At 43.8% G+C, this 144,179-nt stretch overlaps 3 protein-coding genes across 8 annotated transcripts in view; 1 reads left to right on the top strand and 2 right to left on the bottom strand.

The window, feature by feature from the left end:
- Window positions 1-6,534: 6,534 nt before the first annotated feature.
- On the top strand, window positions 6,535-34,089 carry LOC116984249 (solute carrier family 23 member 1-like). The gene is made up of 11 exons (XM_033038366.1): window positions 6,535-6,661; window positions 7,029-7,186; window positions 11,375-11,534; window positions 20,062-20,243; window positions 20,699-20,819; window positions 23,245-23,401; window positions 25,546-25,799; window positions 29,017-29,181; window positions 32,075-32,183; window positions 33,086-33,181; window positions 33,842-34,089. Exons 1-11 carry the CDS (start codon window positions 6,602-6,604, stop codon window positions 34,087-34,089), a joined length of 1,710 nt encoding a protein of 569 aa, XP_032894257.1. The 5' UTR covers window positions 6,535-6,601.
- Window positions 34,090-42,543: 8,454 nt separating this feature from the next.
- Window positions 42,544-83,793, bottom strand: arfgap3 (ADP ribosylation factor GTPase activating protein 3). 5 transcript variants are annotated; one of them, XM_033037488.1, is made up of 17 exons: window positions 83,656-83,793; window positions 73,294-73,412; window positions 71,886-71,958; window positions 70,075-70,206; window positions 69,734-69,811; window positions 68,589-68,679; window positions 66,468-66,527; window positions 64,823-64,867; window positions 63,636-63,688; window positions 58,408-58,553; window positions 57,107-57,238; window positions 56,136-56,261; window positions 55,026-55,157; window positions 54,318-54,438; window positions 51,371-51,461; window positions 46,006-46,094; window positions 42,544-43,999 (listed from the first exon to the last, which is right to left on the bottom strand). In XM_033037488.1, the coding sequence occupies exons 1-17, from the start codon at window positions 83,722-83,724 to the stop codon at window positions 43,982-43,984; spliced, it is 1,575 nt and encodes a 524-aa protein (XP_032893379.1). In that variant the 5' UTR covers window positions 83,725-83,793; the 3' UTR covers window positions 42,544-43,981. The 5 variants fall into 5 exon arrangements, with proteins under 5 accessions (XP_032893379.1, XP_032893378.1, XP_032893381.1 ...); XM_033037487.1 differs by having other exon boundaries at window positions 46,006-46,127; XM_033037490.1 differs by lacking the exon at window positions 64,823-64,867.
- Window positions 83,794-101,179: 17,386 nt separating this feature from the next.
- Window positions 101,180-144,179, bottom strand: part of pacsin2 (protein kinase C and casein kinase substrate in neurons 2) — a 60,428-nt gene continuing 17,428 nt past the window's right edge. Inside the window, exons 2-12 of one of the 2 annotated variants that reach the window (XM_033037492.1) lie at window positions 142,643-142,703; window positions 120,682-120,803; window positions 118,138-118,294; window positions 116,085-116,320; window positions 114,575-114,730; window positions 112,915-113,087; window positions 111,895-112,015; window positions 109,660-109,787; window positions 108,205-108,312; window positions 105,068-105,252; window positions 101,304-103,665 (exon numbers count right to left, since the gene is read on the bottom strand). In XM_033037492.1, the coding sequence (XP_032893383.1) occupies window positions 103,553-103,665; window positions 105,068-105,252; window positions 108,205-108,312; window positions 109,660-109,787; window positions 111,895-112,015; window positions 112,915-113,087; window positions 114,575-114,730; window positions 116,085-116,320; window positions 118,138-118,294; window positions 120,682-120,735 (1,431 nt within the window). In that variant the 5' untranslated portion in view covers window positions 120,736-120,803; window positions 142,643-142,703 and the 3' untranslated portion in view covers window positions 101,304-103,552. Of the gene's footprint in view, window positions 103,666-105,067; window positions 105,253-108,204; window positions 108,313-109,659; window positions 109,788-111,894; window positions 112,016-112,914; window positions 113,088-114,574; window positions 114,731-116,084; window positions 116,321-118,137; window positions 118,295-120,681; window positions 120,804-142,642; window positions 142,704-144,179 lie in introns of both variants that reach the window. The other variant, XM_033037493.1, reaches the window with a different exon arrangement.

The following is a 144,179-nucleotide window of genomic DNA, read 5'->3' on the forward strand; positions in this document are numbered from 1 at the left end:
TGCAGGAAGATTGTTCCCGATGTTGGGGAAGTCCAGAACAAGGTCACAGTTTTAGGATAAGAGGGAAGTCTTTTAGGACCGAGATGAGAATTTTACTTTTCACACAGAGAGTGGTGAATCTATGGAATTCTCTGCCACAAAAAGTAGTTGAGGCCAGTTCATTGGCTATATTTAAGAGGGAGTTGGATGTGGCCCTTGTGGCTAAAGGGATCAGGGGGTATGGAGAGAAGGCAGGTACGGGATACTGAGTTGGATGATCAGCCATGATCATATTGAATGGCGGTGCAGGCTCGAAGGGCCGAATGGCCTACTCCTGCACCTATTTTCTATGTTTCCATGAAACCCTGAAGGAAATCGGCAAAGTTTCGGGACGAAACCCGGAAGGGTTTCGGCCCGAAATGATGCCTATTTCCTTTGCTCCATAGATGCTGCTGCTCCCGCTGAGTTTCTCCAGCATTTTTGTCTAACGTCCGATGCTATGAGTTGTTTGTGGGCACTAGAGGGCACAGCTTTCAGGAGAGAAGGGTAAAGTTTAAAGGAGAGATGTTCGGGGCAGAGAAGAGAAAAACATTTTTAGCCAATGAAGGCCAGTTCATTGGCTATATTTAAGAGGGAGTTAGATGTGGCACTTGTGGCTAAAGGGATCAGGGGGTATGGAGAGAAGACAGGATACTGAGTTGGATGATCAGCCATGATCATATTGAATGGCGGTGCAGGCTCGAAGGGCCGAATGGCCTACTCCTGCACCTGTTTTCTATGTTTCTATGTTAATTGCTTCTTTAAATGGTGTCTCCCAGACATTGCCATTCATCGTCGGGTATCACTACATTGTTCCCGATGTTGGGGGAAGTCCAGAACAAGGGGTCACAGTTTAAGGATAAGGGGGAAGTCTTTTAGGACCGAGATGAGAATTTATTTGAGCAATCCCGGACACGTCATTCTCGTTTCAATGACATTGAACACTACAGCACAATAACAGGCTCCCAATTCCATGCTGGCTCCATGCCCACCCAAACGCCTCTATCATATCTGCCTCCACCACCACAACCCCCTGGCAGCGCGTTCCAGGCACCCACCGCCACCCTCTGCCCCGAACATCTCTCCTTTAAACTTTACCCTTCTCTCCTGAAAGCTGTGCCCTCTAGTGCCCACAAACATCGGACGTTAGACAAAAATGCTGGAGAAACTCAGCGGGTGCAGCAGCATCTATGGAGCGAAGGAAATAGGCAACATTTCGGGCCGAAACCCTTCCGGGTTTCGTCCCGAAACGTTGCCGATTTCCTTCAGGGTTTCATAGAAACGTAGAAAATAGGTGCAGGAGTAGGCCATTCGGCCCTTCGAGCCTGCACCGCCATTCAATATGATCATGGCTGATCATCCAACTCAGTATCCCGTACCTGGCTTCTCTCCATACCCCCTGATCCCTTTAGCCACAAGGGCCACATCCAACTCCCTCTTAAATATAGCCAATGAACTGGCCTCAACTACATTCTGTGGCAGAGAATTCCACAGATTCACCACTCTCTGTGTGAAAAATGTTTTTCTCTTCTTGGTCCTAAAAGATTTCCCCCTTATCCTTAAACTATGACCCCTTGTTCTGGACTTCCCCAACATCGGGAACAATCTTCCTGCATCTAGCCAGTCCAACCCCTTAAGAATTTTGTAAGTTTCTATAAGATCCCCCCTCAATCTTCTAAATTCCAGCGAGTACAAGCCGAGTCTATCCAGTCTTTCTTCATATGAAAGTCCTGACATCCCAGTAATCAGTCTGGTGAACCTTCTCTGTACTCCCTCTATGGCAAGAATGTCTTTCCTCAGATTAGGAGACCAAAACTGTACGCAATGTCAACATTCACCCACCAATGAAAGGCACAAAATGTGCTGGAGTAACTCAGCGGGTCAGGCAGCATCTCTGCACAAACATGGGGGGATGACATCGCCTATCCATATGGATACAGGGAACTGCAGATGCTGGCTTACAAAACAAGATAAAGGGTAGTCTTTGTTCAGTCCGCCTGGCCCTGAGTGATAGCAGCAGAATTAGGCCATTCGGCCCATCAAGTCTACTCCGACATTCAATCATCTCTCTCGATCTCTATCTCGATCTATCTCTCCGCTCCTAATCCCACTCTCCTGACTTCTCCCCATTACCCCTGACACCCGCACTAATCAAGCGTCTTTCTCTCTCTGCCTTAATAATACCCACTGACTTGGCCTCCAATGAATTCCACAGATTCACCACCCACCAACTAAAGATGTTCCTCCTCATCTCCTTCCTAAAGGAACGTCCTTTAATTCTGTGGCCTCTAGTCCTAGACTCTCCCACTAATGGAAACATCTTCTCCACATCCACTCTATCCAGGCCTTTCACTATTCACTTATAGTGACCTCCCTGCAGAGGAGGCCGTCAAAAAAGGTAAATTCCCGTTTTCCTCTAGTTGCCTTCCTGGGACTGAGATGGAATGTTGATATTCAACATTCATTGCCCTCGAGGGCTGTGGAGGCAAAGTCAGTGGATATTTTTAAGGCAGAGATAGACGAATTCTTGATTAGAACGGTTGTCAAGGGTTAGAAACATAGAAACATAGAAAATAGGTGCAGGAGTAGGCCATTCGGCGCTTCGAGCCTGCACCGCCATTCAATATGATCATGGCTGATCATCCAACTCCCTCTTAAATATAGCCAATGAACTGGCCTCAACTACCTTCGATGGCAGAGAATTCCAGAGATTCACCACTCTCTGTGTGAAAAATGTTTTTCTCATCTCCCCAACATTGGGAACAATCTTTCTGCATCTAGCCTGTCCAACCCCTTAAGAATTTTGTAAGTTTCTATAAGATCCCTCTCAATCGTCTAAATTCTAGCGAGTACAAGCCGAGTCTATCCAGTCTTTCTTCATATGAAAGTCCTGACATCCCAGGAATCAGTCTGGTGAACCTTCTCTGTACTCCCTCTATGGCAAGAATGTCTTTCTTCAGATTTGGAGACCAAAACTGTACGCAATACTCCAGGTGTGGTCTCACCAAGACCCTGTACAACTGCAGTAGAACCTCCCTGCTCCTATACTCAAATCCTTTTATGGGGAGGTTGTGAGGACACGGCAGGAGAATGGGATTTTGGAGGCAAAGATCAGCCACGATTGAATGGCGGACTGGACGCAATGGGCCGAATGGCCTCTAATTCTACTCCTGTACCTTGTGAAGTTGTGAAACACGTGAGGCTCACTCTGACAGATCTTCTCGGCCTCATCTAGTGGGAGGTTGCTGCTGGTTTTTAGATCAAGGTGTGGAGGAGATACATGGACCTTGCCCATCTCAGGCTGAGCACCATGTAGGCAGTGCCACCAGGGCACAGCTGCCAACAGGCGATGAGTGCAGCGTAAACCTTCAATATCAACGGGGATGAGGAGGAATTCTCTCAGCCAGAGGGTGGTGGTGAATCTGTGGAATTCATTGCCATGGACAGCCAAGTGAATGGTTATTTTTAAAGCAGAGGTGGACAGGTTCTTGATTAGTACGTGTGTCGGGGGTCATGGGGAGATGGCAGGGGAATGGGGTTGAGAGGGAGAGATAGATCAGCCATGATTGAATGGTGGGGTGGACGCGATGAGGCCTAATTCTGCTCCTATGACTGATGACTTTATGAAAGATTTATTTCTATTCCAATAAAATTAATGCAAATATAACGTTATTTCTGGTTCAATAAAAGCGCTAGAATTTGCACCTCATTTAATTCATCAGATTTGTAAAACACTAGATAGACACAAAGTGCAGGAGTAAATCTGCAGGTCAGGCAGCATCTCTACAACATCAGCTCCTTTGAAGAAGGGTTTCGGCCCGAAACGTCGCCTATTTCCTTCGCTCCATAGATGCTGCCGCACCCGCTGAGTTTCCCCAGCAATTTTGTGTACCTTCGATATTCCAGCATCTGCAGTTCCCTTTTGAACACAGCATCTCTACAATACTGCCTTCTGTTGCACACTCACTCACATCACTTGGTCAACACCTTCCTTATCTCCATTCCAAACTGGCGACTGGATGGAAGGTGGAGCAGAATTTTTTACACATGAATCAGAAGACTCTGGGCAGGAGGTAAGGAGCATAGTTCTGTTGATCATGGGAACATGAGATTATCTGTCGACTTACAAAGCTCCGTCTGTATCCGATTGCCTATTTCCTTCAGGGTTTCAGCCCAAAATGTTGCCTATTTCCTTCCGGGTTTCGGCCCCGAAACGTTGCCTATTTCCTTCAGGGTTTCAGCCCAAAACGTTGCCTATTTCCTTCCGGTTTTCGGCCCCGAAACGTTGCCCATTTCCTTCGCTCCATAGATGCTGCCGCACCCGCTGAGTTTCTCCAGCACCTTTGTCTACCTTTGAATGAATAAGTTTATTGGCCAAGTATTCACATACAAGGAATATGCCCTGGTGCTCCGCATTTGGAGCCTTGTGTGCAGAACTGTCCGAACCATTACAGGAAGCTCTGGAGAGAGAGTGCCAACGTGCTTCGTCGGGATGCTGCCCGGATTAGAGGCTAGACACAAAAGGCTGGAGTAACTCAGCGGGACAGGCAGCATCTCTGGAGAGACGGAATGGGTGACGTTTCGGGTCGAGTCCCTTCTTCGGACTGAGAGTCAGGCAAAAGGGAATCGAGAGGTGTAGGTAGACCTTTGATTTTATGGGTTTTTTTTGTCTGCTTTTGTTCTGAACGTGTGGAATTGTTGGTTGTTGGCTTTTGGACATCTGAATTTCCCTGAGGGGATCAATAAAGTATTTATTATTTATTATTTATTAATGTTAGCATTCATTAGCATAGTCTTTTCTTTGACTGGGCAGCACACGGCTATTCACTGTATCTCAGTACATGAAATAAACAAAATTAATTCAGTTACAATTTTACTCATTCAGTTTTACAACCCAGGGCTATGAATATTGATTTCTCCAAACTGCAAGTAACCCCTGCATTCCCTCTCTCTCCGTCCCCCCTCCACCCAAGTCGCACCAGCGTCTTGTTCCCACCTAGCACACAGCAAACAATGACCTGTTCCCTTTATCACCGCTACTTTTTGACGTGCCTATCATTCACTAGTTCTATATCTCTCGACCTCCCGATTCCCTTTCCCCTGACTCTGAGTCCGAAGAAGGTTCTCGACCCGAAACGTCACCCATTCCTTCTCTCCAGAGTTGCCCGCTGAGTTACTCCGACGTTTTGTGTCTATCTTTGGTTTTGAAACCAGCATCTGCAGTTCCTTCTTAAACAAAGTCAGTTAAGTCAAAGTCAAAGCCAAAGATCATAGAGGATCTTTGGTCAAAGCATCCTTTATTGTCATTCAGACCGGATGGATTGGTGGACGGCGCGATTCTCGTCAGCAGTGGCCTCTGCAGTCCGTCTACGGTTTTTATTATTTTATGTCTATGTTTTTATGTAGTTTTTGTTAGGGTATGTATGTGGGGGGGGGGTGTGTGGTGGTGTGGGGGTAACTTTTAAATCTCTCCCTGCACGGGAGACCCGACCTTTTCTTTGTCGGGTCTCCGTTGTCGTTGGGCCTGCAACGAGGAGCGGCCTCCAACAGGCAGGAAGACCGGGGGCTCTGGTACCGACTACTCACCTCACCGTCGCGGGGCTGGGCCGAGTCCAGAGCGGGTGGAGCTGTGGTGGACGCTGCTGCTGCGGCCCGACCCCCCGGAGATCCGGTGGCTGCAACTGCGGGTTTGGCGGGCGGCGACACCGGGAGCCCGCGGGTCCCTGGAGGGAGGCCGCTTTTCAGGGCTTCCCGCAACGGCGACTTCTCCCGCCCGAGTTGCGGGGTTGAAGAGCTCCTGGAGCGGGGCCTACATCACCGCCCCGCGCGGCTTGTAATGGCGGCGGGGCCTACATCACCGCCCCGCGCGGCTTGTAATGGCGGCGGGTCTCTGCGAGCGCGCGCTGGGGGCTCTAACACCAAGACCCGGTGTGCGGCCTTGCATCACCCGGCGTGGCTTTAATGGCTTTAATGAGAGAGTTAGATAGAGCTCTGGGGGGGCTAGTGGAGTCAAGGGATATGGGGAGAAGGCAGGCACGGGTTATTGATAGGGGGACGATCAGCCACGATCACAATGAATGGCGGTGCTGGCTCGAAGGGCCGAATGGCCTCCTCCTGCACCTATTCTCTATGTTTCAGACCTTTCAGTCTGAACGAAATTCTGAACCTTGCAGTCATAACATAGAACAAAACAACAAAACACACGATGAACACAGTTTAACATCCACCACAGTGAGTTCACCAGGCACCTCCCTCCTCACTGTGGTGGAAGGCAAAAGTCTTAAAGTGCTTGTCTCTTCCTTCCTTGTTCTCCCTCTGTGTTGAGGCGATCCAGGCCCTCGATGATGCCTCTTTGGTGATACAGGGGAGAGTTTGGGGGTGGGGGGGGAGAGGGGGGTGGGGAAAGGGAGGTTGCCACCTAGAATTGGAAAATTCATTGTTCATACCATTTTAACGTCGAGTTCTCATGCAGAGATATTCTTTCTTGTCCACTTAGGATGACGATGAAAGCACACATCACGCCCGCACCCTCGGGAAAGGTGGGAAAAGCAACCATCCTTCAGCTGTGGGTGAAGCAAACAAGATGCTCTATCTTATCACCGACAACCCACCCTGGTACTTGTGTATACTCTTTGGCACGCAGGTAAGAGATGCAGAGAGAATGAGGGGCGAGGCTTATTCCTCACCTGCAGTGGGCATTGCCATGTTTTGGAGACACTTCCATTAGTTCATAAAGGATAGGAGAAGAATTAGGCCATTCGGCCCATCAAGTCTACTCCGCCATTCAGCCTGGCTGCCTAATTCTGCTCCTATAAGTTATGAATTTATGAATGGGTATGGAAAGGGGGAGTTCCCAGAGTGATCATGGCCGATCATCCAAAAGTCAGTACCCCGTTCCTGCTTTCTCCCCGTATCCCTTGATTCCGTTTGCCTGCGTATTTAGGCAAATGTGATGGTGAACCGCCATTGAACGGAGACTAAACTTCTGTGTGTAACGACATTTTCCGTAGCATTTCCTGACGGCTTTGGGCAGTACTGTGGCCGTTCCTCGCATACTAACCCGAGTGATCTGCTTACAACATGATTACTTCACCCAGAGTCGACTCATGAGCACCATGTTCTTTGTGTCAGGATTCTGCACGCTGCTTCAAGTTCTGTTTGGTATCAGGTGAGTTAGCAAACTACATCGTAATATTTGACCTTTATCTTTTGTTTAGTTACATAGAAACATAGAAAATAGACGCAGGAGGAGTCCATTCAGCCCTCCAAGCCAGCACCGCCATTCATTGTGATCATGGCTGATCGTCCCCTATCAATAACGCGTGCCTGCCTTCTCCCCATATCCCTTGACTCCACTAGCCCTGAGAGCTCTATCTAACTCTCTCTTAAATCCATCCAGTTACTTGGCCTCCACTGCCCTCTGTGGCAGGGAATTCCATAAATTCACAACTCTCTGGGTGAAAAAGTTTTTCCTCACCTCAGTCTTAACTGACCTCCCCTTTATTCTAAGACTGTGGCCCCTGGTTCTGGACTCGCCCAACATTGGGAACATTTTTCCTGCATCTAGCTTGTCCAGTCCTTTTATAATTTTATATGTTTCTATAAGATTTCCCTCATCCTTCTAAACTCCAGTGAATACAAGCCTAGTCTTTTCAATCTTTCCTCATATGACAGTCCCGCCATCCCAGGGATCAAACTCGTGAACCTACGCTGCACTGCCTCAATCACAAGGATGTCCTTCCTCAAATTAGGAGACCAAAACTGTACACAATACTCCAGATGTGGTCTCACCAGAGCCCTATACAACTGCAGAAGAACCTCTTTACTCCTATACTGAAATCCTCTTTCAGATCCTGGTTCAGAGATTCAGCACGGAAACAGGCCCTTCGGCCCATTGATTCCTCACCCACCAGCGATCCCCGCACACTCGTTCTATCCTACACAATCGGGGACAATTTAACCTCCAAACCTGCACGTCTGGAGTGCGGGAGGAAACCCACGCGGTCACGGGGAGAGCGTGCAATCTCTGTACGGGCAGCAGCCGCGGTCAGGAAGAACCCGGGTCTCTGGAGCAGCTCCAGATGCGCCACCGTGCCTTATCACAAAGAAACATAGAAACATAGAAAATAGGTGCAGGAGTAGGCCATTCGGCCCTTCGAGCCTGCACCACCATTCAATATGATCATGGCTGATCATCCAACTCAGTATCCTGTACCTGCCTTCTCTCCATACCCCCTGATCCCTTTAGCCACAAGGGCCACATCTAACTCCCTCTTAAATATAGCCAATGAACTGGCCTCAACTACCTTCTGTGGCAGTGAATTCCACAGATTCACCACTGTGTGAAAAATGTTTTTCTCAAAGTCATAAAATCCCTGGAGATCGACAATAAAAAGCAGATCGTGCCACAAACACTCATCAGGTCAAGTAGCACGGATAGAAAGATAAATAGCTAAATAGCCAGCGTTTCAGGTCAAAGGCATTTCACCAGAGAGGGTGCGGTCAAAGAACGTGTCAAACAGCTGCTGATCTCACCTGCGTGAAAGGTTAACGAGAGCAAGGTTCAATGGGGCACTCGGACCTTCTGTAAATGCTGTGTCACGGGGGCACCAAGTGTCAGGACATAATCACAGAAGATTTAACCTCCAAACCTGCACGTCACCAAGGCCCTGTCTACTGCAGTTGTACAGGGTCTTGGTGAGACCACACCTGGAGTATTGCGTACAGTTTTGGTCTCCTAATCTGAGGAAAGACATTCTTGTGAGAGTACAGAGAAGGTTCACCAGACTGATTCCTGGGATGGCAGGACTTTCATATGAAGAAAGACTGGATAGACTCGGCTTGTACTCGCTAGAATTTAGAAGACTGAGGGGGGATCTTATAAAAACTTACAAAATTCTTAAGGGGTTGGACAGGCTAGATGCAGGAAGATTGTTCCCAATGTTGGGGAAGTCCAGAACAAGGGGTCACAGTTTGAGGATGGAGTTTCTCCAGCACTTTTGTCTACCTTCGATTTTCCAGCATCTGCAGTTCCTTCTTAAACAATCTGCTGGAGGCGCTGTCTGTATGGAGTTTGCACGTTCTCCCCGTGACCTGCGTGGGTTTTCTCCGAGATCTTCGCTTTCCTCCCACACTCCAAAGACGTGCAGGTTTGTGGTCTAATTGGCTTGGAAAAATGTAAAAAAAATTGTCCAGTACATAAAAAAACTTGTCCAACTTCCAGTATAGTTCCTGGTGGAGTCTTCAGTAGGTACGGGATACAAGATGGATACGCAGGAATGGAGGGATATGGATCACGTGCGGGCAGAGGAGATTAGTTTAACCTGGCATCATGTTGGCATGGACATTGTGGGCCAAAGGGCCTGTTCCTGTGCTGTGTTCTATCTAAGCCAACCTAGATCACGGGACAGCAATATATGTAGAAAGTTAATTCTGAAATGAATTGCATTTTGTTGAATTTCTCAAAGAGGTGAATGGCCATCACCTGTGAACTGTGGCTCAGGCTAAAACATCTATCAATTCCCATCACATGCCCTGATAAGTGTTTAAAGACTTCAGTGACAAACAATACATCATTTTTTTCCATCAGTAGTGACTTATTCATAAGGTCTTACGTTCCAGGAGCAGTATTAGGCCATTCGGCCCATCAAGTCTATTCCGCCATTCAGTCATGGCTGATCTATCTCTCCCTCTCAACCCCATTCTCCTGCCTTCTCCCCATAACCCCCGACACCCGTACTAATTAGGAATCTGTCAATTTCTGCCTTAAAACAAAAACCCATTGACTTGGCCTCCACAGCCGTCTGTGGCAATGAATCCCACAGATTCACCACCCTCTCTGACTGGAGAAATTCCTCCTCATCTCCTTTCTAAAGGTGCGCCCTTTAATTCTGAATCTTTTCTTCGTTGCGTCTTTTCTCTCCAGGTACGCAGCATCCGTTAGAGATATTTCCTGTCAGATGTCATGTACCAGTGAGAGACAGAGGGAGCTTTATTTTAAACCAAAGTGACCCCTGGCAGATGTGGGCATGGCTAATCTCTCTTGCAACTACTGTAAGAATGTCTTTTCGGCATTTAAGAAAAAATGTTTGCCAAGTTCTTTGTGCAAATCTAAGAACACGGTGTCAAATTACAAAACAGACGGTACAATACCAAACAAAATGCCCCAGGCTGAGAGGGGTGTATAAAACCACAAGGGGAACAGATAGGGTGGATTGTTTTTCCCCAAAGTAGGGGAATCACGAACCAGCAGACCTGCGTTTAAGATGAGAGGGGAGAAATTTAGTAGGAACCTGAGGGGCAGCTTTTTCACACAGAGGGTGAAGGATGTATGGAACAAACTGCCAGAGGAGTATGGAACAAGTTGCGACAGGTACTATAATAGCATTTAAAAAGCATTTGGACAGGCGGGTCAAAAATTCAAGTAATTGGAGCAGATGTAGGCTATCGAGTCCACTCCGCCATTCAATCATGATTTTCCTCCCGCTCTCCAAAGACGTGCAGGTTTGCAGGTTAATTGACTTTGGTAAAATTATAAATTGTCCCAAATGTGTGTAGGATAGAGTTAGTGCATCGGGATCGTTGGCCAGCACAAACTCGGTGGGCCGAAGGGCCTGTTTCCGCGCTGTATCTCTAAACTAAATTAAAGGTAAGAAAGACTGGTATCCTCTATATGAGAATTAAATGAGAAAGGTGTCTGTGAAAGTAGATAAGTAACAAGTGTTATCAATCACAAGCAATTAAATCATGACTCATAATTAGAAGAGTAAACATTGATAGAGGAATCTATTTGCTTTATTACTGACCACCAATAAATCAACTGATTTGTGAACCTTAACGGTAAAAGCAATGTATTGTGTCAGGATTGGGGAGCCCGATGTTTTAGTGTGTTATGTAGCCTCCCTTTTTATCATTAATGTTTTATTATTATCAATGTTTAGTGTTTTCTGAGTCATTCGTAACTGTCACTGTATGTCATGTTGTTACTTGTGGGCGGAGCACCAAGGCAAATTCCTTGTATGTGAATACTTGGCTAATAAACTTACTTACTTACTTACTTACTTACTTGACTTGAAAGTTGAGGTCAGTGTTCAAGAGACTGACAGGTTGTTGGGGAGAAGCTGATACTGAACCTGGTGGTCGCGGTTTTCAGGCTCCTGTACCTTCTTCCCGATGGCAGGAGTGAAACGAGAGCGTGGCCAGGGGTGGTGCGGGTCCTTGATGATGCCGGCTGCCTTTCGAGGCAGAGCCTCCTCCTGTCGATCCCTTCGATGTTGTGTGGGTGAGGTGAATAACTGGAGCAAATGTGATCTTTGCGCGGAGAGGAACGTTGACCGGAATGCCGTCTTTGTTACAGGTTGCCCATCGTTCAAGGAGGGACCTTTGCTTTCCTGGCTCCCACTTTTGCCATGATGTCCTTGCCCGATTATAAATGCCCAGCCTGGACCTCCAACAAGACCCTGGTCAATGTCAGCGATCCTGTCTTCATTGAAATCTGGCAGATACGCCTGCGAGAGGTACGAGAGGCCACCCTTGGACTATCCCCCTTCTCCTTCTTGAGTATGGCATGCACAGCCTAAAGTTGTAAGACGACCTGTTCTCTTTGATGGTAGACAAAAATGCTGGAGAAACTCAGCGGGTGCAGCAGCATCTATGGAGCGAAGGAAATAGGCAACGTTTCGGGCCGAAACGTTGCCTATTTCCTTCAGGGTTTCGGCCCGAAGCTTTGCCTATTTCCATCCAGGTTTTGACCTGAAACTTTGCCTATTTCCTTCAGAGTTTCGGGCCTGAAACGTCGCCTATTTCCTTTGCTCCATAGATGCTGCCGCACCCGCTGAGTTTCTCCAGCATTTTTGTCTACCTTCGATTTCTCCAGCATCTGCAGTTCCTTCTTAACCACATTGTTCCGTTTGATCTTCTGTTTGTGCACGCCAGGTCGATTGCGTTCGTCGAAACAGGGTGGAAAAGGTTGCAATCTCCCACCCCTATCCTTGATCTGTCCTTACTGGCTTTACCTTGCACTAAACGTTATTCCCTTATCATGTATAAGGGTAGAGCTGCGAAACACTAAGGGGCAGAAAACGCTGGTGGGTGTTGTGTACAGGCCACCTAACAGTAGTAGTGAAGTTGGAGATGGTATCAAACAGGAAATTAGAAATGCATGCGACAAAGGCAAAACCGTTATAATGGGTGACTTCAATCTACATATAGATTGGGTGAATCAAATTGGCAGGGGTGCTGAGGAAGAGGATTTTTTGGAATGTATGCGGGATAGTTATCTAAATCAACATGTAGAGGAACCAACGAGAGAGCAGGCTATTTTAGACTGGGTATTGAGTAATGAGGAAGGGTTAGTTAGCAGTCTTGTTGTACGTGCCCCCTTGGGCAAGAGTGACCATAATATGGTTGAGTTCATCATTAGGATGGAGAGTGACATTGTTAATTCAGAAACAATGGTTCTGAACTTAAAGAAAGGTAACTTTGAGGGTATGAGACGTGAATTGGCCAAGATTGACTGGCAATTAATTCTAAAAGGGTTGACGGTGGATATGCAATGGAAGACATTTAAAGACTGCATGGATGAACTACAAAAATTGTTCATCCCAGTTTGGCAAAAGAATAAATCAGGGAAGGTAGTGCATCCGTGGATAACAAGGGAAATCAGGGATAGTATCAAAGCGAAGGATGATGCGTACAAATTAGCCAGAAAAAGCAGCATACCGGAGGACTGGGAGAAATTCAGAGACCAGCAGAGGAGGACAAAGGGCTTAATTAGGAAAGGAAAAATAGATTATGAAAGAAAACTGGCAGGGAACATAAAAACTGACTGCAAAAGTTTTTATAGATATGTGAAAAGAAAGAGATTAGTTAAAACAAATGTAGGTCCCTTGCAGTCAGAAACGGGTGAGTTGATCGTGGGGAACAAGGATATGGCGGACCAATTGAATAACTACTTTGGTTCCGTCTTCACTAAGGAAGACATAAATAATCTGCCGGAAATAGCAGGGGACCGCCGGTCAAAGGAGTTGGAGGAATTGAGTGAAATCCAGGTTAGCCGGGAAGTGGTGTTGGGTAAATTAAATGGATTAAAGGCCGATAAATCCCCAGGGCCAGATAGGCTGCATCCCAGAGTACTTAAGGAAGTAGCTCCAGAAATAGTGGATGCATTAGTAATAATCTTTCAAAACTCTTTAGATTCTGGAGTAGTTCCTGAGGATTGGCGGGTAGCAAACGTAACCCCACTTTTTAAGAAGGGAGGGAGAGAGAAAACGGGGAATTACAGACCAGTTAGTCTAACATCGGTAGTGGGGAAACTGCTAGAGTCAGTTATTAAAGATGGGATAGCAGCACATTTGGAAAGTGGTGAAATCATTGGACAAAGTCAGCATGGATTTACAAAAGGTAAATCATGTCTGACGAATCTTATAGAATTTTTCGAGGATGTAACTAGTAGCGTGGATAGGGGAGAACCAGTGGATGTGGTGTATCTGGACTTCCAGAAGGCTTTCGACAAGGTCCCACATAAGAGATTAGTTTACAAACTTAAAACACACGGCATTGGGGGTTCAGTATTGATGTGGATAGAGAACTGGCTGGCAAACAGGAAGCAAAGAGTAGGAGTAAACGGGTCCTTTTCACAATGGCAGGCAGTGACTAGTGGGGTACCGCAAGGCTCAGTGCTGGGACCCCAGCTATTTACAATATATATTAATGATCTGGATGAGGGAATTGAAGGCAATATCTCCAAGTTTGCGGATGACACTAAGCTGGGGGGCAGTGTTAGCTGTGAGGAGGATGCTAGGAGACTGCAAGGTGACTTGGATAGGCTGGGTGAGTGGGCAAATGTTTGGCAGATGCAGTATAATGTGGATAAATGTGAGGTTATCCATTTTGGTGGCAAAAACAGGAAAGCAGACTATTATCTAAATGGTGGCCGACTAGGAAAAGGGGAGATGCAGCGAGACCTGGGTGTCATGGTACACCAGTCATTGAAAGTGGGCATGCAGGTGCAGCAGGCAGTGAAGAAAGCGAATGGTATGTTAGCTTTCATAGCAAAAGGATTTGAGTATAGGAGCAGGGAGATTCTACTGCAGTTGTACAGGGTCTTGGTGAGACCACACCTGGAGTATTGCGTACAGTTTTGGTCTCCAAATCTGAGGAAGGACATTATTGCCATAGAGGGAGTGCAGAGAAGGTTCACCAGACTGATTCCTGGGATGTCAGGACTGTCTTATGAAGAAAGACTGGATAGACTTGGTTTATACTCTCTAGAATTTAGGAGATTGAGAGGGGATCTTATAGAAACTTACAAAATTCTTAAGGGGTTGGACAGGCTAGATGCAGGAAGATTGCTCCCGATGTTGGGGAAGTCCAGGACAAGGGGTCACAGCTTAAGGATAAGGGGGAAATCCTTTAAAACCGAGATGAGAAGAACTTTTTTCACACAGAGAGTGGTGAATCTCTGGAACTCCCTGCCACAGGGTAGTCGAGGCCAGTTCATTGGCTATATTTAAGAGGGAGTTAGATGTGGCCCTTGTGGCTAAGGGGATCAGAGGGTATGGAGAGAAGGCAGGTACGGGATACTGAGTTGGATGATCAGCCATGATCATATTGAATGGTGGTGCAGGCTCGAAGGGCCGAATGGCCTACTCCTGCACCTAATTTCTATGTTTCTATGTATCTATAGGCTGTAAATGCCTCCATTGCAATCATGTATAGTCTTTCCGCTGACTGGATAGCATGCAACAAAAAAGCTTTTCACTGTACCTCGGTACACGTGACAATCAAATAAGTTAAACAAAACTATTTCTTTGGAAAGTACCTGATGCAACGAGCTTGTGTTAGTCCAGACCAGTAAAACTAAAATAAACTAAAAGGGTCTTGGTGAGACCACACCTGGAGTATTGCGTACAGTTTTGGTCTCCTAATCTGAGGAAAGACATTCTTGCCATAGAGGGAGTACAGAGAAGGTTCACCAGACTGATTCCTGGGATGGCAGGACTTTCATATGAAGAAAGACTGGATAGACTCGGCTTGTACTCGCTAGAATTTAGAAGACTGAGGGGGGATCTTATAGAAACTTACAAAATTCTTAAGGGGTTGGACAGGCTAGATGCAGGAAGATTGTTGGGGAAGTCCAGAACAAGGGGTCACAGTTTAAGGATAAGGGGGAAATCTTTTAGGACCGAGATGAGGAAAACATTTTTCACACAGAGAGTGGTGAATCTGTGGAATTATCTGCCACAGAAGGTAGTTGAGGCCAGTTCATTGGCTATATTTAAGAGGGAGTTAGATGTGGCCCTTGTGGCTAAAGGGATCAGAGGGTATGGAGAGAAGGCAGGTACAGGATACTGAGTTGGATGATCAGCCATGATCATATTGAATGGCGGTGCAGGCTCGAAGGGCCGAATGGCCTACTCCTGCACCTATTTTCTATGTTTCTATAGGGTGATTTCACGAAAGGTCGCTGGAGCGTAAATCCCCACTCACGTGACCGAAAATTTTAACTGGGGGACAAGCGTCACTTCCGGTACATGTTAGTGAATGGGAAAACACGCACTTTCACACCCGTTAAAAATATCGAAAACGGCCCGTTTTTGAGCTGCAATTAACGGAGCCAGTCGGGGTGACCGTGAGGAACAGCTACCTACATTTACAGTCCAAAAAAAAGATAGAAACTAAGGTAAATACAAGAGCGAGCTGAAGGTGTAAAAAAGGCGGAAGTGCTAGCAGACTTTTTTCTTGGAGATTTAAAGATCCAAAATATCGGGAATTATCGCGTTTGCTCGCTGCATTTCATCAAAAGTGGCATTATTGACTTTGTTATCTTTATTCATTTGTTATATGAAAAGTATTAAAAGTTAGAAACCCGTCAGTAAAAATTGCAAAATTGCCCATGGTTCTCGGGTGGGTTTTAACATGCAAAATGAAAACGCTTCTGAAGCTCCATTTACCATTTAAATAATCGTAAACTCTCAATGCGTTTGGAAATCAATTTTACTGAGATGCAAGCTTACGATTATTTAAATGGTAAATGGAGCTTCAGAAGCGTTTTCATTTTGCATGTTAAAACTCACCCGAAAACCATGGGCGATTTTGCAATTTTACTGACGGGTTTCTAACTTTTAATACTTTTCATATAACAAATGAATAAAGATAAAAAGTCAATAATGCCACTTTTGATGAAATGCAGCGAGCAAACGCGATAATTCCCGATATTTTGGATCTTTTATGGGGCTTTTTCACGGGGCGAGTTGACGCAAGATGTCACCAGAGTGAAGAGGTCGTGGTCCAGCACGAGTCTCGCACGATATAACGGGGGGAGATAAAGAGTTCCCACGGTACTCGGCATTTCTGTTATTTGTGCGAGTGACTTGTCCGTTTCCCGAGCTTCCGCGTTAAATCTTGAATGAACATCGTGAACTACACGTGACACAAATGATGTAACTTTTTTTTTCACACACTATATATGTCCTCCCTTGGTTGAATTGGCTCATTTGGAGACATATTTTACTGTGTATGTGGGAGACACAGATGGACTGAGCACAGTACCTCGGTCTTTCTGTGTGTGGGAGAGGGGGAGAAAGAGACGTACACTCACAGAGGCAGAGTCTCTCAGCCTGTGTAAGAGGGAGGGAGAGAGAGAGAGAGGCACACACAAGGTGGATGTGAAATCTCACCTGCCTGTTTCAGTGACAGACACCCGCCGCCAGTAAATGAAGACACCCCCATCTGTCTCCCCCTCCTCTCCCTCGACTCCCCCACCTTTCTCTCCCAACTCCAGTCCCGTCCCGACCCCCTGTGAAACTGAATAGAGCAACAATATAGATATAGAAACTGAAACAATATAGAAACTGAATAGCGCAACATGGCAAAAACATCTCTGACACGCTTTACCCCCTTTCTTTGAGATTTTCTGGGAGCCATCTCTGCAAGTGTTCCTGTTAAAAAGATTATCCAACAATGACAATTAGGTGGGACGTCCTCGAAGGACACATGTTCCCTTGTCGATATTGAGACCACCTTCTGTCCCCTCTGTCCAGCTTCCGGGTTTACCGTTCGCAGGAGTTCCCACGCGCTATATCTCTAAAATCTGAAGTTAGGTAATGTCTAAAGGAACTGCAGATGCTGGTTAATACGCACAGAAGTACACAAAATGTTGGTGTAACTCGGCAGGTAAGTCAGATCTGGGAAGAAAAACATAAAAAGCTGGAGTAAGTCAGCGGGTCAGGCAGCATCTCTGGAGAAAAAGAATAGGTGACGATTCGAATCGGAGCCCTTCTTCAGACAGCCTAATCGGAATTGAGTCTGAAGATGTGTCTCGTCCCGAAACATCAGCTTTTTTTCTCCAGAGATGCTGCTTGACTCGCTGAGTTACTCCAGCTTTTTGTGTCTGTCTTCGGTTTAAACCAGTATGTGCAGTTCATTCCTTACACGGGTCTCTGTACAACATTGATTGGTAGCGTTCCGGACCCCTGGACCCGAGGACTCCGACCTGTATCTCTCAAAGAAGTACATGTGAAAAATTTCTCACGGACCATAAAAATGCGTAACCTTTCAGTAAAGTCCCTTTTAAAGTCCCTTTTAAAGATTATAGTTATTTTCTTGAATCTCATTAACATAACTCATGAATAAGTTGATGTCCATATGCGGATGCAAATCTTTATTTTTATTTATTTTTAAAATTCAATCCCACAGAAGATAATTTTTACTCACCTTCTGTCCCCTCTGTCCAGCTTCCGGGTTCACCGTTCGCAGGAGTTCCCACCGTACCCGCAAGAGTTATTACGGATATCGCACTGGCCACTACGTTCATATAATGTTGCAATACTCAACCACAAGTGTACAAGTCAATCTTGGAGAAATTCAAACTTTCTTGAATTTTCTCCCGAGTGACCAAGTTACACGATGACCTGCCGTTAGCGCTACGGTGGTCCACGGTGGTCCACGAATGCCGTACTGTTATCGCACGAGGTTCCCACGATGTTAAACTCCGGTTAACTCTTGCGTCAAGTCGCCCCGTGAAAAGGCCGCTTAAATCTCCAAGAAAAAAGTCCGCTAGCACTTCCACCTTTTTTACACCTTCAGCTCGCTCTTGTATTTACCTTAGTTTCTATCTTTTTTTTGGACTGTAAATGTAGGTAGCTGTTCCTCACGGTCACCCCGACTGGCTCCGTTAATTGCAGCTCAAAAACTGGCGGTTTTCGATGTTTTTAACGGGTGTGAAAGTGCGTGTTTTCCCATCCACTAACATGTACCGGAAGTGACGCTTGTCCCCCAGTTAAAATTTTCGGTCACGTGAGTGGGGATTTACGATCCAGTGACCTTTCGTGAAATCACCCTATTCTTTCGCATGCTTCCTGGATTGTATTGTATTGTATTCAATTCATTGTCATTATCTTATAAGAGACAACAAAATGGATTTTCCTTACAGTCAAGTAACATAAAAATAAATAATAAATAAATAATAAATATTTAAAAAAAGCACAAACACAGAAGTCCACGACACAACATGACCCCACAGCGGCACCAAAGTTGAGGAAGGTGCCATAGTCCAGCCAGCCTCCCCGCCGATCTTCCCAGATGTTCACCCGTGGTCGGGGGCCTCCCGAGCACCCGCAGTCGCCGCTCAGGCCCTCACGCCGGGAACGATGGAACTCCGACGCCGATCCCCGACGGAGAACATCCTCCTCAGCGGCCCGGACCTTCAGATCAGCCGCCTCCCACCGGAGTCCCCGGCTCCCGAAGTCCAAAGTCCCACAATGTTGGTCAGCGCCGCCCGTGTTGGGAGCTCCGTGAACCACAGCTCCGCCATGTCGGTGCAGCAGGCCCAGCGCTCCAGAGCTCCAAACGGCGATCCCCGGTAAGGCATCGCCCGCCCCGCGATGTATCCAGCGCTGCCCCCACCGCTGCTGCTGCTGCTGCTGGAGCTCTGGTCGATCCCGGCAGGAAAGGCCAAACCAATCCAGTAGGTAGGCGGGGGAGGGGGGGCGAGGGGATGCGAGGATGCGACTCGAATAATAGTCGCATCCTCTCCAGGAAGCGACTGAAGGACGGAATCCCCCTTACCGTACCCTCTTCCCCCCACGTAAAGACATAAAAATCCCCACAAAAAAACGCACTTCAAACATAATAAAAAAAAACTAAAAGATAGCGGACTGAAGGCGGAGGCAGCTAGCACCAGCGCCACCGGGTGGGTTCTCCACAGAAGGAAATAGACAGATATAATCTATTTATCTAATGGACAGTTTCAAATATGAATTTTACATTGTCATTTCAGTAAATAGTTGATGTGAGGACAGCGGTGCAGTGGGTGGAGCCGCTGCCTCACAGACCCGGGTTCGATCCTGACCGTGGGTGCTGTCTGTGCGGAGTTTGCACGTTCTCCCCGTGACACTGTGGGTTTCCTCCGGGTGCTCCGGTTTCCTCCCACATCACCAAAGACGTGCGGGTTTGTAGGTTAATCGGCCCCTCTGTAAATTGCCCCCTAGTGTGTAGGGAGCGGATGAGAAAGTGGGATAGCATGGAACTAGTGTGAACGGGCGATCGATGGTCGGCACGGACTCGGAGGTTTTTTGAATGTCAGAGTGACTGTTTTGCTTGGTTTCATCTGGCCTTGGGTACGGGACAATAGACAATAGGTGCAGGAGTAGGCCATTCGGCCCTTCGAGCCAGCACCGCCATTCAATGTGATCGTGGCTGATCATCCCCAATCAGTACCCCGTTCCTGCCTTCTCCCCATATCCCCTGACTCCGCTATCTTTAAGAGCCCTATCTAGCTCTCTCTTGAAAGCATCCAGAGAACCGGCCTCCACCGCCCTCTGAGGCAGAGAATTCCACAGACTCACCACTCTCTGTGAGAAAAAGTGTTTCCTCATCTCCGTTCTAAATGGCTTACTCCTTATTCTTAAACTATGTGTGGCCCCTGGTTCTGGACTATCCCAACATCGGGAACATGTTTCCTGCCTCTAGTGTGTCCAAACCCTTAACAATCTTATATGTTTCAAAGCAGCGTTCTAACCAGATCATCTCATTTGTTTGTAGATTCAGGGAGCCATCATGGTGGCAGCTGTCTTCCAAATCTTTGTGGGATTTTCTGGATTGATTGGATATTTAATGCGATACACGGGCCCTTTAACCATAGCTCCGACCATCTCCCTCATTGGGCTGTCGTTGTTCGAAGCGGCAGGCAAAGATGCAGGTGCCCACTGGGGCATCTCAGGCATGTAAGTACGCAACGGTCCCAATACTTCAAAACTTTGCAAGCTCTTCAATAAAACTGTTTCGGAAGTCGGCGGCACTGTGGTGGCGCAGCGGTAGAGTCGCTGCCTCACAGCGCCAGAGGCCCCGGTTCGATCCCGACCACGGGCGCTGTCTGTACGGAGTTTGTACCTTCACCCCGTGACCTGCGAGGGTTTTCTCCGAGATCTTCGGTTTCCTCCCACACTCCAAGGACGTACAGGTTTGTAGGTTAATTGGCTTGGTGTAAATGTACAAATTGTCCCTAGTGTGTGTGTGTTTGTGTGTGTTGGATAGTGTTAGTGTGCGGGGATCGCTGGTCGGCACAGACTCGGTGACAACAGAGTTCCAATTAACCAGTTATGGATTTTTACAACTATAATAAGAATTGTTCAGGATGCATTTGAACATTAACTTTCATGTGGATAAAATTGTATTTCAGGACGACCGGCTTCATTGTCCTATTCTCCCAATATTTGCGGAAAGTGTCTGTACCACTTCCTGCTTTCAGCAGGAGTAAAAAGTGTCACATTAATTGGATGAACATTTTCCAAATGTTCCCGGTATGTATCAGTAATATTTACGTACAAATATAGACTCAGTAAACAGTTAACATGAAAGAATGCATTTATCGTGAAATGTGTGGTCATTGTCTCGAGGCTTTTTGTGTTCGTACCCGAGGCATGTTGGAATGGGAAGAACAATTATTTATTTCCTCAGGCAGCAGAGGACGCACACAAATAAGATCGCTGGGTCTTTGTTAGAAACATAGAAAATAGGTGCAGGAGGAGGCCATTTGGCCCTTCGAGCCAGCACCACCATTCATTGTGATCACGGCTGATCGTCCCCTATCAATAACCCGTGCCTGCCTTCTCCCCATATCCCTTGACTCCACTAGCCCCTAGAGCTCTATCTAACTCTCTCTTAAATCCATCCAGTGACTTGGCCTCCACTGCCCTCTGTGGCAGGAAATTCCATAAATTCACAACTCTGGGTGGAAAAGTTTTTTCTCACCTCAGTCTTAAATGACCTCCCCTTTATTCTAAGACTGGCCCCTGGTTCTGGACTCGCCCAACATTGGGAATATTTTTCCTGCATCTAGCTTGTCCAGTCCTTTTATAATTTTATATGTTTCTATAAGAACCCCCTCATCCTTCTAAACTCCAGTGAATACAAGCCTAGTCTTTTCAATCTGTCCTCATCTGACAGTCCCACCATCCCAGGGATCAATCTTGTGAAGCTACGCTGCACTGCCTCAATCACAGTTAGATGTTAGACAAGGCGATTATTTCTCTCGGTGCCACCATGGAGAAACACCACCAGTCTTGGAGTCACAACGCCTCCGATTCCCTCCCCAATCATTCTGCGGACTCGCTCAGTATTACACCGCAACAGTGGATCCAAGCCCAGTTAGAATTAGAACCAAGCAACTGCAGAGGCTGGTTTACAAACAAAAAAAGAAACAAAGTGCTGGAGGAACTCAGAACGTTAGGCAGCATTGCTGGAGAACGTGGATAGGCAAGGCTTTGGGTCGGAGTGTGAAGAAGGGTCCCGACCCAAAATGTCACCTTTTTCAGTTATAGAAACAGCGCGTTTAGAGAAACTGTCCTCCAGTTCCTGCGGACTCCGCCCCTGGAAGTCTAGGATGTTGGTGTGAGTGTGCTTTATCATCATTCCTTACAATGCTATCTACGACAGTGATCGCAACTTCTACTGAAGTGTGGATGGCCGTTGGCTCGCTAGAAGCTCATCCGCCCTTTAGCAGGTCTTGTTTTTGGTCCTGCTGGGGGTCCACAGCCCCCTCCTCGCCTGGCAAACCAGGTGGGGGAGACGGTTTAGTCGCCGACTATCCGACCATGGAGCAGGTAGCACGGGATTACATGGTACCCGTGGCGGGGGGTGGAATACGGAGCAGCCGGAGGAAACCCGCGCGGCCACACGGAGAACGTACAAATCCGCGCAGGATTCTTAACGTTTAGTTTATTCACAATTGCAACGATTCCTGTTTCCAGCATCGTTCAGAAACCCACATTATCATGAACTACCAACAAAATATGCCTTGTGTTAGATTAGTTATTTTAAAAATGGTGCCTCTTTGCAAAATCAGAGAAAATCCTTTTATTGGGTAGCACGGTGGCGCAGCGGGTAGAGTTGCTGCCTCACAGCGCCAGAGACCCGGGTTACATCCCGACTACGGGTGCTGTCTGTACGGAGTTTGTACGCTCTCCCCGTGATTGCGTGGGTTTTCTCCGGGTGCTCCGGTTCCCTCCCACACACCAAAGACGTGCGGGTTTGATGGATAATTGGTTTTGATAAAACTATGAACGATCCCTCGTGCTAGTGTACGGGGGGGATCGCTGGCCTGCACGGGCTCGGTGGGCCGAAGGGCCTGTTTCCACGCTGTATCTCTAAACTAAAGTAACAAAAAATTAACAAATGGGATAAATACAGAAGCACAAAGATCCTATAGTGGAGCAAGATAGACCCCTCCTTCTAAATGCAATGGGCTGACGTGTAGTACGCAACGGAGCGGAACGTGGGCCTTTTTTTCATCCATTTCAGTAACCGGACCCGACCCGACTCGCAGAGGGAGAAAGCAAGGACTACCTGAAATTGGAGAAGTCAATGTTCGTACCGCTGGGGTGTAAACTGCCCAAGCAAAATATGAGGTGCTGCTCCTCCAGTTTGCGGTGGGACTCACTCTGGCCATGGAGGAGGCCCAGGACAGAAAGGTCAGATTGGGAATGGGAGGGGGAGTTGAAGTGCTGAGCCACCGGGAGATCAGGTTGGTTATTGCGAACCGAGCGGAGGTGTTGGGCGAAGCGATCGCCAAGCCTGCGATTGGTCTCACCGATGTAGAGCAGCTGACACCTCGAGCATCGTATCCGCGGTGCTCTCGACCAACGCGGCATAATCTAACGAGTTGTGATTATTCTGACGCAGTGCGATTACGTTAAAGAAGATTTTCATTATTTGATGTGTGTGCAGGTGCTTTTTGGGATTGTGGTCTCATGGGTCATTAGTATTATCCTGACTTCTTTTAACGTATTTCCTGATGATCCCAACGCCTACGGATATTACGCAAGAACCGATTTAAAGAGCGATGTTATCAGTCGAGTTGAATGGTTTCGAATTCCATACCCTGGTAGGCAAAACATATTCAGTTGCTGTTGTACACTTGATCGGAATTCCTCCTTGTTTAACGTACACATTCAAGGCCCCAAGTGCTATCAGGAGACCGGACATTTATTAACCATATAACAATTACAGCACGGAACTTCTAGTCCGTGCCAAACACTTATGCCCCTGTCCCACTTAGGAAACCTGAACGGAAACCTCTGGAGACTTTGCGCCCCACCCAAGGTTTCCGTGCATTTCCCGGAGGTTTTTGTCAGTCTCCCTACCTGCTTCCACTACCTGCAACCTCCGGGAACCGCACGGAAACCTTGGATGGGGCGCAAAGTCTCCAGAGGTTTCCGTTCAGGTTTCCTAAGTGGGACAGGGGCTTTACTCTCACCTAGTCCCATCTACCTGCACTCAGACCATAACCCTCCATTCCTTTCATATAATATAACCATATAACAATTACAGCACGGAAACAGGCCAAACCCCGTCCCATTGGTGTCTGCAAGCTGTTGATAGCCTACCTTCATCAGCAGGTCCCTCCAATACATGGTTGCGCCCCAAAGCATTAAACTGGAGCGTTAACAAACAACACTTTACTACATCTAACATGCAGTGGAGACACAAGGAAATGCAGATGCTGGCTTGCAAAAGAAGACAAAAAAGTGCTGGAGGAACTCAGCGGGTCAGGCGGCATCGATGGAGAACATGGATAGGTGATGTTTCGCATCCCAAAATGTCTCCCACCCATGTCCTCCAGAGATCCCGCCTGACCCGCTGTGGAACAGTACAGCACAGGAAGGAACAGGCCCTTCGGCCCACAATGTCTGTGCTGAACGTGATGTCATGACAAACTAATCTCCGGAGTCCACACATGGTCTATATCCATCCATCCCCTGCCTTGACATCAAATAGCCACATAAATGCCACTATTGTATCTGCCACCAGCATGTGCCAAGACCCCACATAAAAAATACTTGCCCCGAACATCTCCTTTAAATTTCCTCTTCTCACCCCAAAGCCACGTGGCAAAAGCCTCCTCTTAGACAAGTGACATTTCGGGTCGGGGTCCTTCCTCAGACTGTTTGAAGCTTTGGTCTGCCCCCACCCCTCTTCCAGTTTTCTCCCCCCATCCGCGATCAGTCTGAAGAAGGGTCCCGACCCCGAAACATCCACTCTCTGCATTCTCCACAGATGCTGCCTGACCCACTGAGTGCCTCCAGCACTTTGTGTCTTTTTGTTATAAAGCAGCATCTGCAGTTCCTTGTGTATCCAAATACCTAAAACTACCTTGTGATTCTCTCATTCGAGATGTTTTAAGAGTTGCGATCAAAATGTATTTCCTCAAATTGTAAAAACATACACAGTTCCCATCAACGCATTGACTAATGTATCTCTACTGTGTTGTTGCATCTAATATTGCTGGCTTAAGTGGCGGTAAGCTGATTGCTGAATTAAAACTGCATGCCTGATATACCCAGCAGTATTGCTCACTCCACTTTCAAGATGCCCAATCTAGGATGCAGATAGGACGCTACTGAAAACTAACAAGCACCTTCGCTAAGTACAGAGCCTGGTTCCCCCTGGTGTTACTAGTCTTAACTGTGTCTTAACCAGACCCTGGAGAGGGAAGATGGCCAGCCGTTGCCTCCACGCTGACTTCAATAGCAACAAGGGTAGTGAAGAGCCTTAAGGGCGGCACGGTGGCGCAGCGGGTAGAGCCGCTGCCTCACAGCGCCAGAGACAGGGGTTCGATCCTGACCCCCGGTGCCGTCTGTGTGGAGTTTGCACGTTCTCCCTGTGACCGTGTGGGTTTCCTCCGTGTGCTCCGGTTTCCTCCCACATCCCAAAGGCGAGCGGGTAGTCAGCCCGTGTAAATCACCCCGAGTGTGCGGGGAATGGGAGCGACAGTGAGATTACATGGAGCCAGTGTGAATGAGCGATCAATGGGCAGCATGGACTCGGTGGGCCGAAGGGCCTGTTTCCACACTGAATCGAACAATCAATCGATCAATCAATTATTTCATCAATGAATCAGTCAGTTGATCGATCAATCACATCAGGCTGTTGTGAGGCTTGGGGGGAAGAGGCTGGTGATGATGGTTCCCATGTATTTGCAGTTTCCATGGTGTATCTATGAACCTCATGCTGTGTCTCTGTGTTCAGGGCAGTGGGGCTTGCCGACAGTCAGCCTGGCTGGCACCTTTGGCATTATGGCCGGCGTGGTGTCGTCGATGATCGAGTCTGTGGGAGACTACCACGCCTGCGCCCGGCTCTGCGGCGCTCCTCTCCCCACCAGAGAAGCCATCAATCGCGGGATCGGCATCGAAGGGATCGGCTGCCTGCTGGCGGGGGCGTGGGGGACAGGCAACGGAACCACCTCGTACAGCGAGAACGTGGGCGCTATGGGCATCACCAAGGTAGGCACTGTAGCGGGGGGCAGCACATTGTTCCAGCATTCTCGCCTCCACTACAAGCAGTCTGAAGAAGGGTCCCGACCTGAAGCATCGCCGGTCTATTCCCTCCACAGATGCTGCCTGACACGTCGAGTTTGCAGAAGGTCCCAGTGTCTGGAGTTCCTTGTGTCGCCACAAATCCAATCCAACTTTATACTCTCCATCTTGTCATCTATTACATAGATACATAGATACATAGAAAATAGGTGCAGGAGTAGGCCATTCGGATGATCATGGCTGATCATCCAACTCAGTATCCCGTACCTGCCTTCTCTCCATACCCCCTGATCCCTTTAGCCACAAGGGCCACATCTAACTCCCTCTTAAATATAGCCAATGAACTGGCCTCAACTACCCTCTGTGGCAGAGAGTTCCTGAGATTCACCACTCTCTGTGTGAAAAGGTTTCTTCTCATCTCGGTCCTAAAGGATTTCCCCCTTATCCTTAAGCTGTGACCCCTTGTCCTGGACTTCCCCAACATCGGGAACAATCTTCCTGCATCTAGCCTGTCCAACCCCATAAGAATTGTGTACGTTTCTATAAGATCCCCTCTCAATCTCCTAAATTCTAGCGAGTATAAGCCAAGTCTATCCAGTCTTTCTTCATATGAAAGTCCTGACATCCCAGGAATCAGTCTAGTGAACCTTCTCTGCACTCCCTCAATGGCTATAATGTCCTTCCTCAGATTTGGAGACCAAAACTGTACGCAATACTCCAGGTGTGGTCTCACCAAGACCCTGTACAACTGCAGTAGAATCTCCCTGCTCCTATACTCAAATCCTTTTGCTATGAAAGCTAACATACCATTCGCTTTCTTCACTGCCTGCTGCACCTGCATGCCTACTTTCAATGACTGGTGTACCATGACACCCAGGTCTCGCTGCATCTCCCCTTTTCCTAATCGGCCACCATTTAGATAATAGTCTGCTTTCCTGTTTTTCCCACCAAAGTGGATAACCTCACATTTATCCACATTATACTGCATCTGCCAAACATTTGCCCACTCACCCAGCCTATCCAAGTCACCTTGCAGTCTCCTAGCATCCTCCTCACAGCTAACACTGCCCCCCAGCTTAGTGTCATCCGCAAACTTGGAGATGTTGCCTTCAATTCCCTCATCCAGATCATTAATATAAATTGTAAATAGCTGTGGTCCCAGCACTGAGCCTTGCGGTATCCCACTAGTCACTGCCTGCCATTGTGAAAAGGACCCGTTTACTCCTACTCTTTGCTTCCTGTTTGCCAGCCAGTTCTCTATCCACATCAATACTGAACCCCCAATACCGTGTGCTTTAAGTTTGTATACTAATCTCTTATGTGGGACCTTGTCGAAAGCCTTCTGAAAGTCCAGATACAACACATCCACTGGTTCTCCCCTATCCACTCTACTAGTTACATCCTCGAAAAATTCTATAAGATTCGTCAGACATGATTTACCTTTCGTAAATCCATGCTGACTTTGTCCAATGATTTCACCACTTTCCAAATGTGCTGCTATCCCATCTTTAATAACTGACTCTAGCAGTTTCCCCACTACCGATGTTAGACTAACTGGTCTGTAATTCCCCGTTTTCTCTCTCCCTCCCTTCTTAAAAAGTGGGGTTACGTTTGCTACCCGCCAATCCTCAGGAACTACTCCAGAACCTAAAGAGTTTTGAAAAATTATCTCTAATGCATCCACTATTTCTGGAGCTACTTCCTTAAGTACTCTGGGATGCAGCCTATCTGGCCCTGGTGATTTATCGGCCTTTAATCCATTCAATTTACCCAACACCACTTCCCGACTAACCTGGATTTCACTCAGTTCCTCTATCTCCTTTGACCCGCGGTCCCCTGCTATTTCCGGCAGATTATTTATGTCTTCCTTAGTGAAGACGGAACCAAAGTAGTTATTCAATTGGTCCGCCATATCCTTGTTCCCCATGATCAATTCACTCCTTCTACACCTGAAACATCCCAATCTGAAACATTGTGTGTCCATTCCATTTCCACAGATGCTGCCTGACCTGCTGAGTTTCTCTAGCACGCAGTTAGAGTCATAGACATAGAGTGATACAGTGTGGAAACAGGCCCTTCGGCCCAACTTGCCCACACCAGCCAACATGTCCCAGCTACACTAGTCCCACCAGCCTGTGTTTTGTCCACATCCCTCCAAACCTGTCCTATGGACATTTCCACTGGTGGGAGAGTCTAGGACCAGAGGTCATAGCCCCAGAATTAAAGGGCGCTCTTTTAGAAAAGAGGTGAGGAGGAACTTCTTTAGTCAGAGGGGAGTTAATCTGTGGAACTCATTGCCACTGAGGGCTGTAGAGGCCAAGTCAGTGGATATTTTTAAGGCAGAAGTAACATAGAAACATAGAAAATAGGTGCAGGAGTAGGCCATTCGGCCCTTCGAGCCTGCACCTCCATTCGATATGATCATGGCTGATCATCCAACTCGGTATCCTGTACCTGCCATCTCTCCATACCCCCTGATCCCTTTAGCCACAAGGGCCACATCTAACTCCTTCTTAAATATAGCCAATGAACTGGCCTCAACTACCTTCTGTGGCAGAGAATGCCACAGATTCACCACTCTCTGTGTAAAAAATGATTTTCTCATCTCGGTCCTAAAAGACTTCCCTCTTATCCTTAAACTGTGACCCCTTGTTCTGGACATATTCTTGATTAGAACGGGTGTCAAGGGTTATGGGAAGAAGGCGGGAAAATTGAATCAGGAGGCAGAGATCAGCCATGATTGAATGGCGGAGTAGACTCGATGGGCCGAATGGCCTAATTCTACTCCTCTCACTTATGACCAATCCACGTCTCTGTGTGTAGCTCATTGCCGTAAATTGATAATGTTGTTTAGAGAAGAATTACAATAGCCACTAGATGCAGGAGTAGGCCATTCAGCCCTTCGAGTCAGCACCGCCATTCAATGTGATCATGGCTGATCATCCCCAATCAGTACCCCGTTCCTGCCTTCTCCCCATATCCCCTGACTCCGCTATCTATAAGAGCCCTATCTAGCTCTCTCTTGAAAGCATCCAGAGAACCTGCCTCCACCGCCCTCTGAGGCAGAGAATTCCACAGACTCACAACTCTGTGTGAGAAAAAATGTTTCCTCGTCTCCGTTCTAACGTCTGAGTGTGGAGCTGGGATCTCCGGGTGCAATGCCTCTCGTTCTCTTTGCTTTCAGGTGGGCAGTCGCGTGGTTATTGTAACGTGCGGATTGTTAATGCTTTGCATGGGACTGCTTGTTAAAATCGGAGCCATTTTAAGCACCATCCCAGACCCGGTGATTGGCGGGATGTTTATGGTGATGTTCGGAATTATCACAGCCGTCGGAATTTCAAGTCTGCAGGTACAATACCTAAAGCACATTCGATAGAAACATAGACAATAGGTGCAGGAGTAGGCCATTCGGCCCTTCGAGCCTGCACCGCCATTCGATATGATCATGGCTGATCATCCAACTCAGTATCCTGTACCTGCCTTCTCTCCATACCCCCTGATCCCTTTAGCCACAAGGGCCACATCTAACTCCCTCTTAAATATAGCCAATGAACTGGCCTCAACTACCTTCTGTGGCAGAGAATTCCAGAGATTCACCACTCTCTGTGTGAAAAATGTTTTTCTCATCTCGGTCCTAAAAGATTTCCCCCTTATCCTTAAACTGTGACCCCTTGTTCTGGACTTCCCCAACATCAGGAACAATCTTCCTGCATCTAGCCTGTCCAACCCCTTAAGAATTTTGTAAGTTTCTATAAGATCCCCCCTCAGTCTTCTAAATTCTAGCGAGTACAAGCCGAACATTCCCACTTTAGCAAACACTGCCAACACTTCAGCCTCCCGAATAGTGAAAGGCCTGGATGGAGTGGATGTGGAGAGGATGTTTCCACTAGTGGGAGAGTCTAGGACCAGTGGTCACAGCCTCAGAATTAAAGGACGTTCCTTTAGGAAGATGTCCTTAAGGGCTGGTGGAGTCAAGGGAGAAGGCAGGCACGGGTTATTGATAGGGGACGATCAGCCATGATCACATTGATTGGCGGTGCTGGCTCGAAGGGCCGAATGGCCTCCTCCTGCACCTGTTTTCTATGAGGAGGAACATCTTTAGTCGGAGGGTGGTGAATCTGTGGAATTCTTCACCACGGAAGGCTGTGGAGGCCAAGTCAGTGGATATTTTTAAGGCAGAGATGGATAGATTCTTGATTAGTGCGGGTGTCAGAGGTTTATGGGGAGACGGCAGGAGAATGGGGTTAGGAGGGAGAGATAGATCAGCCGTGATTGAATGGGCGGAGTAGACTTGATAATTCTGCTCCTATCACTGATCAACTTATGACCCATTGAATGCATGGATGACAATATGCTCCTTACCTCCTGCCCAGAGTCTTCTTCTGATTCATGTGTAAAGAATTCTGCTCCACCTTCCATCCAGTCGCCAGTTTGGAATGGAGATAAGGAAGGTGTTGACCAAGTGATGTGAGTGAGTGTGCAACAGAAGGCAGTATTGTAGAGATGCTGCCTGACCTGCAGAGTTACTCCTGCACTTTGTGTCTATCTAGTGTTTTACAAATCTGATTAATTAAATGAGGTGCAAATTCTAGTGCTTTTATTGGACCAGAAATAATGTTATATTTACTTTAATTTTATTGTAATAGAAATGAATCTTTCATAAAGTCATCAGTCATAGGAACAGAATTAGGCCTCATCGCGTCCACCCCACCATTCAATCATGGCTGATCTATCTCTCCCTCTCAACCCCTTCTCCCCATAACCCCCGACACACATACTAGTCAAGAACCTGTCCACCTCTGCTTTAAAAATAACCATTCACTTGGCTGTTCGTGGCAATGAATTCCACAGATTCACCACCACCCTCTGGCTGAGAGAATTTCTCCTCATCCCCGTTGATATTGAAGGTTTACGCTGCACTCATCGCCTGTTGGCAGCTGTGCCCTGGTAGCACTGCCTACATGGTGCTGAGCCTGAGATGGGCAAGCTCCATGTATCTCCTCCACACCTTGATCTAAACCAGCAGCAACTTCCCACTAGATGAGGCGGAGAAGATCTGTCAGAGTGAGCCTCATGTGTTTCACAACTTCACAAGGTACAGGAGTAGAATTAGAGGCCATTCGGCCCATTGCGTCCAGTCTGCCATTCAATCGTGGCTGATCTTTGCCTCCAAAATCCCATTCCACTGCCGTGTCCCCACAACAATAAACAATGGACAATAGGTGCAGGAGTAGAGGCCATTCTGCCCCTCAAGCCAGCACCGCCATTCAATGTGATCATGGCTGATCATCCACAATCAGTACCCCGTTCCTGCCTTCTCCCCATACCCCCTGACTCCGCTATCTTTAAGAGCCCTATCTAGCTCTCTCTTGAAAGCATCCAGAGAACCCGCCTCCACCGCCCTCTGAGGCAGAGAATTCCACAGACTCACCACTCTCTGTGAGAAAAAGTGTTTCTTCATCTCCGTTCTAAATGGCTTACTCCTTATTCTTAAACTGTGGCCCCTGGTTCTGGACTCCCCCATCATCGGGAACATTTCCTGCCTCTAGCGTGTCCAAGCCCTTAATAATCTTGTATGTTTCAATAAGATACCCTCTCATCCTTCAACTCATCATTGCAATTCCTGCTCGTTACATCGGATGGTGGGGCGGCCACTCGACTCCTGAAAAATAGCCTTTTAGTTGATACAGTACAGAAACAGGCCCTTCGGCCCACCGAGCCCACACTAGTTCCATGTTATCCCACTTTCCCATCTGTTCCCTCCACACTGAGGAAGCAATTTACAGAGGGGCCATTTAACCTACCAACCGGCACGTCTTTGGGATGTGGGAGGTAACCGGAGCACCCGGAGGAAACCCATGCAGTCACAGGGAGAGCGTGCAAACTCCACACAGACAGCACCCGAGGTCAGGATGGAACCCGGGTCTCTAGCGCTGTGAGGCAGCAGCTCTACCCGCTGCGCCACCGTGTCGCCCTGTCACAAGGAAAGTAAAATATAAATCTTGTGTGTTGAGGGCTTAATTCCAAGCCTTTACATTGCAGACAGTGCACTTCAGAATGTCCTGTGATGTTGAGAGTTTATATTGTGTAGAATTTCAAGAGTTTTCTCCTCGTTTAAATGTTTATTAATAATTGTTTGGCATTTATATATCGTGTATATTCATACCATTGGACTGTGGATATCCATTTATCTGAATGATAAAATCCAAGCTCTGATTGCTGTTCCTTTTATTACCCTTTAGTTTGTGGATATGAATAGTTCAAGGAATATTTTTATTTTTGGATTCTCCATGTTTTCCGGCCTGGTCATACCTAACTGGATGAACAAGCACCCCGAGTCCATACAGACAGGTAGGGATGTATCATTGTGCTAGTCCGTGCCCAGATCTGTCAACGATTACCCAAGTCAATAGACTATAGGTGCAGGAGTAGACCATTCGGCCCTTCGAGCCAGCACCGCCATTCACTGTGATCATCATGGCTGATCATCCACAATCACTACCCCGTTCCTGCCTTCTCCCCACATCCCCTGACTCAGCTATCTTTAAGAGCTCTATCTAGCTCTCTCTTGAAAGTATCCAGAGGATTGGCCCCACTGCCTTCTGAGGCAGAGAATTCCACAGATTTCTGGGTGAAAAAGTTTTAAATGGCCTACCCCTTATAGTTAAAGTCGGGTGGTGGGTGTATGGAACTAGTTGCCAGAGGAGATAGTTGAGGCTGGGACAATAGCAGCATTTAAACAACACTAGGGCAGGTACATGGATTGGAAAGGTTTTAGAGGGATATGGGCCAAACCTGGGCAAATGGGACTAGCATAGATGCTGGCATCTTGGTCAGCATGGACGGGTTGGGCCGAAGGGCCTGTTTCTGTTGTGTGTGACTCTAAAGGCCCACCTGTCCCTGCACAAACACACTGTCTGGCCCCAACACCTGCCATGGTGGCTCAAACCTACTGAAACGTGGCCAAATGCAAGTCTGAAGAAGGGTCTCGACCCGAAACATCACCCTTTCCTTCTCTCCGGAGATGCGGACTGTCCCGCTGAGTTATTCCAGCATCTTCTGTCTATCTTCTGTGTAAACCAGCATCTGCTGTTCCTTCCTGCACACCCCAATCTCCATCTCCCTTTGCCTTTCTCAACCCCCTCAATGCTAGAGCATCTCCTTATTGTACAACAGCGAGATCCTATTTAGTTCAGCCAGGATTCTATGTAGACTGTACACAAAACATTAAAACAAACCATTCTGCTTCTTAGGAGTACTTCCGCTGGATCAAGTCTTCGGTGTACTTTTAAACACCAGTATGTTTGTGGGAGGATTTTGGGGCTTTTTTCTAGATAACACCATCCCAGGTAAGCTGCTGTCTCGGCCCAATGCTCTGTTTTGAATGAATGAATGAATGAATAAGTTTATTGGCCAAGTATTCACATACAAGGAAAGTGCAGGAGGAGGCCATTCGGCCCTTCGAGCCAGCACCACCATTCAATGCGATCATGGCTGATCATCCACAATCAGTACCCCGTTCCTGCCTTCTCCCCATATCCCCAGACTACGCTATCTTTAAGACCCCTATCTAGCTCTCTCTTGAAAGCATCCAGAGAACCTGCCTCCACCGCCCTCTGAGGCAGAGAATTCCACAGACTCACCACTCTCTGTGAGAAAATGTGTTTTCTCGTCTCCGTTCTAATTGGCTTACTCCTTATTCTTAAACTGTGGCCCCCGGTTCTGGACTCCCCCAACATCGGGAACATATTTCCTGCCTCTAGCATGTCCAAGCCCTTAACAATCTTCTATGTTTCAATGAGATATCCTCTCATCCTTCTAAACTCCAGAGTGTACAAGCCCAGCCGCTCCATTCTCTCAGCGTATGACAGTCCCGCTATCCCGGAAATTAACCTTGTAAACCTACGCTGGGAGCCCTCAATGTGGAGTTTGCATGTGGCCCTTGTGGCTAAAGGACAGGCACACACACGCCGGGACGTTGGGCAGGGATATGACCTTCTGTTCCCCAGGTACAGAGAAAGAACGGGGCATCATCGCCTGGAAGCAATCGGTCATGGACGAGGGGGACAAGGACAAGATCGAGAGCGACTGTTACGAACTACCGTTCGGCATCGGCACCAGGTGTTGCACAGGTTCCTGGAGGCGGTACATCCCCTTCTGCCCAAAGCCGGCAGCTCCCGACAAGGAGGAGCTGGAAATCCATCAGGAAACTCCCGACAAGGAGGAGCTGGAAATCCATCAGGAAACTCTGTTCTAACAACCTGCGTCGTTCCATTCGATCAAACATCATCACATGGCGCAAGAAATTGTTGTATATTTCATTCATATTTAATTGGGAGTTCACTTGAAACTCTTCTGTATCATTAAAGGAAAAAAAAGAAAGAAAAACTATCCGAGGATTTGAATGGATGTGGGGATTTTCCAGGTGGCAAGGTCATGAGTACAGAGGTTTACCAGACTGATGCCTGGGATGTCAGGACTTTCATATGAAGAAAGACTGGATAGACTCGGCTTGTACTCGCTAGAATTTACAAGATTGAGAGGGGATCTTATAGAAACTTACAAAATTCTTAAGGGGTTGGACAGGCTAGATGCAGGAAGATTGTTCCCGATGTTGGGGAAGTCCAGAACAAGGGGTCACAGTTTAAGGATAAGGGGGAAATCTTTTAGGACCGAGATGAGAAAAACATTTTTCACACAGAGAGTGGTGAATCTATGGAATTCTCTGCCACAGAAAGTAGTTGAGGCCAGTTCATTGGCTATATTTAAGAGGGAGTTGGATGTGGCCCTTGTGGCTAAAGGGATCAGGGGGTATGGAGAGAAGACAGGATACTGAGTTGGATGATCAGCCATGATCATATTGAATGGCGGTGCAGGCTCGAAGGGCCGAATGGCCTACTCCTGCACCTCTTTTCTATGTTAATTGCTTCTTTAAATGGTGTCTCCCAGACATTGCCATTCATCGTCGGGTATCACTACATTGTTCCCGATGTTGGGGGAAGTCCAGAACAAGGGGTCACAGTTTAAGGATAAGGGGGAAGTCTTTTAGGACCGAGATGAGAATTTATTTGAGCAATCCCGGACACGTCATTCTCGTTTCAATGACATTGAACACTACAGCACAATAACAGGCTCCCAATTCCATGCTGGCTCCATGCCCACCCAAACGCCTCTATCATATCTGCCTCCACCACCACAACCCCCTGGCAACGCGTTCCAGGCACCCACCGCCACCCTCTGCCCCGAACATCTCTCCTTTAAACTTTACCCTTCTCTCCTGAAAGCTGTGCCCTCTAGTGCCCACAAACAACTCATAGCATCGGACGTTAGACAAAAATGCTGGAGAAACTCAGTGGGTGCAGCAGCATCTATGGAGCAAAGGAAATAGGCAACATTTCGGGTTTCGTCCCGAAACGTTGCCGATTTCCTTCAGGGTTTCATAGAAACATAGAAAATAGGTGCAGGAGTAGGCCATTCGGCCCTTCGAGCCTGCACCGCCATTCAATATGATCATGGCTGATCATCGAACTCAGTATCCCGTACCTGGCTTCTCTTCATACCCCCTGATCCCTTTAGCCACAAGGGCCACATCCAACTCCCTCTTAAATATAGCCAATGAACTGGCCTCAACTACCTTCTGTGGCAGAGAATTCCATAGATTCACCACTCTCTGTGTGAAAAGTAAAATTCTCATCTCGGTCCTAAAAGACTTCCCTCTTATCCTAAAACTGTGACCCCTAGTTCTGGACTTCCCCAACATCGGGAACAATCTTCCTGCATCTAGCCTGTCCAACCCCTTAAGAATTTTGTACGTTTCTATAAGATGCCCCCTCAATCTTCTAAATTCTAGCGAGTACAAACCGAGTCTATCCAGTCTTTCTTCATATGAAAGTCCTGCCATCACAGGAATCAGTCTGGTGAACCTTCTCTGTACTCCCTCTATGGCAAGAATGTCTTTCCTCAGATTAGGAGACCAAAACTGTACGCAGTTTTGCCCTTTTCTCCTTAAAGCTGTGCCCATAAACAACTCATAGCATCGGACATTAGACCCCCTGACACCTTCTACATCGGTGACCAGCCGTGGCCCCGGGCTGTCCTGGATTCCAGCATTGCTCTCTTCATTTTTTTAGTTTAGAGACACAACGTGGAAGCAGGCCCTTCGGCCCATCAAGTCCACGCCGACCACTGATCACCCATTTATTCACGCAAGTTTCAAGTCAGCCCATTTTCTCATCCACTCCCTACACGCTAGGGGCAATTTGCAGAGGGCCAATTAATTAACCTACAAACACACACGTTTTTGGGGATGTGGGAGGAACCCAGAGGAAACCCACGCGGTTACAGGGAGAACATGCAAACTCCACACAGACAGCATCCGAGGTCAGGATCGAACCCAGACCTCAGGTGCTGTGAGGCAGTGGATCTGTCAGCTGGGACACTCTGGCTCCCCAGGCACTAATGCCTCTTACAATAGACAATAGGTGCAGGAGTAGGTCATCGGCCCTTCGAGCCAGCACCGCCATTCAATGTGATCATAGCTGATCATCCCCAATCAGTACCCCGTTCCTGCCTTCTCCCCATATCCCCTGACTCCGCTACCTTTAAGAGCCCTATCTAGCTGTCTCTTGAAAGTATCCAGAGAACCCGCCTCCACCGCCTTCTGAGGCAGAGAATTCCACAGACTCACCACTCTCTGCGGAGGGCGGATGGCGCGGGGCTGAGACACTCCTGTGTGAGCAGCCTGGGTCCCGGCTGGAAGGTGCTCCCGTGGGGGAAGCCCGGTGCGGGGCTGAGACGCTGCCGTGTGGACGGCCCGATGCGGGGCGGAGACGGTGATCCGGCGGCGTTCTGGCGGCAGCGACCTGGATCCGGGGCTCGGCCGCGGGCCAGTGGATGACAATGTCGGGAGCTCGCAGGTCACAGGTTGATGCCTGTTTTCCGGAGCTCCCGTTGCAACAGCTGCGTCCGCTGGACTGGAGGGCGGCAGCTTCGACCACCCCCGGGCCGCGGAGCTTGAACCGCGGGACTGATACCATCGCCCGGTGGGGTATCGCCTCGGCGCAGAGGGAGAAGAGGAGGGAAGAGACAGTAACTCTAAGACTTTTGGCTCCATCACAGTGAGGAGGTGTTTGGTGAACTCACTGTGGTGGATGTTAATTTGTGTTTATTGTGTGTTGTTATTATTACATGTATGTATGGCTGCAGGCAACAGCATTTCGTTCAGACCGAAAGGTCTGAATGACAATAAAGGAAATCTAATCTAATCTAATCTAATCTCTGTGAGTAAAAGTGTTTCCTCATCTCCGTTCTAAATGGCTTATCCCTTATTCTTAAACTGTGTCCCCTGGTTCTTGACTCCCCCAACATCGGGAACATGTTTCCTGCCTCTAGCGTGTCCAAGCCCTTAACAATCTTATATGTTTCAATGAGATACCCTCTCATCCTTCTAAACTCCAGAGTGTACAAGCCCAGCCGCTCCATTCTCTCAGCATATGACAGTCCCGCCATCCCGGGAATTAACCTTGTATAGATCAAGCCTGATCTATCTCTCCCTCTCAACCACATTCCCCTGCCTGGCCCCCATAGCCCTTGACACCCATACTAATCAAGATAACCAGAAATTTGACTGAACACATAACTGGAACAGTCAGGCAGACATGGCCCTAGGTGTTCCCTGCATCACAGCTCATATCACCTCAGCCACAAAGCAATTCAAAACGACAGGATGTGGAAGTGATACAAGGAGTCAGTGTAAGGTGGAGAGTCTCACTCACAGAGACACAGCTGCTGGAAACAGCACTCTCATTGTGTCTCTCTGCTCAGAAGGTATCATCCTGCCCCTCTCCAATGGCAGCTTTTGTGACTCTTGGTCGCACCCAGATCTCAGGTTAACGGACAATGAAACTATTCACCCCACCACATATAAACAACACGCTGATATTACAGATCAACAAGCCAGTCTCATAGAAACATAGAAAATAGGTGCAGGAGACCATTCGGCCCTTCGAGCCAGCACCGCCATTCATTGTGATCATGGCTGATCGTCCCCTATCAATAACCAGTGCCTGCCTTCTCCTCATATCCCTTGACCCCACTAGCCCCTAGAGCTCTATCTAACTCTCTCTTAAATCCATCCAGTGACTTGGCCTCCACTGCCCTCTGTGGCAGGGAATTCCATAAATTCACAACTCTGGGTGAAAAAGTTTTTTCTCACTTCAGTCTTAAATGACCTCCCCTTTATTCTAAGACTGTGTGGCCCCTGGTTCTGGACTCGCCCAACAATGGGAACATTTTTCCTTCATCTAGCTTGTCCAGTCCTATTATAATTTTATATGTTTCTATAAGATATCCCCGCATCCTTCTAAACTCCAGTGAATACAAGTCTAGTCTTTTCAATCTTTCCTCATATGACAGTCCCGTTATCCCAGGGATCAATCTCGTGACCATGGGTGAAAGACGATTTGCAAACATGGTATTGTGATCAACTACCCAGCACTGCTGAATGAAGACTTCTTGCGTATGGCAAGTGAGTGCAAAGAGCAAAGTCTACGTGATCAAGCTTCCTTCAGCGAGGTTTGCACTCACCTGCCATGCCGCACAATGACTCAGATTTCTGAATCTCCACTTCGCGGGATAGTCACCACCAATACTTTTATCGGGATGCATCCCAGCACGGTTTGGGAACAGCTCCATCCAAGACCGCGAGAAATTGCAGAGAATTGTGGACGCAGCCCAGACCGTCACACACAAACCAACCTCCCTTCCATTGCATCCATCTACACCTCACGCAGCCTCGGCAAGGCCAGCAGCATCATCAAGGACCAGTCGCGCCCCGGCCACTCCCTCTTCTCCCCTCTCCCATCGAGCAAAGGTACAGAAGTGTGAAAACGCACACCTCCAGATTCAGGGACAGTTTCTTCCCAGCTCTTATCAGGCAACTGAACCATCCTACCACAACCAGAGAGCATTGCTGAACTACTATCTACCTCATTGGTGACCCTTGGAGTAGCTTTGATCAGACTTTACTGGCTTTATCTTGCACTAAACACTATTCACGTTATTCCCTTTATCATGTATATAGACACAAATGGCTGGAGTAACTCAACGGGACAGGTAGCATCTCTGGAGAGATGGTAGAGTCTTTTTCAGATTGATGTCAGGGGAGTGGGAGGTACATAAGGAAGTGTATAGAAACATAGAAAAACATGTGCAGGAGTAGGCCATTCGGTTCTTCGATCCAGCACCACCATTCAATACGATCATGGTTGACATCAAAAATCAATACCTCGTTCCTGCTTTTACCCCAAATCCCATCATTCCTTTATCCCCAAGAGCTAAATCTATTTCTCTCTTGAAAACATCCAGTGAATTGGCCTCTACTGCCTTCTGTGGCAGGGAATTCCACAGATTCACAACTCTCTGGGTGAAGAAGTTTTTCCCCATCTCAGTCCTAAATGGCCTACCCCTAATTTTAAAAGCCCCGTCCCACTGTACGACTTCATTCAAGAGCTCTCCCGATTTAAAAAAAAATCAAACTCGTGGAAGCACGTAGAATGAACGTAGCGGGTACGTCAGAGCTCGGGACGACTCTTAGCGGCTCGTAACGCTAACGGCAGGTACTCAGGAAACGCGGTAAGCTCAGGAAGACTCATGAAGATTTTTCAACATGTTGAAAAATGTCCACGAGAGCCCCGAGTACCTACGAGCGGCCATTACCGTAAATCATCAAATTTGAATCAGCGCAAACTCGGGAGAACTCTTGAATGAACTCGTACAGTGGGACAGGACTATTAGACTGCGACCCCTGGTTCTCGACTCCCCCAACATCGGTAACATTTTTCCAGCATCTAGCCTGTTTAATCCTTTAAGAATTATATGTTTCTATAAGATACCCTCTCATCCTTCTAAATTCCAGTGAATACAAGCCCAGTTGACCCATTCTTTCATCATATGCCAGCCCCGCCATCCCGGAAATTAACCTGGTGAACCTACGCTGCTCTCCCTCAATAGCAATAATGTCCTTCCTCAAATTAGGAGACCAAAATTGCACACAATACTACAGGTGTGGTCTCACCAGTGTCTGTGCAACTACAGTAGGACCTCCTTGCTCCTAAACTCATATCCTCTCGCAATGAAGGCCAACTTGCCATTACCTTTCTTCACTGCCTGCTGTATCTGCATGTTTACTTTCAGTGACTGATGTACAAGCACACCCAGGTCTCATTGCACCTCCCCTTTTCCTAATCGGACACCATTCAGATAATAATCTGCCTTCCTATTCTTGCCACCAAAGTGGATAACCTCACATTTATCCACAAACCGAAGATCTCGGATAAAACCCACGCAGGTCACAGGGAGAACGTACAAACTCCGCACAGACAGCACCCGTAGTCAGGATCGAACCGGGGTCTCCGGCGCTGCGAGGCAGCAACTCTACCGCTGCGCCACCGTGCCGCCCTTTTACAAATCACTGTTGGTTTTGGGTGGGTCACAGGAAATATTCAGCTGTAGATTTCCTTGCCTGTTGGATCCAATCCTTCATGGGATCCAGAATTAAGCTCCCAGTCAGCCTTCCTGGTTGCAATCCAGTTGTGCATTTGCCTTGGGAAAGTACCAACATTCTCCTAATGTGGCATCAGATGAACCTCTAAAAAAGATCTCTGCTTTCTCTTGTTCATTTTCAGGGTGGGGGCTTAGCTGGCAAAGCCAGCGTATACTGCCCCTCCTAAACCCCCACTCATTGCTCATTCCCAATCAAGATGAGAATGAGCTGTCCCGAGTGGCCTCTGCTCACCTGGTCAAAGAACTTCCACATTGCTGTTGGGGCAAGAGTGCCAGGATTTAGACCCAAACCTTGGCAAAGAACAGGTGACCTATTTCCGAGTCAGTTGTTGCTTCTACCTGATTGCTGCCCTTGGTGGTAAAGATCATAGGCTCAGGAGGTGCTGCCCCACCTAGCCTTAAGGTGGTAAATCTTAGGTACCCAATCCTTGAACTGCTGCAGTCCCAATGACGGTAGATCATTTTCCTGTTGGGTAATGAGAAGGAAGAATTCAACCAGCTCCAATGATGGACTTTGGCTGTGTCACACAACCAATCCAAATATCCATGGCTCCAGAAGTCTATGGAGGCCGGGTCAATGGATATTTTTACGGCAGATTGATAGATTCTTGATGAGTACAGGTGTCAGGGGTTATGTGGAGAAGGTAGAATGGAGTTGAGAGGGCAAGATAGATCAGCCATGATTGAATGGCAGAGTAGACTTAGTCATAGAGTGATAGTGAGGAAACAGGCCCTTTGGCCCTACTTGCCCACACCGGCTAACATGTCCCAGATACACCATCCCACCTACCTGCACTTGGTCCATATCCCTCCAAACCTGCCCTATCCATGTACCTGTCTAACCGTTTCTTAAATGGTGGGATAGTCCCAGCCTCAACTGACTCATCTGGCAGCTTGTTCCATACACCCACCACCCTTTGTTTGAAAAAGTTACCTCTTCACCTTGTACCTTTGGTCCTCGAGTCTCCTACTCTGGGCACGAGACTCTGTGCATCTACCCTATCTATTCGATCTATTCCTCTCATGGTTTAATACACCTCTATAAGATCATCCCTCATCCTCCTGCGATACAAGGAATAGAGACTCAGCCTCACATCCTTTTAGTCCTGGCAACATCCTCGTAAATCTTCTCTGAACCCTTTCAAGCTTGTCAATATCCTTCCTATAACATGGTGCCCAGAACAGTCTCACCAACGTCTTATACAACTGCAACATGACCTCGCATTTTCTATACTTGATGGGTCAAATAGCCTAATTCTACTCCCAGAACTTATGAAGTTTCTCCCAGAAATGAAAGATCTAATGAACGGTGGAAAAAAACGTTGATGAGGGCACTGGATTCCCTGAGCGTTTTGTTAAAATGCGTCATCATATGTAAACAACAATTCTTCCTGTTCTCATCTCTTCACTTTTGATAAAACTGAATTACAAATAAATTGTGTACCAGTTCTGCCCACTTGAGGGCGATGGCGAGCACAGTTGCTGCCAAGAGCAAGACTACTTTAGATACCTCTGCACTGAATTGAGAATCAGGTCTAACTCTGTAGGAATCAGTTGTTAGGTAATTGAATTCACGACACATCTGCAATTTGTTTCCATTCTCATCAAACTTCTTTTCTGCAATCATGTTATTTGTAGCGTCTCACCCATTATCCTGTGTCATATCTGAACTGAGCAAGGTTATGTGTAGGAAGGAACTGCAGATGTTGTTTTAAACCGAAGAGAGGCACAGAATGCTGGAGTAATTCAGCGGGACAGCCAGCATCGCTGGAGAGAAGGAATGGGTGACGTTTCGGGTCGAAACCCTTCTTCAGACTGATGGTTGTGTGTGGTCATTCCCCTTTCTACAGTGTTAATGCAGTGATTACCATGCACAAAGTATAACATTAGTGTTAAGATGCAGGCTTCACTAGTTGTGGCCATAAAGAGATACTCCTACAAGACCGGATGGATTCCCAGTACTAACTCTCATCATCACTTTCAATGTCAAATATTCCCATTGGACTCTAGCACCCCCCCCCCCCCCCACACACCCTCCTTATACCCACCCTCCTGTGTTTAAAACCCTGCAGCATCACCTGGATCCATCAGAAGTTGCTGCCTGTTTATCTCCAGAAACGTGTGAAAGAAGCAGATCTAGACGAGAGAGGAAGGACAGAGAGAATTCTTTATTCTTCAGCTGCTAGTTTGGACTCAGCATGCTTTCCAGCTTAACGCTACGATGCGACTGTTAATCTTCACACGCACACACACACACACAAAAAACAAGTTTATTGGCAACAATATCACTCTTGAAACTTTTCCGCACCTGCTCGCCGCATCACAAGTTCCAAACTAGAGCTAATATTTAGTTACCCCAGACGAGAAATGTACTTGCACACGGGGAAACGTTTTTCTCCCCTTCTTTGCACAAGATATGCGGAGTTTTGCTGGATTAGCGCATCTAGCCTGCCGTTCCGCTGAACAAATGCCAAGCATTTAAACACACATCCCCATCTGATGAACTTTGGTATTTTAGTCCAAATGTGCAACACACTTACATCACTCACTTGTTGAAATCTTATTCTAATCATCCAGTTATTGCTTGGGGGTTGTCTCCCGCATTCAGTTTCAATACTGAATCATTTCAATGAAGCAAATGCATCTGTTTTTTTATTATTAGAAATACATGTTGTTACAAATCTCAGTCCAGCTTTTTGCCACCGGAAAAGTGTGCAATTTAAACATAATGATCCAAAATTAAAGATTCACTACAATATACAATGACCGTATATTACCATTTACATTTATTTAATTGGTCCCGTGAGTAGAAATAATTGGTTTCCAAAAAGCAAACCCCACAGGCTGTGAACTGAGTCACGTCCCAACTGCCTGTCATTCTCAATATGGTGCATGGCCATCTTTGTCTAGTTTAAATTGTCATCTTTTTCAATTTCCTACAGGTTACATGTTTCTAATGTCTAACAAGGGGGTGTTTGGCATGTCGTCTGGTCCGTGTACCCACAGACAATTCTACCTTGGAACCGTCTAACCCAATCAAAAGGTGACCAGTTCCAATCCACTTTAGAAAGGGTACACTCGTTTCTGAGTTCAGTATAGTGTTTTAATTATGCAAACACTGTTTCTTGCAAGAAGCAAATCCCAATTTATAAGAGCACTTTCTTAGTTGTGCATTGACCCATATTTTAATATATATCTGTATAGCATTTTTTTTTTTTTTTTTTTTAAATTGAATATTGCACCCTTTTCCCAAACTAACTAAAGCTCTACATACTTAATACCTTCCTGCCTGGTTTAAACAAGAAAAGGAAAACACATTCTAATGACTTGAAAGTAATTTCCCCAGCCTAGCCGTGAGTTTTTCCCCACTCCCTCTCTTTCCAAAGCAGAGTTTTACCTGAGACAGTGCGACTGGGAGAACTCGAAGAGGACTGATGCCAAACCAGCATCGACTGTGACAACATATTTCCATGTTAAATGAAAAAATCCTTCAAAATATTTTGATAATCAAAAGGTGTATCAGGCACCCAAATGTAAATCACTTCTGAAAGGTTTCATATTCACTTCTTTATATTTTTATCGTCCAGTTAGGAGCCATACCGATCCTGCAAAAGACAAGTACATGGTCTGTTGAAGGGAAAGGTCTTTGGGACTACTACAAACTTATTAGTACCAAATATAAGTAGCACAATAGGAACTGGTTGTAGCAAATTCAAGCAAAAATTGTTGAGAGGTCTGTAATGCAAGTTATGTCATGTATATTTTGTTACAGGGTCTTAAAGCCATCTAGGTTTGCTGCGGTTCCCAACTCCTGAGTAAATAGCCATGATAAACAAAGTTCATATTCAGCATATACGATGTTAGAATCTCCGCACATTTACTTAACTAACACCTCAACAAAGCAATGTGAATTAATGAAATTATTTTTCCTTTGAAGAGTACATTTGGAACCATTATTCACACGGTTTTCAGTGCACGTCTACCCACCACAAAGGAATACCGAGCATCTCTAAAGCCAACTTTTATAACAAGTCAACTGTGTACCACCTGAGGCTTAGCATACGGTACGCTGAATCTAAATCTCACTTGACCTGCTGCCGATTACAACCTTACAAGAAAGATCTCTAAGATGCAAAAGCCCATCAATGTATTCAATTGATGTTTTCAAGAGAGAGTTAGATAGAGCTCTTAGGGCTAACGGAATCAAGGGATATGGGGAGGAAGCAGGAACGGGGTACTGATTTTGGATGCTGGCTCGAAGGGCCGAATGGCCTACTTCCTGCACCTGTTTTCTATGTTTCTAATGTCTAACTGAACAACAGTGAATTGGGCATAACAGGTGAATTTAACAATTATTTTTAAATATTTTACTGAATATGATAAAAATCCACTAAATATGAGAATAATAATTTTACAGATCCCAGTGAGATTTAAGTTAACCGTACATTCCTGTCACACACACACACACACACACACACACACACACACACACACACACACACACACACCGCAAATGCGGGGGCCAGGGCAAGTGGGGGGAGCGCTGTCTGAAATTCACACGGCGCAAAGCCAAGGTGATACAGACACACACCGCGATGAACAGGAAGGTTAAGACGGCTAGCACAGTGTACTGTAAGTCCTTTAAAGGAGGGGTGGGGGGGGAGGGAGGGGAGAAGGAATGGAGAAGGAGTGGAGACACATTTAAGAAGCCAGACAAAGCCAGTGATACACAGCTGTGAAGTTCGGCGGGCATTTAACATTACCGGTCGTATATCCTTGGTTCTGAAAACTCGTGCTTACGTTTTTTCTCCCCAATGAGCCAATGAAAATGACCGGTCAGCAAAGGGGATTGACTAAAACTGCCTACGACTACCTCAACTTCCCATAATTACATGGCGACCCAACTACAACTGCACCTACCACGACAGGATTATCGATTTGCTCCATGGCGACCAATTTTTGGTCGCAGAAATATTTTCAACATGTTGAAAAATTTGCGGCAACCATACCGAGGCCGCGACTAGTTCCCAGATGCGGGAACTCCTCGCGAACATGAAGGAGGCTCACCAGAGACCACCAGCGAACATGTGGCGAGCGCAGAGTCTCCTGCACTCGCCTAAAAAGTCGCCTAAGTGGGACAGGCCCTTAAATATTAATATTCAATATCCAATACAATTCCTAAGCAATATTGGTTCCCACTTTAGATTCTTGACGTAACTGAATGCATTTGCAAAATTCAGAAATTATAAATATATAGTTAATTTCATTGATAGAAGATAAAATTCCAATTTAAAAAAAGGTTAAGAGTATTCTAGTGGATCTTTCAATAGATTGGATCTGCAATTTAGTTTCAGCTGCTTAACATGACCCCTCAAGGCTGAAGTGCTGAGCAATGTAATGTGTGTAATAATAGCTACTTCTACTTGTTAATCAGGACTCTGGCTTTCTGCTTCATTCCCCATGGTTAACAATGCCTGCTGCTCCACAGTATAAAGGATGCAGGTTTAATGCACAGTTTTGCATACAAGTAAAAAGCAAATACAGGTCGGTCGTGGTAACTTTCCTGTAGGGGACACCGAAAGGTTATTTGTTATATATACGTTATACCAACCTGAATGGAAGTCATCACTCCATTAGCCAGCACAGAAAGCTTCCCCGCCACGGACCTGACACCTTGCTTAAACTGTGCCATATCAGGAGCTGAAGGTAGGACGTTGGTCAGAGACACGTTAGCTTAAGAGAATGACAAACCAAACCAAATAATAAAGAAAGAGTCTTCACCAGCCTTAAAATTACTTACAACTTAGTAAAATACAATCACCATAAAAACAAATTCAAGGAAAATAAAAATGACAGCAGAAAAAAAAGGCTTTTTTTGATTGAACCCACTAGAATTTTATTCTTTAAGAAGGAACTGCAGATGCTGGAAAATCGAAGGTAGACAAAAATGCTGGAGTGCAGCAGCATCTATGGAGCGAAGGAAATAGGCAACGTTTCGGGCCGAAACCCTGAAGGAAATAGGCAACGTTGCCTATTTCCTTTGCTCCATAGATGCTGCTGCACCCGCTGAGTTTCTCCAGCACTTTTGTCTACGTGCGATGCTATGAGTTGCCTATTTCCTTCGCTCCATATATGCTGCTGCGCTTGCTGAGTTTCTCCAGCACTTTTGTCTACCTTAGAATTTTCTTTTTCTTTACCCCAGGTAAAATTGAAAGGATTCTACTTGGATCAGATGCCAGCCAGGGCACAGGAGCAATCGTGGGCATCTGCTGACATGACCAAAGGTTCAATGGGAATGCAAGAATTCAAAAGAGCCCTGAGAATTATATTTGCGAGTATTCTGTTCCACCTCAGCAGGTGGGAATGGGATAATATAAAGGGCAAATACTATTCCAGCAGATTCTAGCAGTGTTCGCACTCTGAGGCATTAGTTATGCCCTTGTCCCACTTAGGAAACCTGAACGGAAACCTCTGGAGACTTTGCGCACCCACCCAAGGTTTCCGTGCGGTTCCCGGAGGTTGCAGGTGGTTGCCGGAGGTTGTAGGTAGTGGAAGCAGGTAGGGAGACTGACAAAAACCTCCGGGAACGGCACGGAAACCTTGGGTGGGGTGCAAAGTCTCCAGAGTTTCCGTTCAGGTTTCCTAAGTGGGACAGGGGCATTACTCTCACATTGATTGCACCCTGAGCGTTATCAAGTGGAAAAACTTGATAAATATAAGAAGAATACAAAGGAACATCATTTTAATGCGTTGTCTTTATTATCGAACCACATCGAAAGACATTCAAGCCAGAGTTTTTGTGGCATTATATTAGACCAGAGAAATACAGCTTTTTAATTGTGAAAAAAAGGTAACCGAGAAGGGGTCTCGTGCAAGTACTCAATGGCAAATGACCACAAAAAAGTAAATCCATGAAATTGCTTCAAGTTAAACAGTGGCAGCTGGATGAAAAGGGACAGGCCAAGAGAGAGCAAAGGCTCATTCAAGGCTTGGTATCAGGGAATTCTTCAAGCAAAGGAATCAACATGCAGAATGGCCTTCCGGGTAGGGGAGGGGGTGCAATATCATGAATCCAATCAAGAACAGTGAAACCCTGTGATGTATGTGGGAGGAGAATGATCAGATTTGTGTTCAGCCTCTTGGATCCACTGTTTCACCATGGGGAGGTTCAATTGATATATGTGCTTGTGTTATTTATACCTTTGGCCACCAAAAGGTATGTCACTAGCATACAAGAAACAGCAAATATTTATTCCTTTAAAAGGCATTTTGAAAATATAAACTCAAATGTCAGAATCTGCCCTAACTTTGGTTTAACTACTCTGTAATTAGTGGATTTTCGTCCAAGGAAAAGACAGTCATTCATTCAGTCAGTCGAGACTGTTCCTCTCCTTATTTAGACCATGGCCGTTCTGTATCTCGTTCCAATCGCCCACCTTTCCCCAATATCTATGATACCCTTCCCCAGTGGGGGAAGAAAATATGGATCAGATCTGAATATTTAATTTAGTGCAGCACGCACAGTTTTTCCACTGTAAAAAAATTACCATCTCTTTCCAAAATACTTTCTAATCTTGTGTTTCCAGAGTATGTAACTCTGGAGTATGTTCCAGAGTATGTTCCAGATTATATTTCGGCAACTATCTTTTTATACCTTTTTTGATGAACTCCTGAATTTTATTACAATTTGCTCTGCCCTCACCTAAATTAAATCTAATTTATACAGCCTGTCTTTTTAATACAACCTTCAAAGACCTGATCTAATTTTACCAAATTGATACAGAACAATATTTCTGAATGCAGTGCCCAGAGGTGTCTGCTATACTCCATGTACAACATGCTTTCTCTTTATAACCCAGGCCTCTTCTGTTTATGGCTAATTTTATTACGCTTTCTAATAATGATTGCTGTAAAGCAATCTCTGTGCACGAACACAGTGCATCTTTACAGTTTCTACATAAAAAATAAGTGCAGTAGTAGGCCATTCGGCCCTTCGAGCCAGCACTGCCATTCAATATGATCATGGCTGATCATCCAAAGTCAGTACCCCATTCCGGCTTTTCCCTTGATTCCCTTCGCCCAAAGAGCTAAATCTAACTCTCTCTTGACTCTTGTCTAGTCAGCCACTAAATAAATGTGCCCATTTGTCTCTAAATCCAAGGTGAATGACAGGACACATTTTTTGTAGAACCATTACAATTACAATATTTTATAATCTAATTAAGTAATTGGAACTTGTATATATTGCCTTACACAGCGTCCGCAGACCCCAAAGTACTTTAGAGGCAACGAGAAACTGCCAATACCACACTACTAACCACTCCCCATATCAGAAGTATAATTGCAACTTCCCCACCCATTGATCTCTCTCTAGCTCCTGTGACAGACCACGTACAGCTAGGGCAGCAATGTTTGTGTATTATCAATAAATAGTAGTAAAGACACAGTGTGTTTATGACAAAACTTTACATGGTGTCAGAAGTGGGATCAACATGGTGTCAGAACAGACTGTTCAACTCCGACTTTTACCTGGTCCTCCTCAATCTTCGAAACATCTCCCGCGACCCTGCCTTGGGCTCGCCAGCACAGCGGCTGATGTCTCGCACTACGAGACCTCCCCTCCCTGTGACCCAGCAGTCCCTCGTGCCCTCTGTTCTCCAGCCCGCTGCTGTCCAGGAGCGCATTGCCCTCAAGCACGAAGTGCAAAAGCGCTCCCACGACAAGTCCTGCCGTCCCCTCCCGCGTCTGTTCCCCGGTCAAGTCGTCCGGATGCAGTCCCCCTCCGGTCACTCCAAGCTTGCCACCGTCGTCGGTAATGCTGGTTCGCCGCGGTCCTACCTTGTTGACCACGACGGTACCATCTACCGCCGGTCCCGCCAACATCTGCGGCTTGTCAACGAGCCCCCACCACCGCCTGCCGACCCTTTCTCCCCTCCATTGTCCGCCACACTGCCTGCCGCCCCACGCATGCTTCGGACCCTGCCATCTCAGCTCTTCCAGCCCCGCTCTCCACCTGCCAGCCCTCGTTCGCCTGCCCGTCCACCCGCTGCTGCGCCTGCATCCCCTCCTCGGCCTCCGCCTCCTCTTTCTCCTCCAGGGTCCCCGGTTCGGTCACCCGCTCCCGCTCCGGCCCCTGCTCTTCTTGCAGAGGGGGGAGATGGTGAGCTGCGTACCCGGTCCGGGCGGCTGGTTAAACCGCCTGTCCGCTATGGTGAATTTGCTTAGCTGCTTGCTCAACTGTTTGTTTAACTGTTTGCTTACCTGCTCGTAGCGTATGAGACGTGGTCGCCCCGTCACCACTGTGTTGCTTTTTGTTTCCAAGGGGAAGGATGTAGATGACATGTGCATGTACCTTTAATATAGTGACCTCACCACTACCAACCACTCCCCATATCAGAAGTATAATTGCAACCTCCCCACCCATTGATCTCTCTCTAGCTCCAGTGACAGACCACGGACAGCTAGGGCAGCAACGTTTGTGTATTATCAATAAATAGTAGTAAAGACACAGTGTGTTTATGCCTCCTCTTTACAGATGGTAATTGATACTTGATGCATGGTGCACCAGTGCAGTGCGTATACATTGTTTCATCACTAAACCTGCGAATGCCATACACTCACAGAGTTTACTTAGTTTAGTTTAGAGACACAGCATGGAAACAGGCCCTTCGGCCCACCCGGTCCGCGCCAACCAGCGATCCCCGCACATTAACACTATCCTACACCCACCAGGGACAGTTTTTACATTTACCAAGCCAATTAACCTACAAACCTGTACGTCTTTGGAGTGTGGGAGGAAACCGAAGATCTCGGAGAAAACCCACACAGGTCACGGGGAGAATGTACAAACTCCGTACAGGCAGCGCCTGTAGTCGGGATCGAACCCGGGTCTCTGGCGTTGCGTTCGCTGTAAGGCAGCAACTCTAGCGCTGCGCCACCTTGACCGAATGTTTTATATTGCAGTACAGTAATTATGGAGGTCATCTCGTTGACAGGAGTGATTATGTGGCGCTGTTTACTTAAATCTAGTGACAACTATGGTAATGGGTCAATTGCAAGAAATTCCACATGGTAACAAGGAACTGCAGATGCTGGTTAACGGAAAAAAAAAACACAAAGTGACTGGGTAACTCGGCGGATCAGGCAGCATTTGTGGAGAACATGGACGGGTGACGTTTTGGGTCGGGACCCTTCGTCAGGCTGAGGGAAGGGCCGAACTCAAAACATCACCTGTCAGGTTTTCCAGAGACGCTGCACTGAGTTGCTCCAGTACTTTGCTTCCTCTCCAGAGTTGCTGCCTGACCCACTACGTTACTCCAACACTTTGTGTATTGGTTTGCAAGAAATGTCACAATGGTTTACATCTCGTGATAAACATATGAGAAAGCTAAATTAATGGCTAAATGGGGATGATTGGCTATGTGACAACGAACCCACACATTTCACATTCATAGTACTAGTGTACTTTGCTCCTGGCAAACAACAGATTTAGATGTAACTTGGTGTATAACAGGAGAAATGCACCAATGTCATCTTAATTTGGACACAACAAGACTGTGAGGTGGAAGAGTAACTGAAACCGCTTGTGATATTTTTATCATTGGACCGTTGTGTAAATGAGGAGATATTCCTTCAGCTTTAAAACGACTCCAAAGTTGGGAGAGGCTGCAGAATTTCAGGGGCTTGATGGAGGAAAGTAGGAACCAGGGTTATAGGGAGGCAGCGAGTCTCGATCCCTGGCTAAGAGCTGGAAAAACCATTCCTCAGCATTCTGGAACTTCTAACCACTGGTGTACAAACAAAAATTAAAGTGAAACTAATCATTCTCAAGAAATTAAACAAATGAGGCGAGGTGCATCAACTGAAAACACATTCTGGAGATCAGAGAAAAAAACAGTCATAACAAAACGGTGTCTCGGTTAGTCTTGTTCTAAGGAGGTTATTATCTCCACGCTTCAAATGCTGCTGTATCTTACCTGGTGTTTGTTTTTTATCCCCCTCAAACAGATCAGACGAGCTGATGGAGGAGCTTCCTGCAAACCGGTCCAGGCGTGTTTTGCTTTCATACTGCAGCCAAAGGAAACCAGTGATTAACGGCAGGGACACGAGGAACCGCAGACGCTGGAATCCCGAGCAAAACACACAAAGTGCATACAGGAGGAGGAGCCCAGCGGGCCAGGCAGCATCAATGGAGGGAAATGATCTGAAGAAGGGTTCGGCCCCAAACATCATCTGTCCAAGGTAGACAAAAGTGCTGGAGAAACTCAGCGGATGCAGCAGCATCTATGGAGCGAAGGAAATAGGCAACGTTTCGGCACGAAATCCTGAAGGAAATATTTCCTTCGCTCCATAGATGCCGCCGCACCTGCTGAGTTTCTCCAGCACTTTTGTCTACCTTCGATTTTCTAGCATCTGCAATTCCTTCTTAAACACATCATCTGTCCATTTCCCTCCAGAACCGCTGAGTTTCTCCAGTACTTTGTGTTTTGAACTAAAAATAGGGGTTGCTTCTGGGATAAAAAGCAGTTAAATCATGCTAAGATCAAGGCATGCACGCAAGTTGTTGGCTTAAAGCTGAGTTACGAAGCGACTGATCATTTTGAAGATAATATTTTTGAATTTAAAAAATGTAATGTATTAAAACAATTTTCGGGGAGGCACGGTGGCGCAGAGGTAGAGTTGCCGCCTTACAGCGCCGGAGACAAGGGTTCAATCCTGACTACAGGTGGTGTCGGTAACAAGTTTGCACGTTCTCCCCGTGACCACGTGGGTTTTCTCCGAGATTTTTGGTTTCCGCTCACGCTCCAAAGACGTACAGGTTTGTGGGTTAATTGGCTTGGTCTAAGTGTAAATTGTCCCTAGTGTGTGTAGAATTGTATTAATGTGCGGGCATCGCTGGACGGTGGGGACTCGGTGGGCCGAAGGGCCTGTTTCCACGCTGTATCCCTCAGCTAAAAATCTAAGCTAAATTAAATTCCTGCTTCTTCAAAGGAAATTCTTGTTCAGAGACACCAAAGGAAAAGGCTTTCTTAAATCTACAACAGGATTTGTCCGAACTAACGTTCAGTCTGTGTGGCTGAACACCCAACTCTTGTCGCACAGCTATTTTGTTCGACCAACTCCCTCTATACATTGTGTAAGAAGGAACAGCAAATAATAATAATAATAATAATAATAATAATGGATGGGATTTATATAGCGCCTTTCTAATACTCAAGGCGCTTAGTTGGAACTGCAGATGCTGGAAAATCGAAGGTAGACAAAAATGCTGGAGAAACTCAGCGGGTGCGGCAGCATCTATGGAGCGAAGGAAATAGGCAACGTTTCAGGCCGAAATCCTGAAGGAAATATTTCCTTTGCTCCATAGATGCCGCCGCACCCGCTGAGTTTCTCCAGCATTTTTGTCTACCTTCGATTTACCAGCATCTGCAGTTCCTTCTTAAACACATTGCATCGACCCTAATCTCTGCTCAAAAAATGGGAAGGTTAAAAATCTTCAGACTGGCAGATGCTGGTTTAAACCGAAGATAGAAACAAATAGCTGGTGTAACTCAGCGGGACAGGCAGCATCTCTGGAGCCGAAACATCGCCCATTCCTTCTCTCCAGAGTTGTTGCCTGAGTTACTCCAGCATTTTGTGTCTATCTTCCCTCTATACATTGCCTGAACTACACCAAAGAGTACCTCAGCAGATGTGTTCTTGTTCACTCCAAGAAAGAATGACAAATTTAGCACCAACTATTAACTAGAGTTTTGCAACATGAACCCACACCCACCAAGCTGTGGACTTAAATGTGTCTGCCTCATTTCTGTAGAATTGTAGAGGAGCTCATACTGCTGAGATCACAGCTAATGCTTCATCCATTGAAGAAAATTGAGCGATGAAAATATATATTTTTTAAATGCAAATGCTAAGTTAACTATCTAGCATCCGCGACCTGAGATCATAAGGTCAGAAGTGATATGAGTAGAATTAGGCCATTCGGCCCATCGTCTACTTCGCCATTCAACCATGGCAATCATGGCATGAAGTTGCTCAGCACTTCACCTCCCCCTCCCCCTTCCATTCCCAATCTGACCTTCCTGTCCTGGGCCTCCTCCATTGCCAGAGTGAGGCCCAACACAAATTGGAGGAACGGCACCTCATATTTCGCTTAAATAGTTTACACCCCAGCGATATGAACATTGACCTCTCTAATTTTAGACAGCCCTTGCTTTCTCCCTCGTTCCCCTCCCCCTTCCCCTTCCCAGCTCTCCCACAAAGCTTACTGTCTCCATCTCTGCCTTTCTTTTTCCCGCCCCCCCACCCCCGACATCAGTCTGAAGAAGGGTCTCAACCCGAAACATCGCCTATTCCTTCTCTCCATAGATGCTGCCTCATCCGCTGAGTTTCTCCAGCATTTTTTTGTCTACCTTCGATTTTTGCAGCATCTGCAGTTCTTTCTTAAACATGGCTGATGTATCTCCCTTCCTAAACCCATTCTCAAGCCTTCTCCCCATAACCTCTGACACCTATACCAATCAAGATATTCCATATGAAATATTTGCTGGGCAGTGTATTTTATAAATGTTCCAGCTGGCATCACTAGTTATTTCCATTCTGGCTGCAGAAATTGCTTTTCTGCTTCAAAACCCACCATTCAACAAGAGCGCACTGCCAGAGCCTGTCTGAAAAATACTCCAGGCAGGTGGCAGAGGCCTCAAATATTCAAGGTACACAAAAATGCTGGAGAAACTCAGCGGGTGCAGCAGCTACTGACAAACTAGTTAGTGGATAGAACTTGTGCTGTACTAATGAAGTCTATTTTTACAGTCATTTGTTTAGCTTGAAAATGTTAATTTCTCAGACGCCAATCCCGTATGCTTCTGCCAAGGAAACTTTAATAGACTCTTCACACAGATGCAGAAAATAGAGAACACTCACATCTGCCGTTTCCTGTTTCCCAAAATACATATCCGAAGATATCGCTTTGACATTGCCAAATTTCTTCTGTGCTTCCTCAGAGACTACTCCATAATCCAAGTCTGGTTTACGACGTGCGGGTCTGGGAACAGAGGTGTAGAAATGAGGAATAATACAAGAATTAACGGAGATTTATAAAGCTATGTCACGTGAGTGACATCAATCTATACCACAGCATGTGCGTACGCACTTTAAACATTCACTCATTTAAAGTTGAAATGTGTAGGAAGGAACTGCAGATCCTGGTTTAAACCGAAGATAGACACAAAATGTTGGCGTAACTCAGCAGGACAGGCAGGCAGCATCTCTGGAGAGAAGGATTGGGTGACGTTTCGGGTCGAGACCCTTCTGAGATGCTGCATCTCTCCAGAGATGCTGCCTGTCCCGCTGAGTTACTCCAGCATTTTGTGTCTGTCTAAAGTTGACATGTGCTGTGCTACACACAATCCTCAGAAATACAACCAAACATTAATGATTAACCTTTCAAATATAGTCTATTATTGACAGTATGAAATAGTGTAGATTTAGAGAAAACGGAAAATAGATATTGGTATTTAACTAGAATGGAATTTAAAAAGAAAACGATTTGTCATTCTAGTTTGTTTAACCCATGTGGTGCATTCAATAATGTAGCATTGTGGCGAAGAAATGTTACATTAAAAGTTATACCCGTCATTTAATGACATTTTTGAAGTAAATGTCTCCTTCTCTCTGCTGCTGCTCTCTGTCTTCCAAAATGAATCACTGCTGTCATCCCATTTTGAAAATGACCCTCCCATATCCAGTGGATCATCAAAATATCTAGAGTGCAGTAGGAGAAAACAAGATATGAATGAATAAGTTTATTGGCCAAGTATTCACATACAAGGAATTTGCCTTGGTGCTCCGCCCGCAAGTGACAACATGACATACAGTGACAGTTAAGAATGATACATAAAACATTAAACATTAAAAATAAAACATTATCGATTAAACATGTGAATTAAATAAAATACCAGAGCAAAAGGAGGCTACAGATTTTGGTTATTGAGTAGAGCTACTACTCGTGGAAAAAAGCTGTTTTTACGTCAACTCTGCCATTGTCTTTTTCACACAGAGAGTTGTGAGTCTGTGGAATTCTCGGCCTCAGAGCGCGGTGGAGGCCGGTTCTCTGGATACTTTCAAGAGAGAGCTAGATAGGGCTCTTAAAGATAACGGAGTCAGGTGATATGGGGGGAAGGCAGGAACGGGGTACTGATTGTGGATGATCAGCCATGAACATATTGAATGGCGGTGCTGACTTGAAGGGCCGGATGGCCTACTCCTGCACCTATTATCTGTTGTGCGGCACAATGGAATCACCAATGTAGCATTCCAGCAACATATTTAACTGGGATGCGAAATAGTCAGCATAATAAAGACTGCAAAATATAACCTCTCACAAGAATAACATCTTTCCTCCCACACCCTCTGCCTTGTATGGGCAAGTCAGTCCTGAAGCCAAATTCATTGTCACTGTAGATTCCATGCATCTTAATCTCCTGGATCAGCAGTCAATGAGATCCTTTTTCAAATGGCTTACGATGGTCTATGTAGGCAATATCCATTGCCCGACCCACATCAATCACCTTTGCCACATCCTCAAAAAGCTCAATCAAATATGTAAGACATGACCTGCCCCGCACAAAGCCCATGCTGACTGTTCCAAATTAGCCCATTCCCTCAAATTACTACTTTCCTCCAAGTTCCTCCCAGACATATCGTAAAGAAATTTGAAATAAAATATGAAACTTCACTGACCTGGAACGAGAAGTAGTAAATGCTGGTTCTTCATCATCATCATATTTTCTTCTGGATGATTTTGCAATAGTAGGAGTTTCTTGTTCTATAGTCTGCATATCTGACAGCACAGAATGGGAAACTCCACTGCGAGAAATACAAGCACATGAAATGGAGGCCATCAGTAGGACACAAAACTCTACTTGGTTAGTCATTGAATCATACAGCATGGAAACAGGCCCTTCAGCCCAACTTGCCCATGCTGACCAAGACGCACCATCTATACTAATCCCACCTGCTACCATATCCCCCTGATTTCATTTCAACTTCAATTCCAAACTAGGATAGAACTGATGGGTTTTATCAGGCAAATGAACTGGCCTACCAACAACTAGAGCTACTATCTTCCTCATTGAAGACCCTCAGACTATCTTTAATCAGACTTTATCTTGCACTAAGTGTTATTCCCTTTACATTGTGGATGGTTCAATTGCAATCTTGTATAGTCTTTCAATGAAAAGCTTTTAACCATACATGTTACAATAAAATAAAATAAAAAAAGTTATTAATGAACATTAAAAAAACTGCAGATGCTGGATTTGTGATGTAACATTAAACATTGTAGGAAAACTTGACAGATCAGGCAGCATCTGTAGAAAGAGATGTTGATGTATCAGGTTGAAGAGCCTATATCAGAACAGAACAAGAGTAAGTAGCAGAGTCCAAGTAGCAGAGGATGTGGGTGGTAGAACAAAGGGAATGGCTGTAATTGGGTAAAGTACCGGATGCAAGTCCTCCTGAACCCATTCTTGGAGCCTTACGATGTGGGCAGCTGTGAGTGACCGAGTGCGATCACCATATAATCTCTGCTGCTGCCTAACTCTGCATTTCCCACGCAACCAAGTTTTTACTTTTCAACGATGGTTAATATTCCTTCCACTTTGCTGCCTCCCTCCGCCCAAATATGCAATGTTCCATCTTATTGTCCTTACGTTCTGCCACTGAGCCCCATGCCCAGGCGCTCGGCCTGCTCCTTCTTCTTGCCTTCCATTCTCTTCATCTTCTCCTCTTCCTTCTTCCTTTGTATTTCCAGGTCTTGATACGCAAGACGAAGGGACGAAACTCTGTAACATGAGATTTCCTTACTTATTCCCTTAAAGTAGTAATGAGTCAACTGAACAGCTAACAGTCTCATTAATTACACAAAACAAAACTCTCCGATGGACAGAGTTTCAGAGTGAGAAAATTAACGCTAATTTAGTAGATGGTATGTGCAAATGGCAACGTTGATATAATGGATTCTATATACTAGGCAAGTAGTCCCAAAGTTTGAACCAGTGATCACACAGTTGTTTGAATCTCATCAATGGAGTTAGAGTTTAATAGTCAGTTAATTAAATTAACCTAGAATAATTGGTGCTGTGTGTACGGAATTTGTATTCCCACATGTGGGTTTTCTCCGGGTGCTTTGGTTTCTGCTGACACTCCAAAGACGTACAGGATTGTAGGTTAAGTGGCTTTGGTGGAGATTGTAATTTATTGCTAATGTGTAGGACAGTGCTAGTGTCAGGCGATCGCTGGGCAGCACGGACTTGGTGCGCCAAAGGGCCTGTTTCTTCACTGTACCTTCAAACTATAAACTAAAGCTTTCCTGATTTTGTTCCCTTTCGCCAGCTTGAGCAGGGGTGTCAAATGCGGCCCGTGGGATGATTTCCCCGATGCCAGAGCGGGCTGCAGCTGTGAGCGGTGCCGGATCGGACTGCGTTCACGCCTGCGCGGCGCGGCGCGGTCGCATTTTGCCTGTGACCTAAAATGAGTTCAAATGAGTTTGACGCCCCTGAGCTTGAGAGATCACCAGTAGGGTCAGCATAGTGATGTAGTCAGGTAACAAGCCCATAGGAGTCCTCAACATTATGTCTCAACCCAATGAAATCTCACCTCCCATCTCTCTCAGTAAACCTTAGCAACTGGTATCACGCATGGTGATAGGGGAGGGGGTCATTCCTTGTCCAAGCAAGGCACTGCCAACTGTGTCAGCCACCAATCTCTCAGGCAGATACCTGCAAGATAACTCCATGAAAGATGCAGGATAAGTTTACCCCACCATTTTCAGAGTGCACAGTCTGAAATAAGTTGCAAATTGCCTATGTCCTAGATTATTAATGAGAGCAGTTACAACAAGTAAGGCTCTTTATGCATAGTAAAACCATGCTGATTTTGACGTCACAAATATTGAACATGTTGTTGAGCAATTCATGGTCAGATAGATATAGACCACGCAAACGTTACTTACACTGAATCTTCCATCTCCACCTTCTTCCTGGAGTTCAAATCATCTTGTTCTTTCATTCGATCTGCAGCCTGGGCCTGTTTATCTATTTCATTGAAGCTGTGACTAGTCACCTTCTGTGCTCCTAAACCGGCCTTCTTCGCACCCAGCTTTAAAAAGAGGGAAGAGAGCACAATGAATTTATTTTACTATTTCCTCTGATAGGAGCACTTTCAGCCAAGTTGATTTCCGCAAAAAAATTAGTCAAGAGTATAATTGAGGTCGCAAGGGATTAAAAGTTTAACACAAGGGATTTGCCCCCAAAGTGGTCCAGATGCCTCCATGATGACAGAAAACAAGGAAGAATTAAAGAAATTAATACAACACCAAAGAATAAACAACAGCCATCAAATGTATGATTTTTAAAGAGCAAATGTGGTGGTAAAAACACAAAGTGCTGGAGGAACTCAGTGGGTCAGGCAAGATGTGGGGTGGGGAATGTGCTGGAGGAACTCAGTGGGTCAGGCAACATGTGGGATGGGGAATGTGCTGGAGGAACTCAGTGGGTCAGGCAACATGTGGGGTGGGGAATGGACAGACAACGTTACGGATCAGACTGATGATAGATACAAAATGATGGAGTAACTCCGCGGGACAGGCAGCATCTCTGGAGAGAAGGAATGGGTGACGTTCTGGGCCGAGACCCTTCACCAGATTGATGGTGGTTGGTAGTTTTGCCCACATTAATGACGAGGATTTTTCAAAAGTAAAGTGTAAGCTGAATTTTGCTATTAGCCCCTGCTGGTTGATGCCAACCTATGATAAGCTCAGAAGGTAGACAAAAATGCTGGAGAAACTCAGCGGGTGAGGCAGCATCTATGGAGCGAAGGAAATAGGCGTCGCCTATTTCCTTCGCTCCATAGATGCTGCCTCACCCGCTGAGTTTCTCCAGCATTTTTGTCTACCTTCAATTTTCCGGCATCTGCAGTTCCTTCTTAAACATATGATACGCTCAGAGTCAGTTTCCCGGTGACTGATCGCCCAGGTTTCCCAAAGCTGATTGCTGATGGGCAGTGTTCAGCAGGGGCCCAGCGGTGGTGATAAAATCTAGTTGATTCAGCATCAAATCATACAGAAGGATTATCACAGAACACGCAAAACACACATTTTGAATGAATATTTGAAATGATTTAAAGAGTGCAAAATATATACACGAGAACATACAACAGATATAAATGTAGACGGTATGATTAGTAACTTTACAGAACGCCTACGGATGTACAGTAGAGACACACTGACTGGTTGCTTCATAGCCTGGCTGGGCAACTCTGTACTGCTATGGACCGTGTCTTCTGTCGGACATCAGACCTTTTATTTACACTAGTATTAGTCATTAATTTATTGAACTTTTTAGAGATATTTTATTTATCCATGTGTGTGTGTTAAGAGGCCTGTTAAGCAGCTGCAAGGTTGTTATTTTTTACCTGTAATAATTAAATTCTCTTGACTCGACTCCTGTAACAGCACAAAAAGTGGTGCTGTTGATAGCTAGAAGCATGAACTTTAACCTTCGAGTTATAGACAATAGACAATAGGTGCAGGAGTAGGCCATTTGGCCCTTCGAGCCAGCACCGCCATTCAATGTGATCATGGCTGATCATCCCCAATCAGTACCCCGTTCCTGCCTTCTCCCCATATCCTCTGACTCTGCTATTTTTAAGAGCCCTATCTAGCTCTCTCTTGAAAGTATCCAGAGAACCTGCCTCCACCACCCTCAGAGGCAGAAAATTCCACACTCACCACTCTCTGTGAGAAAAAGTGTTTCCTTGTCTCCGTTCTAAATGGCTTACTCCTTATTCTTATACTGTGGCCCCTGGTTCTGGACTCCCCCAACATCAGGAATATGTTTCCTGCCTCTAGTGTGTCCAAGCCCTTAACAATCTTATATGTTTCATATAGAGTTAACATTGATCAGTTGGCAAGATAGGCAGAGCAATGGTGGATGGCATTTAATCTTAATAAGTGCAAGATGATGTACTTTGGCAGCTTTAATAAGGCTGAGACATCTACCAGACTCATGCCTGCATTAGGTGGAGGATAGAATACATGAGCAGGGAGGTGATGCTACAGCTTTGTAAAACTGGTCAGGCCACTATTGGAGCACTGTGCACAGTTCCGAATGCCACATTTCAGGAAGAACCTGACGGCATTGAAGATGTAAATGAGATTCACCAGGATATTGCACAGGATGCAAAGCTTTAGTTATGAGGAGAGGCCATAAGACCATGAGTCACAGGAGCAGAATTGGGCCATTCAGCCCATTAATTCTGCTCTATCATTCAGTCATGGCCGATCTATTTTTCCCTTATTCTCCTGCCTTTTACCCGCAACCTTTAACTCCCTTCCTAATCATGAACCCATCAATCTCCGCCTTAAAAATGCCAAATGATGGCTTCCACAGACCTCTGTGACAATTAATTAAACAGATTCACCACCCTCTGCTTAAATAAATTCACCCTCATCTCCATTTTGAAGGTTTGTCCTTTTATTCTGAGGCTGTGCCCTCTGGTCCCAGGCTCTCCCATTAGACTAGATGGGACGTGTTTGTTTTCCTTGGAACAGAGGAGTTGAGGGGTGGGGGGGGTGGAAATGGACCTGATTGAAGGTACAAAAAAAAAGAGAGGCCAAGTAAAGTGGATGATCGGATCATAGCAGAGGTGTTTATTACTAGAGAACACATGTTTAGCGTAAGGGGCAAGAGGTTACAGAAGGAAAAAAGGAGGAAGGAATATGGAACACACGGCGTGGGAAGGAGGTGGAGTGATGTACGCTCACATCACCTAAGTAGGTTTATCGATGAGCACTTCAATTGCCAAAGCATAAAAGCCTGCAGACAGAGAGGTGATAAATAGGATTGATATTGCAGATATTTAATGGGAGAAGATAACATTTAATTAAAAAAATAACATTAATTTAAAATCTATTACATTTTGAAATATTTATCTGAGTGAATGATAATCGTGATAATGCAAAAAAAATTATTTTATAGGCAAGAGAATGAGATTAAAAGTGGAGGAGTCACTCAATCACTGTGCACTGGAAAGTTACTGCTCACATTTAATACAATCGCAAATTAAAAACGATTTATTAAAATGCAATTTATTGCATGTGCTGTTAAAGTCCAAGTCGTTTAAAATTTGGTTCACATTGGCTTCTGCAGGAAACCTGCAGCTCAGTCCACTTCTCTCTCCTACCCCTGGATCTTCATGTTTAACTACACCCATAGACTCACTGTCAAGATCAAGATCAAGATACATTTATTTGTCACATGTACCAGCTGGTACAGTGAACTGTCTAACAAGAAGTTAAGAGTAGGTAGACACAAAATGCTGGAGTAACTCAGTGGGTAAGGCAGCAACTATGGAGAGAAGGAATGGGTGATGTTCGGGTCGAGACCCTTCTTCGGACTGAAGAAGTTAAGAGTGTTTAATTGTCAAAAGTTCTAAAAAGGAACGATGAAATTCTTAGGTAGACATATGATATTCTTACTTGCAGCAACAGCATAACTGGCCGGAAAACACAATACTCAATAGATAACACAACAAACAAAAGTTCAATAAATTAAAAAAATATATTAGTGCAAAACAAAAGCTCGAAGTCCCTACTGTAACAAAGACAGTTCATCGCTCAAAGTTTAGTTGGTGACGTGCAGTGCTCAAGAGTCCGATGGTTGTTGGGAAGAAGCTATTCTTGAACCAGGAGGTCAGTTTTCAGATTCCTGTAACTGGGAAAGTGGTGGAGCAATGTACGCTCACATTACAAGTAGTGTATAGATGAACACTTCAATTGCCAAAGCATAGAAAGGCTGCAGACAAAGAGGTGATAAATAGGATTGACATGGTAGGTATTTGATGGTCAGCACAGTGAGAGAAGGTAACACTGGAAAAAACAAACATTCATTTCAAATCTATTGCATTTTGAAATATTTATGTGAATGAATAACAATCCAAATAATACAAATATATATATATATATTTCAAGCTAGAGAATTTGCAAGAATGAGATTGTGGAGACATTAATCCATCACTGTGCACTCCCAGAGGCTGAGCTGCCAGCCGCAACTGGTGTTTTCATACAAGGATGAACACTCACAGTGAAATGAGTTGCTGAACCAGGGAGTGATACATCCAGCGAATAAGCTCTCCAGCGTGTTCCTGTAGAGGGAGCGCTGTCCTGTGCATGGCTGCCCAGCCAGCAGCTGTCTGTCGTTTCATCTTTTTATTTTAGTTAGTTAAAGTGTTTTGTTTGGAGGTCTAAACTTTTTTATGTGGGGGGTGGGGGGGGGGAAACTATCTTTCAGGGTCCCTACCTGGTCGGAAAGGCAGCTTTTCTCCGGGCTGCAGCTTCGACCCGTCCTCGCGGCCTACCAGCGGGCCTGGAGCAGCGTTTCCTGTCGGGGACCGCCCAGAACCTCGGCTTCGGCGGCGGCACAGCGCTGGAGCGCTATCGCAGAGCGGGCGATGCCCTGGAGCTCCGGTGAGCTGAAGATCGCTGAGGAAAACATCGCGGAGCTACGGGACTGTGGAGCGACCAGCTGCGGGCGGCGGCGCTGAACTTTACACCGGGAGCCTGGGATCTCTAGATGAGATCGCCAGTTGTGGAGCTCCAACCGGCGCGGCCTTGTTGGCTTCGGAAGCCGCGGCCTCCAGTACGGAAGCGGCCGTTCCAGGGTTCCCAGGCCGCTGAGAGGACTCTCCCGACGCCGGAGCAACATCACCCGGCGAGAACGGCCTGGAACATCGGGCCGCCGTAGAGGCAACTGTGGAGGCCTCAATAGGCCTGACTATGGGTGAACTGGGGTTGGGGACTGGACTTTGTGCCTTCCCTCATAATGGGAACCATTGTGGGGGGATGTTCTTTATGTTTAAAACTCTTATTAATGTTATGTCTGTATTCTTTTTTTATGTGCTGCAAAATGGCAAGAAGAATTTCACTTCACTACACCTATGTGTATGTGAATGTGACCAATAAAATACCTTTGATACCTTTGAGTGTTTTCGTCGACATACTACATTTTCTCAATCCTCTAAGGAGGTAGAGGCGTTGATAGACTTTCTTAATAATTGCATCAATGTGCTGGACCACGATGCTGACAGTATTAACCTCAAAAACAACTGCAGTCCAAGCTCCCGTGAGGTGACAAGTCCAATTCAAGCCACATTTGCACAAAAGAAACAGTTTGAAATACACACCGTTTTCTTTGCTGTTGAAGATTTCTTCTTTGTTATGATAGAGGACTTGACATCTGCCAACAAATCAAAAACAAAAATGAATATATTTTCCCATTCAGACACTTCACGTGATTGTTAAGCCAAATATATATTTTTCAAAAACCATATTTATTGTATGCAATTAAAAAAACATGTTCTTGCAATAGCAAGTATACTGCAGTATACAGAATGCTCAAGATACAATTACAGATTTACAGCCCACATTAACAGAAAACGATAAAATTGCTGACAAGTATTTTGTTTTCTCTAAAAGATTTATATGCAAGCAGTAGCAGCACGTTGTGAATTGGAGAGTGCCCTTACCCATAAAAAATTAAGAAATGCACAATTATAGATAAAAATTAAAATAAGCATTTCACCAGCTAGTTTTATGGGAAGATAAAATAATACCAAATAATTAAATTAACTCTTTCCAGCCACTTATGAACACACAGCTATTAAGGCAAAGGAGATCACATAAATATCCTTTCTTGTATCTGATGCATTTGTAAAGAAATTAATCGCATAAGTTAAGTCATTCAATACAAGGCTGATAAGAAGCAAAGGAGAGAATAAAGTTACAATCAGTGATATTTGCAGATGAAAAGTAATTGTCCCTTTCTAGTGGACCACAGAGTTTAAAATGTTATGAATCAAGGGACAGTACACAAAAGTACGGATGCTTACTGAGACAAATAATTGTTGCAGCTTTAACAGTCATGTAGGCACGCAGGAAGATAATTAATGGCGGAGGGAGGTGAGTGGGTAAAAAAAAGATTGAGAAGAGAGCTAGAACAAGCTAACCAAGAAGAGAAAAAGAGAAAGGGAGGGTAAGAGAACTTGAGAAAGGGAAAGGAAATAAGGAGTGATATTTGTGAAAGCAAGATTTACTCACTCACATAAATAAAATCATAAGCGGTGATCGAAATGACTAGGACAAGGCGGAAATGCAAGCTGGAAAGTGTTAAAATAATCTTTTGATCCCAAAACATTTTTTTTCTAAAGTTATTGATAAACACTGCAAACAAGTTTGTTTAATGCTTTAAGTCTTTGAGGAGATAAATGCAGTTCTCTCCAAATTCGTGGAATTGTGCCCAAGTTCATCTGTACACTTTGGCTCAGAAAAAGCGAAGCAGACAATGGTAGATCACAGACACCTTAACAGTCACCTTTGTTAGGTGTGACTCCTGCAGAAACTAAACTCATTGAGTCAGCTAAAATAGGGAAACACAAATGAGAATTTCTGAGTAACAGCCAAAAACAAAATCTTTACCTCACAGTGCTATGTTTCATATATTATATAACATGGCATTTTTCAGTATCAAAATTTTTAAAATTTACACTTTTGAAATGAAACATTAAATATAAACAAAGAAAAACAGTGACATTCAGCAACGCAAATCTGCATGTACAACAAGCTTTCTCAAGACTGAGTTAATGTTTTGAGATGGACAATAATCCCAGTTTTATGCAACCTTCAAGAATATTCATCATTCAATGAAAATAATTCATTTACTAATGGGAACCTACAACAGTACACCACAGGAACGGGCGATTTGACCCACAATGTTTGTGCTGCCAAGTTAAACTGATCTCATCTGTCTGCAGATGATCCCTGTATTCCCTATATTTCCACGTGCCCATCCACGAGCCTCTGAAAAGCCAATTGTATTAACCCTGGGAACATTTTTGTCCCGTTTCAAGATCATAAATACTCGAAGAAATTTCATCTCCATTTCAGTATAAATGTCTGTCACCTTAAAGGGCCTGTCCCACTTACGCAATTTTTTCGGCGACTTGCCGGCACCGAAAATGTTCAACATGTTGAAAATCGAGCGGCGACCAGATCTTTGGACAACTACTCACGACCATACAGGCGTCACCCCGCAACATGTCGACACGTGATGCCTGTATGGTCGTGAGTAGTCGCCCAAAGAGTTGTAACCATTTTCTGGTCACCGCCGGATTTTCAACATGTTGAAAATTTTCAGCCACCTGCTGTGACTATGATATGTGCTGGCATGTTACCGAAAAAAAATTGCGTAATTGAGACTGGCCTTTAAGGTATATTTTCATCTTAACTCACAGAAGGTTTTCTGTACGCCACTGAAAATTAAAATTTCAGACAGCCACGTAAACAAAGGAGGGAAACTGTGTGGAAAGCCATCCAATTTTTTCTTAAATGACAAATTAGTAAAATAGATTTGGTAATTAATTAAACTTTTGATGCAGCCAGATATTTTGTTTTATTTTTCACAATTCTATTCCGTTCTACATGAGACTTTTAAATCCCTAGAGTATATATGTTTTCAATTATTGAAGCATTGAATTAGTGGTGTTTCTATGTTTCTATGTGATGAATAGCAATTTCCAATACCAACATCTAAAATGTAACACCATCGACTGTTTTTTTTGTATTTTTAATATACGTTTTATTTTCGAGCAATAGATAAAAGGTGGCAAGTTAGATTAGCAGCATGCAGGTATCAAGGCTGGCACACTATACTGGCCCCAAATAATATGCAACTTAAATGGAGTTAAAAAGTCATATTGAATCCCATTCTATTATGGATGTGTTAGATAACATCTGATATCAGTAAGGATATCCTTTACTATCATAGTAAATCTATGAGCCTGTTTTATTTGCCGATATTTCAGGATATATATATATATATATATATACATATATATATATATTCTTGAAGCTTTCAAATATGTTTTTAGCATTACTTTTTAACATTTTTTTAACAATAGATGAGTTATCTATAAGAATACTCCAAAGCAGTAGAGCAAAACCAAGGCTAAACAACGTACCTAATGCTTCCTTAGGGGACACGCTGAGACAATCGACACTTGGCCCATGTTCTTGCTCACCTTAAAAAAAACACAATTACAATCACAACATTTTCATGCAAAAAAAAAATTTGCCTTTCCAAACAGAGCTCCAATATTTTTCATTTTTACGCTTAGTTCAGGATTGGAGTGATTTTTTTCTCGCTTTTTAAATTTTTCTCCGTAAAAGTCGGCATTTCCGGCCAATCAAGTCTATAGTCAAAAAGTGTGCCAACTTTCACATTCTATAAAGAGCAGCTAAAGTGAAATCCACAATAGTAGCACGCTTACATTCAAAGTTGTACTAGCCTATTAAAATTTACAACCATCATGCACTGACATCCCAAACATCTGGAGTTGATTGGTAGTCTATATCTGCATCGTGACTGCGACTAGTGGCATTTGTCAGACTGACTGAATGGAAATGGAAATTCTCTGTAGTTGAGGTTTATTGGCAGCAATAATGTATCAGAAAAATAAAAAACTTTGTTTTTCCATGCAGAGATGCCAGATTTATTTTCTCCAAGTTTATAATTCAAGTCTGGCAACAAGCGAACTCTCACCATTAGACATAGAAAATTGAGAATAAAAAAAGGCAATTGGTAAATATGTGGGAAGCAGACGCTGGTTTAAACTGAAGATAGGCACAACATGCTGGAATAACTCAGCGGGACAGACTGCAACTCTGGAGAGAAGGAATGGGCGACGTTTCGGGTCAAGACCCTTCTTCAGACTGAGAGTCCAGGGAAAGGGAAACGAAAGATGATGTAGAGATATAGAACAAATGAATGAAAGATATGCAAAAAAAGATGATAAAGGAAACAGACCATGGTTAGATTTTCTAGGTGCGAACGAGAAGCTGAGGTGTCTTGGGTGGGGGAGAAATGGAGACAGAGGCAATGTAGGGGTTACTTCAAGTTGGAGAAAACAATATTCATATCACTAGGTTGTATATATTTTACAATACAATTCTTCTTGGGGATTCCTTCACTGTTGCAGTGACATCCAGATCAGCCACCACAATTTACCACACAGCAAATTCATGATGTTGCCCAAATGACAAGAGGATTAATCAAAAGCAAATGAAATAGAGAAAGAACCAGCAAAATAGTATTTTGTTCACTTCGGGGTGGTCAGGATAAATCTCGGGTTTACAGCATTTTACAAAAAAACTTATTTTTGCCTGGTTTTATTTTGAATTTTACAAGGACTTTAGAAACTTTGTTGGCACGAGAAACGTGATGACTCCTTGTGTACTGACTAGGTGAAGTCTGCTGTGTGATTTTACCCGATTGAATGAGGGGATCAATAAAGTATTTATTATTATTATTATTATTAAAACAAAGAATTTCACTGTACATGGGTACATGCGACAATAAATTGTATTTAAATCATTGAATTGATCACCCCTAAGTCTACTGTCCAGTTTAAAAGGATAGTCACCCCAAATGCACTGGAGGTGAAACAAGACGTGCATGTTTGTAGGTTAATTACCCTGTAAATTGCCCCTAGTGTGTAGGGCAGTAGATGAGAAATTGGGATAACATAGAACTAGTGTGAACTATTGTTGGCGTGGACTCAGTGGGTCAAAGGGCCTGTTTGCATGTTGCATCATATAACTAAACTAAACCAGGGATACATTCCTTAACTTTAGGAAACCAAGAAATAATTTTCTCAAAGTTTTCAGGATATTAAGGTAGGCATGGGGGCCATCATCATAAGATGATAAGTGATAAGAGCAGAATTAAGCCATTCGGCCCATCAAATTTATTCCGCCATTCAATCATGGCTGATCTATCTCTCCCTCCCAACCCCATTCTCCTGCCTTCTCCCCATAACCCCCGACACCCGTACACATCAAAAATCTATCTATCTCTGCTTTAAAAATATCCATTGACTTGGCCTCCTCGGGCTTCTGTGGCAAGGAATTCCACATCCCTCAAGGTGGTTCAAGAGGCAGATTTAGCCAATATGTACAAGGCCTTACAGAGTGTACAGTATAATTGGTCTCAGTGCCGGTTCCTTTTCACATGTTATAGTGACACACCGCAACCGCATCATGCTCCCAACCTCTGCCAAAAGACGAACCCACGGCTTACTTACCACTGTTGTCTGCTTGCTGTGTTTTTTCAGAAGAGGACAACTCTGGGAGGATGTTATGAAAGCTCTGATCTGATGACTGAACACTGGTGGACTGGAATTAGACAGAAAAGTAGTGTGAGAATCCACAGGAGGAAGTCAATATCATTCCTTAGCAATAACTCCTTCAGGCAATTTTAATTTTAAAAAGGGGACACAAGGAACTGCAGAGGTGGTTTACAAAAAATTTCACAAAGTGCTGGAGTAACTCAACGGGTCAGGCAGCACCTCTGGAGAACACGGATAGGCAACGTTTCGCCAACCTTTCCTCTGAAGAAGGGACCTAACCCGAAGCGTCACCTACCCATGTTCTTTTTAATTTTACTAACATATTTTTAATTATTAATTGACTTCACAATAGTAATTCATAGTCATGTGGTTTCAATGTGGGTTTAAAAAAACCCACAGTAAAGACAAGTTAAAATGAACCCTGGGGTGTGAACAATTCGTGTTGTAAACAAGGTAGAAATTTTCAATGTTTGGCTCAGATGCATTGTATAAACCTTGATTGGGCGTACTATAAATTCTTCTTTTTAGGTTGTACGTGAGGGACTAGGGTAACCTGTTTGCATAGCAGCGCTGTGGGTTCTGAGGTGGTTGAATCAACATGGGACCCAGAGATAGTACCACGTGGTGGATGGTGGATGAGGTGGATGGTGTAGATGTTCAATGAGGTGGATGGTGTAGGCAGTTTAAGAGATGGTGCTTGCCTTCTTCTATTTAGGCTTGGCTTCCTTGTGATCCCAAATTCCCTAACGGTTCCCAATGCACCCTGAAAGCTCCTTGTGCATGTGGAAAACCTTGTATGGAGAACATCGATGGTCTCTCTCCCAACGCCTTAAAATGCTTACTCTTAGTGGGCAATCTCCGGAGATGCTGCCTGTCCCGCTTGTGTCGACCTTGCAATTATTGAAGTTGTTTCCGATTCAGCGTTAAGTTGATGAGCAGCACAATATTTCTTTCCTTGCAACTTAAATTAACTACTATTGTCAACATAATGTAGCAACATGGACTGAAGTAAAGTGCTGCAATATTAAGCCTGAATATTTTTGATGACATTCCCCATCGAAGAAGGTACCAATGTGCCCCGTAAGAGTTCAAACACTTACCGTAGTGTGTGAGGCAAAGAAGTCTTCATCTTTATTGTGAGGAGATAAAGGTGGATTCGGCAATTCTTCGATCCACAGCTGAATTACACAATAAGTAAAAAAGAAAACTTGATTAATTATGTATTAAAAACAAATATGTCCCTTATTTACGCAAGAAAGCTTTCTTCCCATTTTTCCAGTTTTGACAGGCTTCCCCTGTTTATGAACCACTTTTCATAAATGCGTTCAGATTCATATTAAAAGATAAGTGACCTGAAAAAATGATTCTAGCTGGAATGATCAACCTTGAACATTCCTTAAATAAAATGCTTCATAAATAAAATTATAATTATCAAGTTTACCGCAGTTCCATATTTTCTTGTTGCAGTAACTGCCAGTGATCGGAGTTTCTCTCGGTAAAGCAGGGCAGCACGGCTGTTATATTTTGCATTGGTGTCATTGCTGTTGCAACCATGTTGACAGAAGAATGCAATCTGTTGAAAACAAAAAGCGGAAAAGTTGTCTTTATTTGTACAGCCAGAAGCTACGGAAAGTTAAAGGTACAAGAAAGCGATGAACTTTATTTCCCAGACAACTTTGTGACTTTTGTGAAATCATTTCTGCAATTTGTAATGACACAATGCAGAACAGAACAAATAAAAGCTGTGTACTAAGAATCATACAGCATGAAAACAGGCCCTTTGGCCCAGCTTGCACACACTAACCAACATGCCCCTTCTACACAAGTCCCACCTGCCTGCTTTTGGCCTATATCCATCCTGACCTGTCCTTTCCATGAATCTGTCTAAATGTTTCTTAAACATTGTGATAGTACCTGCCTTAACTACCTCCTCTGGCAGCTTGTTCATATACCCACCATCTTCCGTGTAAAGAAATTGCCCCTCAGGTTCCTATCAAATCTTTCTCCCCTCACCTTAAACTTAGCTTGTAAAAACACAAAGATATTAAGCTTTAAAATATTCAAAGCATACTCTGTTTAATACTGCATGATGTTTGTAAGGTAACTAACAAGACTGGGATAGTTGTAAATTAAAAAATGTTTTTTTTAAGTGAACTAGGACATAATTCCTTTAATGCCCCTGTTCCACTTAGGCGACTTTTTAGGCGACTAGGCTGTTGCCACATGGTTGCCGGGGTGTCGCCTATATGGTCGGGAGTAGTCTCCTCAGTCACCCAAAGAATCGTGCCGTTTTTCTGGTTGCCACTGGACCAGATTTGAAATGTTCAAAACTTTTAGGCGACAGTTGGTTTGACGCCAATGAGCGTAGCTTGACTACTCCTGACGTAGGTGCTGTCGTAGGTTGTCGCCAGGATGACCTAGGTTGTAGCCAGTGCTGACTTCGTTTTTTTTTGTTGTTAAAGCATGATTCTATTTCAAATTTTATGTCGCACGGGGGTCCAGTCGCCGGTTTTTCAGCGACCTGCTACGACTATGACAGTCGCCGGCAGTCGCCTAAAAATAGCCTAAGTGGAACAGGCCCATTATACTTTTCTTTTCGATGTCATGTTTTGATCATAGAGCAATTATAAATGCAGGAACCACTATTAGCATTCCAAATTATCATTCCAGTTTCAGAGGTATATTATAAATGGGCAATACAACTTTCCAACAACACAAAGAACCCTGTAAAACAATCATTTAGTTTGTTATTTGTTGTGTTGCTTGATGTGATCACTGTTTGATTGTAAAAGATGTAAGACCCCTGGCATCACAGCAGTTCAGAACCTGATGGGTGATCTAATTCCACAGGTTTGCCATATTTCAGTCAAGAGATCGTGGACTCATAGGTATAGAGCGATAAACAGAATTCCTATTTCAGATCAATGACCTTTCAATATTGACCTGAAACATTAATTGTTTTTATCTCTGCAGCTGCTGCCTGACATACTAAATGTTCTGGTTTTACTTCATATTTTTACCATCTGCAGTTTTTTTTGCTTTTTGATTACTTCTTATACTTTTTCACTACTTAAATACTTGCATCTTCTCACTACAAAGCGTTAAAAAAAATGCAATGAGCCTTGCAGTTACAGGTTTTACTTTTAACTGCTTGTTAATACAAAGCTCTAAATGTACAGGAGAGATGTAATCATAAAACAACCACCGATTGCCAACAAGGTTTTGGAATAACTGGTGGAAATCTATACTTACAGCATTTGCATTTCCTCCAATTTGCATGCATCTCAGTTGAAACCAGGACCAATTAGAATCCAATTCTGTGGACCTGTGAGAACAGAAATAAAATATGTATAAAAGGAAAATATTCATGCTGTTGTATAAAGCTGCAACATGACCTCCTAACTTTTATACTCAATGTCCAGCCCGATGAAGACATTCTGTACACTTTCTTTACTACTCTATCTACTTATGTTGCCACATTTCAGTGAGCTTTTGGCTTGAATCCTAAGATCCCTTGCACATCAATGTTGTTAAGGTCTTGCCATGAATTGCATACTTTCCTCTTACATTTATCTTCCCAAAGTGCAACAGGTCACACTTGCCCAGGTTAAAGTTCATTTCTCCACCTATTTGACATTTCTCCAACTATCTATCTGTAACTGATCCATATCCTCCTGCAGTCACTGTCTGCAACTCCACAAATGTTTGTGTTCATCTGCAAACTTACTAACCAACCCGTCTACATTTTCATCCAAATCACTGATATACATCACAAACAACAGAAGTCCCAACACTGATCCCTGTGGAACTCCACTGGTCACAACCTAGACCAGAAAAACACCCGTCCTCCAGTACCTTCAGGCTCCTATGAATAAGCCAGCTCTGAATCCATACGACCAAGCCACGTTGAATTCTATGCATCTTCTGGATTGGTTTACCTTGAGGGACTTTAACGTTTGCCTTACTAACATTCATTTGGACAAAATCCATTGCCCCACCTTCATCATCTCCTCAGAAAACCCAGCCAAGTTGGTAAGACATGACATGCAGTGGACAAATCTATGCTGGAGTATTGCGTACAGTTTTGGTCTCCTAATCTGAGGAAAGACATTCTTGCCATAGAGGGAGTACAGAGAAGGTTCACCAGACTGATTCCTGGGATGGCAGGACTTTCATATGAAGAAAGACTGGATAGTCTCGGCTTGCACTCGCTAGAATTTAGAAGATTGAGGGGGGATTGAGGGGAGATAGCAACTTACAAAATTCTGTTTCTATGCTGACTGTCCCTAATTAGCCCATTCTCTTCTAAATGTGAGTAAATCCTATCCCCAAGAATCATCTCCAAATACCTTCCCTACCATTGATGTGAGGCTCACCAGCCTATAAACTCCTGGATTACCTCTGCATTAGGTTGCATGAATAAGAACAGAAAAGTTACTGAATTTCAATTTCATAGATACCTCGAGTTTCTAATAGCTTTGTGTATGAAAGAAATGTAATCAATAACAGATATGACATTTTTTTTCTTTTCAGGATTTATTTTTGGCCAATATTTAAATATAAAAGCATGAATAATTGTATAGTGAAACAGGCAAGTTCCCCAGGAGGTACAAACTTTTCCACATAGCCAGCATGATTTTCATCCTCATAGCTACTGTACCTGATAAAACTCAAATGAACACCAAGTGATCGATGTGTCCCAGAACAGTCGATGCAGAGAAAGACTCCATAGGTAATACTCGCCCAGCTAGGGTTCTTAGCTGAACAGTCAAAGCAAACCTGAAAAATTGAATTGAAATATATTATCCACTGCTCATTAGGTTAGCTTGTCACTTAATCAGCTGCTGTAATATTTCAACAAAGCCGCAGCCTGATGTTCTCATGGGAAGTAAGAACCAGCTCGGCCTTCTCATTCTGCTAGACAGGAGGACATTGCCTACACTGCTGCTAGCTGCTTTTTTCACATTGGTTGCTCTCATCTAGAGTCACAGAAAGAGGTAATTTGGCCCATGAGTTTATACCAGCTCTACATTAGGACAATCCAAATTGCCCCGTTTACCTTCAATTCCCCCTTAAAGCTATATATATTTTTTTATTTTCAGATACTTAGACATTTGAATGCTACTAGTGAATTTTCCTCCATTCCTAACCCTAGACTATAACCACTCACTGGGCGCATAAAGATTTGACGTCAATTTGGGTCTTTTTGGGAGTCGCCTTCATTCCGTGGCCCCTGCGGGTGGCACAGTGACGAAGCGGTAGAGTTGCTGCCTCTCAGCGCTAGACATCCAGGTTCGATTCCAACTATGGGTGCTGTCTGTGAGGAGTTTGTACGTTCACCCTGTGACCATGCGGGTTTTCTCTGGGTGCTCCAGTTTCCTCCCACATTCCAAAGATGTGCAGGTTTTTAAGATTAAATGGCTTCTGTACACTGCCCCTAGCGTGTAGGTTGTGAAAGTGCGATAAGATAAAACAAGTGTATGGAGGATAGGTGGTCGGCGTGGACTTGGTGGGCCATCTGATTGAAACAATTTTAATATGGGCTGCTTGAAATGTTCTACAATTGTGAACATATTATGTATTTGATGACGTGACTAGTATAGCTTGTGTCTTTTTGTCTGTAACATCTATGATACAAAATGTATTGTCATTTTATTAATAGATCTTTCAATAAGCACCATGGCAGTCAAGTATCTTTTCATCTTTAAATCCCCTTGATCTTGGCAAGTTCTGTAACTTCCACGTGTGCTATCCACCCCTCCTGTTCTTTCCACCCCTCCTGATCTCCCCAAAATCCCTGTTATCCAAGAATGGTTTCATAAGCATCAAACCACCATTATATTTCATTCCTTCACCCATCACCATCAAAATACTAGGTAGACAAAAGTGCTGGAGAAGCTCAGCAGGTGCAGCAGCATCTATGGAGCAAAGGAAATAGGCAACGTTTCGGCCCGAAACGTTGCCTATTTCCTTCGCTCCATAGATGCTGCCGCATCTGCTGAGTTTCTCCAGCACTTTTGTCTACCTTCGATTTTCCAGCATCTGCAGTTCTTTCTTAAACACCATCAAAACACAGTGTGTTTTTTTGCCCGTAACGCTTTTCACTTATTTTTCTCTACCTTCCAAAAACCCTGAAGCTAATTTGAAAAAAAACCTTCCAAAAACCCTTCTTTGCAAGCATTCATTCACATTGCTGTTACTTGAAGTTCACTTTGCCCACATCCTTGGCAGGTTTTGTGGAGCAGCAGTGAACACGAACACAGAAAGTCAAGGATTCATTTGCAGAGGAGGTGCAGAGGCCCAGGTCTTGGTGCATAGAAACATAGAAAATAGGTGCAGGAGTAGGCCATTCGGCCCTTCGAGCCTGCACCGCCATTCAATATGATCATGGCTGATCATCCAACTCAGTATCCTGTACCTGCCTTCTCTCCATACCCCCTGATCCCTTTAGCCACAAGGGCCACATCTAACTCCCTCTTAAATATAGCCAATGAACTGGCCTCAACTACCTTCTGTGGCAGAGAATTCCAGAGATTCACCACTCTCTGTGTGAAAAATGTTTTCCTCATCTCGGTCCTAACAGATTTCCCCCTTATCCTTAAACTGTGACCTGTGCATGGATTGCTTTCAATAATCCATGCATTATTTCAAATCTTGCAGTAGAATGTTTCCAGGTGCCAAGTTGCATCATTAAACAGGAATCCAATGTAATGACTGATTTGGCTGCTTACATTTCCGTGCCGACGTGGCCACAAGCTGAAAGACCAAAGGTCGACTGCCGGCTTGATAACAATTGTTGTGCCTTTGGAAGCAAGTAATAATAGGCAATAGACAATAGGTGCAGGAGCAGGCCATTCGGCCCTTCGAGCCAGCACCGCCATTCATTGTGATCATGGCTGATCATCCACAATCCCTTTCCTGCCTTCTCCCCATATCCCTTGACAGTGCTATACACCTGACTTCTGAACCTGGTGCTTGAAACCTGAAACAACAAAGTCTGCTGTTTTTTCTGTTCCTGCTTAACAACTTAAAATGTTCAGTTTTGTGGAACAAAAATAATATATGAAAGACATCTATGCTTTCTGGGACTCATTTTAACTAAAAATCTCAGTTACCTCTAATGCTTAAGTTTATTATTATCACGTGTACTGTGTAAAGTGTATAGTTTTGTTTTGCATGCTTTCCAATCAGATTGTTCCTTCTTCTTCTGGCACCCATCTGGTAAAAGGTTCAGAAGCTTGAATGCATGCACCACCAGACTCAGGAACAGCTTCTTCCCGTCTGTTATCAGGCTTCTGAACCATCCTTCCATAAGCTGCGGTACTGGTCCGATTCACCTCTATCCCATCGAGGACATTGTCTCTGGAACTGATGTGCTACAATGCTGAGAACTATATTCTGCAATCTGCCTCTTTGCTCTTTCTATTGTACTAGACTTTGAATTTTTGAACTGTGCATGGTATATTTGTTCTGTTGGACAGCATACAAATCAAAGCTTTTCACAGTTCCTCAGTACACGTGACAATAATAAACTTAACCCTAAAACCTGCTATACATAAATACAGTCAAACCAGACTCAGGTACAGTAGATAAGACAAAGGAAAAGATATCAAGTGCAGTATATGTTGATCTCAGCATAAAATGTCATAAAATGACCAACAAATGTGCAGCAATGAACAGATAGTTATACCATACTGCACATAGATCCAATCAGTTCAAAGTCGAGTACAATGAGAGTAAAGATGATCAAAACCTTCAACGCAGTGTCCGGTGGAGTGATTCACCTATCTCCATGTACTTAACCATACACTGTAATCATGTGGGTAAAGAAAAGTGCTGGAGAAACTCAGCGGGTGCAGCAGCATCTATGGAGCGAAGGAAATAGGCAACGTTTCGGGCCAAAACCCTTCTTCAGACTGATGTAGGGTGGGAGGGGGGGGGGCGGGAAGAAGGATGTAATCATGTAGTCTTTTGTTTCATTGGATAGCACATAACAAAAAGCTTTTCACTGTACCTCGCCACACGTGACAATTATAAAATAACTTATCTGCGCAGATTAGTCAAGAGGCACGTATTGCCACGATGCTCCTGCCCTTAGCCCCAGAGTTGAATGCTCTCTGCCAGGCATAAGATGGTGCTCTGGCACCACTTCCCTAGTCGTCAGTGTTATCACAGACCACATCCTGCAGCATGAGACAGGTCTCAGGCACACACAGTTCATGACTGATCCTTAATTTCCATTGTTGGAAGATACCGCCGAGCCCGTAAGAATTCGAGCTTTAGTCAAGGAAGCCTTTCTGGTCACATACGCCCAAACTTTGCAAAGAATTTGGATGTTGAGAGCAATGTTGTGACGTTCTGACCTCAGCATCAGAGTACAACAAAAAACAACTGGCTGAAGATTTGACTATCAGTTTATCCAGCTGTTGCTTCAATAGTAACCAGGAATGGTGTGCAGATAATTGCAGGAGTTACTGGACTGTGCACACTGTGAAATGCAGTCTGTGCACATGAGCTACAATGCAAATCCTTCCCTCAACTTGCATATCAAAGAGATTTAACATAAGGAACTGCAGGTGCTGGTTTACAAGATATAATAATAACTTTATAATAATAATAACTTTATTTATAAAGCACTTTAAACAACTACAGTTGCCACAAAGTGCTGTACATGAGAAATCATGAACAAAAAGCTATTACAAACAATTAAAAACCATTAAAAACCGTAAAACGAAGGACTATAAAAAACACACTAAAAATTAAAAGACATTAAAAGCACTAAAAACAGGAGCAATGCCTCAGCCAGTGTCGAAAGCCAAAGAATAAAAATATGTTTTTAGGGAGGATTTAAAGATGGACAGTGAGGGGGCCTGTCTGATGTGCAACGGCAAGGTGTTCCAGAGTGCCGGAGCAGCAACAGAAAAGGCTCTATCCCCTCTGAGCTTCCGCTTAGACCTTGGTACCTCAAGGAGCAGCTTGGTACCTACAGGAGTACCTGTAGCACATATAATGTGCTACAGGTACTCAGCAGATCAGGCAGCATCCCTGGAGAACATGGATAGGTGATTCTTTGGATCGGTACCCTTCTTTGGACATTTAAAGTGTTTAAGACATTCAGAGGCATTTAATTTCTCGTGTTTCTTTTAATTTTTGGAGAATTCATCGAATCATTAGATCGTACAGCATGAAAATGGATCCTTTTGGCCCTTCACATCCATGCTGACCATGGTGTCTATCTACATTAATCCCATTGGCCTGGCTTCAACCTGCATCCCTCTATGCCTTCCTTTTTATAAGTACCTGTCCAAACATGTTATAAATGTGGTGATTCTATCTGCCTCTACCACCTCTGCTGGTGCCTCATTCCAGATATTCACCGCCTTCTGTGAGGAAAAAACGATTCCTCAGATCTCCTTTAAATTTCTCCCCTCATATCATAAATCCGCTCCCTTTAGGTCAAGACTCCTCTGCCCAGAGAAAAGGATTCTGACTATCTATCCTAACTATGCCCCTAATATATTTGTTCAAAGCCTCTGTATCCCCCCAGAGTGAGCAACAGCGGAAATTGGAGGAACAGCACCTCATATTCCGTCTGGGGACCTTGCGTCTGGATGGCATTAACATTGAATTCTCCCAATTTTGCTAGCCCTTGCTGTCTCCTCCCCTTCCTTAACCCTCTAGCTGTCTCCTCCCACCCTCCCATCCGCCCGCCCTCGGGCTCCTCCTCCTCCCCTTTTCCTTCCTTCTCCCCCCCCCACCCCCCACCAGTCTGAAGAAGGGTTTCGGCCCGAAACGTCGCCCATTTCCTTCGCTCCATAGATGCTGCTGCACCCGCTGAGTTTCTCCAGCAATTTTGTGTACCTTCGATATTCCAGCATCTGCAGTTCCTTTTTGAAAACTCTGTATCCCCCCTACCTCCCATGTTCCCGTTTTTTAATTAATAGTTCCACAATAGTACATGGAGCAATGAAATGCTTGATTAGAATGTTTATCTGGTGTTATAAACAGCTCTAACAGTTAAAGATGTCAGCATCAATAGGCGGTTGGAAATTGACCACTGTAGACTTGTTACTTGGATCCTGGCAGATGTTTTTTTCCAAACTTTATTACTCTAATCCCACAGACAATGATAAAAGGTGGCCTGAGTATAAGGTGGTGCTTTTGGTAATATAGACACCATTTAACTTGTAACTTTTAAAAGTTTAATCTTGAGTAGGACCAACAAGATGAATAATTTAGATTTCCTATTACCAAGAATTAATTGAAATTGGTTGTCAGTGATTTTAATCGAGTTTATATTTATTATGCACTTTTTAAGATGATTAAATATTTTCCTGATTTGATGAGTTGGCACCCTGATTGGAGCTTACATTAAAAAAAAGTTCTATAACAGTGCCTATTCTTAGCATTGGTCCAACTTGCTTCTCAAAATTTATAGAAACATAGAAAATAAGTGCAGGAGTAGGCCATTCAGCCCTTCGAGCCTGCACCGCCATTCAATATGATCATGGCTGATCATCCAACTCAGTATCCTGTACCTGCCTTCTCTCCATACCCCCTGATCCCTTTAGCCACAAGGGCCACATCTAACTCCCTCTTAAATATAGCCGATGAACTGGCCTCAACTACCTTCTGTGGCAGAGAGTTGCAGAGATTCACCACTCTGTGTGAAAAATGTTTTTCTCATCTCGGTCCTAAAGGATTTCCCCTCTATCCTTAATCTGTGACCCCTTGTCCTGGACTTCCCCAACATCGGGAACAATCTTCCTGCATTTAGCCTGTCCAACCCCTTAAGAATTTTGTACGTTTCTATAAGATCCCCCCTCAATCTCCTAAATTCTAGCGAGTACAAGCCGAGTCTATCCAGTCTTTCTTCATATGAAAGTCCTGACATCCCAGGAATCCGTCTGATGAACCTTCTCTGCACTACCTCTATGGCAATAATGTCTTTCCTCAGATTTGGAGACCAAAACTGTACGCAATACTCCAGGTGTGGTCTCACCAAAACCCTGTACAACTGCAGTAGAACCTCCCTGCTCCTATACTCAAATCCTTTTGCTATGAATGCTAACATACCATTCGCTTTCTTCACTGCCTTGTTATATTCATCTTATATAACAAGATTGGATCTGATTTAATTTATTGGGGCAATCTAATGGAGATTGAATCAGTAAATTAATGTGCAGTGTCACGACAGTCAGCTGTTTTGATAAAATGGGATAACAGTGGTGCTTTCTGCCCACTATGTATGTTGTCAATTCATTTTCACACTTACAAACATATTTATATTGCATTGGGGTTAAAACTGATAATATAAATGATCTCTGCTCAGCACGTATAAATATCTTTTTTTTGTGTATATGCATTTAATGTCAACTAGATATGTATAATTTTTGATATTTTATGTTGTACCTGCCCAGAGAAGGGGTAAATGATGAAAATCTGCATCCCACACATCATTCTAAAGATTGGTTACAAAGAAACATCGCTGGACACGAGTAGGCGACTCAGCGATTCAGAACAAACATCCCAAATTATTGTTCTGGATGATTGTAAACAATTATTTTGTTCGGGATGGATTAATTGATGACTTTGGAATTATGATAAATATATCAATGGTGGACCTATTTCCATCTTGGATCTTACACATGCGTGGCTTTTCTCAGAGATCTTCGGTTTCCTCCCACATTCTAAAGACATACAGGTTTGTAGGTTAATTGGCTTGGTAAATGTTAAATAAAAAAGGCCCTAGTGGGTGTAGGATAGTGTTAATGTGCGAGGATTGCGAGTTGGCGTGGACCCGGTGGGCCGAAGAGCCTGTTTCCGTGCTGTAATCATCTTCACACATGATTGTGGGCCGCCACTATGCACAGAACTGAGTTAGTTCACCTAACCATTGCAGCCTTATTAAATGGCACAATGGATTTCAACCTTCTGACTGTGCTTTCTGCTGAACAAGTTATAGTAGAATCATGTTTGTATTTCTAAATTATTATTATTAGACATACTATTTATACGTAACTGACTCATCGATCATCACCCAGTTGGGAAAAAATAGCTGAAGATTATATTTGTGCTTTGAAAGAACCATGAGTGGTGCAAATTAAACAGTGCCCACCCAGGTCAGTATCATTTGAAGACATCTCAAAGCAGCAGTGACAGACGATTTGCCTAGACAAGCATGGCACATGTTAAAACGAAACACGGAGAAATGGACCGGGGAAAATGCCGGGGAAAGTAATGTTACAGTGAGTTTCAAACGCCTGCCGTAACCTAGTGCATAGTAACGTGCATAGTACGTTTACATGACACTGTACAAAACATGGTGCCGAATGTTATTTTTAGAACTAACATGATAGCTCCTCAAATCAGATTAGAAGCAGTGGAAAACCGTATCAAGTTTTTGCTGCATCATAATTCTTGTTAAAATAGAACGTTGCAACACAGGGATGATATTCAGACCATTGTGCCTGTGCTATCTCTGTGGAAGAGCTATTCACTTAGTTTTTAAGAAGGAACTGCAGATGCTGGAAAATCTGCAGTTCCTTCTTAAACATTTTGTCTACTCCACTGCGAAATCTCAAGGTATGCAACAAGAAAAAGTTATCCTCCTCCCTCCGAAGACCATCAGTCTGAAGAAGGGTTTCGGTCCGAAACGTTGCCTATTTCCTTCACTCCATAGATGCTGCTGCACCCGCTGAGTTTCTCCAGCACTTTTGTCTACCATCCACTTAGTTTGATTGTTTTTCCTCCAGTACTTTAACATCTTCTTCAAATATTTTTTCCCAATCTTATAAAAAGCTAGCGGCTTTCATTAATATCCTAATAATGGCATTCTAGCAACTTTGCATTATTAAAAGATCCAACTCCATTTAATGTGTTCAAGAAGGAACTGCAGATGCTGGAAGATCGAAGGTACACAAAATTGCTGCTGCACCCGCTGAGTTTCTCCAGCAATTTTGTGCAACTCAATTTAATGTTCGTTTCATATATTTTCATTTGTTCATCTTTTTTGAGATGAAAGAGACCTGTAGACCAAGGATTCCCAACCTAGGGTAAAGTTACCCCAGGGGAAAAATTTCACCTACTCAAGGGATACATTTGTTGATTCTGGATTTGTACATATTTTTACTCATTGACTGACTGTGTTTTGTTCTGGTTTACTGGTATATGTTCATCATTAGCTGTTCATAAATAAGTGAAATAACATTGTTACGTGCTATTAAAGTTGCCAGGGGTAAACGGGACGGAAAAGGTTGGGAACCCCTGCTGTAGACCCTTGGATTTCAATGGTTCTTTATTGTCACAGGTACCTAGATACAGTGTGATTCTTTGTTTTGCACACAATTCATCAAAATCTTCTTTGTGTTGTACTCTGATGTTTTTTACATTCTAGAACAGGAAGGCCATTTTTCTTGTTCAATGGTGTAGCACAGTATCAATGTTCTCTCTCAAGCCACAAATCATCTTTCAAATCCGATGTTCTCCAGTGATAAGAAAGGCCATTCAAGCCTAAATAGCTCTGTTTTGAACTGACCTCCTGAGGCCACGATCAAAGAAATTTGTACTGTATTCTGTTCCATTAATTTCCACTGGCTTAAGTTCAAGAATGCTGCGCACTCTAATTTAGGGGGAAATGCCAATTAAACAACCGAGAAGCAATTTACGTGAAATTCTAATCCAACCTTCAACCAAATAAACGATTTCCTAGCTAGCACAATGTAAACAATGCACAAGTATTATTTTTGACAAATTTCACACCGTTCACTCTTCAGTTTCCATATGGGACGGATCATCGCCAAAAAAAACATGGCTCTAAGATCATCGTTAGATATGTAATTACATTAAAAGTACTGCATTTGTAAGCAAACATTTGCAATGCATTTGACAGCAAATAATAATCAGAAGACTAAGCAATGTCTAGGGTCGGTGAACCGCCGCACAGCAGGGAATATGTGTTGACGTCGCTAAATCTGCATGAACTTTTAAAATGCAGCAGGCGTTTGGATCTAAACACAGACTTTGTGTGGGCTGGAATAATGCCCAGGGTTTGCCACGATTCAGGGCAATGGTCAAGCCTCACAATTCACAGGGTAAGAGGGCAGTGAGTGCAGGGGAGAGGGCATACAGTTTCCTCACCTCACCTCACCCCCACCGATTGGGGTACAAAGTCAGCCCGGGGCCATCGGCGATCACATTCCGGCCCCCAGACCCTCATCCCCGGCCCACAGCCTGCCCTGCCCGGCCCGGCCCCCAGACACACTCACCCCGACTCCCAGACCCACTCACCCCGGCCCCCAGACCCACTCACCCCGGCCCCCAGACCCACTCACCCCGGCCCCCAGACCCACTCACCCCGGCCAACGGACCACGAACCCCCGGCCCCCAGACCCACTCACCCCGGCCCCCAGACCCACTCACCCCGGCCCCCAGACACACTCACCCTGGCCCCCAGACCCACTCACCCCGGCCCCCAGACCCACGAACCCCGGCTAACGGACCACGAACCCCGGCCCCCAGACCCACTCACCCCCGGACCACGAACCACCGGCCTCCGACTTGTCCGGCCCCAGACCATCGACCGCCGGATCTCCAGCCCGCGGATCCCCGACCCCCAGGGCGCGCCCTGTCCGGCCTCCGGACACCCAGCCCCCGGCCTCCGAGTTGTCCGGCCCCCGGCCTGCGAGCCGCGGATCCCCGGCCCTCCCTGGATCCCGAGCCCCGGTCATTCCCGGCCCGCGGATCCCCGTCACCTGTCCTGTCCTGTCCTGTCCTGACCCGGCCTGTCCTGTCCTGACCCGGCCTGTCCTGTCCGGTCCGGTCCGGTCCGGCAGCCCAGGATCCCGATCCCCGGCCGGCGGCCGCTCTAGTCTAGGCCCAGGCCCGGCTGTGCGACGTGTCACTCCAGGCCGCCGCCACCGCCGGGGCAGCAGCAGCAGCCGCTCGGCCCCCGGTCTCTCCCCCCTCACCCTCACCCTCAGCCGCCCCCGCCATCGCCTCCTCTCCCCCCCCGGGCCCCCACCTTGTTGCTGGGCACCGAGCGCAGCCGCTTGAAGATGGAGCTGATGTCCTGCCTGCTCGGGGCCGACATCTTGCTGCGGAGCGGCGCCGCCACGGCAACGTCACACTTCCGGCGCCGCGCGGGCGGGCGGGAGCGAGGCCTCGCACTGGCACTGGACCCAACACTGGCACTGGACCCAGCACTGGCACTGGACCCAACACTGGCACTGGACCCAACACTGGCACTGGACCCAACACTGGCACTGGACCCAACACTGGCACTGGACCCAGCACTGGCACTGGACCCAACACTGGCACTGGACCCAACACTGGCACTGGACCCAACACTGGCACTGGACCCAACACTGGCACTGGACCCAGCACTGGCACTGGACCCAACACTGGCACTGGACCCAGCACTGGCACTGGACCCAACACTGGCACTGGACCCAGCACTGGCACTGGACCCAGCACTGGCACTGGACCCAGCACTGGCACTGGACCCAACACTGGCACTGGACCCAACACTGGCACTGGACCCAACACTGGCACTGGACCCAACACTGGCACTGGACCCAACACTGGCACTGGACCCAGCACTGGCACTGGACCCAGGACTGGCACTGGACTCAGCACTGGCACTGGACCCAGCACTGGCACTGGACCCAGCACTGGCACTGGACCCAGGACTGGCACTGGACCCAGCACTGGCACTGGACCCAGCACTGGCACTGGACTCAGCGCTGGCTCAGGCACTGGAACTGGCAATGGCCCCAGCATTGGCACTGGACCCAGGACTGGCACTGGACTCAGCACTGGCACTGGACCCAACACTGGCACTGGACCCAGCACTGGCACTGGACTCAGCACTGGCACTGGACCCAACACTGGCACTGGACTCAGCACTGGCACTGGACTCAGCACTGGCACTGGACTCAACACTGGCTCAGGCACTGGAACTGGCAATGGCCCCAGCATTGGCACTGGACCCAGGACTGGCTCAGGCACAGGCACTGGCACTGGAACTGGCAATGGCCCCAGCATTGGCACTGGACCCAGCACTGGCACTGTGACTGGCACGGCACTGGACCCAGCACTGGCACTGTGACTGGCACAGCACTGGACCCAGCACTGGCACCTGCCCAGGCACTGGCACTTGCCCCAGGTCTGGCTCTGGCTCTGGCACTGGAACAAGCAATGGCCCCAGCATTGGCACTGTAACAAGCACTGGCACTGGACCCAGCATTGGCACTTGCCCCAGCACTGGCCCTTGCACTGGACCAAGCACTGGCACTTGCCCCGGCACTTTCCCCGGCACTGGCACAGCCCACAGATGCAGGTACTAGGGCAGAGACACCATCAACACTAACTAACTAACTAGCAGGAAGGAGGGAGGGACCAGCACTGGGACTGGACCAGAGATAACCAACAGGTACTGTGGGCAGAAACACCACCATCAGCACTAATTACCACAGGGGGGAGGCCCTGAACCCGTACTGGCACAGGGACAAGTACAACCCACAGGTACTGAGGTCGTGACCCAGACTTTCACAGAGGCACCACCATCAACACTAACTACCCCAGGGCAGGACAGGCACTTAGACAGGTACAGAGACAGACACACTCACAGGTACAGAGATACCAACACTAACAAAGGTGAGGAGGGAGGTCCTGAACAGAGACAGGTACTGTGGACAGGGACAACACCACCAACATCAACACTAACTACCACAGAAGGGCCCTGAACCAGACTGGCACACACAGTCCATTCAGTGCATATCCATGTACCTATCTAAAAGCCTCTTGAACAATACAAGTCAAGTCAAGAGTGTTTTATTGTCATGTGTCCCAGAGAGAACAATGAAATTCTTACTTGCTGCAGCACAATGGAATATGTAATCATAATAAATAACATAACAAAAACTCAAAAAAAACCCCAAACAATAACAGTGGAAAAAAATAATAATAATAATAATAATAATAGTCTATTGTAGTTAGACTGTTTCTGCCTCCACCATCACCCCTGGCAGCACTTTCCATCTAGTCTTTGCTTTCCAGGCACCCACCACCCTGTATATTAAAAAGGTTACCCACGCATCTCCTTGAAATTATGTTTAAGAAAGAACTGCAGATGCTGGAACAATCAAAGGTAGACAAAAAAATGCTGGAGAAACTCAGCGGGTGAGGCAGCATCTGTGGAGAGAAGGAAATAGGCGACGTTCCGGGTCGAGACCCTTCTTCAGACCTTTCAATTATGCCCCTCTTATTATCATTAATGTTTTATTATTATTAATGTTTAGTGTTTTCTGAGTCATTCGTAACTGTCACTGTATGTCATGTTGTTACTTGTGGGCGAAGCACCAAGGCAAATTCCTTGTATGTGAATACTTGGCCAATAAACTTGCTTACTTACTTACTTACTTACTCTCACATTAAAGCTATGTATCAGGCACTAGTTGTATCGGAGTTTGAACCACACACAGAGGGCCAGCAGCGTTATGTAGGGTAATTGAACCACAGAGAATTGTGCATTAAATGCCACGGAGCATGAATCAACCACAACAAGGTGAACAGAAGCGTTGTCGAAAGTGTGCAGAGTACACTGATCTACAGTGAGACGCTATTGAATGATATTCAAAATAAATAAGATGACATTTAATCTCTGAGTGAAACAGGTTAGAAAGCATTAACAGAAACAGACAGAGACATTGAGTGGCATAGAAACAAGCACATGGATATCCCATTGGGTCCTTAGTACCTATGCAGCTCTTCAAGGGAAATGTCTAATTAATTATTTCCTCTTCCATTTCCTCAGAGAATTGTAATGTTTACACTTTAGAATTTTTATTCATTTTTAGAAAATGTTATTTAATCCGATCCTGGTGCCCTTTTACAACAATTAAGGTTTGAATGAGACATTGAGAGAGATAGGTACCAAATATAATAATTGAATAAGGCTTAGAGCATCATTTAAAGGTAATAGATAATAAAGGTAATTTATAAAGGTAATAATAAGTCTGAAGAAGGGTCTCGACCCGAATCGTCGCCTATTTTCTTCGCTCCATAGATGCTGCCTCACACGCTGGGTTTCTCAAGCTTTTTTGTCTACCATCGATTTTCCAGCACCTGCAGTTCCTTCTTAAACATAAAGGAAATTGATGTGTTTTGGTGTCAGAAATAGACAATAATAGGATTAAGAAGAGTAGTCATTATTCAATGCTTATGATTAATGGTAAAATAAAAAGGGTACAACTTCTCCGTGGATTGTCACCTTGTCGTGGTGAAGCTTGTGTGGACCTGAGATCCTGAGAGCGATGCCATCTGGAGCTATGCTCCTGGTAGGGCCACTCATGACGGTAAAGTCGAGGGGGAGGTCTCTGACACCCAAAATATCTGTTTTAATATTTTTGTGACATTTCGAATCATGACACTGGATACGTTCATCTGTGAAGTGAACACATTGGCCGGTGTTAGATGAAGTACAGTTCAGAAGAATTGGGATAGAGGGGGGATGGTGATTTGGAAAGCACCAAATGCAGATCAACTGTGTCCCTCAGAGTTGGGAAATAGTGTACCTCCGAGGGTTAATGCTTGAAGCTGTGGAATAGTACTTTGTGAAATAATGACTGGCCACTGCTATAGTAATTTTTAAAGTCTGAGGCATGATTCTAAAGATGTATAGTGCGCACTGTGGAGAAGTGAGGAAACCTCTGTGATTTTGGGTGTATTTTAAGCGTTTTTATGTAGGTCACTAACTGATTTGGCTTGAACTTGTGATGAAGGTGAACTGTTGGAGTTAAGCTTTCTTACAGGTGGAGGTTTCTTTGGGAATTTCTGTATTTTCTTTGTAATAGCTATTCTCAAAAATGGCCGATGAGATAGAGATAACACAGTAGAAAGCTTAAACACTTAAACTCAATTGGTCTGTGCGATCCAAGTCACTGCAGATGCCGGAATCTTGAACGAAACACAAAGTGCTGGAGGAACTCAGAGGAGGGAATGGACAGGTGAGGTTTCAGGTCAGGACAAAGGTTCAGCCCAAAGAAGGGTCCTGATCTGAAACGCCCCCGGCCATTCCCTCCCTCCGCCGATGCTGCCTGATCTGTTGAGTTCCTGCCAAGTTCAGGTCAACAAGTTCATTTATTTCCAGCTATGAGAAGATCTTGAGTGTCCGATGCCAAGGTAGAGAGTGAAGAAACTCATTCTTGGCATGTTCCCGATGTTGGGGGAGTCCAAAACCAGGGGCCACAGGTTAAGAATAAAGGGTAAGTCATTTAGAACGGAGAGAGTTGTGAGTCTGTGGAATTCTCTGCCTCAGAGGGTGGTGGATGCCGGTTCTCTGAATACTTTCAAGAGAGAGCTAAATAGGGCTCTTAAAAATAGCGGAGTCAGGGGATATGGGGAGAAAGCAGGAACGGAGTACTGATTGTGGATGATCAGCCATGATCACATTGAATGGCGATGCTGACTCGAAGGGCCGAATGGCCTACTCCTGCACCTAGTGTCTATAATGTATATATTGTTATAATGCATGGGTTAAAATATATAACTTTATGATTCCATTCATTTATGCAGGATAAGGTTTTGTCCAGTTATTTTGTATGTAATCGTTAGTTGGTTTATGCAATGAATTTATCAGGGTTGTTCAAAGAGAGTTTCACCAGGGGAATTACTTCAATAAAACAACATTGCAACATGATATAGTGATCAACTCCATTAATGCAGGAGGCTGAGGCGTGATTTTATAGAGGTTGGTGAAATCATGAGGGGAATAGATAAGGTGAATGCACAGTCGCAGTGGGTATATGGAACGAGCTGCCAGAGGAGGTAGTTGAGGCAGATATATAATGGTATTTAAAAGACACTTGGACAGGTACATGGATAGGATAGGTTTAGATGGAATGTGTAGGAAGGAACTGGTTTACACTGAAGATAGACACAAAATGCTGGAGTGACTCTTCCGACCCAAAACGTCACCCATTCCTTCTCTCCAGAGATGCTGCCTGCCCCGCTGAGTTACTCCAGCATTTTGTGTATATCTAAGGGTTAGAAGGTTATGGACTAAATGTGGGCACATGGGACTAATTTAGATGTGGTTAGTATGGGTTGGTATGGGCCGAAGGGCCTGCTTCCCTGCCGTATGACTACATTACAGGTGCAGATCAGTCAGTATTAGTCCCAGTGCCAGGTCCAGTGTAGTAAAACATAACATGGATCCAGACTGTGTGCCAAAGACTAACGGAGAGACTGTGCGTTCAAACCGTAATGGCTCCCCAATGGCCAAAGAGCCACCGGTGTTATTGGCGAAATCACCCATTAGACCACCAGATGTGAGGTGATGCACCACCAGATGTGAGGTCACCCACCCCTCCAGCAGAGGGCCTGTACCGTACGCATATAGGACGGGTTTGTCGGCCTAACCCTAAATACAAATACTGATTACAGGCTTCCATTACTTAGGCCACATTGTACTCCTCCTTATTCATATTATTCACGGCTTAGTTGCAATTTATAAAGCATGGTGTCTTCCTACGATACATTGGAAGTTTTGGTTATATGCTTATTTAGTTATATTATTATTTAGTTATATAATTCTCCCAATTTTGTTAGCCCTTGCTGTCTCCTCCCCATCCTCAGCCCTCGGGCTCCTCCTCCTCCTTTTTCCTTTCTTCTCCCCGCCACAGCCCGTCAGTCTGAAGAAGGGTTTTGGCCCGAAACGTTGCCTATTTCTTTCGCTCCATAGATGCTGCTGCACCCGCTGAGTTTCTCTAGCATTTTTGTGTACCTTAGATTTTCCAGCATCTGCAGTTCCTTCTTAAACACTTAGTTATATGCTTATTTAGTTGCACGATTTATTATACTTAAGGAGGATGTAGATCAGTCGGTATTAGTTGACCTGATCCATGTCATGTTTTACTGCATGCCGCTGTGTACTCAGTCATCTGGGTGAATGCCTCACATTATCTAGTCTGTTAGTCCAGCCTCTAGTTAGATTTGTTGCTGAGCTTGTGTTTACACCTATGTATTTGAGCTCTGAAATTTGAGCAATGTATGTAGACTGTATTGAATCATTTGTATAGCCTCCGAAAATGTCGGATGAATTTTTTGCACGGCTCATGTATTGTATATATTTATTACCTGAATAAAGTCTATTTTGAAATTTAAAAAAAAGTATTTGAGCTCTGTGTGTTTGCTATAATAAACAACTTCTACTGATATGCAGATCCGGAGTTATTACTCATGTTTATAATAGGATCTATGTCTAATCTCGGGATTACAAGTGTGCCTTGGTTATTTTCCTTCCAGTAACCAAAGTAGAAAGCCAGGGTTCACCAATAATGACATTGTCGCAAGAGGAATTTAGTTGTTTTTTTTTAAACAAAGACTGGACGTAAACCATTTTGAAATCACCAACAATTTGATCCCATAGACAATAGGTGCAGGAGTAGGCCATTCGGCCCTTCGAGCCAGCACCGCCATTCAATGTGATCATGGCTGATCAGCCCCAATCAGTACCCCGTCCCTGCCTTCTCCCCATATCTCCTGACTCCGCTATCTTTAAGAGACCTATCTAGCTCTCACTTGAAAGTATCCAGAGAACCTGCCTCCACCGCTCTCTGAGGCAGAGAGCATAAAGATACAGGAGGACCGGTGCTTGCATGCCTTTTATTTTGATGATTATTAACAGCAGTAGAACCTCTCTGCATCATCCACTGAGAGGTTCAAAAATATTCCTACAAGTACTTAGTTCCCTGAAATTGGTAGGCAAGGGGGTGGAGGAGGTGTTTGGCACACTTGCCTCAGGGCACTGAGTGCAGGACTTGGGACATGTTGCAACTGTACAAGTAGAAATGTCATTGTTCCATTGTCATTTATGCAACCGTTAAATACACCTGACTTTGCTTCATTGATTTTATGCCTCACCATTGAATTGTATCAAGGCTTTCACCAATAAATTATAGTTTAAGTTCACTAATTCCAGCCTTGTTCTATTTGGCAAGTTCCTGCTCCTTTGGCTAAACATGGACCAACAGGGAGTGCAGCGCAGGTTCACCAGGTTAATTCCCGGGATGCCGGAACGGTCATATGTTGATAGAATGGAGCGGCTGGACTTGCTTGTATACTCTGGAATTTAGAAGGATGAGAGGATATCTTATTGAAGCATATAAGGGTTTGGACACGCTAGAGGCAGGAAACATGTCCCAATGTTGGGGGAGTCCAGAACCAGAGGCCATAGTTTAAGAATAAGTGGTAAGCCATTTAGAACGGAGATGAGGAAAAACCTTTTCATACAGAGAGTTATGAGTATGAGTCAGGAGGCTGGATGCTTTCAAGAGAGAGTTGGATAGAGCTCTTATGGATAGTGGAGTTAAGGGATATGGAGAGAAGGCAGGAACAGGGTACTGATTGTGGATGATCAGCCATGATCACATTGAATGGCGGTGCTGGCTTGAAGGGCCGAATGGCCTACTCCTATTGTCTATTGTCTAAGTGGTGATTTTGGAGGAATGGGTGTAGAAAGGTCCAGACTTTGCAGACTGGGGTCTGACTGTGTTGGTTGGGGAGGGGGGTACCAGGGTTACGTTTCTGCTTGTCAAACCTGCAGTAAAACTAATTTGGGTCATTAGTCAGCTGACGATTGTACAAAGAGCGGGGGCGGGGGGGGGGGGGGGGGGGGGAGGGGGGAGGGGGGGTGTAGCTGGTGATTTCTTGCAAGCCCTTCCAAACTGAAGAAGAGTGACTAGCTGAGAACTTGCTAGATATGAACCACATTTAAGAGGCACATGAGTGGGCTGGGAATGGAAGAATATGGACCACGTGCAGACAGATGGGTTTCATTTAATTTGGCTAAGTTGGTGCAGATGTGGGCAGAAGGCTTGTTCCTGTGTTGTATTGTTCTATGTTCCATGCTGTTCACTGTGCCCAATTCGGCCTGATTCTGCTGATATTCAGTATTCAGTATTTACTTTAATGTCATTTTAACTGAGTACTTACATACACAGATGAAACGAAAAAATTATTTCTCAATCAGTTCCCATCAGTGCGGTTAATAAAAACAGAATAAATACATATAGCTTTAAAAATTAAAATTACCATATCTAAAATAGGCCTAAAAAATTGAAATAAAAACAGACATTCAGACCGACCAGTGGCTTTGCTTTGACAGGTGCCTATCTGTCAAAGTATGGGCGAGGTTAGATGTGTTGGTGTATGATATATGGGGAGGGGACACAGTCCGTTAACCAGTCTTATTACCTGTGTAGCATCCTGCTGGATTTGCAGCTGATGCTCCTATACCTCTTTCCAGATGGCAGAATGGAGAATATGTGGTGTGATGGTGTGTGGTGTGATATAGGTCAAACCCTAGGCTGGGTTCCATAGAGTTTATCACGGCTGTGTAAAAAGCCGAGATAATGTGAGCTTTTCATACTTGGAAAACTGGTAATTCCAGCTTCTGTTCCCTAACGACTGCCAGGATACCTTTGCATAACCACAGCATTAGGAGGTGTAGACTCAGCCGCCCAGCCCTTGAGCAATTCATGAAGTAAATGGCTGCTATTCCTCCAGGGCATCTTCCAGCATAATCTCTTAAATGTCCAGAAATCTATTTATCTGTTTTTGAATAGATAAGTTCACAGGTTCGAGGAGCAGAATGTGACCATTCAGCCTATCAACTCTACTCCACCATTCAATCATGGCCGATCTACCTTTCCCTCTCAACCCCATTCCCTTGCCTTCTCCCCATAACCCTTGACACTAAAATGACTAAATTTTTGATTCTGTGAATTCCCCTTGAAATTTTCACCCCCTCCTAGTTTAAACCAGCAAGAAGGGTCTCGACCTGAAACGTCGCCTATTTCCTTCTCTCCATAGATGCTGCCTCATCCGCTGACTTTCTCCAGCATTTTTTGTCTACCTAAGATAATAAAGTCTTTTTTGCAATGATCAAATGTTTTCAAAGTTATTCACATCGCACCAGGGCCACACACCAAGGCAAATGTCAACTACTGCTGGGAAAGCACCAACTTAGTGAAAGGATTCACCTTGGTCTGCACTTTTGTCTACCTTCGATTTTCCAGCATCTGTAGTCCCTTCTTAAACACTTTGTCTACTCCACTGCGAAATCTCCTCAAGGTATGCCTACTTTAAAGAAGTTCTCCTCCTCCCTCCGAAGCCTCTTCCTTTTTCCTTTCTTCTCCCCACCCTACATCAGTCTGAAGAAGGGTTTTGGCCCGAAACGTTGCCCATTTCCTTCGCTCCATAGATGCTGCTGCACCCGCTGAGTTTCTCCAGCACTTTTGTCTACCTTCGATTTTCCAGCATCTGCAGTTCCTTCTTAAACACTCTGTCTGAAACATGCCAGTCTTCAAGAGGTTTTCCACTAACTATGGCCACTGATTCCGTGCTGAGGAGAAGACCACAGTTTAGGGCCTCTTGCCACTGAATGGTAGGGTGCAAGCCGATGTAATCATCTTTCATTTATTGGCAATAGATTGTTTGGGAATGGGAAAACCTGATGCTATGTTGATAAAGAAGGCTCTGACCTTTGAGCTTGAAGGATACAAAATGGTGCCAGAAATGTGGTAACTCTTGTGCACTGCCTCAGTGTAATCGACTATTCCTACAGGTAGACACAACATGCTGGAGTAACTCAGCGGGCCAGGCAGCATCTCTGGAGAGGAGGAATGGGTATTACTACTTTTATACAGGAACTACTATTCTTACACTCTTGTATTGTAATTGTATTGTATCGTAATTTATTTATTAGCCATAAAACATACAAGGGATTTGATTTGCCATACAGTCATACCAAAAAAGCAACAAGACACACAACTATATAAAAGTTAACATAAACATCCACCACAGTGGCTCCCCCACATTCCTCACTGTGATGGAAGGCATTAAGTAAGTTTATTGGCCAAGTATTCACATACAAGGAATTTTCCTTGGTGCTCCGCCCACAAGTAACAACATGACATACAGTGACAGTTACGATTGACTCAGAAAACACTAAACATTAATAATAATAAAACATTAATGATAAAACACCATTGATCAAGCATGTGAACCAACAAAATATCAGATCAAAGTGTTATCTTCTTTCCTCCTTATTCTCCCGCGGTCGGGGCAGTCGAACCTTCTGCGGTCGGGGCGATCGAAGCTCCCGCCTCGGATCGGTCGAAGTTCCTGAAGTCGGTCCCTAACTAACGGACCGCAAGCTCCACGATGTTAAGTCCCGCAGTTGGAGCTCCCGAAGTCGATTCCCAGCAAGAGGCCGCCAGCTCCACGATGTTAGGCCACAGCGCGACAGAGATACGATACGGACAAAGTAGTCGGAGACAGCAAGGCTGGTCGGAGAATCACTCTGACAATGAAGGAGGCCCAGGACAAAGGTCTGTGTGAGAATGGGAGGGGGAGGGGAATGATAGGTCTGTGATCACTACCAAATACAACGCTGATGTATGTATGTACAGCAGCTGAGAATTATGCAGTATTTGTTTTGTATATTTCTATTCGGGAATAAAGCTTACTTTAATTAAATAAAAAACTCACGTGGATTACAATCAGTAATCTGCATAATTTAGTCACAAGACAGTCTGAGCTACAGCCAATTTTTATTTGTGACTGGTTTGAAATGTTCCCCGAGTCAGCCTGGATCGGGTATGTGTTTTTAAGATTACTCCCTTGTTCTCGGTTTACAAGTTGGAAGAATTCATTTATTTTTAATTAACTCTTAGTCCAGGAATAAACACTTAACAGATCAGGATAGACCTGCAGTTTTAATTTGGCGATTTAAGAACCAACAACAACTTGGTCTAAGCTTCAGTTTCAATTCTGAAAACAATCATTTTTGTGAATATTGTATTGTACTTTAAAGCAGGGGTCGGCAACCTTGTTCTGCTTAGGGGCCAGGACCCATGTCTGTGAGCGGATGGCAGGACACATCTATCACCATAGTTAATAAATGGGGCTAATAATAATACATACTAACTAAATTCGTAATTAGTAATAATACATACTAATAATATATAAATCAGTAATAATACATACTAATAATACATAAATTAGTAATAATACATACTAATAATACATAAATTAGTAATAATACATACTAATAATACATAAATTAGTAATAATACATACTAATAATACACAAATCAGTAATAATACATACTAATAATATAAATTAGTAATAATACATACTAACTAGTGTGACACTTGGTTGTTTTTCGCATTAGTTTTCATGTGTTTTTCAATTAGTTTTCTGCAGTTCCCAGATCCCTCAGACCCAGGACTGGCTGCAGTTCCCAGGTCGCGAAAACTAATTGGGAAAAAAAAACCCACCTGCGGCCCAGATGATTTTGGGTTATGGGCTGGATCCAGCCCGTAGGCCGCCGAACCCTACTTTAAAAAGGCTCAAAACTAAATACTGGAATATAATAGACAAGGTAAATTGAATCTAATTTAAAATACAATCAAAAATAATCGTCAGTCATAGAGTGATACAGCGTGGAAACAGGCCCTTTGGCCCAACTTGCCCATACCGGCCACATTGCCTGTGGTTGGTCCATATCCCTCCACACCTGTCCTATCCATGTACCTGTCTGTTTCTTAAACGTTGGGATAGTCCCAGCCTCAACTACCTCCTCTGGCAACTTGTTCCATGTGTTCACCCTTTGTGTGAAAATGTTACCCCTCAGATTCCTACTAAATCTTTTCCCTTCACCGTAAACCTATGTCCTCTGGTCCTCGATTCACCTATTCTGGGAAAGAGAATGTGCATCTACCCGATCTATTCCTCTCAAGAGTTAGATGGTACAGGTACAGTAATCAATCTGTGCCTCTCAAATTAGAATGTTTCATTATATTGCATTCTTGGTTTTCCTATGCATTGTCTTGTTTAACAAAATAGCAAACACTGTTTTATTGTTAGCATCTGCTTGTGATCGTTTATCTAACTCAATGTATGTTCAGGAGTTACAATGTAAATCTTAAATACCTCCTGGTTTATATAGTGCCAAGTACTTAAACCACCCCATTAATCAAGCCACCTATTTGTTATCTTGGTCACTCAAGTTGATTGCTATGGCAGCCAAGGCACCCAACTAAATTTAGAAATAAAGAACTGCAGATGCTAGTTAATGCACAAAAGGACAAAGTGCTGGAGTAACTCTGCAGATCAGGTAGCATCTCTGGAGAACATGGATAGGTTTCAGGTCGAGGCCCTTCTTCAGACTGATTGTAGAGGGAGAGAAGAAAGCTGGAAAAGGGTAGAGGCAGGACAAAATGATTAGTAAGGATGTCAGGGGTTATGGGGAGAAGGCAGGAGAATGGGATTGAGAGGGAAAGATAAATCAGCCGTGATTGAATGGCAGAGTGGACTTCACGGGCTGAATGGCCCGATTCTGCTCTTAGAACTAATGAAAACATGGCAGGTAATGTCAACACAGGCGAGGGGGATTTGTTGACAGGCAGATGTTTGGAACAAAGGCTGGAGATAAGAATACGTATGACCCAATTAAAAATTTGTGACATTAGCCTTCTCATTAAATGATTTTGACTTCTTGCTGTACAGAAAGTTGTTTTCATACTTGTCCATATGTCCGAACGACCTGACTGTCCTTTCAGGTGAGGCAGAGGTTCACTTGCACCTCCTCCAACCTCATCAACTGCATCCCGTTCCAGGCGTGGACTCCTATATACCGGCGAGACCAAGCACAGGTTCGGCAATCGTTTCGATAAACACCTCTGCTCAGTCCGCCTAAACCGACATGATTTCCCAATTGCTAAACACTAACTCCCCCTCCCATTCTGACCTTTCTGTCCTGGGCCTCCTCCACTGTCAGAGTGTGGCCCAACGCCAATTTGAGGAACAGCACCTCATATTTCGCTTGGGCAGCTTACACCCCAGCGGTATGAATATCGGCTTCTCTAACTTCAAGTAACACTTGCTTTCCTTCTCTCTCCATCCCTCCCCCATCCTAGTTCTCCGGCCAGTCTGACTGTCCTCCTGATTAAAATGAAATCTTTGTGTATGGTTTGTTGTCATCTCCCCCCAGCTAACAATGATCCATCCTACATTTCCCTTGAGCGTCGTCCCCATTGAGGTCTCGTTTTCACACCTTACCTTTCAATATCTGTCTTTCCCTCTCCTGACAGTGTGAATGGTCTTGACTCGAAACGTCACCCATTCCTTCTCTCCAGAGATGCTGCCTGTCCAGCTGAGTTACTCCAGCATTTTTGTCTATTTTCTGTGTAAACCAGCATCTGCTGTTCCTTCCTACACACCCCCATCTCCATCTCCGTTTGCCTTTCCCAATCCCCTCAATGCTAGAGCATCCCTTTATCATATAACAATAGAGAAATCCTATTTAAAACATTGTAGCGAGCCAAAAACTAAGCGGACACAAGTTGTGTGTACGATACAGCTCCCTACTCCTCACTGGTCACGGGCGTTGCCCGGCCTTGAATACCAACTTAGGTAATAACCCTGTGACTAGCACCTCCCACACCGAGACGCTGCCCTCCAGAGCCAAGGGTTCGTTGTGCACGTGGCTTACCACCAGGTGCCGCCACAACATGCCCTTTGTTTTGAGTGCTGAAGGACTACCTATGAGATTAGTTCTAAGTGTTTACCCCACCCCCCGAAAGTATTTCAGGAGAGTAATTTGCTAATAGCCCTGTCTCACTGTACGAGTTCATTCAAGAGCTCTCCCGAGTTTTAAAAAAAAAATCAGACTCGTCGAAGCACGTAGAATGTACGTAGCGGGTACGTCGGAGCTCGGGGGTGTCTCTAACGGCTCGTAACGCAAACGGCAGGTTATCGGGAAACGCGGTAAGCTCGGGAAGACTCGTGAAGATTTTTCAACATGTTGAAAAATGTCCACAAGAGCCCCGAATGCCTACGAGCGGCCATTACCGTAATTCTCCGAGTTCGAATCAGGGCAAACTCGGGAGAGCTCTTGAATGAACTCGTACAGTGGGACAGGGCTTTTAGAGAATGAGCACACAGGTTTTCATGGTTTCCTCTACAACTCGAACAGACATAAATTTCTCCAATTGAGATGTAACTAGAATTGAGTATCTGTTGCCTATATTATAACAAGAATGAGCAAATCTGCTCCAGGCAGCTTTTCACTTCTAATCCTGAATGTGCGATCACTAAAATTAATTTTTAACTAATCTACAATGCAGGTTGAGCATACAGAAAACTGTTAGTATTTTGTTTAGAACACTTGCCTTCGAAAAGGGATTGAAAGAAACGCACGGATGATCGTTTCAACCAACAAAGAATAATGAAGAAAAGGGAAGGTCGACAAAAATGCTGGAGAAACTCAGCGGGTGCAGCAGTATCTATGGAGCAAAGGAAATAGGCAACGTTTCCGGACGAAACCCGGAAGGGTTTCGGCCCGAAACGTTGCCTATTTCCTTCAGGGTTTCGGGCCTGAAACGTTGCCTATTTCCTTCGCTCCATAGATGCTGCTGCACCCGCTGAGTTTCTCCAGCATTTTTGTCTACCTTCGATTTTCCAGCATCTGCAGTTCCTTCTTAAAAACATGAAGAAAAAGGAAATGTTCTCTTGCAATCCTACGGTTTTCTATCCGTTGGAAACTCCAAGAACATAGAGAAAGAAAACTTACAATAGGACAAAAAAAAGTCTGTAGTCAAAGGAAACAGTGGGGTTAATATAACATGGACAGCCATCTGAAACTGGGGTACGTCCCCCAAGGCACAAAATCGCAGCATGTTTAGCAGTAGGCAAAGGGAGGAAAGTGAGTGTGTTCCTCGGCTTTACTGATAGTCCGTTCACTCCTGTTTTCAGACGACGTTCTGCCATCGCTTTGCCACATCTGTGCCTCAGTGTAGATCGTCCGCAGTGCATGTCTCTCCGCCGCAAGTCTCCCGGGATGGCTGGACTGTCATATGCTGAGAGAATGGGGCAGCCGGGCTTGTACACGCTTGAGTATAGAAGGATGAGAGGGTATCTCATTGAAACATATAAGATTGTTAAGGGCTTGGACACGCTAGAGGCAGGAAACATGTTCCCGATGTTGGGGGAGTCCAGAGTCAGGGGCCACAGTTTAAGAATAAGCCATTTAGAACGGAGATGAGGAAACACTTTCACTAACAGAGAGTGGTGAGGCTGTGGAATTTGCTGCCTCAGAGGGCGGTGGAGGCAGGTTCTCTGGATGCTTTCAAGAGAGAGCTAGATAGGGCTCTTAAAAATAGCCGTGGTCAGGGGATATGGGGAGAAGGCAGGAACGCGGTATTGATTGGGGATGATCAGCCATGATCACATTGAATGGCGGTGCTGGCTCGAAGGGCCGAATGGCCTACTCCTGCACCTATTGTCTATTTCCTCCCACACTCCAAATATGTGCAGGTTTGTAGGCTAGTTGGCTTGGTATAAATGTAAATTGTTCCTAGCGTGTGTGTAGGATAGTGTTAGTGTGCGGGGGATCGCTGGTCAGTGGGCCGAAGGGCCTGTTTACGTGCTTTAACTCTAAACTAAACTAAATTATAGTAAAATTAACTAAAAAAATGATCTCTAAACTAAACTGTAATTATAAATATGACAAGCAAAAGGAGGCAGTGTCCAGCAGAAAGATTGGGTAAATGGGTATTACGATGGTTTCTGAAGAAGCTAAAAGACAAAGCTAAAATTTGGGGCCAACTTGTTAACAAACTCCTGGAGTTCCATGATCAATTAGATTCTGAGACACTGTGACAGTTCTAGTAAAATACTGGCCAGGCACTTCACTAATGGCAATGCAAATCTAGTGCAAGCAGCTCACCAGCGACACCATGTGGTGGTAGTAGTATTGGGGAAACATGGCAGCCTGGCACTTCAGGCAAGGGGAAAGGAACATGGTTACCAACTTTCAGTTTATAACATGAGCAATATGGGAATATGTTTAATGGCATTAAGTAGGAGGAAAGTATTGACAGAAAAAGCTGGAGTAACTCAGCGGGACAGGCAACATCTCTGGAGAAAAGGAATGGAGAGATGCTGCCTGTCCCGATGAGTTTTGTGTTTAAGAAGGAACTGCAGATGCTGGAAAATCGAAGGTACACAAAAATGCTGGAGAAACTCAGAACGTTCCATGGATGCTGCTGCACCCGCTGAGTTTCTCCAGCATTTTTGTGTACCTCCGCTGAGTTTTGTGTCTTTCTTCGGTTTAAACCAGCATCTGCAGTTCTTTTTTACACAGGAGGAAACATTTGTTAAATGTTGACTAGGAGATAAGAGACACCGTGGATCAATAATTTGTTAACATGATGTGATGTATAGCTATAATGTTACTGGGACTCTGTACACCACAGGTGCTACCTGAGCTGCTAATTCCACAGGTTGCCTCAGGTTGAATGGGGCTACTGAATTTCAAAGTTGAGGGAACCATCAGAAGGGCTTTGGGTTGAAGTGTTATGAATGAAGAACTGAGGAAAGTGTGGATACTTCTTGCACCTGATTAGAAATGTGTATCCTTTAAAAGGAATCCATAAAGCCGATTTACATTTAAGTCCAAACTGTTGCTTCTAGTTGTATACATGTTTGTGGCTGAACCAATTAGAAAACTTGTATTACTGTTTCCATGGTACCGATGTATCCTGGGCAAAGTTTGGACCTTAAATATAACATTCACTGTCAAAGACTGAATTCATATCATTACTATCACCACCATTACTCTTAACAGCTTTTGAAACAGGGTCTTGGTGAGACCACACCTGGAGTATTACGTACAGTTTTGGTCTCCTAATCTGAGGAAAGACATTCTTGCCATAGAGGGAGTACAGAGAAGGTTCACCAGACTGATTCCTGGGATGTCAGGACTTTCATATGAAGAAAGACTGGATAGACTCGGCTTGTACTCGCTAGAATTTAGAAGATTGAGGGGAGATCTTATAGAAACTTACAAAATTCTTAAGGGGTTGGGCAGGCTAGATGCAGGAAGATTGTTCCCGATGTTGGGGAAGTCCAGAACAAGGGGTCACAGTTTAAGGATAAGGGGGAAATCTTTTAGGACCGAGATGAGGAAAACATTTTTCATACAGAGAGTGGTGAATCTCTGGAATTCTCTGCCACAGAAGGTAGTTGAGGCCAGTTCTTTGGCTATATTTAAGAGGGAGTTAGAAGTGGCCCTTATGGCTAAAGGGATCAGGGGGTATGGAGAGAAGGCAGGTACAGGATACTGAGTTGGATGATCAGCCATGATCATATTGAATGGCGGTGCAGGCTCGAAGGGCCGAATGGCCTACTCCTGCACCTATTTTCTATGTTTCTATGAAATCAATGTAATACCCATTCGCCTCACAAGAGAGAACATGTTTGGTGTCTTTAAACTAATAGATGCAAGATTAAAGTATCTGTATAATTGACTTTTCTGTCAATATATACAAGAAAGGCTCTGCAATTAATATCAATAAATTCCACTGTTTAGATTAGCAGCAACACAAAGCGATTAAGAAATCAAATTCAATGACAGATTTGACCAACTTATGCATCTGTTGTGGGACGTAAGAATGTAAATGCAGTCCAGGTACACTTTTGTCTTTTGTAAATTGTCTGTTTAATACAAAGTAGAGCAATTGAAAGTTTGTAATGTGCTTTGTCCATTGTTTTAACAGCATGGAAAAAATCAGAACTCTAACATACAGAGCTACATGTTGAATTACTCTACCCAAATTTGCTAACATCTGGCAGGGAAAAAATAATACAATTATCTTAAATAGTATTTTCTTCCAGAAAGACGTTACAAGAACCTGAGATGTCCCCAATGGATGGATGCAGAGAGGATATTTCCCCTTGTGGGGAAACATAGAACTAGGTGGTCAGAGTTTAACCTGTTCTCTGCCAAGTTTTTTTTCACTATTGATCATGACCAGAGTATACTTGGGGATGGCATTGAACAGGTTAAACATAAAGGCTTGCAGGTCTAAGATTGAGGTTTTTTCCCCCCTCATTGTGGCGACTCTTTGAGGGTGGTAGAACAGAGGCTTTGGTCATTTTTAAGGCAGAAGTGGACAGATCCTTGATAATCAAAAAGGTACCATGGGGTGTCTGAATTTCAGAGCTGAGATTGCTATCAGAAGGGCCATGTGGGCTAGACCTACACATAGTCCATGTGTTCATATGATCAGATGGCTCTATCATCATCTCCGTGTCTTCGCTGTTTTCCAGAGTAGTCCTGTGCAAAGTATGTTCCTGCTATAGATTTCTTTAAATAGACCTGCTGAAGTATCAAAGCTTAAAAATAGTTTCCTTCACAAGATTTTCATGTAATTAATGGTCCGATTACAAACTTAAATAGTGATTTGCCAATACTATGAACATCAGGAAGTGATACTAAACTTTAGCAAGTCAAAAGCTACACAAGTTATCAAAATAATTAGTTTTGTAAAAGTAATCTCACGTCGGAAATTCAAAATATTGAAGACTGGTTTAATTTCAAAAGTATCACCCTCGAACCAGTGTATAACGATACTAAATAAACCCACTGACAAAAGATTTGACAGAAAACTTTGTGAGAAAAGTTTTCTAAGGCACACTTGGTCATTAAATTACGAGGCATTCATTTCATATCATCAGTCAAATGCATACTAAGGAAACTCAATTTTTAAACTACAAACTATTTAGTTTGATGAACTATCCCAATACAGCTACTTACCTACAATAGTAGAGCTTTAATATTCCTTTGGGATTGCCCAGAATCACATTCAAAAATCATGTCTACATTTGTTATTATTACATACAATTTCTATTTAATTCTAGCAGTGAAGACTAGTTGGAAGGATTCACAGAACAAAATTTCAAAAACATTCATCATAATTCCCACATTTGTTCATGTTGAACATTTACTATTACAAGGATCCTGCAGTCTTTGCTTTAGAGGAGAATTCCAAGGCCTGCACCTTAACGCAGATTTTCAAAACTCCCCAATTATCTGAGAGATCTGCGGAACAGTGTAGTACCAGTGAAAATAAATGAAGCATCGCACACATTCTCTACATCCACCATTAAACAGGCTGCTCCTCTTCCAAATCCTTTGGTTAGGAGCAAATGAACATTATATCATACAAAAAGTCATGGAGCCCTGCCTCGAGTCCACATTGCAACCCACAATTTTCACAATGCGGACTGCTTTAAGTTTAACAATATATTTTCTATTGATCCATATCAATTATGATACATCACCCATGAAGTAACAGGCCACAAGTGCAGTAGTACTTAATTAAAACACATCCCAGTGTTTCACTGACGTGCTAAAATACATGGTGCAGGAAGCACACTAAAGCACATGGTTTTGCACAGAAGTATAAATGATTAAATATTTCTACGCTATAGGGAGGACATTAAAATGGAGCTTAAGGTCACTTTATCAACTGTACCTCCAGCATATAAGTGTTCTTTCTACAAAGGAGGAACTACAACTAAATTAAATAATCAGATAACCAAGAAGAAAATAGTGGAAGCCTTAATTTTAAAAATAAAGTAGAAAACAGAAACAAAAGACTGAAAATTGAGGGGAATTACTTAAGGATGCAATGAAGCAAAGACGGACATTTAAAATTCATATTCAGCAGTCAAACAAGGCAAGTCATTAAAATCATTTTTTTTTACAATCAGTGTCTTTGAAAACTAAAATTGTCATAGACTAAGAGTTAACATTTAAAACCAATGTCAGTTACCATGAAGCTTCAGTTGTACTTCGGAAGATGAGACAAGAGCTTGCTAAAATGCGCATTTGTTCACTGATAAAAACTTGATTTCTTCTCAAAGCCAAGCAGTTTCCAAAGCAATAATGCTTAATATAATGAATTTGTACATTCTCTACTCCACTATATATTTTATTTAAAGTTGATGTAACTGTGTTTTTAGATGTGAAAGGATCATGGCATCTGTGGTGGAATGTTCTGCATCACTGGATGACTTCGACGTAATTGGCAGGGTACAGGCCAACTTGACCACCCTCTAGTCGTCCCTTGCACCAGCCCTGTTCATCTTCATCTTCCACCTTCGTCAGTTCATCACCTGTGACGTAAAGACCATTGAGAGCCACGATAATACAATGCACAGCTCACGGTGGAAGGAAAGATACATTTCCCAGCACTACACTGGTTTCTCTTGCAGAGTTCATACTTACACCATAAAGTAATCTCAATGCTAAAATTGAGTAATTTGTCACAAATAATATAGCACAAATTCTTGAATATCTTCAGTTGTTTTCCCATGCCAACTTGTAAATATTAAATTAAATATTAAAAATGAAATTCTATTGGTTTTTATCCTCAAAATCTATTACAATTTTCCTCCATATACAAGATTCACGCTATCAACAATTTATTGAATTGACTTTCCCCTCAGTCATGTCATTATTGTATATCAATAACAGTGTTTCCATATTATCAACCTCAGGGAACACAAGGCATATTTCCTTCAACCTTAAAAAAGTAATTTTACTGGAATTATTTTCTATTTCTTCACCTATTTAGTGGGGTCAAGGAAAGAGCGTTCACGTCATGGCCCAGTTTTCACTACTCTTTCCACCACCACGCACAAAGGTTCATTTATTGTCACATACACCAATTGGCGTAGTGAAATTCAAGTTGCCAAGAAGCGCTAAGACACCATTGTATGCAGATGCTGAGATGTGTGTTCAGCTCAGGCTGAATAACTTCTAATCTTGTGTGTGGACTCGATAAGAAGAAGAACCTGTTTAGTATCTGTATTGGCAACAACCTCCCCTTGGTGGAAACATATAGAACAATGTGGCACAGGATCAGCCCTTTGGTCCACAATGTTTATGTCGAACAAATGGCAAGTTAAACTGATCTCAACTACCTACACAACTACCATATCCCTCTATTCCCTGCATATCCATCTAAAAGCCTCTTAAAAGAAACTGCCACATCTCCCTCCACAACCGCACCAGGCAATGCGTTCCAGGCCCCCACCTCTTGTATTATTTTAAAAAAAGTTCCCTGCACAAGTCCATGACACTTTCCCCTTCTCACCTTATGGCTATGCCCTCTACTGTTGGATCATGGGAAAACAGTTCTGCCTACCCTATTTATGCCTGATATAATTGTATATATTTCTATCAATTCTCTCCTCATCCTCCAATGTTCCAGGGAAGGCAGTCCTAGTCTATCCAACCTCTCCCTGTAGCTGCAACCTTCTGATCCAGGCAGCATTCTGGTTAAAAACAGATGCTGGAAGCTAGCCGGTGAATCACCTGGAAGGCCTCCGGTTCCAACCAAATATCACAGTTGCTCAAAAGTAAGCAACTACTTTTGCAGTCTCTCTTCCCGGGCTGTTTCTCCCTCCCCACAAACAATATGAAAACTATAGCCTACTCTAATAATTACCATCCATCAATTTTAAGTTTTAGAAATAAAATCCTGATTTAATTTAGAAGTGTGGAGACAATCACCTGCTTTGAAACTCAGCTCGTCGCGTTCCTGCCCCTCATAGTCGTACAATGCACGCACTTTCACTTCCAACACTGCTGAATGATTCTCTTCAAACGGATTATCACCATTTGCTTCATTGCTGTTGAAAGGATTATTGCTTTCATCATCTGACCACTCCGTGGTGTAATTTGGGTTCTTTTCATCACTGTCAGAAAAGAAAATGGAGAATTACCACAAGTTGCAAGGACTATTAAACATCACTTCTCAGAGTAATTCAGACTGACTCCGTATTAAGGCAAACTGTTCATTCATATACAAATCAAGCTGAACATGTTGTCAGAAGACGAGCAATGTATCTGGCAGTGAAAGAGTCCAGGATCATTACTCGATTTCTAACCCTTGTCATGAGAAAAGCAGACTGGTTTTGGTACGAGGTGAACTTGGCAATGAAAGTGGTGAACATCGGGAGGGTCCAAGGTCTGATCTTCCACTCGACTTGCTCAGGATCAACATTAGAAAAGGAAAATGAAATGCTTATAAAATACGATAGAATATTTTGATTATTCAATGACAGCACAGATGTATTGCATTTATCATGATAATGGTTGATCTATTTACTGATCAAAAGCAGAGAGATAATTTCCCCATGTTCAATTATACTACTAAACCCATTTTTTCCATTGTAGTTCAAAATTAATTTAAAAATTAAATCAACTGAGCTATACAGAGAGAAAGAATAAAGTTGGATTTTGTTCAACACACAGCTGCTTGATCGTGATTTAAACTGGTGGAGTGGGAGCAATGTGCATGCCCTGAACACGTGAAGATTGTGCTGCATTCATAATCCTGTGAGCTGCTGATGGAACTGTGCCAGTGTGGGTATCGACTGGAGACAGGGTGAGGTTTTATTATTATGAACAGAAACTAAACAGCTTATTCACATTCAATGTCCAGCTACAAAAAATAGAAAAAGCCTTAATGGAATGTTAACCTTTACCGAAAAGGGTATGGAAAACAAGAATAAAAATAAGGATTACAATCACATTAATAATATTTCCAACTCGGGTGATGAGTTCCTACCGTTTCTATAAGATCCCCCTCATCCTTCTAAATTAACGTGAAGACAAGCCCACTCTTTCCTCATATGACAGTCCCGCCATCCCAGGGATTAACCTCGTGAACCTACGCTGCACTGCCTCAATAGCAAGGATGTCCTTCCTCAAATTAGGAGACCAAAACTGCACACAATTCTCCAGATGTGGTCTCACCAGGGGTTCTGTACAACTGCAGAAGGACCTCTTTACTAATTTACTCAAATCCTCTTGTTATGAAGGCCAACATGCCATTAGCTTTCTTCACTGCCTGCTGTACCTGCATGTTTACTTTCAGTGACTGGTGCCCCAGGCCTTGTTGCATTTCCCTTTTTCCTAATCTGACACCATTGAGATAATAATCTGCCTGCTTGTTCTTGCCGCCAAAGTGGACAACCTCACATTTATCTACATTATACTGCATCTGCCATGTCACCTTACAACCTCCTAGCATCCTCTTCGCAGTTCACGCAGCCACCCTGCTTTGTGTCACCTGCAAATTTGCCAGTGTTACTTTGAATCCCATCATCTAAATCATTAATGTATATTGTAAGTAGCTGCGGTCCCAGCACCGAGTCTTGCGGCAACACTCCACTCTCCACTGCCTGCCATTCTGACAGGGACCCGTTTATTCCTACTCTTTGTTTCCTGTCTGCCAACCAATTCTCTATCTATGTCAATACCCTAGCCCCAATACCATGTGCTCTAATTTTGCCCACTAATCTCCTGTGTGGGACCTTATCAAAGGCTTTCTGAAAGTCCAGATACACTACATCCACTGGCTCTCCATCCATTTTACTTGTCACATCCTCAAAAAAATCCAGAAGATTAGTCAAGCAGGATTTCCCCTTCATAAATCCATGCTGACTTAGACCAATCCTTTTACTGCTATCCAAATGAGCCGTTATTGCTTCTTTGATAATTGACCCCAGCATCTTCCCACCACCGATGTCAGGCTAACTGGTCTGTAATTCCCCGTTTTCGATCTCGCTCCTTCCTTTCAAAGTGGGATAACATTAGCTACCCGACAATCCACAGGAACTGATCCTGAATCTATAGAACATTGGAAAATGATCACCAATGCATCCACGATTTCTAGAGCCACCTCCTTGAGTACCCTGGGATGCAGACCACCAGGCCCTGAGGATTTATCAGCCTTCAGTCCCATCAGTCTACCCAATACTATTTCTCACCTAATGCAAATTACTTTCAGTTCCTCTGTCCCCCTAGATCCTCTGTCCTCTATACATCTGGGAGATTGGTTCTGTCTTCACTAAGTAAGACGCAAACAAAGTACCTGTTCAACTCTTCTGCATTTCCTTGTTCCCCATAATAATTTCACCAGTTTCTGCCTACAAGACCCCACATTTGTCTTTAGTAATCTTTTTCTCTTAACACACCTATAGAAGCTTTTACTATCCTTCTTTATATTCTTGGAAACACCAAGGAAGACACCCAGCAGCTGGTGATGTCCATGAATCGCAGACTTCAAGCAGTCATTGCATAACATTGCTGTGTCCCAAACATTATGGTGCCCTGAAATGAGGGAACTATGTGTAATTTCTACATGGTGAAACTGAAATGTATAAAAATTGATATAGAATGTAAAGAAATTATTAAAATCTGACAATGTGCACTTTAACCACATGTGATTTTTTTCCAATTACAAATCTCAAATTGTGGAGTACAGAGGCAAATAAATAAATGGTAGGTATTTGTCCAAAACATTATGGAGGGCACTGCAACTTAATGCAAACACACGTAAATGTTTGAGTTCACGAACGTCACAGGTTACACAGAAATAGGAGAAGCAAATATCCAAATAGGCAACATTAAGGTGACAAAGGTAGAACGACATTTGAAGAGGCAAGTATAAAGATAATGCTGCAAGTAAAACTGTTTAAAGGAGAGGAAGAAACAATATATTTGTAATTCATTGAAGTACACAACCACACTGCACAAATCCATGTATTAATCAGTCCAAATAATGTGTTGATCCAAGAATGAGGAAACACTAAGCAGCAGAATGTAACTGTGAAGTTCATCAAAAACAATATTTCACCAACTTTTTTGGTATTGTGTTCTCCTTGTCATCCACAGACTTTCCATCCTCCTCCTCCTCAAATGGGTTACAACTGGAACGTATCGAGTTAGTAGTGCTCCGCACACTAAGACTGTCATTTGAAATAACATCATTAAGAGCAGGCTTCTTTCACAATTAAATTCAAATAGTACTCTTGCATCAGCTGCCAGAAACAAGGTTGGTTATACCGTTCAACAGCTTCATCAGCCACACTTGTTAAATACAAATACAGTGCCCTTAATAATGTTTGGGACAAAGACCCATCATTTATTTATTTGCCTCTGTACTCCACATGTGGTTAAAGTGCACATTGTCAGATTTTATTAAAGGACATTTTTATACATTTTGGTTTCACTATGTGGAAATTGTGGAGTACAGAGACAAATAAATATATGATAGGTCTTTGTCCCAAACATTATGGAGGGCACTGTAGCTTTACCGCTTAGTCTTCTACCTTTAGTTTAGTTTAGTTTAGAGATACAGCACGGAAACAGTCCCTTCGGCCCACCGGGTCCGTGCCGACCAGTGATCCTCACTCATTAACACCCACTAGGGACAATTTTTACATTTACCAAGCCAATTAACCTACAAATATGTATGTCTTTGGAATGTGGGAGGAAACCAAAGATCTCGGAGAAAACCCACGCAGGTCATGGGGAAAACGTACAGACTCCATAGAGACATCACCCATAATCATGATCTAACCCGGGTCTCCGGCGCTGCATTCGCTGCAAGGCAGCAACTCTACCGCTGTGCCACCATGACTTCCAAGCAGCAGAGGCCCATACCGCCCAATCTTCCCTTCTAATTTAACCATTTTTACCCGGTCCCCTTTGTAACAACGGTCCAACAATATATTTGTCTTCCTACTTATTGTACTTGCTTTTACTGGGTTTCATAGAAACATAGAAAATAGGTGCAGGAGTAGGCCATTCGGCCCTTCGAGCCTGCACTGCCATTCAATATGATCATGGCTGATCATCCAACTCAGTATCCTGTACCTGCCTTCTCTCCATACCCCCTGATCCCTTTAGCCACAAGGGCCACATCTAACTCCCTCTTAAATATAGCCAATGAACTGGCCTCAACTACCTTCTGTGGCAGAGAATTCCACAGATTCACCACTCTCTGTGTGAAAAAAAAAATTCTCATCTCGGTCCTAAAAGATTTCCCTCTTATCCTTAAACTGTGACCCCTTGTTCTGGACTTCCCCAACATCGGGAACAATCTTCCTGCATCTAGCCTGTACAACCCCTTAAGAATTTTGTAAGTTTCTATAAGATCCCCCCCTCAGGTACAAGTGCACTCAGTTCTCCTGTACCAACGTATCTTGTAGTCGGAATAGAGTTATCAAACTACTCTGATATTGCCAATGAATATTGTGTTAATACTCTTCCTGCAGGAAACTGACAGTCATATACAATAACTTGTCTCTTACCTGCTGGATTTTGGAGGCTGAGGTACCTGTTCGCCTGTCTGACTGACACTTGTCAAGATCACACCATCGGCAGTCTTTTTAGGTTTTTCCCTCCTGCTCAGTGTGCGATTGAGGTCCACACTCCATTCCTGTTATAAGATTGAATTTAAACAAAACTAAATTGAGGCCCATTTAGCTAAATTGTATTAAAATGGTGCTACAGCAGTTACAAGTGGAATAAAGCAGTTGTGCGTCAGCTAGACTCAACGGTGGCACTGTCAACTCTTGAGCAAAGATTTGTAGATTCTTGCTCCATAATCGTTTAAGTTTTAATTGAGTACTAAAAGAGAGTATTAAGTTACAGGATTTAATCTTTTAGATGAGATTTAAATCAAGGCACCTGCACCATTCATCAAGATCATGAAGTGTGTCATTTCTTGATTGATCGAGATGTCTATTATTTCTTGAATGAAACCAGTTCTTCTCCTGGTATTCTGGTGAGGACTAACCACTCATCAGCTACAAAATTATCTTTTCGTTCATTTGCTATTTACGCAAACTTTGCAGCTCAACTAATTATTAACATTGTGACTGCATTTCAGGTAACAGGCGATGGTAAGAGAAAAGAAAAGCCATAGGTACGAGTTCATGTGTTTTAAATGGACACTTTTTAGTTCTGGTCTTGTTTATCTATTACTCAGCAGTGAAACCAGACATTGACAAGAATGCTCCCATTGGAAGCATGCACTTTCAGCCATCAGAACCTACATGGGGAAAGGTTTTTACAAGCTGCTTTGCCTTGTCAAGAGAATACAAATTAAAGAGAGTTATTTGAGCCATTATAGAAATGTTTTCATTTTCATTAAAAAAAAATTAAGCAGAAGTAATACTAACCTCATCCTGATGAACGATAGCCAGAAAAAAATTGGAGGAAAGGGTTACAAAATGTAGCACTATCTGTTGTTGCATAATTCTTGAAATGCATTTATAATTTCCAACTTAATGTATGCCAGCTAGGTGTAACATTTATTTTAAGGTTAAATAATCATCTCAAATAAATGAGTATGTAACCCTCTGTACGTTTCAAAATCGAATTGAAATGTTTATCTTGGATCAGACCCCCTTATCCCATACTTTACAGACCCCGTCATATCAAAAATGTATAGCATGTTAAAACAAATTCAGTTTTAATGACGGTGGTCTAACTCTTGAAAATTAACAATCATAAGATATCCAATTATACATTTGCTGACATTAAAAATAAAATTGCCATTACACATTTAGATGGGAAGGGATGAGTGAAACAAGGAGTTGCAGAGGAAGCAGTCTCCGTGGATGGCGGAAACGGATGGGATGATGCGATTAGTGGTGGGATCACGTTGGAAGTGACGGAAATGTTGGAGGATGACGTGTTGAACGCGCAGGCTGGTGGGGTGAAAGGCGAGGACCAGGGGAACTCTGTCCTAGTTGCATCTGGGGGGGGAGAGGGAGAGGGAGCGAGAGCAGAACTGTGGGTCACAGAAGAGACGAGGGTGAGGGATCCATCTATGACAGCCGTGGAAAACCACGTACATTGAAGAATGAGGATATCTAGGTTGTCTTCGTATAGAAAGCCTCACCTTGGGAGCAGATGCGGCGGAGAAAGGAGAATCAAGAGTAGAGTAGAGCATCTATGCAAGTGGCAGGGTGGGAGATTGTGTCGTCCAGATAACTAAATTTAAAAAAACATCTGATTTGGTTTATTACTCGAATTTAAGATCCTCAGCCGTGATAATTTGATATGAACTTGTGCCTCAGAATTGAAATTCTAGGCCACTGGTTACTAGATCAATAACATAATCACTCTGTCATGTCAATTATCTACAGATTATAATGAACAGACTATATCCGCAGTGTGGAGAAACATAAGAAACTGCAGACTACTGGAAATGGAGAAACCAAAGACAGACAGAAATTGAAAACAAAATCATTATGGGCGAATGGCTATAATTAGAACAACACCATAATACTCTGAGTCGGCAAAGTTTCAGCGGCAGATAAGATGAAACAGGTTTAGAGGTAAAGTCGTGTTGTTTAAGAAAGTCTTTGAGTAAGCAGTATTATTATATCCTCGTTTGTGAATAACTTCAAGCGCAGCAAAAATGTCAATATTTTTGTTGCATTGAATTACAAACTTATTATTAGAGGAAAACAAAGACGTGGATTGAAGGACGCAAATTTCTAATTGTGGCATTGGATTTAACTCAGCCTTCATACCTCAAACTGGGGCCAGTTCATAGGCATTCCTGGACCATATGTACATCTGAACCATTTAAGGTCTTCCTGAGGATCTGCTGTTTTAATAACATGCTCCAACTCTTGATATATTGCGTTATAGCTTTGAAAGCAAAAGAGGCATGTTAAAGGAATAGTCATTTATAGAATTTATATCAAGCATCAGAAATTAAAATCTCTTTAGCCACACATTTACATGATGCTCTACTACATTAGTGAGTTATTCTCTCACCCCTTGTTCCTGTTCAGCTTGCAATACCATCTCTAAAGCATTCAACAATCTTGTCATTACTTTTACACTTTATTCAAGAATTGGCACGTGATGTGGCAGCTATTCAAACCACAGGAGAATATCAACTTTGATTAAAATTAAGACATGTATTACACCTATCTCTTGAGTTAGAAAGTATAAGAAATATGCGATTAAGACTTATTATTGCAATACACTTTTAAAGAGCAAGCAGTTTTAGTAATACAGTTAAAGAAAGAAAAATCTCTCTTCTGAAGTGTTACAGTTAGATTTTAAATGACATTACACCGGCCCTGACCACGAGGAACAGTGGAGGAAGAGACTGACTTTGGTGCCTTCCCACACAGTGGGAAACTTTGATTCTGCTGTGTGGGGATGTTTTATGTCAAATTCTATAGTGTGTGTTCTTTATTTTTATTGTATGGCTGTATGGGAATTTCATTTCACTGTGCCATCTGGCACATGTGACAATTAAATGTATCTTGAATCTTGACCTAAGTGTTTTCTCTTTATCCTTTTATGCTGGATCATTCATTGCTTAAAGAGCCTGTTGCTATCAGCATGTTCTAGTCCTTCACAATTTAGACATCTCTATCAAGTTGGTTTATTTGGAAACAGTGCACAGCATATTGTTTGGTTATATTTTATTGCAGGAACCTGCCTGGAGGGGAATGTAGAAAATCCAGCTGCAGAAAAACTATAAAGGATGTGGGAACATACAAGAAATGTCATCAGAATATTTTATTCCTCACCTGGTGGCAGATAAGTCAAGATGTTGCTTAACTTCCAAGAGGACTTCTTGAAAAAAATCTAGCCGCTTGTTTTCAAAATGTTGACATTGCTCAAACATTTGCTCCATATTTTCCATATATTGCGGAGTGCATTTATTTAATTCGTCTAGACTTTTCTCATACTTTTCCTTTGTCTGGAACAGATGAAACCGATTGAGAAAGTTGCATCAGCTGAGCCTCATAATCTAACCAGCACAATTTATATACAAGCATTACTCTAAAGGTAATTACTAGCTGGTGATATTTCCATACTTCTATTGAAATAAACAAAATTGTAAATATATATCGTTTAAAATTTAGTGTAAAAGAATGAATTGTATATTTTACTATCCAAATTAAATAATTCAATCTTACAACGCATTTTGGCAGTCGTTCCAATCAATGTGGCAGCTATTCGTATTTGCAACAGCTAGACTAATGCGAGCCAACTTTGTGTAAATTATTTCCTTTACTGTCCAATGCAGGTTGACTGTGGCAACATCCTGCCGAACCAGTGAAACCAATGAGTCATTTATAGAAACATAGAAAATAGGTGCAGGAGGAGGCCATTTGGCCCTTCGAGCCAGCACCGCCGTTCATTGTGATCATGGCTGATCACCCCCTATCAATAACCTGTGCCTGCCTTCTCCCCATATCCCTTGACTCCACTAGCCCTTAGAGCTCTATCTAACTCTCTCTTAAATCCATCCAGTGACTTGGCCTCCACTGCCCTCTGTGGCAGGGAATTCCATAAATTCACAACTCTCTGGGTGAAAAAGTATCATCAAGGACCCACACCATCCTGGCCACACACTCATCTCCCTGCTACCTTCAGGTAGAAGATACAGGAGCCTGAAGACTGCAACGTCCAGGTTCAGGAATAGCTACTTCCCCACAGCCATCGGGCTATTAAACTTGGCTCGGACAAAACTCTGAACATTAATAGCCCATTATCTGTTATTTGCACTTAATCAGTTTATTTATTCATGTGTGTATATATTTATATAATGGTATATGGACACACTGATCTGTTTTGTAGTCAATGCCTACTATGTTCTGTTGTGCTGAAGCAAAGCAAGAATTTCATTGTCCTATCAGAGACACATGACAATAAACTCTCTTGAATCTTGAATCCAATTATTTTCTTGTATGTACTTTATAAAGCGTGGATGAGCTTCTAGTGAGTCAACGGCCATCCACACTTCAGCAGAAGTTGCGATCACTATCATACATAGCATTGTAAGGCATGATGATGAAGTAGACACCAAAATCCTATACTTCCAGCGGCGGAAGTCCGCAGGAACTGGAGGACAGAGATGGGTGGTGTGTCCATAACTGTTCCCGTCGGAAACCAGCACCACTGTGTCGCTAATGTTTTCAACGATGATGAATAATGAATGAATGTACTTTATAAACTGGCCATCAGTAGTCAGAAGTCACTTAGGAAGATTTTGCAGAGTTGATTAGATTGAAACTTGTGAATGCAGACTTGACTGGGAGTCTGTCAATGCTAGTTTACACAATATGTACACCCTGCAGAGAGGTATTGGGAGACTCAAGCCAATGCCTGGTTTCATAAACATTTGACCGAACCTTGAATATCAGAATTTTTTTTTTCCTTCAAGTTGTAAAATGGTTTTACCTTTTGAACATCCTGTTTAGATTTTTCAGCCTTATCCTGCAGTTTCTTCAGTTGTTCTGGATTAGTGTTTGATTCTGACCGGTTGTTTGATTCCCTGGATATTGCTAATTTCTCCTCTTTACAAGCTGCATGATAGGCTTTCTTGGCAACTTCCACCTAATAAATGAAAATAATATACAGGTTGTCCAGCTGATCACACAGCTTTTGTTTCAAAACCTCTTTTTCAAAGATTCTCATAATAAATTGTAGCACTTGCCAAATCAAGACAGGCAGTACACAATAATTATTTAATACATCCACTTACAACAACAAAATACAACTAGAATTGCATGGCATTTGAAGCAGAGGAACAGTCCATCAGACCAACAGATAGAAACATAGAAAATAGGTGCAGGAGTAGGCCATTCGGCCCTTCGAGCCTGCACCGCCATTCAATATGATCATGGCTGATCATCCAACTCAGTATCCTGTACCTGCCTTCTCTCCATACCCCCTGATCCCTTTAGCCACATCTAACTCCCTCTTAAATATAGCCAATGAACTGGCCTCAACTACATTCTGTGGCAGAGAATTCCAGAGATTCACCACTCTCTGTGTTAAAAATATTTTTCTCATCTCAGTCCTAAAAGATTCCCCCTTTATCCTTAAACTGTGACCCCTTGTTCTGGACTTCCCCAACATCAGGAACAATCTTCCTACATCTAGCCTGTCCAACCCCTTAAGAATTTTGTAAGTTTCTATAAGATTCCCCCAGGTGTTGATACTTCGCACAAGCATCCTCTCCTATTTCATCTTGCTTGAATACTTCTTTTGTTTTGGGTAATATCTCCTTTTAAGTTTACTTTTACTTTATAGGCTGCCATCACATTATAACTAAGCGTGGACGCAAGTCCATTGACATCACTGTTAAAGGGCAAACATATCCAAAGGCAGGCAAAACCAATCACCAAAGCAGCAGGGAGAATGATGGTGTTTCCTTGCAGTCATGATGTAAAGCAAATTCAGCTCTGCATTGATCTTATACCCGTCACGTGTGAATCCCAAAAGAATGGCCTATCGATTTTCCAATAATTTTTTCCTAGAAACAGGTTTCATCTGGAGATGAAATAATTTCTCGTTATAACCGAATATGTTATTAAACAAAAAAAGTTATTAAACAAAGTTCTGGAGTAACTCAGCGGGTCAGGCAGCATCTCCAGAGAACATAGGTAGGTGACCTTCAAAGGTCGGGTCCTGAAATATCATCTATCCATGTTCTCCAGGGATGCTGCCTGATACACTGAGCATTTTGTGTTCATTCCTTGGTAAATCAGCATCTACAGTTGCTTGTTTCTGCACAATGTAAAATAACATTATCTCCACTTTTAGCCTTTGATAAGAACTAAGTTAGGGACTGAATTCAATCTGGAAATGAGTTTCAACTGTATTGTCCAGAACACATTTGGAAAGGTTTGTACACTATCAACATTTATCAGTTTTTATTTTTGACACATCACTTGTTTCTCCCTACCTCTTTCAATTTTTTGGCCCATGGCTTCTGTGCTTTACGGAATCCATCATCGGTCTCCTTAGTTTCTTTGAAGCCTGCCATCATCTGCTTGTGGTAGGCCTCCTTCTGCCAGTTCTTGATTTTTTCAAAATCTTCATTCATCAGTGCACTCTTGACCTCCAGATGCAGCTCACTGACTTTCTCAGCCTCCGTCATTAGTGATATCCATGCTTTTTCCAAAGTCCCGTACTGTGGACCTGTGAAGATGGCATCAACCGATTAACCTGGTCTAACACTTGTACAAATTATGTTGATTATCCCAAGTAATTTCCCAAAATATTAACAGGTATCAACATTTACCTTACCTTCAATTTTCATTGAAACTTGAATTGTCCTTATTTAAAATATTCAGGAAGTAAAAAAAGGGTTTGAACAGAAAATATTAAAATGCAATCTGGAAAAGGGTCAATTCTGCGTTTAAAAGAGTGATATATCTTTTTTATATATATACTGGCTATAGTAACATAAATCATTTTCATTCATAAGGTTGAAATAACCATATCCTTTATCTATATGCAAGAGGCCAATTGACCTGCACACCCACGTCTTTGGAATGTGGGAGGAAACCAGAGCACCCAGAGGAAACCCACGCTGTCACAGGGAGAACATGCAAGCTCCGCATAGACAGTACCCAAGGTCAGGATCAAACGCGGGTCTCTGGCGCTGCGAGGCAGGAGCTCTACCAGCTGCGCCACTGTGCAGTCCTTATTTTCACTGGCATAGATAATTTGTGATCACTTGTGTAGGTAAGTGGGCAAAGATTCAAAGGGCACGGGAGGGGAACATTTGCATGGCCAGTGGGAAATTGAAGGGAGAATGGGACTGATTGACTTGCTCTGCTGGGAGCCAGCACAGCCAAAAAGTGTTGTAATAAGCAAGCAGCTGACTTCAGAGAACGGAGTGCTATTTTTCCCCAAGCGCCACACAACCTCCATGTATTACTAGGAACTGAAGTCACCAGGACCACTTGCAGTGAGTCAGAGTTCAGTGCACCTTGATGCATAATTGCATCCATCCCCATTGCCGCCTGAAGCAGCTACTGTTTACAAAAGTGATCCACACTGAATCACCTGGTTAGAAAGGTAATACATGACAGGTTTTTCTTTCTGAACGTCAGGACATTTTTTGTTATTATGCGTATGGGAGTTTTTTCTTTTCATCAACTACACACTGATTAACAGATCAGCACGATTCAAATCGCCACAGAAGGCTGTAGAGGTCAAGTCAGTGGATATTTTTTAAGGCAGATAGATTTTTGATTAGTACAGGAGACAGACGTTATGGGGAAAAGGCAGGAGAATGGGGGCTAGGAGGGAGATAGATCAGTCATGATTTGAATGGCGGAGTAGACATGATGGGCCCAATGGCCTAATTCTACTCCTAACATAGAAACATAGAAAATAGGTGCAGGAGTAGGCCATTCGGCCCTTCGAGCCTGCACCGCCATTCAATATGATCATGGCTGATCATCCAACTCAGTATCCTGTACCTGCCTTCTCTCCATACCCCCTGATCCCCTTAGCCACAAGGGCCACATCTAACACCCTCTTAAATATAGCCAATGAACTGGCCTCAACTACCTTCTGTGGCAAAGAATTCCAGAGATTCACCACTGTGTGAAAAATGTTTTCCTCATCTCGGTCCTAAATGATTTCCCCCTTATCCTTAAACTGTGACCCCTTGTTCTGGACTTCCCCAACATCGGGAACAATCTTCCTGCATCTAGCCTGTCCAACCCCTTAAGAATTTTGTAAGTTTCTATAAGATCCCCCTTCTAAATTCTAGCGAGTACAAGCCGAGTGACCTTGTAACGCTTGTGACCTTAAATTCTCCGGCCTTCTGCATTGTTGCAGACAATTCAGCATAGTTTACACCAATGTAAACCAGCAAAAATAAGCTTCAAAAACAAGTCTTTCCATCCAAGAAATATGAAAATGATTTATTGATTATTTTCACAAAAAGCCTTTTCAAGACCTCTCGATGGCAACGACGAGAGGTCAGAACATCTGTTTACCTTTCTCCAGCAGCTGTTTCCACCTCTTGGCCCACTCTGTAAGTTGTTGTGCATAACCCTTCTCTATACGCGCTCGCTCATGGACACAATTCATTAGATCACTACAGAGTCTGTGGCCATCATCAATGCGCTTTACGGAGCGCTTGTAGTTCCCAACCTACACACCAAGGGAAAAATTACATCAATATTGTTAAATAAAAATTATATTTGGGAGCAAATTACTACTAGTTAAATAAATGTAGCACTTTAAGGTTAAAAGAATCAGAGGGATTGCTCAGAAGGTCAGGCAGCATATTTGGAGAAAGCGCTGTTTCACTCTCGGACAGAAGTAATACAGTTTCTCTCACCATAATAGTTGCCTGACCCGCTAGATATTCTCTGCACTCATTTTACTTCTGGTTTCCAGCATATACAATATTTTGGTTTCACAAAATTTTAGTTGTCATCAAGGAACTGCAGACGCTGGAGGAACAGTGCGTCAGGCAGCTTCCATTGGAGGAAATGGACAGGTGACGTTTCGGGTCAGATCCCTTCTTCAGACTCAACTCTGAGGAAGGGCCCCAATCAGAAATGGGCTTGCCCATTCACTCCAGAGATGCTGCCCAACCCGCTAGGTTCCTCTAGCACTGTGTAGGAAGGAATTGCAGATGCTGGTTTAAACCGAAGATAGACACAAAATGTTGGAGTAACTCAGCGGGACAGGCAGCGCCTCCGGAGAGAATGAATGGGTGGCGTATCAGAAGAAGGGTCTCGACCAAAACGTCGCCTATTTCCTTCGCTCCATAGATGCTGCCTCACCCGCTGAGTTTCTCCAGCATTTTTTTGTCTATTACAAGGTAAACGTCTCTTTGGAATTGAAAATTCAAATAATCTGCAGGTACTCGCAAACTAAAATTTAAAAAAAGTATGGAAATTCTGTGGGGGGGGGGGGGGGGGGGGAAGCAGGAGGGGGAGAACAATGGGAAGGTCTACAACAGAGTGGAGTGGTCCAAGTTTGGCCCTGCTTTTGGATCTGTCTGGTCTCAATGACAGCAATCACAGAGAGAAATGATCAAGGAAGGAGCTTGCTAGAAACGTCAGAGGCAGAACACTGAATTTTCCAGTTGCTGGAAAACTGATGCTCGAAATAACCAAACCTGTCGGACCGAGAAGAGCTGAACTCTGGTTATAGTTGGATGATCTTAGAATCAATGACTTATTAAAGTGACATTCAGCCTGTGACTTTATTTCTGTATCCCCCCTTTGACTATTCCTAGTTCAGTGTAGTTTACTATTGTCACGTGCACCGAGGTACAGTGAAAAGCTTTTTTGTTGTGTGCTTTCCAGTCAGCAAGAGGACCACACATGATCAAAAGGGATAGGAGTAGAATTAGGCCATTCGGCCCATCAAGTCTACTCCGCCATTCAATCATGGCCATGCCGGAAAGAACTGCAGATGCTGGTTTAAATCGAAGGTGGCCCGCTGAGTTACTCCAGCATTTTGTGTCTACATTCAATCATGGCTGATCTATCTCTCCCTCTAAACCCAATTCTCCTGCCTTCTCCCCATAACCTCTGACATGAAAAACATTTAGTGCAAGATAAAGTCCAGTAAAGGCTGATTAAAGGTCCGATTCCTCTTTGTCCCAAGCTGTTTTCAAGAATGCCCAATATTAATTCAACGATCAGCACTTTATCCTCTATCAAGATTTGTTGCAGCATTAAGGATTCTATGTTGATTGCAACATTTTCTGATAACCATCTTTTACTGGTTATTATCTCAAAACATTGGTTCTGGCATAAGATCATCCATCTGTAAAACTAATTTATTTTCTTTGAGCAAATGAGAGAGATACAACACAGAATCAGGCCATTCGGCCCACCAAGGAGACCCTACCTAAAAATACTAAATTGGTCTTACTAGCACTTACCTTACAAAATAACCTACAAAATACATGAACAATATCATATTTTTAAAATAAATTATCGTATATGGATAGGGTTGGAAACAACCTGACAGCAGACTAAAGTTTGCCTAACTAGGTCTGTGGACTGGTTATATTAATACCGGGTGGAGCACATTAGGGAGTAGTGAACCATAGTTAGAGAGCATATAGTTAAGAGGAACCATCCATATAAACAAAAACTACTTTAATTACTAGCTGTGATTAGTTCTGAAAAGACAAGGTGCAGCTGTGTAAATGTATAGCATGCTATACTGGATCAGAAGTTACACAATATGGCGCAAAAAAGTAGATTCTATCTAGGGTCACCACGCTGGGGCAGCAGAAGAGTTGCTGCCTTACAGCGCCAGAGACCCGGGTTCAATCCTGAATGCTGTATCTCTAAACTAAACAGAGAGCCGCTTGACACAAGTGGTCTGGAAACCGATCACCAAGTTCCATAGATAGTGGTCGAGAGCAAATCCTTGTGCAACATGGGGTGAGTGTATAAGCAAGCACTTCCAGTTTAGTGAGCGATGTTGATTTGAAGTGCAAATTCAGCAAACCGAATCAGGCAAATTCAAAACATGGGATGAAATACAAAGCAACAGTTCAAACATACCTCCCAGAAGCTGTCACTGGGGGCATCAATCATGACTGAATCATCGTACGACATGATCGTGTTTGGAATATTCTCACAGATCAGCTATATATCAGAACTGGCAGTTCAAAATCTTCCAAGTGCTGAAAGTAAAGTGAAAATAAATATTAATGGAAATTACACAAAGCAACAACAATTATAGTTTTCAACATAATTGTATTAAAGAATCTGTTTTGACATTGTGGTTTATTTTTTAAATGGAACACTGGGGCAATTCTGCATGCCATTCAATAGGTGAGAAAATTCATTGTAAAATATTAAATATACAGGAAATAACATCAGAACTCACATAAAACGTTAAAATATCGATGAAGCCATGTAAAAATTAGCATGCAACAAAAGCTTTTCATTGTACGTTGGTACAAGTGACAATAAACTAAACTCATGCAACTCAAATGCTAGAATATTTTCGTCAGGGATTTGCCAGACATTTTCTTTCCAGCTGTTTTCAGGCATCTGAACCATCCTACCAACAACTAGAAAGCAGTCCTGAACTACTATCTACCTCATTGGAGACTCTTTGATTTGACTTTACTGGACTTTATCTTGTACTGAACATTATTCCCTTTATCATGTATCTGAACACTGTAGATGGCTCGGTTGTAATCACCGATAGTCTTTCCGCTGACTGGTTAGCAAGCAACAAAAGCTTTCACTGTACCTCGGTACACATGACAATAAACTAAATTCAACTCAACATCAGTTTTACTGTCAAGTCAAGTTTATTCGTCACATACACATACGAGATGTGCAGTGAAATGAAAAGTGGCAACGCTTGCGGATTGTGCAAAAAAACTACAAAACAGAACGGAACAGAATCACATATTACATATTTGTGGGAGAAAAAAAAGAAGAAAAAACAGCAATTTTAAAAAGACACCACACAACAGTAGAATGGCACAGTAAAGTTAATCCCTGGTGAGATAGGAGATTACAGTCCTAATGGCCTCTGGGAAGAAACTCCTTCTCATCCTCTCCGTTCTCACAGCATGGCAACAGAAGCGTTTGCCTGACCGTGGCAGCTGGAACAGTCCGTTGATGGGGTGGAAGGGGTCTCCCATGATCTTGTTGGCTCTGGAGTTGCACCTTCTGATGTATAGTTCCTGCAGGGGGGGGCGAGTGTAGTTCCCATAGTGCGTTCGGCCGAACTCACTACTCTCTGCAGAGCCTTCTTGTCCTGGGCAGAGCAGTTCCCAAACCAAATTGTGATGTTTCTGGACAGGATGCTTTCCACAGCCGCTGAGTAGAAGCACTGGAGGATCCTCAGAGACACTGGTGTACCTTTGCAAAGAGTGGTAACGAAGCTCAAATCCCACCGGCAAGTTTGGTGTGAAAGATCAAACTGTTGGGGAAAGCCGAGATGATTTGAAGTATCGAGCAGCAAAATACTTCAATCGCAAAAAGGACATGTAATCTCAGTAAACCTAGGCCCAGAATTGCAGACCAGGATAACAACAGGCAAGTTGATTCTCAATTTAAGTCATAGAGCAGTATAGAAACATGGAAAATAGGTGCAGGAGTAGGCCATTCGGCCCTTCGAGCCAGCACCGCCATTCATTGTGATCATGGCTGATCGTCCCCTGTATAGCAGAGAGGCAGGCCCGACCCCACCTTGTCTGCTGACCAAACTAGATTGCCTGCATTTGCTCTCTGAAGCCTTCCTACTCACAATTTATGACTCAAGTTGTGCAATGTAAACATTTAAAAGTAACCTATGCTTCAGTATCTCCATTCATCAATCACAGTCATGTTATGTAGCTATTCCATTATTATAGCATGATTATTGTGCCAAACAGCCATAGATATGTCACTGAATTTTCAATTTAATTGCTCAGAAGGGTCCCGACCCAAAACGTCACCTTATCCACGTTCTCCAGAGATGCTGACTGACCCGCTGAGTAACTCCAACATTTTTGTCTACTTTGTTACTCGTTATTGCTAGTTTCCACTTCATTTTGCATCACCTCCTTCCCCCTATCAGCAATATAACTCATTAGTAATACTACATCAGGCCAGGCAGGACAAATGATGAGTAATACTGATTCTAGCTAAGTATTGCTCACATTGGATTCCAGACAAATATGCGGGAAAAAAAAAATTTCTCCAAGTTAGGGCAGGAACTGAAATCTAAATCTTGATATGATTTATAATTTCCTGTATTACAGCTATAATACAACTCTTATATTCCTTGACTTATTCAGATAATTTAAACCACAATCCATTCTTCGGCACCATAATCAACAACTTATGATCAGGATAAAGCTGTGTCGCCACTTTCAGGGATAGAATCCATACATTCATAATACAATTATTGCCTAAATATAGATATTTTGATATCTGGTTTTGTAGTCTCTGCGGTTAATTTGTCAACATGACAAAGCTGTTTCAGCGGTGAATAGCCTTTAGTTTTCTAAACGAATGCACAGGCCTTTAACTTAATAGTAATGTATCATCTCACATGTTTTGCCAGTTACTGCTGCAATTTATCTGTGAAACTATTTGGCTCATGAACACTGCAATGTACACACAACATTATTAAAATCCAAACACTATTGCCTACTAGATATTTTGAGTGTTTCAATAAATTCACTCAAACTCAAATCATATTATGCCATCAATAAAATGATTTCCCCATACTGCCCACCTCTGGAAATTATATTTAACCATGAAATTCCAGACATTTCATGCGCTCTTTAGGGAATATAAATATCTGATCATAATTCCCTTGTGGCAAAGGTAGGAGAGGGAACAGTGCATGCTAAACGCTAGAATTTAAAAATAAATCACATTTATAAAAAATATTGTTGAAAACAGATCAGACCTCATGCTTCTTTATCTGTGGAGTTCACAAGTAGATAGTAACCGGTAGAAGGATGAGGGGGTTCTTATAGAAACATATAAAATTATAAAAGGACTGGACAAGCTAGATGCAGGAAAAATGTTCCCAATGTTGGGCGAGTCCAGAACCAGGAGCCAGTCATAGAATAAAGGGGAGGTCATTTAAGACTGAGGTGAGAAAAAACTTTTTCACCCAGAGAGTTGTGAATTTGTGGAATTCCCTGTCACAGAGGGCAGTGGAGGCCAAGTCACTGGATGGATTTAAGAGAGAGTTAGATAGAGCTCTAGGGGCTAGTGGAATCAAGGGATATGGGGAGAAGGCAGGCACGGGTTATTGTTTGGGGACGATCAGCCATGATCACAATGAATGGCAGTACTGGCTCGAAGGGCCGAAGGGCCGAATGGCCTCCTCCTGCACATATTTTCTATGTTTTCTAACCACCTAGTGGAAACACAATGCACTACAGATGCTGGTTTACAAAAAAGACAAAATGCTGGGGTAACTCAGGGAGTCTGGCTCTGGGGAACATAGACAGGTAACATTTAGAGTTGGGAATTTCCTCAGTCTAATTGTGATAGGGGAGGGGAAGAAAAAGCTAGAAGAGAGGAGGGGCAGGACAAACCCTAGTAAGTGATAGGTGGATGTAGGTGAAGGGGGTGTTTGATAGGCAGATGGTGGTACAAAGGTTAAAGATGAAAAGACTATCCTGTGGACAATGGGAGACATGCAGGTCGAAAGTAAACAACAAAAGCTCGACCTAAATTTACCCTGCAGCTAAAGCCTTCCACTCCAGGTAAAATCCTGGTGAATCTCTTCTGCATCAATTCTCGTGCTACCACATCTTTTCCACAAAGCAGTGACTAGAAATGCACAAAAATGTGGCCGAACCAATGAAGCTACAACATGAATCCCAACTCTTATACTCAATATCTCTGCCAATGAAGACCAACAAGCTAAACACCTTTATTATCCCATCCACTCGTGTCACCATTTTCAGGAAGCTATGAACTTACACCCCAAGATCCCTCTGTATATTGTTCAAGAAGGAACTGCAGATGCAAAATCGAAGGTAGACAAAAGTGCTGGAGAAACTCAGCGGGTGCGGCAGCATCTATGGAGCGAAGGAAATGGGCAACGTTTCGGGCCGAAACGTTGCCTATTTCCTTCGCTCCATAGATGCTGCCGCACCTGCTGAGTTTCTCCAGCACTTTTGTCTCCCTCTGTATATTAACACTTCTATGGCCCCTATTTACTGTAAGATCCCCATAGTTCATTATCTAACACTTTTATGGATTAACTTCCAACTCCCACTGCTCTGCCCAATTTTCTAGCTGATCTATGTTCCACTCCATCCTTACGCAACCATGCTTATTACTTACAACTCCACCACCCTTTGTGTCATCAGCAGCCGTGCCTATTAGACCACAGATGTTCTTATCCAAGTCATTTATATATGTGCCAATCAATTAAAGTCCCAGCAGCAATACCTGTGGTACTCCACCGGTTACAGACTCGCAGTCACAAGGACATGCCACAAACACCATCCTCTGCCTCCTATCGCCAAGCCAGATTTGGTTCCAGTGTGCCAAAACACCTTGTATCCCATGTGCCCTGCCTTTCAGGATGCCTTTTACAATGCAGAACCTTGTCCAAAGCCTCGTATACAATTTCTATTGCCATTGATTTTGTGAGTAACGTTCTAAAAAAAAAATTGTTTTTTGTGAACCAGATTTTTCCATGCACATTACCAAACGGACTCACCCTAATCTGCCTGTTTCTCAAGTGATAGTAAATCCTATCCCTAAGAATTTATTCCAATAATTACTTTATTACTGAGATATTGCTCACTAGCTTGTGGTTTCCTGTCGTATCCTGACTGCCTTGCTTGAATACGTGGACGACATTAGCTTTTTTCACTCTTCTTGTACGTGACTCATAACTAAAGATGGCACAAAAATCTCAGTCAGAGCCCCAGCAATCTCGTCCTTTTACTTCCCATAATACCCGGGCATAGATTTCATCAGGTCCTGGGCTTCAATATTTTTAACACTTCCTCTTTCCTGATACACGCATATACTGTCAGTGTACACAAAAAAGCTGGAGAAACTCAGCGGGTGCAGCAGCATCTATGGAGCAAAGGAAATATCACCTTTTTCCTTTGCTCCATAGATGCTGCTGCACCCGCTGAGTTTCTCCAGCTTTTTTGTGTACCTTCGATTTTCCTGCACCTGCAGTTCCTTCTTAAACATACAGTCGGTGTACATTTCCTCCAGCTATCCCTTCTCCCCACCTGGTGAATACTGAACCAAAGTATTCATTCACGACACCACAAATATTTCCTGGCTGCACGTAGACATTTCCCGTTTGCTCTCCGAGGGGACCGACTCTTTCCCTAGCCAAACTCTCTGAAGGTTTGCAATCATGTTCAATTCTGTTGGCCAGAGCCACTTTTTGCCCTCTAAACTACTTTCTTAAGATCTCATCTGCACCCTCTATAAACCCCAATGTACTCACTTGATCATAATTTCCTCAACCCGATGTACACGTCCTTGTCTTTCCTGATCAAACCTTCTATTTCATTTGTGAACGGAGGTTCCCGAACCTTACCATCTTCGTTTCGTATCCTTACAGGAACATGCAGACTCTGAACTCTTACTATCTTAAACACTTCCCTTGGTTTCAAAGGAAAACTGTTACTGTATTTTTCTCTTTGCACTACCCGTTGTACTTGCGTGTGATTGATTTGTATTCATGCATAGCATAATGTGACAAGAAAGCACACAAAGAGTTGGGATTAGTATTGCAGATTCATCGGCTAGGCCACGTTTGTGTGCGTTTCTAGTCAATGCATCGTGGAAAGAATATGGCAGTGCAAGAATTGATGCAGAAGAGATTCACCAGGAGCTGCCTGAAATGGAAGGTTTTAGCTACAGGGAAAAATTGAAAGGGCTGGGAATGTTGTCACTGGAGAAATAGGAGGCGGAGACGTTTCACTCTAAACATTTCGGCACGGATTAGAAGGGCCGAGATGGCCTGTTTCCATGCTGTAATGGTTATATGGTTATATTTACAAAATTTTAAAGAAAATAAGATTGGGTAAACAGTCTTTTTTCAAGGCCAAGGGAGTGTAAACTAGAAGACATAGGTTTATGGCAAGAAGGGAAATAGTTAAAGGAAATCTGAAGACCAAATCTTTCCATGCAGATGGTGGTAGGTATGTGAAACAAGCTCCCAGAGATGGTGGTAGAGGCACCTTCAGTGTTCAAAAAGCATTTGGACGAGTACACAGTTAGGAAAGGAAAAGAGTGATATTGGCCAAATGCGGTAAAATGGGTTTGGTATAGATAGGCATCTCGGTCGGCAAGGACTTGTCAGGGCCTATTCACGAGCTCTAGGACTGTGGTTCTAAATCCACTGATAAAATAACAGCCAAGGATGTGATGTTTACATAGCAAAACAATCTGCAGTAAAAGCGCCAAATAAATGGCAGTCATTTTCCAGTTCATTGTGAGAAAAGGAAATCCTAGTAGTACAGTACAATAGACAAGGAGGTGGGGCAGGGAATCTGTACATGCTGCAAGTGAGAGTTCATGGATCTCTCAACAACATGACATTGAGCACCATTGCCAGATTTTAAGGGGGAAATTAAAAAATTTAATGCAAGCAGGCAGCTCTCCACCTGAGTTTCAGTTTTGTCTCATCTCATCATTCAATTACATTAAAATTGTGTTTATTGATTTCTACATTGAAATAGTGCTTAATGCTCTTTCGTCGAGCTACATGCAGTTGTTGTACACCCAGAGTCAAACCATGAAGACCAAAATTAGAGACCATCCCTTAAGTTTGCTGGAAGTTACGAATAGAAAATACATTATGGATAATTTTGAAAAGCAAAACATTAATGTTTTAAATTAATCAATGTGAAAATGTGACTGATTATTATACCAATGTTATCTCAAGTACATTGAGTAAATAACAACCCATAACAAAGAGACCAATCAACCTACTTTAGCTCGTCATACAAATATTTTCCTCTACTGTTCTACCTAGAAGACTGTGCCAGATGTTTATCACTGGTTGAAGTTATCCTGACATCTGTTTTGAAGCTTCCTTTTTAGTCTTTTTAACTCGGTATCTTCTTGCATCAGGCACATATGGAAATTATATTTCAGATTGACCTTATCCGTGCCATTTTTGTCTGACATAATGTCCCATCAATCATTTCCTGCTGGTGCTAACAAGGTATTTGTCCCCTTAATAGTTGTGATCATCGTCAACTCTCCCCGCCAAAATGATTTGCCTTCCTCAGGAAATTGCAGTGTTAGAATCAGAATTGTTATAAATCAGGACCCAGTGAGTCCGCATTGGCTTTTGGTACAGTAATCTTGTCCATCTCAATACTTTGTTCCTTCCTGTAGTCCTGCAAAAAAACTTCCTTGTACTCTTTTCATCAAGGCAAGGATCCTGAATGTTTTTTTTGTTATTGTTCCCTCACGACATTCTACATCAATTCCCCCCCCCCCCCCCAAAAAAAAAAATATATATATGTATACACCCTAATTGTTCTGTTCCTGCCCTTTTGATTTGTGCTATTTGATTTGTGTCTCCCTGTCATTCTTTCAAATGGAAGGTAACACAAAATGCTTGAGTAACTCAGCGGGACAGGCAGCATCTCTGGATAGAAGGAATGGGTGACGTTTCGGGTCGAGACCCTTCTTCAGACTGATGTTATTTGATTATTTCACTTCTTTATTTTAAAAGCATCATCTGACGCTCATCTCCCCATTCTGCCAGCATTTCCATCTCACGCTTGACCACAACCACGTCATCTGCAAAGTTTGAAATTTTAACTCGCACACCCGGACAATAATTAATCATATAAGCGGATACTGGGGGAACATCAGAGTTTACCATCTATTTGAACAATTTTTCCTAAATATTTGGTTTATATTCAGAAATTTAGCATGACGTAAATTTACATTGAATATGGTTAGATGCTGCAAGGAAGAACATTGTAAATGTCACTTAATTGGCTGTGAAGGGTCTCGACACAAAATATCACCCATTCCTTCTCTCCAGAGATGCTGCCTGTCCCGCTGAGTTACTCCAGCATTTTGTGTCTATCTTCAAAGTTAAGAAGCCTCTATATAAAAAAAGTATTTCTGATATACTGTACAATTAAGTTTTGTGGAAGAATTATTTATTCATTACTTGTGAATTGAGAATTCCTTTCCCTCAGTCTTTTTTTCACTGCCCATATTTAATCTTGCATTTCCTCTTTTCTCTCTTTATTTGACTTGACAAGAACTCACCCGCCATCTCTCTTGGGCTTCCTTCCAAGTTACACGTCATCTTTACCCAAGTGCTGCCACCTCAGCCTTGTTGAACGAATGTGCTGAAATTCCACCATTGCAGGCAAGGATCAGCACAAACAGTACATAAAATAAGGAGCAGCAAATTTCACCACAGCAGTAACTCGATCCCAATACTTTAAAATCTACTATAAGAGATTAAAACTATATTGTGCTTGTTAGGTCCAAAACTAATCAGTCACAGTTTAGCTACAGCGTATAGCTATTAAAAAGCTTCAGAATATTCCACGGGTTGCTTTTTCACCCAGAGAGTTGTGAATTTATGGAATTCCCTGCCACAGAGGGCAGTGGAGGCCAAATCACTGGATGGATTTAAGAGAGAGTTAGATAGAGCTCAAGGGGCTAGTGGAGTCAAGGGATATGGGGAGAAGGCAGGCACGGGTTATTGATATGGGACGATCAGCCATAATCACAATGAATGGCGGTGCTGGCTCGAAGGGCCGAATGGCCTCCTCCTGCACCTATTTTCTATGTTTCTGTTGAGGTATTATACTTTGCCCTCACATGCTTTGAATTTTATCAGCTACTGATGAGAACCAAATTAATTTGACGTTTAAATCCCTCAGGCACTGAACACCAACAAGAGACTTAATCATGAACTGCGCAAGGGAAGAAATTGTTGGGAGAATTCCCACACATCCAAGCAATTACTTTTATTCGACAAATGAGCAGGAATGGAACTTTAGGGCGAGGGGAAATCACAGAAAGTAGAAGTCATAGAGGGATTTGAAAATAAGTTTAAGAATTTTTAAATTGCTTCATATAATTGCTTCATATAAATCAACAAGGATAATGGGTAAAAGGGATCAGTAATTTGGATAGTCTAATTTGCCTAATAGCCTAATCCTGACGACGGGCGGTGGCTGTACGGAGGTTGTACATTCTCCCCGGTGACCTCCGTGGGCTGAAGAGGTTCTGCCTGTACAGAAACGGACACCATTTTTGGCTCATTAACAAAGCAAACGGGGCTTCGAAACAAATATGTGTAAAGTGTAAATATTTGACCATTGACTGAATGGGAATGATATGCGATGATACCTGTTCCAGAACTAGGGGTCACAGTTTAAGGATAAGAGGGAAGTCTTTTAGGACCGAGATGAGAAATCATTTTTCACACAGAGAGTGGTGAATCTGTGGAATTCTCTGCCACAGAAGGTAGTTGAGGCCAGTTCATTGGCTATATTTAAGAGGGAGTTAGATGTGGCCCTTGTGGCTAAAGGGATCAGGGGGTATGGAGAGAAGGCAGTGATGGGATACTGAGTTGGATGATCAGCCATGATCATATCGAATGGCGGTGCAGGCTCGAAGGCCTACTCCTGCACCTATTTTCTACGTTTCTATGTTTACAGAGGGCAAGATGAAGATGGATGGCCAGCCAAGAGCCTGCTGTTCAATCCCAGGAACAAAGGCAATAGATGATAGTTTGAGCAATAAATTACATTGCACAGGCCTTCTAATGGTGGCATTTTAGTGTGATTGAAAGATACTGCATGGGCACAGGCCTTTTGGCCCACCAGGTCCACGCCGACCATCAACCATCTGTTCACACTAGTTCTACGGTTTACCACCTTCGCATCCTCACCCTGCACACTGGGACCAGTTAACCTACAAACCTGCACCTCTTTGGGTTGTGGGAGGAAACCAGAGCACCTGAAGGAAACCCACACGGTCACAGGGACAACCAGTAAATTCCACAAACAGCACCCTGGGTCAGGATTGAACCAAGGTCTCTGGTGCTGTGAGGCAGCTGCTCTACCAGATGTGGCACTCTGCTACCCAAAGTTCACCCCTGGATCTTACACCAAAGTTGCAAACAGCCTGGTTCAGTTTGAGAGGTTTCCAGGGTGAGGTGCTATCTAGGGACATGAGGCAGTGCCCATGGATTAGATTAGATTAGATTAGATTCGTTTATTGTCATTCAGACCTTTCGGTCTGAACGAAATTTTGTTTCCCTGCAGTCATACATATAATTTTAAAAAATGACAAAAACACACAATCAACACAAATTTAACATCCACCAGTGAGTTCACCAAACACCTCCTCACTGTGGTGGAAGGCAAAATCTTAAAGTCTCTGTCTCTTCCCTCTTTGTTCTCCCTCTGCGCCGAGGCGACGGTTCAAACTCCACGGGTGGTCGCTGCCTCCGCCACAGCTCTGAGGCCGAGTCGGGTCTCCGCTGCCGCTGCCTCCGCCACAGCTTCGGGGCCGAGTCGGGTCTCCGCTGCTGCTACCTCCGCCACAGCTTCGGGGCCGAGTTGGGTCTCTGCTGCCGCTACCTCCGCCACAGCTTCGGGGCCGAGTCGGGTCTCCGCTGCCGCTACCTGCGCCACAGCTTTGGGGCAGAGTCCGGTCTCCGCTACCGCTGCTGCCGCCGCTGCTGCCGCCACAGCTCCAGGTCCGAGTCGGGTCTCCGCTGCTGCTGCCGCCGCCACAGCTCCTGGGCCGAGTCGGGTCTCCGCTGCTGCTGCCGCCGCTACAGCTTCGGGGCCGAGTCGGGTCTCCGCTGCCGCTGCTACTGCCGCCACCGCCACAGCTTCGGGGCCGAGTCAGGTCTCTGCCGCTGCTGCCGCTGCTACAGCTCCGATGCCGCCAGCTCTGCCATTAGGCCTCGGCGCAGACGGAGACGGGGAATACGACCGAAGAAAAAGTCGCATCCCCCGAAGGAAGAGACCAAAGCATGTTTCTCGCACCCCACCCACACACAAACACAACTTAATAAAACAAAATTAACTAAAACATGACAAGGAACAAAACAAAAGAAAAAAAACAGACGGACTGCAGGTGGGCCGCAGCTGTTAAGCAAGCGCCGCCATCTTGGGGACATCAGGTTGCATGTATTTTCAGAGAGCATTACCAAAGGGCAGCAAGTTGATCAGAATCAGGGCAAGAGAGGCATTAGAAAACAATGGATCAGGTCGCAAGAAGAAGGGTTACTGGATGTGAGCAGTTAGATACAAGTGTGGGCTCACCTTGGTGGATGACTATACCCCTCAAGGGCTATTTCAGTAGAGTAGAACGTTTGGTTTAAGGGTTTGGCACCTTGATGGCTGAGGCAGAGGAAGTAAGGGGTGTTAAATAACTTAAATTGGATGAACAGAGTTCTCAGGAGAGCTAGACACAAAATACTGGAGTAACTCAGCGGGACAGGCAACATCTCTGGAGAGAAGAAATGGGTAACGTTTTGGGTCGAGACCCTTCTTCAGACTCAGGAGAGCTGCAAGGCTGCAAGGCTGCAAAGATGAGATGGGACAAGACAATGGAGAGATTTAAAAACCGCACAAGTACAATAACCTAGCCTCAATTATTCTTCCTCAAAATCCAAACCTGTTACAATTCTCTACATTAAGAGTACACTTTGGGTCTCATTATTTCTCACCTACGTGTTTTACAGAAAGTCAATTCTAATTTTACCTTCCCTTAAATTCCTCCCTACCTATATGTGTGCCACTACAAACTAAAATCCATAACTTCATTGTTCTTACTCCTTTTCCCATTTGTCAGTAGTGCATTCCCTCCAGATTAAACTCATTATTTCTGTTTTTCTTCTTGTTCTGTTTTAGGTAGATCCCTCCCATCTCCTCCTCTTTTAATTCAATCTTGTTGCCTTCCATTTCTTGATTTTGGGTGCACTGGTATAAAATACTCATCTTAACCCATCATTTTTCAGCCTGAAGGAGTCTGAAGAAGGGTCTCGACCCAAAACGTAACCTCTTCCTTTTCTCCAGAAATGCTGCCTGACCTGCAGAGTTACTCCATCACGTTGCGTCTATCTTCATTGTAAACCAGCATCTGCAGTTCCTTCCTGCACACTTTTCAGCCACACTTGATTCTCACAAGCGCAAAGCTCTTTTCTGTGCTTCATGATTCAACTCACGGACCTTGTGCTTCCTGCACCTCTCCATCTATGCAACCTCATGGCTTATCTTTCCCCAAGGTTGCAATCAAATTCAACCATCTCTCACCACATCCCAGTATCTCCCTTCTGATTCCACTTTCTTCTACAACCAACCCTGGAACAAACATTCCACATCACTTACACCAGCACAGTTAAACACATCCATCCCAAGTGTTATTACTGTTTAAATCCTGAGCACGTCACACTTGCATTTGGTTGTTTAACATTGAATGGAACTTGTTTACGGAACAAATTCCAAAGGGGATTTTCCAAATAGTCTCAGCGCAAATGGAGAAATAGGAGCATCTGAAAGTATGCAGATTTTGTTCTGCACGGTGATGCAGCGGTAGAGTTGCTGCCTTGCAGTGTTTGCAGTGCTGGAGACCCGGGTTCAATCCCAACAGAATTTGCACCTTCTCCCCGTGACCACGGGTTTTCTCGGAGATCTTCGGTTTCCTCCCACACTTCAAAGACGTACAGGTATGTAAGTTAATTGTCTTGGCGTACATGTAAATTGTCCCTAGTATGTGTAGGATAGTGTTAATGTGCAGGAATCGCTGGTTGGTGCAGACTCAGTGGGCCAAAGGGCCTGATTCCGTGCTGCATCTCTAAAACTAAAAACTAAAATTTTGCGTTTCTTTCCTGCACCCCTACAGGGTAATCAAATTAAATAATTTAACTGCCATTTTGCCATGTAACACATTTAACTAAGTTAAACTGTGGTTTGAATCCTAAAATTCAACTAGATAGGCTCTTTTCAGTTGGGAACAACACCAACCAGTGACACCTTAACATTCTTACAGTCTGGTCTATACTATGAGATTACATCCACAGCACAAAGCATAAAAAAGCATTAATGCAAGGCATGGATTTCATTTCATTATTTCCTTCTGACGTTGGAGGCCATTCTGTCCTTTGATTCTATGCTGGTTCTCAGAGCAATCCTTCAATAGCACTGCCCCTCTTACATTTCTTCAGCCTCTCATGCCTATTACCCCGATTCTCCCACTACCTCCTGGGTTAAGCATGCTTTACAATGCCCATTCAACCTATCAATCAGCACGTCCTTCAAATAGAAACATAGAAATTAGGGGCAGTAGGCCATTCAGTCCTTCGAGCCCGCACCGCCATTCAATATGATCATGGCTCATCATCTAAAATCAGTACCCCATTCCAGCTTTTTCCCCCACGTCCCTTGATTCCTTTAGCTCTAAAAGCTAAATCTAACTCTCTCTTGAAAACATCCAGTGAATTGGCCTCCACTGCCTTCTGTGGCAGAGAATTCCACAGATTCACAACTCTCTGGGTGAAAAAGTTTTTCCTCATCTCAGTCCTAAATAGCCCACCCTTTATTCTTAAACTGTGACGCCTGGTTCTGGACTCTCCCAACATCGGGAACATCTTTCCAGCATCTAGCCTGTCCAATCCTTTAAGAATTTAATATGTTTCTATAAGATACCCTCTCATCCTTCTAAATTCAAGTAAATACAAGACCCGTTGACCCATTCTTTGATCATATGTCAGTCCCGCCATCACGAGAATTTACCTGGTGAATCTACACTAGAATCAACCGCGAGTTCCTGGAGCTGTATAGCAGCTGCACTCACTGCACTGCTACAGCCTTAATTGCAATCAAGAATTTTACTAAACCACCAAGATGATTATTGCTTATTATCTCTGACTGTGAGCTTCACATACATACATGACCATTAAAATTTCAAATTCAAAAGAATGATTTATTTAAACAAGTGTTTCCTCTAGACACTATAAAAGCAGTGAACGTTATCCACTGTGGGGATCAGTAACCCCACAGGTCCAACATGCAAAGAAAGCAAAACAAGTAAACAATTTGGAATTGTGTGTTTAATGCCCCATTTCCTTTTTAATCAAAATCTTCCTGTCTTTAACACCAATCCCCATCCCCGAGGTGCTTTCTCTAAACAAACATTGCAGGTTCAACAAAGCACTAAACTTAGCTCACAGGGATTACCCTCTCCACACTAGAAGCTGCCCTCAATTCATGCTGAGGGAGGACAGTATAATAGAAAGCCAGAATTACATGAGAACTAAATCAAACTGTTTTTGATACTTGAACTAAGTGTTAATATGCTTATTATTAATTAGGGAAGAAATTCTTCTTCTGGAGTTACGAGTATTTGGAATAGTTAAGTGTCCCTATGTAATGTAGATAAGTCTCCATTTGAAAAGTCAACCTAGTTTCAACGAATAATTTTTGTTCATTAAATTGGCTGGCTTTCAGCCCAAATTGATTAAACAACCCTAAAAGAATGAAGAATTTCAAGTGAATGTTATATTTAATACAAATCAGCTTTTTGGAATTGAACGGATTGCCTTAAAAAAAAACTGGAAACCAAACTCTCACTACAAAATAGCCATATCCACAGATCAATCTAATAAACATGTTTAAGAAAGAACTGCAGATGCTGGAAAAATCGAAGGTATGACAAAAATGCTGTTGAAACTCAGTTGAGGCAGCATCTATGGAGTGAAGGAATAGGTGACGTTTTGGGTCGGTGTCGACCCGGAATGTCACCTATTCCTTCTCTCCATAGATGCTGCCTCACCCGCTGAATTTCCCTAGCATTTTTGTCAAACTAATGAACATAGCGAGTTTATGGCAGGGGTCACAGAAAACACCATCAAAAGGCACATAACGCTGTACAAATCGTCTAAACAGTATATTAATTACCAGATGTTAATGTCTGTGCAAGTATACCTTTCAAAAGCCAGATAGGTGTAGAATTACATACAAACTTGATTAGGACACGAGACACGATGCCAAGTCATAAACTTATAGGGATAACGCTTTAAAGGGACTTTTTCATTTCGAATTTCAAACGTGCATTGGCATAACAGTGCATTTAAAATCTTTTGGCATCCTCCATTATATTTTGATTATATGTTGCAGCCTTCACTTTACAATTAAAACAGTCCATCACTTGTCTACCAGGTTTAACACAGTGTATAAGTTGTGCCTCAGCTGCTTCTGTCGACACTCCCCAAAATTCCAAGAAGGCTACAAAAATATTTGTGCTTCAAGCTCAAGACAGATGCTTTGATAACAGAAACTCCTCTTTAAAACAAAAGGAACCATGCCAATTTTATTCATTACTACAGTGTTGAAAGATAACTACAAGACGTTGTCACATACACTGACAGACAATACTTTCAGGCAAAAAATGATGGCAGCATCTGTGGATGAATATGGACAAAAAATGTTTTTGGTCAGGACTGAAGTCGAGGCAGAAAACTGGGAAAAGGAGGTAGGAGTGAAGCAAAGCCTGATAAGTGATAGGTGGATATAGGTGAGGATGGATGATTGGCAGATGGTAGAGATAGTTGCAAATGGCTAGAAGTGAATAGGAGACAAAATGGTGTCAGATCTAGAAAGAAGAGTGAAATGCAAAGCTGGAGGAAGGGATATGGGTGGAAGAGGGGATATACAAAAGAACTGATATATCCCCTATTTCCCCTCGCCCCTGCTCCCTTCCATTCATACCCCTCCCTCTGGCTTCACATTTCACTCCTCCTCCTCCTCTTATCTGACACAAATGTCGTCTCCTTCCCACCTCCAGCATTGTCATAATCTCCACCCATCTGCCAATCATCCTCACCTATATCCACCTATCATTGCCAGGTGTTTCCCTAAGCCACTTCACTTTGCCTGATTCTCCCTCTTCTTCAATCGGCCTGAAGAAGGGTCCCGACCTGTCCAATCCCTCCGCAGATGCTACCTGACGCGTTGAGTCCCCCCAGCAATTTGTTTTGTGCTCAAAATACCAATATCAGCAGTTTTTTGTGTTTTGATAGTTTTGCGGAGGCCTCCTGTTTCCATCTGTACACAAAGGATGTCTTCTTTCCACATAAAAAGCAATAGTGCATTAATTTAATCTCAATGTAAGATAAGGCTCCCTTTAGTCATTGTAACTCTGGTACAAAGATTGGCAACTCTAATTATTCAAAATATATAAAGACTTGACTCCCAGTGTATGATCTGTTGCAAGAAGGCATTGGCACCATATTGCCATCTGGAAAATTGCAAGCGAAGAAAAATGTACGTGCTTGTACAAAATACATGTGCAAATACAAAACTCCTAAATCTAGCAGCAGCACATCTGAGCACTTCCCTCCCCCCTCATCCCACCATTGAGCCCAGTAGTGGATCATTGAGGTCTCAGAGGACATTTGCATCCAACAACTTGGCTTACTGGCAGGAACGGCTGATAAACAACAGTGACGTCATTCAGTTGAACGTGTTATTTTTAATGTACTAAATGTTAGGAAGAATTTTTATTAAAAATTAATATGTTTGTGATTAGTTAGAGCCTCGTAGGTTACAGGGAGAAGGCAAAAGAATGGGGCTGAGAAGGAAAATCCAATCATAAGATCATGTGATAAGAGCAAAAATAGGTCATTTGGTCCTTCAAGTCTACTCTGCCATTCAATTATAGCTGATCTATCTCCCCCTCCTAACCCCACTCTCCTGCCTTCTTCCTATAACCTCTGACACCCGTACTAATCAAAAATCTATCTCTGCCTCGGATATATCTACTGACTTGGCGTCCACAGCTTTCTGTGGCAAAGAATCCCAGAGATTCATTACCCTCTGATGAAAGAAATTCCTCCTTATCTCCTTCCTAAAAGAACATCCTTTAATTCTGAGGCTCTAGACTCTCCCACTAGTGGAAACATCCACTCCACATCCACTCTATCCAAGCCTTTCACTATTCTGTACGTTTCAATGAGGTCCCCCCTCATTCTTCTAAACTCCATCGAGTATGGACCCAGTGCCGTCAAACGTTCATTATATGTTAACCCACTAATTCCTGGGATCATTCTTTTAAACTCCTCTGGACCCTCTCTGGAGCCAGCACTTCCTTCCTTAGATATGGTGCCCAAAATTGCTCACAATATTCCTGACCAGCGCCTTATAAAGCCTCAGCATTACATCCCTATTTTTGTATACAAGCCCTCTTGAAATAAATGCTAGCATTGCGTTTGCTTTCTTTACTATCGATGAATGAATGGTGGAGTAGACTCGATGGGCCGAATGGCTTAATTCTGCTCCTATGTCTTGTCTTTGTATTTTGTTAGTATTTCAATGTATTTTTAATCAACTCAAATTTTGAATGATTTTTTAAAAAAGTTAGTCTATTTAAGGAGTTCTGAGATGATAATCAGAAACATTTAAAAATGTTTCAAAACTCCTTTGGTAGAGGCAGGCAGCTTGTTGATCTTCAGGTGAGAGGTGCTTTACTGGATTTAGCACCGGCTGAAAATTGGCGTATTGGTTTTCGATTACGTCCTGGGATATGCACTGAAGCCGTTATCAAAATGCTGGAGTAACTCAGCGGGACAGGCAACATCTCTGGAGAGAAGGAATGGGTGACGTTTTGGGTCTGAAGAAGGGTCTCGACCCAAAATGTCACCCATTCCTTCTCTCCAGAGATGTTGCCTGTCCCGCAGAGTTACTCCAGCATTTTGTGTCTACCTTCGATTTAAAACAGCATCTGCAGTTCTTTCCTACACACAAAGCTGTTATCAAGGTCCATAGTGGAAAGGCCACATTTTATGGCTCACTTACAATTACACACACAAGAGATTAGAAGCAATTTGCAGCCTTGCTGAATTTAAAAGATGAACCTTGATAAAATAAACACTGCCTCTACTCCCAGGCCGCCTTTGAAAACAGACATTCCAGGAGATGGCCAAATGTCCTTTCTGCAGAGGGTGACCTGTGAGTATGTGGCAACACTGAGATTCCAATTGCACATGAAAGATGTGACAGAGAAGGCTTTCCTCACCCTTCTCAGATACAATGGTTTGGCCCTCTGAACAACAAGGCTGGACTGTGGTGTGCCTCAGTCTGAAGAAGGGTTTCGGCCCGAAACGTTGCCTATTTCCTTTGCTCCATAGATGCTGCTGCACTCGCTGAGTTTCTCCAGCATTTTTGTGTACCTTCGATTTTCCAGCATCTGCAGTTCCTTCTTAAACAAGGCTGGACTGGTCAGGATTACAAGTGGGAATTTTGAACAATGGACCAGGTTCAACATGATCCGGAGAAAGACCAGATAATAACTTCCACTGAACACATGGTTTGTTGGTAAGGAAGCAGAGGGTGATGGGAGAAGGATGTTTTTCTGACTGGAGGCCTGTGATAGTGGTGTGCCTCAGGGCCAGGCCCGGGCCATTTGTTCTTTGTCATCTATATCAACAACTTGTACAACATTGTACAAGGAATGGTGAGTCATTATGCAAATGATATAGAAATAGGTGGTATCATAGATCAGTGAAGAAGGTTATCAAGAATTACAGCTGGATCATGAACAGCTGAGTATGTGGGCTGAGGAATGGCAAATGGAGTTTAATTCCATTCCAGTGTCACAGCTGCCGTCCTGGTGCCGTCGCAACAACCTAGAACTCAATGCTCTTAAGACAGTGGAATTGATTGTAGACTTTAGGAAAGCTCCCCCTCCCTTCACCCCACTCACCATCAACAGCACCACAGTCACATCTGTGGAGTCTTTTAAGTTCCTGGGAACCATCATCTCCAAGGACCTTAAGTGGGGGGCTATCATCTACTCCACAGTCAAAAAGGCACAACAGAGGATGTACTTCCTACGGCAGCTGAGGAAGCACAATCTGTCACAGGCAATGATGGTCCAATTCTACAAGTCTGTTCTCACCTTCTCCATCATGGTCTGGTTTGGCTCAACCACCAAGCACGACACCTGGAGGCTGCAGCGAATCCTCCGATCAGCAGAGAAGGTTATTGGCTGCAACCTTCCCTCCACTGATGAACTGTACACTGCAAGGGCCAGGAAGCGAGCGGGCAAGATCATCTCTGACCCCTCTCACCCTGGCCACAAACTATTTGAATCACTTCCCTCTGGAAGGCGACTCCGGACTGTCAAAGCTGCCACAGCCAGACATAAAAACAGTTTTTATCCATGAGTAGTTGCTCTATTCAACAGCCAAAAATCTGTAGCTTCCCTTTGATCTGGTATTTTGTTGGTTCAAATGCTTGATCAATGGTGTTTTATCATTAATGTCTTATTATTAATGTTTAGTGTTTTCCGAGTCATTCGTAATTGTCACTGTATGTCATGTTGTTACTTGTGGGCAGAGCACCAAGGCAAATTCCTTGTATGTGAATACTTGGCCAATAAACTTACTTACTTATTCAGATGGTGAATGCAAGGAATTGCATTTTGGGACATTTAACCAGGGTAGGACTCATAGTAAACAGTAGGGCCCAGGGGAGGGTTGTTGAACTGAAGCACTGAGAACGTACATACTTCCCTGAAAGTGGTGTCACAGGTGGGGAGGATGGTGAAGAAGGCTTTTGCCCCACTGGCCTTTAGCAGTCAGGGCATTGAGTATGTAAGTTGGGACACTATGTTGTAGTTTTATGAGATGTTGGGAGCTAGAGGCATGGTGTTTACCTAGATACATTAAAGTACGCATTGGTAGAGTTGGTCGGTACGGTGGCGTAGTGGTAGAGTTGCTGCCTTACAGTGCCAGAGATCCAGGTTCAATCCTGATGATAGGTACTGTCTGTACTGAGTTTGTACATTCTCCCTGTGACATAGTGGGTCTTCTCTGGGTGCTCCAGTTGACTTGCAGGTTAATTGGCTTCTGTAAATTGTCCCTTGTGTGTTGGGGTAGAACCTGTGTACAGATGATCGTTGGTTGGCGTGGACTCGGTGGGCCTGTTTCCACACTGCACCTCCAATCTAAACAGTATATCATTGATGGTTTCCCAATTCTAGTACACTCTCTCCGCTTGATCTTCAAGACAAACTATAGTTAAGAATAAACTACCATAACTTTCACTACAATCACATTCAATCACCTGGTCTATGACAAGCACCACCCTGAGTTAGGCGGTGCTGCCTTCTTCACAATTGCATAATTCAGCTATTTATAAGTACTTCTACTTCAGCTCTTTATGCACACGTTGTTCCTAGGCTTCTCAAATTTGGCAACTGCTCGTTTTTATGTGTTTGGTTTGGAAGGCGAATTCCTCAGAGGAGATGTGTACCAACCACCAATCCTCTCATCGTACAATCACTCTGCCAACATTCAAGAGAGTCCCTCATTTCGTTGCCAAGCTCTCATAGAAAACAAGTTCCCCACCCTTTGCACACAGTGATTCAAGCAGCACCAAGACTTGTTCAAACACATTTTTGACGACTCTGTGGTGGAAGGTGCTGTGGTTCAGCAAGATCCCGGGAAGAAAGAAGGTCTCTCATTCAGTCTGGAACTGATCAGTGGGATGTTGATGGATAGAAAGAGAAGTTTGTAATGCAGAGATCACCAGTAATTCCAAGAGCTTATTTCCAACAAATGGAGATCAGATTCTACTGTGAATGCATCCGCAGTAGCTCATCTAACTTTTTTTTAAATTCCCCCCTTCCTTCCAATAACCTACAGCAAACTCTCACTCTCCTCTATTTGGGTGCTTTCAATAAATAAACCTTGGACTGAAACAGTCAGTATTAATAACAATGATTGTGAAATTAAGACTGTCAATAATAAATCCAGAGACACAAGAGATTGCTAGAATCTAGAACAACAAAGAAACAATCTGCTGGAGGAACTCGATGGGTTGAACACCTATGGGGCTGAGGAATGATGCAGGTCTTGACCTGCAATGTCAACCATTGCTTTCCCTCTACAGATGCTGCTCGACTTTGCCCAGTTCCTCCAGTAGATTGTTTGTTGTCATAAAAATCAATCTGGTTCATTGACACACTTCATGGAAGGAAAACTGCCTTGACTAACACTCATGTGATTGCAAACCCACAATAATGTGGCATATACTTCCCCACGCTTTAAATAGACCACCAAGCCATTCAGTCAGGGTCAATAAAAAAAGAAGATGCTGGGAGCAAGTCAGCAAAGAGAAACAGAGTTAATATTTCAGGTCAAAGACCCTTTTGTTCCAATGATGAGCCTTTGGCCTGAAGCAGTAACTTTGCTGCTCTTTTATGGAAACAGAAAGTAAACATAAAAAAAGACTGCCAAATATAGTTGCATTTGCAGTTTCCTTTTTCCAGAGAAGCTGTAAGTTGATGAGTATCTAGCACTTCCGCTTTCCTGCATCTGCAGTTTATTTCATTTTCAATCTTTAAAAAATTTATTTTATAAAATGTGTTATACGGAAAGCTTGATATGAAGAGGAAGTTTTAAACCATTCTTGCATCAAGCGAATATGGGAGACACATCATAACACCCAAAAACAAAAATGTGTCCAAATGCATGTCCTTTATAGTCAGCTTTCATCACGAACAAAATAAAAGATGATCAGCGATAAAGAATCATCGTTTATTGACAGACAATTTCAATTATAACTTGGTACAGTGACTCAACGTACCTCCAGAGCACTAATAACATTTCATAGAGCCATTAGGGCAGATGACCAAAGGATACGTCAAATCATTTGTTATAAGAATGGTTAAGACAGTTGAGTGGAGTTGGCCTCAGTTGAACAATGCTCAGAAAACCCAAATGATGGTGAAGAATCAAGTTAACAGAGGATTGAAAGGGATTAGGAGAAAGGATAGGGTGAACCACTTGGAGATATGAAAATAAAGTTTTAGAATTGCTTAACTAAATTGCTGTCTAAATAAGCACATGGCTGTTTGGTGAATGGAGTACAGCAGGAATGTTTAGGATGAGCTCCAATGCAAGACGAGAGGACATAGCAAATACTACATAGCACAGACACAGAAATATATCTCAATGTGCACACAAACCTTCTGCACCTGGTGCCTAGAAATACCTAGTTACCTTGTCGTCAGTTGATCAATTGGAAAAGCTTCACATCCCACAGCACGGTTTCCTTTGCTGCCTGTGGTACACAAAATATATTTGTATGAGAATTCATTTAACATAAAATAATCTTTGTAAATTAAATAATGAATTCACTAATGTCCTCCAGGTTTGCCTACGTTTAAACCCTGACCCAGTCTTGCAGCAGGACTGTGTGATTAATACACTCTGTAATGATTCAAGTGGTGACAAAATTGCACAAATAATCATTCAGCAGAAAGTCTGTACAGATGTGGGCTTTCCAGTCATGTCTGGATCTCAAAACTAATTAATGCTGACTTGCTATTCATTTCTGGCCTTTTTATTTAATTTTAGCTTTCTAATGTTAAACGTATTTTCCAAATTCAAGCAGCTCTGACTACATTGTAATTTAATGACCAAGCATTGCTATTCTCACTATCCTATGATGGCTTGCTATTCCATTCCTAAAAGCAGTTATGAGTCAACCGTATTGTTCAGTCAGGACTTGCATACAGGCCACACCGGATATGATCAGGTATTCATTTCCCTAAAGCACACTTGTCTCAGGATGGGGTTTTAACATGCTATATTTGTAGATGCCTTTATCTCTTACTAATTATTTATTCCAGAATACATAATTCACTGAATTTACATTCTGCAGCTGCCAAGTGGAATTTAAAACCTTGTCTCTATTCACTGGCTTTTGGATTACTTGGTCAGCAACAATAACTGCTGCACTCCTTGCTTTTTCATTTCCTCTTTTCTACATTTTTAATTTCTTCAGGCTGAAGATTTAATAAACAATTTTCATAAACTGAAAATATGCACGTTCACAGGCCTAAGGAAAAAAAAAAACTATTCTACAACAGTTACTATAGCTGTGATTACATGGCATGCATTGTTGCTGCTATCAACACAGGATGTGAAGATTTATAACAAAGAATTTTCCAAATTATTAACGTATATGAACCAACCTCTACCAAGAGTACATACACAATGGACCATCAAAAGCATCTGGTCTAAATTCATCCACCTGCTTCCGGACTAAAATACTTGTAAAAAAATATTTTAGGTGAGGTCATCTTTTTTTTTTGCTGCCCCACCAGCAATCTGCACAATTTTATCTTATTGCAAAACCTAGAAAGAAATTAAACCTGGAGTCTACTTATCTCGAGTCTCTTTAGAGGAAACAGTGGGACTCACTATATTACAGTTGTATAGCTAAGAGGCATTAGCCTTGCGTATGCAATGGAGCAGATGGTCTCCAGATGTTAAAAATAACAGTCTCTGTTCTGCAACTGAATCGGACCACATTTGACGTATCAAATCCTATGATCTCTGAAAACAATTATCAATCTCAGTCTTAAAAAAAGTTGAAGAGTGCCTGTTTCCTCCATCAGATTCCCCCCCCCCCCCCCCCAATATCAAAGAACACACTTTCTTTACTGAAAGGGTCATTGAAGGATCTGAATACAAGCTGGGTGACAGAGCAGTGGAATACAACGGGAACACTGCATTGTCAATGGTGTTATCC

The sequence above is a fragment of the Amblyraja radiata genome, chromosome 19 (assembly GCF_010909765.2).
Source record: "Amblyraja radiata isolate CabotCenter1 chromosome 19, sAmbRad1.1.pri, whole genome shotgun sequence".
Lineage (NCBI taxonomy): Eukaryota > Metazoa > Chordata > Chondrichthyes > Rajiformes > Rajidae > Amblyraja > Amblyraja radiata.

Bases quoted from the DNA above. Each gene is read 5' to 3' on its own strand.
- LOC116984249 (XM_033038366.1), top strand. From the start codon at position 6,602: ATGCTCTATCTTATCACCGACAACCCACCCTGGTACTTGTGTATACTC. The intron at 20,820-23,244 runs GTATGTATCAGT...ATGTGTGTGCAG, and splicing joins ACATTTTCCAAATGTTCCCG to GTGCTTTTTGGGATTGTGGT. The intron at 25,800-29,016 runs GTAGGCACTGTA...CTTTGCTTTCAG, and splicing joins GCGCTATGGGCATCACCAAG to GTGGGCAGTCGCGTGGTTAT.
- arfgap3 (XM_033037487.1), bottom strand. From the start codon at position 83,724: ATGTCGGCCCCGAGCAGGCAGGACATCAGCTCCATCTTCAAGCGGCTG. The intron at 69,812-70,074 runs GTAAACTTGATA...TGTGTAATTCAG, and splicing joins CAAGAAAATATGGAACTGCG to CTGTGGATCGAAGAATTGCC. The intron at 64,868-66,467 runs GTACGTTGTTTA...TCCCTATTTTAG, and splicing joins GTCCCCTAAGGAAGCATTAG to CTGACTCAATGAGTTTAGTT.